The following is a 132,029-nucleotide window of genomic DNA, read 5'->3' as shown; positions in this document are numbered from 1 at the left end:
AATATTAATTTGTTAGACTTAAATTGCACCACAATTAGATTCACATCCTTATTAAAATCGTTTAACCTAATTAATTTATTTAATGAACCAACTAGAGTTTGCGAAACAACTGCCACTTGCATTGACAATATTTACACAAATGTTACTCCCTGTAAAAAAGAAATAATTAATGCTCTGAGTTCTGATCATCGTGGACAGTTAGCTTCTTTTAACATTAAATGTGATAGTAATACTGAAGAAAAGATTGAGTTTATTCCTGTAAATACAAAACGTATTGAGAAATTTAGAAGTAAACTTGTTTCAAGTCTTCAGCGCTTAGATATGTCCAATAAACCAGATGAAGATTTTAATACATTGTTTAAAGTAGTGAGAAATGAATTCAAGTCTGTGTTTACTTCTAAAACGGTCAGTTTAAATAATAAAAATAATAATTTCAGAAATTGGGCAACTCCAGGTATTATTGTAAGTAGGCAAAGACTGTATGAGTTATATGATGAAAAAACAATGAATACTAGTGAATCCTTTAAAATATACGTGAAGAAATATTCAAAAATTTTTAGAAAAGTCTGTCAAGCTGCGAAGGCCCTCCATATAAAAGAAAAAATAAAGAACTCTAAAAATAAAGTGAAAACCACCTGGAAAGTTATTGCAGATGAGACTGGAAGAGTCAACTGTCGTAACTCTAAACTTGAACTTTATATTGATGATAAAAAGGTCAACTCTGACCTTGAGGTTGCGACAGTTTTTGAGAAGTTTTTTGCTGACATTCCGATCTCAACTACAAAAGACTTAAATTCCTCACCTGAAGTTGCGGAAAGGTTACTTAAAGAAAATGTCAAGGAATGTGATGTCAATTTTATTTTTAAAGAAATCGACTCCAGGGATATTATTAAGACTTTCAAATCGCTAAATGTTAAAAGTACAACTGATCTCTGGGGTATGTCCACAAGAGTTATTAAATCTATAATTGACATCATTGCCCCGCACTTAGCTCTAGTCTTTAATAATTGTATTAAAAATGGTGTGTTCCCTGACCTAATGAAGCATAGCAAGGTGATGCCTCTCTTCAAAGCTGGGACTAAGTCTGACCCAGCTAACTACAGACCAATATCTATTTTGCCAACTTTTAGTAAAGTATTTGAAAAAATAATTCTAAATCAATTACTAGTTCACTTTAACTGTAATAATTTGTTACATAACAATCAATTTGGCTTTACTAAAGGTAGGTCCACTACAGATGCAGGCATCAGTCTTCTATGTAGTATATTTGAAGCTTGGGAGGGGTCGCAGGATGCACTTGGTATCTTCTGCGACCTATCCAAAGCATTTGATTGCGTTGAACATGCTACATTAATCAGAAAATTGTATCATTATGGTATAAGGGACACAGCCCTAAAACTGTTAAGTTCTTACCTTGCAAATAGAACGCAAAGAGTTGAAGTTAATTCTAAAAGGTCTAATGGTAGTAAAATAAAGCTAGGTGTTCCACAAGGATCTATTTTAGGTCCCTTTCTTTTTCTCATTTACATAAATGACCTACCTTATCTAGTTAAAGATAAGCACGAGATAGTACTTTTTGCTGATGACACTTCACTAATTTTTAATGTGAAGCGACAACAATATAATTACGACGAGGTAAATAGTGCTCTCTTAAAAATAGTACAATGGTTTAATGCTAATAATTTACTATTAAATTCTAACAAAACGAAATGTTTAAAGTTCAGTTTGCCAAATGTTAGACAAGTACAAACCAATGTATTATTAAATGATGAGAAAATGAAATTAGTGGACACCACTGTTTTCCTAGGTATAACTTTAGACAGTAAATTACAGTGGGGTCCGCATATTGCAAATCTGGCGGATAGGCTCAGTTCTGCAGCATATGCTGTTAAAAAAATCAGAGAAATAACTGATGTAGAAACAGCGCGACTTGTTTACTTTAGTTACTTCCACAGCATTATGTCATATGGAATCCTTCTATGGGGAAATGCAGCGGACATTAATTCAATATTCGTGCTGCAGAAGCGAGCCATACGTTCTATTTATAAGATGTCATCGTGTGAATCCTTAAGAGAAAAGTTTAAGGAAATAAATATTCTGACCGTCGCATCTCAATATGTCTTGGATAACGTACTGTATGTAAGAAAGAACTTAAATAATTTCAAAAAGAAAAGCGACAATCATTGTTTTAACACTAGAAATAAGAACAAATTAGAAATACCAGTGATCAGACTTGGCAAAGTCAGCAAATCTTTTAAAGGCCAGTGTATACGCCTGTACAATAGAATCCCAGAAAACGTTCAAAATCTCTCTATCAATAAATTTAAAAATGTAGTAAAAGAACGTTTGTGTACTAAAGCTTATTATAAAATCAATGATTTCATCGACGACAACACACCTTGGGAATAGGGTGGTTCTTATAGGCTACTAGAATATTTTTCATAATTCCTATTGTAAATAGCTCTTAGTGATAATATTGTTATATAACACAGTCAAATTAACTAGACGCATGGTGATGACGTCATTACGAAGCTTGCATATACATTCCAGTGGTGCGTCAGGTTAATGTGACCGTGTTGTACTGTATATGTTTTAAATTGTAATTTTCCATCTTTTTAGTAAAAGATGGCCCCGTGCGAGTTTCTTACGCCGGTTCTTCTCGCCGGGTTAGTTCCCGAACCGGTGGTAGGCACCATAGTATCGACGTTCGGTAAAGTTTTTGTAAAAAAATTACTCCGAATAAAAATATTTTTGATTTTGATTTTGATTTTGAAAAGCGTCATTACGTCCGCGCTGGCCGGCAAAAAATATAAACAAAAACATGCCCTTGCATGTCGCGTGCGAACTCCGCCCCCTCGCCTCTGTCACCCCCGCGTTTCCTCTGGGACGATGTCGTTTTGTGGGACGTAATTAAATCACACATTAGAATTGATAAAAACTTTATTATATACAGGAATCCACATTATCGGCGTGTTATACGTAAACAAAGTATCGAATATACGCCACCGATATACGGCGCACAGTAGCGACCTCCAAAATTCGCGCGCCAAATAGCGGAACTAAGAAATACGCCGAAAAGCACTCCGGTGACAAAACAACGTCCATGCCAATATTTCACCCAGCCATTGTACTAACCTTAACACTACTTCTGGCTGAATTTGAGAGATAGTCAATCTTGCGTCCGTATACAGGATGCAACAAGTCAGTCGGACGCAATATCATCGGTAAAAACCGCCATGTAGGACGTAATATCAACTCCGGGGTGGAAATATATATATATATATATATATATATATATATATATATATATATATATATATATATATATATATATATATACTCATACGTCATTTTATTTTGTCCAATAAAATTTTGGGAAAATACCCGGAAATAAGAGTTCTCTATTCCTATTGGTTCTTACGATCCGCTCTGATCAGCAGTGATGATTGATGAAACTTCATCACTGCCGAGACTGTAACTTTATCCAGTGCCTGCTGTACACGCCTTCTTATTGGTTAGTAACTATACTAATCTGTAAGAAAGTGTCCATCTGTATAGACTACCAAATTTTCGAATATGTTCACACAGTGCAGTAAAAAATAATAAATAATATTATAAGTACCTAAGCTATAACGTGTGAATCACATACACATAATATTATACGTACTTATCGTATATTTTGTGTAAAAAAGTTGGCACCCATTTATTTCGTTTTATTATTATATTGTATGTATAGGCAATATGTGTGTGTCTGTATTGAGTATTCGCTCTGAGAATTAGGAAAGGAAATTATTGAATTTTATGATAATTTCGATAAATGTACGTTGTATCCTTGGTACGATAGTCAATCCCATTGAGGTTGCTAACACTGGTCTGCATCGAGCGCAGTCACGAACGTGCTGCGTCTTGTCTTACCCTAAATAAATTGAAAATGACGTCGTGCGTGTATCGAAAATGTACCAATTATGACTCGAAAGTAAACAAAACACATGGAATCTCTTACCACAATATGTCTTGATTACAATAAATACCTTGATTATTTACATTTTTAATTAATTTTTCGAACAATCTGGAAAAATCGAATTTTCGTCATAGCTCCGGCGAAGAAAGAGACAGCGATACGATTCGACGTTTAAAAATAGAACTGTCTCTTTTATGTAAATAGTTTTTCGTATCTTTTGTTTCACTTATCTGTCAAATTTGTCAAAGTTTGCAATTTTGAATTTTCGGTTTCAAAATTGTTCGGAAGAGATATGAGCCGGAAAATAGTATGAACGTAACAGATCTGTATATAAGTAGAATATCATTGCCCTGAGCTACTTTTTTTTATGAAATCAGGGGGCAAACGAGCAAACGGGTCACCTGATGGAAAACAACTTTCGTCGCCCATGGACACTCGCAGCATCAGAAGAGCTGCAGGTGCGTTGCCGACCTTTTAAGAGGAAAATATAGGGTAATAGGGGAGGGTAGGGAAGGGAAAAGAGTAGCCCATTGGGCCTCCGGTAAACTCACTCACTCGGCGAAACACAGCGCAAGCGCTGTTTCACTGTGGTTTTCTGTGAGAACGTGGTATTTCTCCAGTCGAACCGGCCTATTCGTGCCAAAGCATGGTCCTCCCACGTCAGCTATATAAATAGTTAAAACATTGGAACCGACAAATTATATTTTTATCTGTTTTAATAATTCTTTTATTTTTCATATTATTTATTTATAATGCTGCCCTGGGGCCACAGTAACGGCCCGGCCGCACCTGCGTCTATCATCCGAAGCTTCGTGCTATGAGGCCACTATGAGACGATATTATCTATTGGACGATACACGCAGATCTTCCAAATATGCGGTCGCGGCATAACGGCTAACGCTAATGCCCAATAGCGCGATAATTATTGCGATAATTTTTAACGCGTAGCTACACTTGAACGGTCAACGTTAAATAAGGAAAAAAAGAAGATGGTGGATGATACAAATGCACATGAATGTAGATGATAAAAATGGATGATACAAAAACAAAATCGTGCGATTTAAAGGCAAACACGTCATATTATTTATAGCAAAACTTGTGTGATCCCGTCGCGCTCTCAACTTGCTCTCAACGCATACTGACGATACGTAGTGTGGCCGCTTCATTGCATTAATTCTCACGTTAATCGCTTTGATGTACCGCCACTTGAGCTATCGCCTAACGCCAAACGGGAATGTTAACGCCGTCAAATTATCGCGTTAAGTTGTGGCTACACCTACGGTTAACGTCCATTATCGCAATAATTAACGGCATTTCTCGTTACTGTGGCTCGAGCACTATAATGTAAGCAATTATTTAATATGAAAAACTCAAAGCAGATATGTTACTACCGCGCGCGTTGTGAAGATTCAAATACAGCCCAATTGGGCCGTCTGTTGTTTAGTTTGCATCGAGCGCAGTCACGAACAGGGTTGCCAGATTGGGCGACAAATAGCCAATTGGGCTATTTTGCGGTCCTCCGCGGCTACAAAAAATTTGGAATGGCGACTTATCGCCTGTTGGGCGACACGGTTTTTAACTTATCGCCTATTGGGCTACTGCCTACTATTGTATTTTCGTGAACGCGGCCATAATATCAACGAACGCAGCGATGCGTTGTCTATGCGCGGCCACTTTCACTCATAATCTGTGGTTCGCCGCGTGGGTGGCTGTTCAATATCATTCTGTTCAGGAGCAGAGAGAGCTCCGGTAGGAGTGTTAGTGTTCTGTGAGAGAGAGGCAGTAGATATCATAGATAATCTATACTAATATTATAAATGCGTAAGTCTGTCTGTCTGTCTGTCTCACTTTCACGCCAAAACTACCGAACCGATTGTAATGAAATTTTGTATACAGATAGTCTAAAGCCTGAGAAAGGACATAGGCTACTTTTTTACTGGAAAAAAGGGTTGTAAGAGGGTGAAAATAAGAAAATTTGTTCAAATTAAGTTAGTTCCAAAAATTCATACTAGATGGCGCCTTACGTCTCTTACATCGCGCTAACGCTTGCCCAACATATTTCTATAAGAGGTGGTATCATCGTGAATTTGAGTTTCGATTTTTTTCGATTGTTATTTCTTTTTTACATTATTTAATAAGTCAGTACTTTATATTATATATACAGTGACGTAACCTTAAACCTATCAATGATAAATAGTTTATGGGTAAAGTTGTGTAATTGGAAGGCTAAATAAGCTTTAAAATTTGGCATAATATTTTGTTGACATCGCGCGCTAATAACTGAAGTCCACGCGGACGAAGTCGCGGGCAACAGCTAGTACATATATATACTGAGTAGATATGTTGGATCGTAATTTGCTCGACACCATCCAACTTTTTGCAGCAGATGACGATTAATATGCATAAAACATTTTTTATTTGTAAATACATAATTTTAAAATAAATACTATGAATTATAGATTTTCATTGCTAAATGTCACTTTTATAGTTGGGAAAAAAACCCCAAAAAATAAAAACAACTCGTTACCACTAATGCAAATTTACAAGTATCCAATTAAACCAAGAATCTTATGTTATATTATATAAGCTTCTTGAATTAAACGAAGCAAGTCTCCTTAAAATATTGATAAAATTACATGTAAATACATAACTCTAATGTAATAGAACAGTAGCATATAATATTATTCATACGTTTTATTGACATTACGTTTAATTACCGTGTTTCTTTTTTATTGGGCTACTTTGGGCTATCTTTTTATCGCGAAGTGGCGATTTGATCGGTCTTTGATCTGGCAACCCTGGTCACGAACGTGCCGCGTCTTGTCTTACCTACAACTCGGGCGAATTAACATGACACCTGGTTCAATTGACGTTTCTCTTAAGTACTGAGTGCAAAAAAAGTTTTTTTATTTTAAGTTATTTCAAAAAAAAAATTACGTTACCGTAACTAGTTATTTTTATAGGGCTACACTAACCACAGTATTAACCAAGTACGAGTTGGACTCGCCCAAGGGTTCCCCAGCAGGAATACGAGGTTTATGGATGCGTCCGATAATTTGTATCTAGCTTCATATTAATATATTCCGTGAGTAGCTAATTCATACCACAGACGCACGGCAATGTTCAAACGTTAATACGAATAACAAAAACTTAACAAATTTAACGTTCAAACGTAACAACTAACAAATAACACAACAAAACTCAACAAAAATCCAAAAACAATAACCATTAACTACTAACAAATAACTCCGAAACGCAAACTCAATAACACACGTGTAACGGTAACAGATATAATATGCTAACGCTACTGGACGCGTACGACGAGAGCGGGGTGCTGCGCGGGGAAGCGAGGGAGGGGTAAAATTTAAGCCAGGTGTCAAGTTAACTCGCCCGAGTTGTAAATAAATTGAAAATGACATCGTGTGTGTTTCGAAAATGTACCAATTATGACTCGAAAGTAAACAAAACACATGGAATTTCTTACCACATGTATTGTATGCAATAAATACCTCGATTATTTACATTTTCAATTATTTTTTTGAACAATCTGGAAAAAATCTAATTTTCGTCATAGCAAGCATAGCAAGAACGATAAGGATGGTTGCGCTGCAGAATATATACTAGTAATCTGTGCGCTGCAGACATCTAAGAGTAGTTAGTGCAGACTCGCCACATGACTGTTAGACCGTGACTTAAATGCCTACAATTGCAGTTTATTTGTATTCTATTTAATACGGTATGCGATATCATATGCAACTGTAATGCACTGTTTTTTAGGTTAGAAATACTGTTTTTTTATGGTAGGTAAGAAAATATACACAAAATTTCAAAGAGGAAGAAAAGAAACAAATTAAATATTTTTGAAGGTATACATAAAATATGTATTTTATGCTGTATATTTCATTATTAATTATTTTAATGTCAAAATTTTCAATAACTAAAATTAACTCTGACATAAGTTATTTCACTTCTTACCTATTAAAATGTACTTATGTATCAAGTGTCCATTCTACGGCTATTTAGGTTACTCTCCACGCACAAGAAACTTTGCAGTTCGACGTTTAAAAATAGAGCTGTCTCTTTTATGTAAATGGCATTCGTATCTTTTGTTTCACTTATCTGTCAAATTTGTCAATGCGTGCAATTTTAAATTTGAAAATTGTTCGGAAGAGATTTAAGCCGGAAAATAGTATGAACGTAACAGATCTGTATAAGTAGAATATCATTGAATGTAAGTAAAAAAGATTATTATTTTTAACAAAAAATTAAAACCGAATTCCAAGGCAAAAACAATAATAACATCCTTATAATCACGGACGTAAAAAAATTTACGTCCGTGCATATAATATGAACTAAAAAGTATTAAATAATTTTTCCTATCTAGGTAATAGTGCCTTTTTCTGAATTCGGCTACAACTCAACTATTTCTGTACTCAATCTTCATCATTTTGAAGTTGGTACAAGATATCTGAATCTTCAGTCTGCCAGAATATTTGAAAATTTTGTAACTGGCACCGACTTCAAAATGATGAAGATTGAGTACAGAAATAGTTGAGTTTTAGCCGAATTCGGAAAAGGGCACTATTAGATAGGAAAAATTATATACTTTTTAGTTCATATTATAAGGATGTTATTATTGTTTTTACCTTGGAAGTCAGTTTTAATTTTTTGTTAAAAATAATAATTTAATTCTTTTTAGTTACCTAGTAAACTATCGCGTACTATACGTAGAATAATACACCTGTATATTATTCTACGTATCTTATTAGAAGCTCACCGGTGAGCGAGACACAATAGAATGACAATAGATTTCCAAGAATCAAATCCAGGATTAATAGGAGTATAATCATTAATCAGTAAAACCGTTTCGGAGGAGTAAGGTAACTAACATTGTGACACGAGAATTTTGAATAATTTATGAAGATAAGAAGATGTGCCAATGATATTCTATTTATACAAATATGTTACGTCCATACTATTTTCCGGCTTAAATCTCTTCCGAACAATTTTCAAATTCAAAATTGCAAACATTGACAAATTTGACAGATAAGTGAAACAAAAGATACGAAAAACCATTTGCATAAAAGAGACAGTTCTATTTTTAAACGTCGAATCGTATCGCTGTCTCTTTTTTCGCCTGAGCTATGACGAAAATTCGATTTTTTTCCGGATTGTTCGAAAAAATAATTGAAAATGTAAATAATCGAGGTATTTAATGCAATCAAGACAATATGTGGTAAGAGATTCCATGTGTTTTGTTTACTTTCGAGTCATAATTGGTACATTTTCGATACACGCACGACGTCATTTTCAATTTATTTAGGTAAGACAAGACGTAGCACGTTCGTGACTGCGCTCGATGCAGACTAAACAACAGACGGCCTAATTGGGCCGTATTTGTATCTTCACAACGCGCGCGGTAGTAACATATCTGCTTTAAGTTTTTCATCATTGAGATGTACTTATTTATTATATTAAATATTAATATTATAAGGCACTTATTTATAGGGGCAGTTGTGAATTGCAGTTTTGGTAAGTTAAAAATTATAAATGGCACGTTTAATAACTAGTTTAGCAGTTAAAACTAAGCAGTAAAGTAAACAAAAATCAGTTGTAAAAAATAATGAAATGGATCACTGAAAACATTATTGAACAGTAAAATAATTAAATGAGCGGTAAAAATTCATAAATGAGCGGTTACGTGTGGGCAGTAACGAATCGAAATTTGTCAGTAAGAAACCTCATTCTAAGCAGTTCTTTAAACAATGAGGCGGTAAAATAAAATAAAATCGGCCAAGTGCGAGTCGAACTCGCCCATGGAGGGCTCCGTACCATTATAAAGCGAAAGTAAGACGGTCGCCGGCTGCTGCCGCAGCACGCTCGCTTCGCTCGCTCGGCTCCCTCTGTGTTATGGTCTAAGTTCTAACCTAACCTAACCTACTCTTGGACTTTCTGGATTGTGTTTATTTTTGTTTTGGCGGGGGGCTGTGTCCCCCATCCCCCCGCTACGATATCCGTGGTTAAGTAGGCCATTTTTACCGCTCATTCATTTATCGAACTGCTCATTCCATCATTTTTGCCGCTCATTCAGTTATTGGACTGCTCAATTATTTTTTTATTACTGTCCATGTTTTACAGTCGTAATAATTAATCAACCGCCAAAAAAATAAATAACTGCTCAATATTTTTTTAAACTGATCATAATAACATCTCAAATATTTAAATAACCGCTCCAAAAATTAGTTCCCATATTATAATAAACGTAATTATCTTAAAACGTATATAAACTACATAATAGAACAAAAGTTTTGATAAAATTTAAATAGTCTAATTCAGCTACTCCACAGAATTCACATTTGTATAAGCTACTGTAATTTAACGAAATTATAAATAGTTTCTTTTAAACACATTAACTTATAAGTAGGGAATTATATCGTAAAAGAAACACGAGCACGAATATATTTTGTTCGTAATTTATTTATTTGACAACTACTTTGCTACATATCCACCAATAGGTGGATGAATTTGTGTACGAATTCGGACATCTACCGGTCCCTAGCATTTGTATGACTCGAGCGAACTTTACACGAAATATTTCGAGTGTGAAGTTTTGAGAATACACAAACTATTAGCAACAAATTATATCGTGCAGGAAACCGGTCTCGAACGCTTCAACTCCCAAGTGGCCACATGTGGTGTACGAATTCGGACATCTATAATGTTCGGGCCACACTAACGAGAAACGCCGTTAATTATCGCGTTGATTCTAAAACATGTTATAGCATTATCGCCTTTACATACCACTAATTAAAGGCGATAATGCTATAACATGTTTTAGAATTAACGCGATAATTAACGGCGATTCTCGTTAGTGTGGCCCGAACATAACCGGTCCCACTCGTTCGACTCGAGCGATCTTTGCACGAAATATTTTGAATGTGAAGTTTTGAATTCGGTATTTTAATCGAAGATGAAATTTTCTCACATCCTGAGAATTGGGCCCCAGGTGCGCGTGGTCTATGGTGGTTGCATACTAAGGTATCTATGACTATCTCGATGGCAGCCGCGGCCTGGCCGATGCGGCCGCCTGGCCGCTGCGGCTCGGCTGCTAGTGCGCGCCCGGCCCGCGCCGCCACGCCACTCGCTAGACAGATTGAAGCGAGACGGCAGACAGTTATTGTACTAATGAACGCTAAACGCAATGCATAAGGTTGAAATTAGGTTGTTTTCCAGAACAGTAGGCAAATAATATCTCGCTCGCTCGCGGCTCGGCCGCCTATTATCGAAGTAACTTACTTCTCCGAAGTAATGTCAAATGTGTGCCTTACGCTCTGGAGTTAAGGTTGAATTTATTATGTTCAATTTTGGTGACATTGGTGACCCTGTCGTGGTAATGATGATGATGATGATGATGAATGTAATTTGCATAGTAGCATATGCTTTCAGTTCTTAAAACAGCGCCGAAACCCCCAATCTTGTATCTATAAGAAATCCGGAGTTCTCTTAGTATCTTCGGAACCATAGTATACCTCGTTGCAAAATCTTGCGTTTTGGTAGCATACGCTTAAAATGCTTCTCATAAAACCAAAATCACCATATGTTTCCATATAAATTTCGAGGAGTTCCCTCGATTACTCATGGTTCCCATCATCAGGTCACCACTTTTGTGAAAATGGGACCAAATTGGAGTGAAAGCTAATACAACAACACAAAAATTTATAAAAAAAACGCAGCCGAACATATAACCTCCTCGTTTTTTGGAAGTCGGTTAAAAATTAAAAAGCTCACGGGTTCGAATTCCGCCGAGGGAACAAAAAGTTTTCAAAGTTCCTGGGTCATGGATGTGTATTAAGTATGTGTATCATATAATAAAAATCTTAAATACCGTATAATATATTGTATTTAAATATAAAAGTATTTTAAATATATTTCCGTTGTTTGGTACCCGTAATACAAGTCCTTCAGGTACTTAGCACGGGGCCAGACTGACGTGGTGTGAAGCGTCCATAGATATTATTATTATTATTATTACATATGTATGTATATATATATATATATATATATATATATATATATATATATATATATATATATATATATATATATATATATATATATATATATATTCAACTCGAGTGGGTTCGAGTTACGAATTCCGCCCAACTCGAGTTAACTCGAGTTAGCTAGTGACTCGCACAGAAAAATAAAACCGTGACTCATAGAGTATACATTATAGCAAGCTATAGAGTGCTTAAGCCGTGACTCGACTCTCGAGTTAGTTGTCAATGTTGTCATCACTAGCTTGCTACAATTAAATCTGTATTCTGTGGTCAATGCCTCAATGAAATATATACTAGTAATCTGTGCTCAATGGTCATCACTAGCATCAGCCGACATCTTGTTTTTAAAATGGCGGTATCACGTTTGCGATTTCTTCTGTAGTATATTTTGTAAAATGTGGTAAAATAAGTCAAATATGGGTAATTTTAATGTGCAAGTTATCCTTGATTAATAAGTGACGTAGATCGCTACTAAATTATAATATTCAATAGTGCGTAAGTGGAGACTGGAGTGAACGGTGAACCCCTTTTATAGGGGTTTCATTAGCGGGATTTTATTTCGTTGTATTGATTTTTATACGCTTCAACCATGATGATGTACACGGTAAGTTATCGGTTTAATTGATTGTTAATTGATTTTAAGTTAAATAGTTTTGCACATTTAGTTATTTCAATTTCGCAGTTTTGACGTCGTTTAATAACCTGCATAAAAGTTATTTAAGTTTAATGATGTATGTACTGCAAACGTTTACATGCAGTGGTAATGTTTGGAATTAGCCAAAACCGCTATATTCCAAACTGCAACATCTCTGCCAGAGTCCATCCTAAAATAATACCTACTTGCTCCATAAGTCCATGACAAACAAATTTCGGTGTGTTACTGAACTATGCCAAAGTCAGTGCGATAAAATGATTAGCCAACGTCACCCAAGAAGCCATATTCTGCTATATTTAACCAACAATAATATAATATTATTGTTGGATAAATATAGCAGCATCAGCCCAGTCCGTAACTTGTCTAACAACAGTATTTTCATGTAACATCAATAAGTTACTGAATTCACTGTCCAGGATTGCTTAGTGAGGGCAGGATTTACTAATATGTTATCACAGATCATATTAAATAGTCATTGTATAATTTCAAATTTAATAATATAACATTTTATAATATCTATGGACGCTTCACACCACGTTAGTCTGGCCCCGTGCTAAGTACCTGAAGAACTTGTGTTACGGGTACCAGACAACGGAAATATATTTAATACTTTTATACTATACATATATTTAAGATTTTTATTATATAATATACATCCATGACCCAGGAACTTTGAAAACTTTTTGTTCCGACGGCAGGATTCAAACCCGCGACCCCCGGCTTGAGCTACCGACAACCCACCCACTGCCTCAGAGGTCGTCAAATAGTATATAATAATAACAAAATGAAATTACACAACATGAATACCAGCCAGATCAGATGTTGTTTGATGTTGATAGAAGTTTATAAGCTTTCAATTTGCTTCAATCACCCAGGTCCAAACCACAGTCATAAAATTTTGAATCACCGCATGATTTGGAACATGCTTATACATTTTGACAAAGTAGCTACTTTGTCAAACATTCATATAACAAGTCATTTTTTATTAGGGAACCAGCACGGAGCAAGACACCCGGTTCAGCGACAAGGAGAAGAAGCTGATGAAGCAAATGAAGTTTGGTGATTGTCTCACTCAACAGGTATACAACATACTATTGTTTTCAAGTGGTGGGTGGTAGTCATAGTACAGTAGACCCTCGCTAATCCGGCCCCTGGATAGTCCGGCACTCCTTGTAATCCGACATACCTATCACTTGTTAATTTAGGTATCAGAGAATTTGCTTCTCTGATACCTAAATCAATTTCCTTGGTGGTACATTAACTTCATTTTGGTCAATCTTTATTTAGGTACGTAATGCAAAATTTAAAACTACACTTCCAGACATAAAAGCTTTGTACTCAAGGCTACTGGCATATCGAAAATTGCTTACATGCTTTTATTTTGATCATATTATGCTTTGCCAGATGATGAGAGCTAGAATAGGAATCTGTGTTTCATATAGGCATATAAGGCTTTCTGAAAATGAAAAGGGATCAAATGCTGTAAATGAATTAACAACTTATTGTGTGCCATTCAGGTGGACATGTCCAAGGTGAAGCTGAATGTGCTGAAGCCCTGGATCACGCAGAAAATCACCGAGATTCTGAAGATGGAAGACGACGTAGTCATCGACTACGTGAACAATCAGCTAGAAGAGAAGGTGACCATTTTAACTATTTTCCTGCATCTTTAAACTCTTGTAATCATTGCAGTTTCTTTCTCAGTTGAATCATTTACGATTCGTGACGTTTGTAGCTGTTATCGTACATGATAACTTTGGCATGTTAAAGAAACTGCAATTGAAGTATGTTTTAATGTATATTGATTGGCTATGGCTATTTTTATGGTCCCCACCGGTTAGCGCGCCGCCGCCGCCCCGCCGCCGCCGCCTGCGCCCGCCGCCGCGGACCCGCTCCACTCTTTCGGAGGCCATTAGCATTCTCAATCGGTATTTACGGGGATTAAATACTTAAATGCTATATAAATGATACGCTGAAGGATTACATAACAGTAGCTCGGAGGGCGTTCAGAGCGATTTGACTCGCGGTACGGAAGCGTCATTTAGGCTTTGCGGTCAGCATAATGTGGTCGTTCGCAACACCCTTACAGATTCAAGAGAGAAGAGCGTTGCGCGGTCCGACGCGGCATCGCGGCGGTAGCGGTATTCGAGCGACGTAGCCGGCTGCGAGCGACGCGCGCCCGCCCCCGCCCGCCGCCCCGCAGCGCACCGAAACCATCGCTACTGATCTCATGTACAATGTACACCGTAACGGCTTCCCTACCCGAGTCATCTCTATATTGCAGCACAATAGCATGGACGATACAACTCTTAACGCCTCTCAGAGTAATTTTTGTATCGCCATAAATGCGAGAACTAAAGAAGTTGAATAACATGTGGGATTGGATGTGAGTTAGAGGTACATTGGACTGTAGACGTGATACTGATTGATGTTTTTTTCTTCTTTCCCGCTCCGTATCCCCTCAGTTCCCTTGTCCAAAGAAGATGCAGATCAATCTGACGGGGTTCCTGAACGGGAAGAACGCGCGGCTGTTTATGGGTGAGCTGTGGGAGCTGTTGCTGAGTGCGCAGGCCAGCGAGAACGGCATCCCGGAGTCCTTCACGCAGCAAAAGAAGGAGGAAATAAAGAAACGCATGGTAAGTCCTTTGTCCATTGCCATCAGAGTGATCATCTGTACCATCAGAGTGATTGATTTACAGGCAAATAGTGAATCTAGATTATACAATTGGTTAGAGCGACCGCAGACTTACAATTTCAAGTTGGCCAGCTAAATTGCATAGTATACCAATAGCTCGCATATTGCATCCAACTAAATTGTATAACTAAATAATTCGACACCAATCGTATCAGAACCGCGATTCCCTTCCGACTACCCACAGTTAAAATTTTGTTCAATTAAATTGTGAAACTACCCAATACGTATGTTCAAGTTGAAATTGTATATCTGTGGTGACCCTTAGGTTATGTTAATCGACAGATCACAACTACATTTTAACACTTGACATAAACCGAATTACGTACGTCTTCTATTTCTTCGCTTATTACTTATTTATTCTCTTATTGCACTATGTTTTCAGTTTACAGTAAAATGCAAATTTTTATGTGAAATTTTATTAAATGTTAAACTCTGTCACAGTCAATATTGTAAACAGGAGGAGCAGCAGAAGGACAAGGATCGGCGTCGGTCGCGATCGCGGTCGCGGTCGCGCCGTCGCTCGCGGGACCGACGTCGGTCGCGCTCCAGGGATCGATCCAGGGACCGCTCAACTGATAGAAAGTAAGGATTTTGTTGCTTAAAATGTATCATCGACTGCAAATATTCGCTGGTTTAATGAATATACAGGGTGTAACAAAAATAAGTGATAATACTTTAGGGTGTGTACGTGTTCCCTGTAGAGAGTTCACTGTGAAAGTAGCAGCGCTGAAAGACCAAAAAATTTTTTCACTTTTGTATGGGGAAACTCGTGACGCTCGGACCCTTGCCCATACAAAAGTGAAAAATTTTTTTGGTCTTTCAGCGCTGCTACTTTCACAGTGAACTCTCTACAAGGAACACGTACACACCCTAAAGTATTATCACTTATTTTTGTTACACCCTGTATAATCATTAAATAGAGATAAATTAATATATTACGCTTTTTATACAATGTTTAGGCCAGGTTCACAACACGGCACAATCCTGCATGTTCTTTTTGCAGTAAGTATATTAATATGTCTTAAGGCGGGGATTAATCTCAATCCAAAACGATAACCTTGCACACAACCAAAGACCAAGTGTATACGCATCGCAATAAGATTCATTTTAGCGGGGCTGATCTTCTGTATTTTTCATGTTTTTTTTAAATATCTTTGGAAATAAATATTAAGAAACAAAATTGTTCGGTTCAGAAGATTTTAATATAGATTTACTAAGAATTTATACGCCAAAGTATTATGTTTTATTAAAATGTTTATGGTTTAAGGTATTTTAAATATTGTGCTTTATATCTCATATTTTTACATTTTTGTTATTATATTGGAACTAGGTAAACCGGGAGTCACGGAATAACATATTGGGGTTTATCCTCGCCTTAACAAATAAATTGTGGCGCATACTATGTAAACCATTCACACGTCGATTGTACTGCTCTATTTGTTGCAGTACAATCGGTGTATGAACTTTAAGATGTATACTGCAAAAACGTCCAAGATTGTGCCGTTTGAACCTACTCTAAGCCTGCAAAGCAAGGTCGGCTGCGTTCATAGTCATTAGTAAAATTACCTATAGACTCATATATTTCACTCACCCTAGAATAAATTGCCGTCTTGTTTTCACAGGTTTAATATTTTCCAAGTAAAACCAATATCAAGTGATAGATCAATATAATTTACTAATGTTTTGTTATTCATTATTTTATTTTATAATTTATTGTGCATAGGAAACATTTCAATATTACAGTTTACACAGAAAGGCGACACAAAGGATCTGCTTATTTCTAAAATTTTTGCAATTTCGTCTGTGGCATGTTTTAGTTTAGATTTCCAGAAAATTAACTTGTTCATTATAGACATCGCAACGGTGGCAGCCCTCGTCGGTCCAGAAGACGCAGCAGCAGGGACAAGAGAAGCCGCAGCCCGTCGAAGACGTCACATGTGGACGAGATTAAACTACCGGAAACTAAAGGTGAGATATAAAACACTTACAACTTCATTAAAGTTAAGTTAAAATATAAATAAGTATTCCTGAGTTATGACCATTAGTTTTTAAAGTGTCAGTTAAGTGATAAGTATAGTTAAGTGTCAAATATACACATAAGACCCAATTTCACCAACCTCTGTTTGTTAAATCCTAACAAGGCATTACTTAACGGACCTTGGAAAATTAAACAGACTGTTAAAATACTTATATCCCACAGTAAAAATTTACGAACGAAAAACGAGTGAATAACATTCAATTTGTTCGTTCTTGTTATAAGGCGACGAAATTGCAATGTACAAGTTTAATACGACATGTTGGCTGCAATGTGTCATTTTCACCTTATTCGTATAATACGTCATCTGGTAGATAATGCGACCAAATTAAAATATCTCTGATCGCATACATTTGTTACACTACAATAGTTATTTTTAATTTACCAGGTTAGTAATTATGATCTGTCAAAGCTGAAAACATGAATCATGATACAAACTTTTATTTACTTATTTCGGTTTGGTAATTTTGATACAAGTCAGTGTATTTGCAATGTCAAGGAAAATCCGAGGGCTGAATTTTTGACAAAATGAAAAGAAATAATTATGCATAACATGAAAAATAATAAATAATATGTAAGGATGTGGCGAAGCATGGTGGAAACACTCAAAAGTCAAAACAGATTCTTTTATTGATATTGGATATTGTCATTGACAGTTTTTGTTTTGACTATTTTATCGGTCTGTTATATATTTAACGGACCTCCCCAGCAGGAATTAAAATTTAACACCGTGTTAGGCGATTTGACATGACATTAGCGTATGGTGGAACGCTCGATAGCTCTAACAGGCCGTTAACTGATTTAACAAGCCATTATTTATTTAACATTGCTTGATGAAACTGGGTCTTAATATGTTAAAAGTATGTTAATCTTTCAACTTGTAATATGAATACATTGTAATAGATGTGTTTTCTACAGAAAATGGAAAATCTCCCGAAAAAGATGTGGAGGAAGTGAAAGAAAATAAGCCGGAGGTGGAGAATGAAGTGAAGCAGGAGGCACCAGACAACTCCGTTAAGGAAGAGGACAAAGTTAAAGAAGCAAAGTCACGATCTGCTTCGCCGGCAAAGTATGATTACTTCTTATAAAATTACTGGATGACGCCCACAACTCCGTTGCGCCAAAAATAAGTTTATCGCGCGGGAACCGTACATTTTTCCGGGTTAAAAACTATCCCGGGACTCAAAGAGACACTTCGAGTCATAACAAATTTCAGTTCTGCGGGTTGGGCATGAAGTACCTCTTCAGACAGACAGACACACTTTAGCATTTATTAAACTAGTAAGGAAGTCAGGATTTAAATAATTGAGATAATGTTTTTTTTAAATTCCTTGGTGTTAAAATAGCGATCAAATATTGTTTTTGAAGTCATTCAATTATGTAAAATTTCTTTTGGCAAATAAAAGAAGCCATTTTTCACTCTTTCTATAAAAAATTCGCCTTTTAATGTGTGTGTTGGAAAAAAGGCATATGACAAGCCTAGTTCAGTTTTATGTTAAACAAAATATATATTATTTTGTTAGATTCTGTACCTTATGTATGTTGTATCAAGGTCTACAACGGAGAAGGAGGCGGCAGACAGCAAGCCGGCTGAGAAGCGTCACTCGTCCAGCGAGCGGCGCTCGTCTTCTGCGTCGTCCCGTAAGTATTTTAAATTAAAAAAAAGCTTTCTATGTGTATTTCCATATTTTTAATATTATATTTTATGATCGTAAATTGGTGCTTATCTAGCTTTTCGGATACTAAGGGCCAACCCACACGTACCACAACCACACCACGTCGCAACGACAAAATGCCGTCAAGCAGTGGTTACGTGTGTATGGTGTCGCTGCAGCATTTTGTAGTTGCGTTGTGGTATCGACATAATGTCGACAGGGTTGCGTTATCGCCAGTAGTTGCGATGTGGTTACGTACGAAAGTGGTCGGCCACTAGTTCGCTTGTGGTTGCGATGTGGTCGGTATCACACAAGTCGACCACTACTACGACTACAAAATGTGGTACATGTGAATAGTCCAGTTCATTTACAATACGAAATATACGCCCGACCACGTGGTGTGGTTGTCGTGTGATTGTGGTTGTCGTGTGGTTGTGGTACGTGTGGGTTGGCCCTAAATGATGCTCAGTGTAAAGCTTAATGTTGTTTTAGAATTAACTACAACTTATTTACGTACCAGTTATGAGTTGACACAATTCTCAATTATAAAACTTTTTAATAACTAACATAAAGATAAAGCAATAATTGTTTTTTATATTACTTTCACAGGTGGTAGTGTGAAGAAGAGGTCGTCCCACAAGAAACGTCACTACCGCTCGAACCGCGACTCGTCTGGCAGCGCCAGTCCTAGAAGGAGCTCGCGCAGAGAGAGGTAACTTGAGTCGTCTATGGCCTTTCGCCCTATTTATGTTGTTTTTTATGTAATTAATTGTTAACTTACTTACCGAGTTTACAATACCTCTTAATGTACTTTAAATATTTATTGGGCTATGTTGTATTCGAATCCAAATAGAGGAACATATTTGTCTATGCGTCGTTTGACTATGAAAAAAGTATAACTTGTGCACTCTCAAACTTTGGCCTTTATTCTTGAAATAAGATAGCATACCAAATAATACTCAGTCTTAAATAACGCCTATCGATGTTTCTGTATCTGCGTGACATACCAATGTTTTCCTGACAACATCTGATATGAGTATAATAGATTATGTGGGTCAAGCGTATTTCCACATCATATATAGCAAAACAGGGTTTGTCGGATCATCTAATAAATATAAATAAATGAAAAATACAGGAGCAAGTCCCGTCGTCGCAGCAGCCGGCGGAGGTCGCTGGACCGCCGCGACCGCGAGAGAGAACGCGAGCGGGAAAGGGAAAGAGAGAGGGAGAGAGAACGAAGACGCAGGGAGAGGGAGAGACGGGAGAGGTACGTAGTTTTGTCTCTGTCATTTAATGTGGATTAGAAAGAGAGCAGCCGGCGTAGGTCACTCTACCCCTGGCAACCGGGAGAGGGAACGAGAGAGGACGACGATGCAGGGAGAGGGAAGAGAGGGAGAGGTATATATTTGTCTCTGTCACTTGATATAGAGTAGAAGAAGATAGCGATAAGCGCGATAATTTAATCAAAATCGGCCCTAAGAATAGTAAGTAATATTAGACTAATGTAAAAGCACTAATGGCAGACGCTTTAAGGAAACATGGAACATTTGAATGTTGTAAAATATATATTTATTAAAATAAAAGATTGATATCTTTTTCCATGTCTTCAGTAACTCTTACAAAATAAAACTATTATCTTATATCTTTAAACGAGCAATTCTTGTATATATATTATATATACATAAATTATTAAATATATGTATATAAATATATTTATATACTTACATATAAATCAATAGAAATTACAAAAAATCAAATAAATGTATTCAAAACTTACGTGCAAAATTTCGCATTCCTTAACCTATTTGCTAAGAAACTGCCGAGCGCGTGTTGACGCGGTCACATTTTTTACGAAAACTGATCCCATTTTAAAATTTTGTTCCCGAAGGCGTCCCTAATATATTTTTTCACGTCAACAGATAGCTTGAGAAGCTTATAAAATTTATAGTGTTGGGAAAAAATTAGAATAATTCTTATTTTTATGGTATTTTTGTCGTAAGTGTCATCTATTAGTTCCGAGTCTACCGTTAGTGCTTTTACCTTACTTTTTTGGGGAAACACGCGAGCTGAATCTGCGCTCGCAGAAGACGACGCGCCCTTAAATCCGAAAATGTTATGAAATATAAACGGAATCGTTTGAAAATGTGCATTATGTTGTTTGCAAGCTTATTATTGTTTTGTGCCTGTCTTTTATTATTTAACACTTTTTTCAGACTTTAATTTAAAGTATACGTTTTTTTATTTTATAGTTTATTATGTAGCCCGCAATTTCGTGCAGCCGAATTTTTCACCGTTAATTTTCTGAAAAATAAAACTAAGTTATATCCTTTCCTGGGATACTTAGTATTGAGACACAAAATTTATCTAAACCTGTTCAGCGGTTTAGTATACACTATACAGTTGGGTTAAAAGACAGACTAGACAAAGTTATCTATCTATATCTGATCATTATTTATTAATACTTGATTACCCGCAGAACTTCGTATTATTTCCCTCTTAATATAGACCTTCCCTGGACTTCCAGGAACATTTCAAAACTAAAATTATTGTCCAAATCGGTTCACCCGTTCTCGAGTTTTAGGGAGACTAACAAATTATAGAAGATAGATGACGCCCGCAACTCCGTTGCGCCAAAACTCGTTTATCGCATGGGGGCGTACATTTTTCCGGAACAAAAAGTATCCTATGTCCTTTCCCAGAACTCAAAGTATCTCCATGCCAAATTTCAGCAAAAGTGGTTCAGCGGTTTGGGCGTGAAGAGGTAACAGACAGACAGACACACTTTCGCATTTATAATATTAGTATGGATTTTTTTTAAACGGGCAAAAGGCCCACCACACATTCCCACCACTGCAACTCCTGTGTCGCCAGGATCAATAGTGGAAACCAACCACGGAAACCCTTTGATATGATCTCAGGGATGCCCGAAGGACAAGCTAAATCTGTCTTGGGACCCGCAACGAAATGAATCAGAAGAAAGGTCGGAGGAGTAGGAGATATATTAGTATGGATAGATGATGTCTGCAATTCCGTTGCGCCAAAATTCGTTTGTCGCGCGGGAACCGTGCATTTGTCTGGGATAAAAAATATCCTATGTCCTTTCCCGGGACTCGAAAGTATCTCCATACTAAATTTAAGCAAAATCGGCTTAGTGATTTGGGCGTGAAGAGGATTAATAGACAGACAGACAGATACTTGCGCATTTATAATATTATTATGGATAGATTAGTGGAATGCGTTTAAAGATTATTATTGATATTCAATGTGTCCGATAGACAGAAAGACTTTCGCATTTATAATAATAGTATGGATTACGTTTGAAGATAATTGATACGAGTAAATTTAAACCAGGTCGCGCGAACGTCGCCGATCGCTCGAGAGGCGCACTACTAGACGCTCGCGGTCGCGCTCTCGACGGCGTTCAAGAGACAGGTAATTTGTTGTTAATCTCAGTTGCTGTTGTGTTTCATCCGCATTTGTATAGTATTTATGTTTATTTATTCATAATATTAATGAGATGACTATGAAAAAGTCTCTCCATAAAATGATCACCACTGTTATGGTAATACAATACTAAGCGACTTTTCTATTATAGTATGACCAACATTGTATAACTATAAAGTATAAATGCTTACCAAACTAACCGCCGTACTCAGAGACATTTAATTATGATTAAGCTTAAATTTAATGAAGAGTTTGACAGATAATGTATGGGGCTTATGCACTGACCTCTATAATACACTGGACAGGCTATGCCGTACAAAATGACAGCTATTTCTTATGCCGATTTGAAGCGCCGCGGTGAGCGTACTGTGAACTAATTTATATAGAAAACAAGCTGTTGCCCGCGACTTCGTCCGCGTGGACTTCAGTTTATAGCGCGCAGTGTGAATAAAATTGGTGTCAAAAGCTTTTTAAAACCCTGGTACCCCTTAAATCAAAATACCCAAAACAGCCGTGTAGTGTGCACATAATATGTTTTTTTTTTAATTAAACTTTTTTATACCTTTTAAAGCTTATTTAGCGTTACACAACTTAGCTGCATAATGCATTACACAACTTTAGCTTTGCCCAATAGCCAATACCCATAGGCCATAAACTATTTAGTATTTATTATAGGTACGTGAGTTATTTAATAACATGTATAACAATCGAAAGAATCGAAATATTAACTCGATATGGTACCACCTCTTATAGAAATACATATGAGCAAGCGATAGCGCGGTCTAGGCGACTCTTGGCGCCATCTGTTCCAGTTTTTGGAACTAACTTAATTTGAACAAATTTACGCATAAACACCCCCTTACAACCCCTTTTTCCAGTAAGAAATAGCCTATGTCCTTTCTCAGGCTTTAGACTATCTGTGTACAAAATTTCATTACAATCGGTTCAGTAGTTTTGGCGCTGTTGTTTTTGAATTTGATATCTAATCTAAGTTGGTAGGTGAGTTCTTAGTTAATACTTAATAACGTGTATAACAATCGAAAGAATCGAAAACCCCCAGCTTAACATGGTACCACCTCTTATAGAAATACGCATGAGCAAGCAATAGCGCGATCTAGGGGACTCTTGGTGCCATCTATTTTGAGTTTTTGGAACTAACTTAATTTGACCAAATTTACGCATTTTCACCCCCTTACAACCCCCTTTTCCAGTTAAAAAGTAGCCTATGTCCTTTCTCAGGCTTTAGACTATCTGTGTACAAAATTTCATTACAATCGGTTCAGTAGTTTTGGCGTGAAAGCGAGACAGACAGACAGAGATACTTTCGCATTTATAATATTAAGTATAGAACGTGTATAACAATCGAAAAAATCGAAAATCAAGCTTGACATGGTACCACCTCTTATAGAAATTCGTCTGAGCAAGCAATAGCGCGATCTAGGGGACTCTTGGCGCCATCTATTTTGAGTTTTTGGAACTAACTTAATTTGACCAAATTTACGCATTTTCACCCCCTTACAACCCCCTTTTCCAGTTAAAAAGTAGCCTATGTCCTTTCTCAGGCTTTAGACTATCTGAGTACAAAATTTCATTACAATCGGTTCAGTAGTTTTGGCGTGAAAGCGAGACAGATAGACAGACAGACAGACAGAGATACTTTCGCATTTATAATATTAGTATAGATGACAACCGCCATTTGCAAAATAGTAGTTCCAAGTACACTCACTACTGCTTTCACATAGCAGTCAGCGCCAATATGGCGACTTTCAAATAGGCATATTTTATTGATAGCGATCGCCTGTCCACTGTGGACAGGCGATCGCTATTGATTTAAGACCACTGACCTCTATAATACACTGGAGTGTATTATAGAGGTCAGTGGGCTTATGTCAAAATTTTGAATTAATTACATATAAGTAATTAATGTTCCACTGAGTGCGGCAGTTAGTCGCACATATTATTGGGTGGAATTCATTAAATGTGTTTTAACACACATATTGTTTGATGGAATTCATTAAATAGAATTATCTAATGAATTCCATTTTATACATTTCATGTTGTTGTAAGGGAAATCGGGATAATTTAGACATTCAGTATAAATCAAGTTAATGCTTTATAAGCCTGCTATCACTACTAACAAAAATACTCGCAGCTTCGGCGTTAACTTCAAACTTACAACCGTACTCAGAGACTAAAATGAATTAGTTAATTGTAATTAAATGAAGATTTTGACCATAAGCTCCATGCATTATCTGTCAAACTCGTCATTAAATTGAAGTTTAATCACCATTAAATGTATCTGAGTGCGGCCGTTACCTGCTATATAAACTTACCCTTAACAAACAACCCTTATCTGCATCTTACAGGTCACGCGACCGCCGCCGCTCCCGCTCCCGCCGCCGCTCTCGCTCGCGCCGTCGCTCCGGCCGCCGCTCGCGCGATCGTCGCTCGCGGGACAGGCGATCCCGGGACAGACGGTCACGGGACAGATCCGGGTATGACAGAACTACTGATTATTTTTTTATCTCGCCAATTTTGATACTGGCTAATCCTCTAAGGAGGCTACTTTTACAGAGGAACTACTGATTGCTAACTACAATATAATATATCATAACTACAATATAATATATTATACGTGGGAGAGCCATGCTTCAGCACGAATGGGCCGGCTTGACCGGATAAATACCACGTTCTCACAGAAAACCGGCGTGAAACAGCGCTTGCGCTGTGTTTCGCCGAGTGAGTGAGTTTACCGGAGGCCCAATCCCCTGACCCCTTGCCTACCCTCAACTATTCCCTTCCCTTCTCTACCCTCCCCTATTACCCTATTCCCTCTTAAAAGGCCGGCAACGCACTTGCAGCTCTTCTGATGCTGCGAGTGTCCATGGGCGACGGAAGTTGCTTTCCATCAGGTGACCCGTTTGCTCGTTTGCCCCCTTATTTCATAAAAAAAAAAACAGAAGGAGCAACACATTGTTCCGTTACCGAGTAGTGCCGTTTAGCTCTTAGAATGTCACACATAGGTCAAATTTTACTCCGTTTTACCGTTAACGAGCGACAGTCTGGGCTATTATAACTTTTCTATGAAATTCAGATCTACATTCAACTTCAAGTCTGTGATAAGTGGAATTTTGTTAAATAAACTGTCTATCGAATTTGCAGTAGGGTCTTGTCTAGAGTTGCATATTGAAATTCCTGATTTTATAGGGATAAGAAGTCAAGAGAGCGCACAAAGGATAGGAGATCCAGGGACAGGAAGTCTCGTGATAGAAGATCCATCGATCTGAAGGAGCGTCTAGAAAAATCCGTGTCCATCCCACGGAAAGGTAAATCGTCTTACTACACTGTAATTTATGTTAAAATAAATTTTTTGGATGACTGATTTAGTGCCTCATGTCTTTAAAAAAATAATTTAATAAATAAAATATGTATCTTGTTTTACAGAAAATCTGGACAAGCTAAGAAAGAAGTCTCCAGATAGTGTATCAATTGTGCATGAACAGTCTAAAGATCATGCATCGAGTTCTAGTCGAGAGTCGTCGGTCGCTAATGAGAAACCCGCCGTCGAAAACAACAGCCAAGAGAAAAATGCAAACTCATCTGACGACGAGGAGCGCGAAGATTTCGTCCCCATACCCACTCTCCGTGAGTATTCTAAGAGTCTGTCCCGAACGCCGTCACCTTTCCTGAGAAAACACGAGATGGAAAATAACAAAAAGTCAGACAGATCCGCCGATGAAGCCTCGGGAAAAGAAATTCACGACGAGGAGGCGGCTAAAACTCAGGAAACTAAGAAAAGTAAACGCAAGGGACGCCAATCGGTGTCCGAAAGTGATAGCAGCGAGGAGGTCGCCAAGTCCAAGAGCAAAACCAAAGTCAAACGCAAGGAAAAGGTCTCCTCTAAGAAGACAAAGAAACCGAAAAAGGAAAGCTCGTCTAGCGACAGCGATTCCGAGGACTCGTCCACTAGCGACTCCGAGGAAGATCGGAAAAAGAAAAGCAAGAAGAATGCCAAAAAGAAGTTATCGAAAAAGTCTAGGAAGAAGAGGTCCCGTTCCTCGAGCTCGGAATCCAGCTCCGAGGAGGAAGTTAAGCACAAGAGTTCTAAATCTAAACAAAAGAACATTCCAGATGAATCCGATACTGACAAAAAATCTAAAAAGCGTACTAAAGATGTTAGTCAGGAACGCGCGAGGGTCGAAAAAGGCGACGCTAAACCTGGCAAATCTAAGAAACCTCAGTCTAACTCCGAAGATTCGCACGACAGCTCGGAGAGCGAGGAAAAGCCAGCTAAGAAAAAGGCGAAGCACGATTCTACGTCGTCCGAGAAGGAAATCAAACGTAAAAAAGTAGAATCAGTTAAAGACAAAATCGCTTCACCCGAAGGTGTAAAAGGTAGGAAAACTGACGAGAAAGTAACTAAAACGAAGCATGTTGAGGAATCTAAAACAAAAGTGCGAGAGGACGGCGACAAGAAAGCGAAGAAACGCGAGAAGGACGATTCTTCCTCGGATTCGGATCAGGTATCGAAGAAGAAAGCTAGAAAGAAGGTTTCCGAAAGCGAGTCGGACTCCGATAGCGATGAGCCCAAGAAGTCGAAAAAGGCTAAGAAGCATAAGAAACATTCTAAAAAGCATAAGAAGCACAAGAAGCATAAGAAGTCATCCAAGAAGAAGGATGATTCCTCCGATAGCGAGGAAAATGAAGACGAAGAAGAGGAAACTAAAGTCAATAACGAGGACTTGGAGAAGAAACTTCGAGAAAGAGCGTTAAAGTCGATGAAGAAGCAAACTAGTGCGTCTGGGTCAGACTAACGCCGCCGTAGATAAGTCTAGATGTATGACATTTTACGCTGTGTAACAAAATTTTAATGAGATAGCAAACATGATTTTAAGGTGTATGCCCTTGTTAGAAATAAATTTTAATGACAAATGCATTTTTTTAATATCCTTTTATTGACCTTGATTTGTTTTTATTGTTAACTGGAATTTTAAAAAGGATTTATTGTTCTCGGTAGTTAAAATTTTCTGTTTCTTTAATACAACAAGAGTATTATAGAAACAGAATTATTCCAGTAAAAATCATCTAGAAAGTGAGCCAAACCTACGCGACCAAACCGACTGCGAAGCGGGAGCGTCTGCAACGCGGGACGTTCGCGTCGACAGAGCGGGAATAATCTACGGTTTCGCACCGTAGTCGCGCAGGGTGTGCACACAATTCGCGTTGCAGACGCTCCCGTCCCGCGTTACTGCGTAGGTTTGGCCTAAACCTAAGGTTTGTTAACCCCCCGACAAAAAAGAGGGGTGTTATAAGTTTGATGTGTCTGTCTGTCGGTCTGTCTGTCTGTCTGTCTGTCTGTCTGTCTGTTTGTGGCATAGTAGCATCCAAACGGGTGGACCGATTTTGATCTAGTTTTTTTTTGTTTGAAGCTGACTTCATTGTGAGTGTTCGTAGCTATAGTTCATCATCATCAGCCTGCTCCGTGCTGAAAAATCGCGGTTCATCTGGTTCGTGAAGGGCCGATTAGCAACTTGCAGTCGTTTGGTGGGCTTTATTGCATTCTAGTTCGTGACATTTATGAATATTTACACATTACTGGAAAGTTGACCTGGTGCTGCATCACTCTGCATTCTCTGCATCACCAGGTAATCAATAGGATACCCAACTCCTCACCAACTTAGAGCAACGGTTTCGTGTTTGGGCTCATTTGAATTGCGACAACTAGTAAGACGTAGATAACCAATAAATTTTTGCATCCAGCGTCACCTGAATTCTATAGGAGCCGAGCTCCATATGAACTCAAAGTGGAGGTTTCATGTTTGGACTCATATTGACGGCCTCATCCAAAAGGACATTCGTAGATGGTATTCATTGGGATATAATATGATCCTGTTGATAGGAATTATTCTGCACTATAACCAACACAAGTTTAAAAAACATGAAATAAAATTAAATTAAGAAATTTAAAAGAAAACCCCGCCGAATAACTTTAAAAAGTAATGAAATAATATATTTTACTGACTTGAAGTTTCAATAATTCCTAAGTGTAAAGTGATATTTTAGTCCATAATTATTGTTATCAAGGTGTGTCGGGGGACCGCTAATGTAGATGTTTGATTTCACATAACATTATAGTTTAAGGGTCAGTTCACAGCGAACCGAATCGAGACAATCAGTGACATGGCGATACAAAATGCAAACGACACTGTTGGCGGTCCCCCGACCCACCGTGACAACAATTATGGACTAAAATATACTTTACACTTAGGAATTATTTAAACTTAAAGTCAGTAAAATATATTATTTCATTACTTTTTAAAGTTATTTGGCGGGTTTTTTTTAAATTTCTTAATTTAATTTTATTCGAGGTTAAAAGAATAATTTAAATTAAGATACAATCAAGATACAATTAAAATAATTCTAAAGGGACAGTAGGTTTGTTCGCATACATAAGAACAACAGTGTAAGCAATTTTTTATTTCATAAGTCAACACTTTTTTGGATTAAATATTTTAAATTAAAGGACAGAACTTACAAAATAATATTGCATAAGATATTATTTAAAACTTACTTAACAATATTTACTTAGCATTTATATTTGGTTTACAGAAAATACTTAGATATAAATACTTATACTATAAAATAGTAGCTTTACAAACTTCCAAGTTAAGTACATTCATAGTCCTTCAATTTTAAGAGTTACAGTACTATAATACAGATTACCACATAAGTAGTTACAACGTAAGTTACAGCTCTAAACAACACACAATAACACTTACATACCTACCTACTTTATTTGTCACGGCGCCTTACTCTACCTATCTATTAGAAAAAGATACATAAATAAACACCTTTGAATTTTGATTATAGTGAGGTTTAAGCAGGTAAATAAAATGTATTTAATCATCTACCTGCTTTACATAATAATATTATACTTAATTATAATTTTATTTTATAATATTTCTGGTTTTGGATAATGGTGGAGGCCGACTTACGGCGCCCCTCTTGGCCGGAGCACACTTTGGAAACCCCTGCTTTAGGGTGTTATGAGGCTTCTATTATATAGATTATAGAGTCCGCTGTGAAAGTAGCAGCGCTGAAAGAGTAACTTTTTACTTTTGTATCGGAAAATTCATGACGCTCGGCCGCTCGTCCTTACAAATAGAAATTACCTCCTCCTTTTTGGAAGTCGGTCAAAAAAAATTGTTCTTCCAGTGCTAAAACTTTCACAGTGAACTCTATATAAAAACATACACACCGTAAAGTAGATAATATTATCACTTATGTTTGTCCAACCTGTACTGTACTACTTACTGCATACTCGGAGAAACTAGACGCAGCTATTTTTCATTACACCTATTTTTTTCGTAGGCTGTGTTTCTTATGTGACTGAACGATCGGTGGTCCTAAAGTATTTCTATCTACGCGAATATCCTCTGTAACCAGTGACTAGGCTGGGCGTGATGCCGTTATTGTAAATGTTACCCCTATCGTGGTATCCGTAACCGAGATGACCAGCGCCCTGGTAGCTTGGGTTGTTGTAACCGTAGTACGAGTTCAAACCACCGTTGCCTCCGTAACCGCCGTAACCTCCATATCCGGCCGATCCGTAACCGGCTGCACCGGATCCGTAACCGGATGCAACGGATCCGTAACCAGCTGCACCGGATCCGTAACCGACTGAACCGGATCCGTAACCGGCTGCACCGGATCCGTAGCCGGCTGCACCGGATCCGTAACCCCCGTACCCAGCTGCACTGTCATAACCTCCATATCCAGCACCGGATCCGTAACCTCCGTTTCCGGCAGAGCCGTATCCGGATGAACCGTAACCGGAGTAACCGCTGTAGCCGGTGTCTATGCTATTGATATTAGATCCGTAACCGGAATATCCTTTGTGTCCGGAATATCCGTTATAGTCAGCGCCGTAACCGCCACTTGAATATCCGTTTCCTGGATACAGATTCGATCCGTAACCCGTCACTGAGTACTGGTATCCACCCGGATTGCTCCCACCCCAGTTTGAATATTGACTTGAATCTGGAATGGAAAGTGTTTTTTTTTTTTGTAAAACAACGACTAATCTGCGCAATGGTAAGTGATACAAAATAAGTATTTTTTCCAGAATAGTTGTTTGAATAGGAGCAATAGGTAACCGTAAGTAGATAATATGTTTCATAGGTTTACGCCAAAATACGACATTTTATAATGCACTTGTATGCCAATAAGGTTCGTTGTTCTTTCAGATGTCTAGCTATAGCGGTTCTTGGGTTACAGCCTGGAGACAGACAGACGGACGGACGTACGGACGGACAAACGGACACGGGACAGACATCGAAGTCTTAGTAAGTAATAGAGTCCCGTTTTTACCCTTTGGGTACGGAACCCTAAAAAAATGAATAAGTACTTACAAGTACTGGCTGCTTCTTGTAAACTCTCTTTGGTTTTAGTTTCGGCGACATTTTTGGTTCTGTCCGGAGCGCCGCTCGCTACTCCCAGCATGAAGATGAGACAATTTAACGTTGATATTGACTTCATTCTGTAAATCGAAAATCAATGATTGAGTCGAGGCACCTTCGCCAATAAAATACGATACGATCTGTATCAGCAGGCAAATGTAATGGAGGAAACGAGAGAAACAAAATAGATAGAGTTTGGTAACCGTTTGTCTTATATCATTTACCTACTAAGTGAAATTTTTTACTAGATTTCTAATATCTCAAAATTAATTTTAAACGTAGGTACTTAATTGAATAATATTTAGCAGGTTCGAAGATAATGTTTTAAGTGGTGGTGAAAGTTTGAACACTTAGATAATAGATAGGTTTGCGTGTGCTCAAGTTTCTTTAGACTTTAAGATCTTATGTACATAATATTTTATACATCTTATGTACAAAATATTATGATTTATGTACAACGTCAAGTTTTCAAGAAACCAGCATCCACAAACAAAAAAACATTTTTTCTTTTAATGACAGACATTAGCTGAGTAGTTACCTATATGACAAACAAAAGATCTTTAGGTAGATAAGACGTTATAATTGCTAGTAATTAGTACTACTACTCGTATGCCCGTGCTACTTCCGAAGGTAACATACAACAACGGGACGCTTACACAAGGTACATATTACATACTGTGAACATAGTTTATGTTACCAATTCTAGGTATATCTAATATCTATACAGGGTGTAAGAAAAATAAGTGATAATAATTTAGGGTGTGTACGTGTTCCTTGTAGAGAGGTTACTGTGAAAGTAGCAGCGCTGAAAGACCAAATTTTTTTTTCACTTTTGTATGGGCAAGCGCCCCAGCGTCAAGAGTTTCTCCATACAAAAGTGAAAAAAATTTTGGTTTTTCAGCGCTGCTACTTTCACAGTGAACTCTCTACAAGGAATACGTACACACCCTAAATTATTGTCACTTATTTTTGTTACACCTTGTATAAGTAAGTATATAAAATTCTCGTGTCACAGTGTTTGTGCGCGAACTCCTCCAAAACGTAAACAGATTTTAATGAAATTGAGAACAGCTGTTTTTATTTTTTATCTACTTTTTATAGGTCGGCAACGCACCTACAGCTCTTCTGATGTTGCGAGTGTCCATGGGCGACGGTAGTTGCATTCCATCAGGTGACCCGTTTGCTCGTTTGCTCGACCCCTTATTTCATAAAAAAAGTGATAAGTACTAGAAATAATTATGTATACCTATACTTATTACTTACCTACCTATGGCAAAACAACGTTTGCCGCGTCAGCTAGTTAGTCCACATAAAATTATAAATGAGATTGAGTAGGTATGTCCGTCTGTCCAGAATATGGAACACTTGACAAATAACAAAACTGACTGATGACTGACTTCCAGGTTAACCGTGGAAACTGGAAATCTCACCTGCCTCTGTAGCTTCTAGACAAACTATAAAATTAGGCCTAGAATAACTCAAAACATTTCAATTTTCATGTTTAAACTGAACTGGCTGAACTTTACGCAAAGACACGATTTTCGGTAAGTAAATGTTTTTGGGGTGATCCGTGATTCTATTAGGCTTGCTAAAATCCTTAAAAATATTTTAATAGAGTACCAAGAGGTAAGCTGCTGGAATCAAAATAGAAAGTTCAAAGTTAACTACTTGCTGAAGAAATTCGAGCACTTGCTCTGCGTGGTAAGTAGTGGTAAGATCAGGTCCCCCGCTACCATAATATGTGCAATGTGTGCAATGCACACGGGCGCCATCCTGTAGAGGCGCCAAATTGCCATCTTTAGGGGCGTCAAAACCAAGGTCCCAAAAAATTTGGCTAAAGGGGCGCCAAAACCCTTTTTTTGCACACAGGCGCCAGTAGCCCTTACGGGGGCCCTGGGTGAAGAGAACCTAATTATGTATCGTTTTTAGGGCTGCTTTATAATTAAATAAATGAAGATATTAGAAAAAAGTAATAAAATGTACTTAATAAGGTATAAATTAAAAACAAAAAGAGGCGATCGCTATTCGCGATAGTAATAAAACGAACATTTTAGTTTTCTACTCGCGAATAAACCGTAAAAATGCATACGCTGCGGTTACGTGAAATTTTCTACAAAAGCTTTTATAAAAGGTTTTCATATTACTTAATTCATTTCACTTTTATGTAGAAAATAATATTATATTGTCACATATTTAAAAAAATATTTAATGTAAGTACTTATATTATTTTATTTAATTAAATTTAAAGTTAAAATGTACCTAGTTTAAATTTATTATTGGGTGCTCAATATTTTTTAAACATTAATTTGCACTTTATTAATAATAATATATTTTATTACTGTTTATTTAATTATTTAAATACTTAATATTAAAATGTCGCTCAATATTTTTATCATTGTGTGCTTAATGAAAAATTTGAATTAAAAAAGAACGTGTTCCAAAAATGAATAAACTCACTTGTCACCGATGAGACGTTGGTCAGTATCGTGCGCGGATCTCAAGATGCGCTGTCCATGCGTGCGCGCCGCGGTACCTTTATAAGCCGTGGGACTTTTTGTCTTATTGACAATGCTCACGGAGGTAATGAGTCCGTTTGTAAGCAGCCTGTCCTTCCATGAAGATGACGCAGACCAATTTTAGCATTACAATGTATCGTTCTATAATAAAACCTCAATGCTGCAAGTTCATAATGACACTCTTAGAGCGGACTTGTGAATTCGGAAGTTAAAATGAGTTCATCATAACAGTGGTGAGGCATAGAGATATATCAAGGCAAGGTGTGAAGCAGTTTTGTGTATAACTATTACGATTGGTGTGACTTACGCGCTTACGGAATACGCTAGAAATGAGCAACGGATAGCCTGATAGGCTAAGTACCAGGCTATTTGTCTGGTGCATAAGCGACCACCAGCTTAGTGCTTACAGTAATTATAGTAGTTGGTCGCTTATTCTGCCGAACCGAAATTCAGCGATCCACAACTCACAAATTACGCTCGTTTGGCTTCACCCTTATAGTTTCGGTCTGTCCGTCCGTCTGTCTGTTCGCGGTTTTGCTCAGAGACTATAGGACCTACAAACATGTGATTTAGCATGAATGCACATGTAAATGATGCCGACAAAATGGTACATGAAATCTTAAAAAAAAATATTTTTTTAAATGGTACCTTCTCTACACATCAAGCGGGGATGAATTATAGGTTTATAAAAATATTATGGTTTTTTTTAAATATTATGAGATATATATTCAATATATTCATAGATCATTTTCCGATTTAGAGATCCGTTTGTGAAATATTAAGTTTTAAAGTTAAAAAAATCGTTAGAGTCCAGTGTCCCCCCCTTCTACCAGCTAAACGGCTGCTTCTGGAAATGTAAAAAAATTCACGGGAGTAGGAATTATGCTGAACTTAAAAGGAAACTATCACGGCTAAGAAGACTTCATAAGTTTTTTGAGTTACTTATAGTCGATCAACTAAAAAAAATGTATTCGGCGAAGTATATAGGAACTTTTCGTTCAAATTCCTTTGAACGTAACTGAGATGATGTTGTTACTTGTTACTTGTTAGGTAGTAGTATTAAACACGTTATAAATGTACATTCATTGATCATACAAAAATTATCAAAAGCTAGTGATACTACGGAATCGATAATACGGATATGATATTCTTTTATATAAAAAGGCCTAGATATCTAATTTTAGTCCACTGAAGCCAGACTTTAGAATACCAGTGATACCACCATCTTGCCATTCAGATAACCCAATGTTTCAAAAGGCCCAATGATATGAGTAAAGTTTTGGAGACCATATAAAAAACCGGCCAAGTGCGTGTCGGGCCACGCGCAATGACGTGACATTTTTGAAGGACCCCTCAAAAAAGGAATGAATTGTCTCCATGCTGGAGACTGGAGGCTGATGACATTTCGAAACCAATTTATGTATCGCTCGCGGAGGGTTCCGCGGAGCAAACTTTGGGTATGCTGTATGGCTAAGATAGGCGATCAAAGCAATTGTTACTTGTTACAATTTCAGGACTTTACGTCAGTAAAATACCCTACTTACAAAAAAGTTAATAAGCGTAATACACGGAACTGTGATCTTCAATTTGAAATCGGTGAAATGATTGTAATGAGTAATGACGTTCCTACGGTTGGCTGACTAGAGGACGTGTCCACAAGGTCACTCATGTATTGTTTCATTTTGAGAACTGATGATAAGCTACCTATAAACGTTAACAATAGTAACTTTATTCTAGGATTGCGTTTCACGTTCCGGGTATGCATATTTAAAACGTAAAACGTTAATATTCATATCTTATTAACATATTTCGTTGCGGAAATCCGGTGAAAAATGAAATATTGCTTAAGACTGACAGTTATTATTTTCTCATGATCGTGTTCAGTATGAATTTAAGGCCGGCCGCATACATACGTTTTCCGTATGCGATTCCCGAATTAGTTTTCCGTATATGGAAATCCGAATGCACGGAAACAGTAGAAAATACATTAACAGCTGCACACGTTCGTCTTTCTCAGTACGGAACGAATTCCGCACGTATTTTTCAAGTTCAATACTGGCGCGTTCGCGCGTGGTAATACAAATCGGCCAAGTGCGAGTCGGACTCGGGCACGAAGGGTTTCGTACTGTTATAGAGCAAACAATAAACATATACAGTTCTTGTATGGGAGCCCTCTTAATTTTTTATTTTATTTTAATATTATTCTTAAATATTGAAGTACACATATAATTAAGGCCTTTGTGAAAATATCAAGTGGCTACCTATTGCCATTATTGATATCGAGCGAAAAAGGCCAAAAAATCACGTTTGTTGTATGGAAGTGCCCTTTAAATATTTATTTTATTTTGTTTTTAGTATTTGTTGTTATAGCGGCAACAGATATACCTACACAATCTGTGAAAATTTCAGAACTCTAGCTATAGCGGTTCTTGAGATCAGCCTGGAGACAGACAGACGGACAGACAGACATCGAAGTCTCATGAATAGGGTCCCGTTTTCAGCCTTTGGGTACGGAACCCTAAAAACAAACGTGTGCACTGTGCGCTAGTGTTTACCTTCCGATTCAACATTCCGCATTAGGAAAACGAATACAGAAAACGTGCGTATGCGGCCAGCCTAAATATAGGCTTTTTCCGTTGAATATAATCTAAGTAGGTTTATTGTTAATTGTATTTATTCACTTTACTAAATACTATGCTAACTTATTTAATGAAATATAACTATGTAGACATTAAAATTATTATTATTGTGTATACTTAGGTACATAGTTAACTTACGGTCGCACTTAGACACATTAATAATAATAATAATAAGGGGGTGAAGCCGATACTTCCTAGTTAGTGTCCCCGGGCAACACATGGGTGCGCCACCTCGTCCTCTACGGGTGAGGCACTCATGTGGCGAATCGTCGGTTCTTTCTTTCTCTCCGCTATCTTTTCATCACCTTTTTATTGTTCAATTCTTGTTTTGGTATCGTTTTAGGTTTTTATTTGGTTAACTATTTTTTCACCTCCTTTTATTCCTCTCATACTATCTTTCATTTTTGGTTACCTCTTGTGCAAGTAGTAGAAAGTATATATAATAACTATTTATGAAATGCGACTACGTAACAGATATATACCCCAGGCGGGTACCGAAGCGAAAAGCGACGGAGAATCCCGCCCCGGGCCTTCAGGTCCGGGCTGCCCCTCGTATTCTGGGGGGGGCAACGAGTCGCGCCAGTCTGCCCAGCCCAGAGCTGTTGCAGACCAAAGTTATCATCGCTCACCAAGTTCATCACCTACAGTATCATTATTCTCATCAGCTCCATCGTCTCCCCAGTCTTTCGCTGAAATATATAAATCATTCTCTTCATCTAACTCATCAAATTCGTCATCTCCGATACGGGTCGAAGATGTTGTGCAGGAGGCTCCAACAGCTGAAATTGCTGCACCCATCCAAGGCAAAACATGCAAACGAAAAACATGGACAAAAGACATGAATATTTTCATTATGCATCATTATTTTATCTTGACTAAACTAGAAACCAATATGAGGTCTTATTTAACACCGCTACACTCATTATTCATTTCAAAATATCCCGAAATGGAAGCAACTAAACAACGAATAGGTGATCAAAGACGTGCAATTACATACCGCAACCTGCTGACAAAAAAAGAAATCGTAGACATTAAAGAAGAAGCAAAACAGTTCATACAGAGACAAGAACAATTGCCAGACATGAACACCAACTTGCATCAAACACCACCACGCAGAATGCAATGGTCAAGCGAACTTAACGAACTCATCATAAAAACTTACTATAGAATCACAAAACTAGAAACGGACCTCACTTCATATAGACCACTTTTACACCAAGAAATAATTTCTAAGTGCCCCGAGCTTGCGCACCTGTCTGTCCAAAGAATAGCAGATCAGCGTAGGATCATCATCAACAATAAACTTTTGTCTCTAGATCATATTAACCGCATAAAAGAAGAAGTAAAAATGGAACTAAACTATAACACAGATACGCTCTTTTTAGAAGAAACACAAAGCGAGGCAAATGTTGATTTTTCACAGACACAATTGCTAACCCCTGAATTAAATAACTATCAAGAAACACTAATAGATACTAATAATGCAGAACCGAGTAGCATATATGTTAGTAATTTACCCGCTGAAATAGTTACACAACTGGAGGAAATGTTAATACAGACTATTGATGAATTTAAAGAAGTTGACCCCACAAAAAGACCTTATATCCCGAAATTAAAAACATCTAAAAAATTATCAACTATTGTAAATCACCTAAACTGTAACACAATACCAAAGATGCTTAACTCAGATACAGATTTTAATACATTACAAACTATCATCTATAGCGCAGCTTATACAACAGTGAAATTTAATGGTGCTAAAATAATTAGGGACATTGATAAAATTAATAAAAAGGTTGAAACTCCATCGTGGCAAAAACGATTAGAAAAAAGAATAGGAAATTTAAGAGCAAATATAGGTAGACTCAGCCAATATTTGAGAGGGACTCGATCAAATAAATTAGAAAAACACATACAAATTATTAAACAACAATTTAAAATTCACTCCCAACACGAAACCCAAAACACAGAAATCTCACACTTCCTTGATACTCTAAAACAAAAACTTAATACATTGACCAACCGGCTAAGAAGATACAAAGAAACCACAAACAGGAAGAGACAAAATAAAGAATTCTACTCTAATGAAAAATCTTTTTACAGAAAATTAGCTGGACAGGAAAATAATGATCGGACAGCAAACAAAACTTTACCGACTCCACAAACTTTACAAGAATTTTGGACAAAAATATGGTCAAAGCCTATAGAACACAAACGAAATTACTCAATAGAAGGAGAAAAAGAAAAACTTAAAAATGTAACGGAAATGAAATTTGAAAAAATAGGGATAGATCTACTAAGAAATGTAATAGCTAAGACTCATAATTGGAAAGCTCCGGGCTCCGACAATATACACAACTTTTGGTATAAAAAACTCACCTGCACTCATTACCTTTTAGAGCAACATATTAACAAATTCATACATTCACCCGATGAAATGCCACACTACATAACACAAGGAATAACCTATATGCTACCTAAAGATCAAGTAGATACCGAAAACCCAGCCAAATATCGTCCTATTACATGCCTCCAGAACATATACAAAATAATCACGTCATGCTTAAGCCAATATATATACAAACACACAGAAGACCATAACATTTTAGCCGAAGAACAGAAAGGATGCCGCAAACATAGTCAAGGATGCAAAGAACAGATCACAATAGACGCCGTAGTCTCGAACCTAGCGCATAAAGAGAAGCGAAACATACACACCATGTTTGTCGATTATAAAAAAGCGTTTGACTCTGTACCACACTCATGGCTCATATACATTTTGGAACACTACAAGATACATCCACTCATCATCAACTTTTTAAAAAACATAATGTCACGATGGAATACCAAATTAAAAATTAGTGCCGATGGTAAGACTGCCGAAACAGATTTAATTCCCATAAGGAGAGGAATCTTTCAAGGCAATGCCTTAAGCCCTCTATGGTTCTGCCTAGCACTCAACCCGCTTTCATCTTTGCTCAATACCACCGAAATAGGATTCACAATTAAGCAGAACTCACTACAGGCCCGTATCACTCACCTTATGTACATGGACGACATTAAGTTATTTGCTAACTCAATTGATGAATTGCCTAGCCGATATAACTCAAACATTCTCAAACGATATCGGTATGGAATTTGGAGTAGACAAATGTAAGATACAATCAATAAATAAAGGAAAAATAGAACAGACCTCATATGAACTAGAAAATCAGCAAATTATAGGACCGGTAGATCAAGCAGAAGGCTATAAATATCTAGGTTATCATCAAACACAGACTATACATCACAAAAACACAAAAAAGATACTTCGTGAAAAATTTAAATGTAGAATACATAAAATATTACATACACACCTCAACACACATAATACAATCAAAGCCATTAACACCTTTGTCATACCAATACTTACGTACTCTTTCGGAATCATTAAATGGAGCAAAACCGACCTTAAATCATTGCAAACGACAATAAACACGGCATTAACAAAACACAGAAAACATCACCCAAGAGCCTGCGTCCAAAGGTTGACTCTGCCCAAAATAGAAGGAGGTAGAGGACTAATCGATATCACAAACCTACACAACAAACAAATAACTCTGCTTAGAACATACTTTTACAACCGCTCACAACACTCACCAATTCACAACACCATATGCCAGTCAGACTCATTCACACCACTCATGCTTGCAGATCATACTAAACATATCACACTTATCTCGAAGCAACAGAAAATCGACGCATGGGCCCAGAAGTCTCTACACGGCCGCCATCGTATGGATTTAACCAGCAGTAATGTTGACAAAGAAGCGTCAAACATGTGGTTAAAGAGAGGCGAGCTGTTCCCAGAGACCGAAGGATTTATGGTGGCAATCCAGGACCAGATCATAGACACCAAAAATTATAGAAAATATATCATCCGGGATCGCGGGGCAGGCAGCGATCACTGCAGACATTGTCACCGACAACCTGAAACTATCCAACACATCACCGGCTCTTGCCCATCCATCACCCAAACAGACTACAAACACAGACACGACCAGATAGCAGCTATCATACACCAAAAACTCGCACTCAAACACAACCTCATTACAGAAAAAACGCCTTACTACAAATACAATCCACAAATCATACTCGACTCACCTGACTACAAACTTTACTGGGACAGAACAAGACCGTGCATCACAACAGACCAGATATAACACTCCATGACAAACAAAACCGAACAGTCTACCTGATAGACATCGCTATACCCAACACACACAACCTCACAAGCACCCATACAAATAAAGTAACTGAATACACCGATCTCACAATAGAAATAAAATCACAGTGGAAAGTAAACTCAGTCAAAACCGTACCCATAATTATTTCAACCACTGGCATCATACCGAAAACATTACATACGTCCCTCAAAACACTCGACATTCATCCACTCACGTACATCACCTTACAAAAAGCGGTCATTCTCAATACATGCCGCATCGTTCGTAAATTCCTATCAATTAATGATTAAACTGTTCCATCACCTGAAGTTGCTTGGCCACAAGCCCGCAACTTTAGTACACCCCGCAAGGGAGAAAAGAAATATTTAAAAAACATAATAATAATAATAATACTCCCCACACCGGTTACGGTGACGGTGGCCGGTTTCATTGAAACCAGACCAGGTACGCAGGAGTAATTTTATAGTGCCCAAGTGTGTGCGCAGTACACAAGAGCACTCTCTATTCCTTTACTCTCATAACCCAGTGGGACGGAAGACCGACCGACGACTGGCGAGAGATCAGGCGCAGGACCGACTTTTTACATGCCCATCCGACGCATGGATCATCTTACTTGTCAGACAATCAGGTGATCAGCCTGCATTGTCCTAACCAAACTTGGAAATAACATGTTTCCAACGCGGGATTCGAACCCACGACCTCCGGAGTCGAGAGCGACGCTCTAACCACTAGACCACGGAGGCGTTAAAAGTAAAAGTTTTTTTTTTTAGACACATTAAAGTGATTATGTAACTAGAACCTAATGAAGAGTGTAACAAAATTGTGTGGGGTTTATGTAAATTTTCCTATACCCATAATAACCTATTTAATTAACTTAGATTTAAGAACTAAGTAGTTAATTGAAGTAATATTTCCAACGTGAACGACAGTCGACAGCATATTTAGTACCTATAAGGAAAGTTATTTCAGCGCTAAAATTTAGTAGAGCAAAGAATTTGTAGCGTAGCATCATGAAGCTCTACAGGGTTATAACAAAAATAAGTGATAATACTTTAGGGTGTGTACGTGTTCCTTGTAGAGATTTCACTGTGAAAGTAGCAGCGCTAAAAGACCAAAAATTTTTTTCACTTTTGTATGGGGAAACTCGTGACGCTCGGGCCCTTGCCCATACAAAAGTGAAAAAAATTTTTCGTCTTTCAGCGCTGCTACTTTCACAGTGAACTCTCTACAAGGAACACGTACACACCGTAAAGTATTATCACTTATTTTTGTTACACACTGTATATTAGCTTCATGCGTAGCAAACATAGCGTCCGGTGTCCCCTATATCTTAGAGGTCTTTTGATACTGAAAAGTGATGATGATATGGCAATAGCTACTTTAGTTTTAATACTGTTGTTAGTATGTAGACGTACGTTAAATTTCGGACTAACTAAAAACAAACCTTTATATTCTTAAACTCAGAATCACACACAGACGTAAAGTTATTTTTACCTGATGGCTGAGACCTATACACTAATATAATATATTCTGTGCCTATACATTAATACATAACTCCCACACCGGTTTTAGTGGCGGTAGCTGGTTTCATTGAAACCAAGCCAGTTATGCAGGAGTAATTTTATAGTGCCCAAGTGTGTGTGCAGTACACAAGAGCATTCTCTATTCCTACTCTCATACGTTATAACACAGTGGGACGGAAGACGTCGATACGACTGGCGAGACATCATGTTTAATGTTGTTACCATGTTTCCAACAAGGGAATCGAACCCACGACCTCCGAGTCAAGAGCCACGCTCTGAACCGTGCTCTGAACCACTAGAACACGGAGGCATGATACCTATATATTTTACTCTTATTGTTGAGATATCATACAGCCAGCTGCACTCTTAGTTTTGTTTTATTATTACTATCGTTGAAGTTAGGACACATAGATGTAGGACAAACATGTTATTGTAATGTACGTCGCACGGCGTTAAGGCGGGAAACAACGCCGGTGACCCGTGAAAACACATGTGAGTCATGGTCATACGTTACTTTTAAACAAACACTTCGCCGACCTTAATAGCAGACTGCTACAATACTGCTATTAGCAGTATTGTAGTATGACATAACTGTTTTTCCTTAGAATATAGCTCTGCTTTTGACAGAATAGGAAAAGCTTTAATTACTAAAAGGAAACATCTTTAAAGTAGTAGTAATTTATTTAGTAGTAGCCGGAATCTTATATGAGTAGAAGACCGAATTCCTTCCCAATTGTATCATAATTATTGAATATTTGCAAATTCAAATCTTTGAAGATACAAATTCATAATATTATTGTTTTTATTATTATATTCGTATTGTAAATACCTAGCATATTATGTTTATATGCTAGGTATTTAGAATACGGAATTAAGGACCTAGAATTACGGAACCGCTATTAATAGATCCCAAATAAAATCACTAATGTATGCATGGCGCAGTCGTTGCGAAGGTTTTGCTACCACAAAAGGATCTCTAATCTTAAGAATTATGACTTCGATTTCATTTATTACTCATTGTTATGAAGTTGTTTTTATTTAATAGTAAGTCGTAATTAATGAGTCAACGATATATTTTATAACTGTCAACAATCTGCATTGCTTATTGAAAAAGCCTGGTGTAACTCATTTAAAGTTGTAATCATGGGCGTACCCAGGTTCTGGGCCAGGGGGGGGGGGGGGGGGGGGGGCAAAATACCCAGGTTCTGGACCAGGGGTGGCAAATTACCCAGGTTCTGGGCCAGGGGGGGGCAAATCAGATTTTTTATAAGCTAGGTGTTTATAAAGAATCATCATCATCATCATCATCATATCAACCTATAGTCGTCCACTGTCGTCCTTTATAAAGAATATAAATTTATAATTTTTAGTTGTAAAAATATTGTACTTATTGCAAACAAATGGCAAAAATTAGTTATTTTTGAATTTTATAGATAAAAGTACTAGATAATATACTTAGTAGGGACGTCAACATGATCCAGGGAAGCTGCCCCCCCCCCTGCCCCCGCCCCCCCGGTACCCCCCCATGGTTGTAATGACTTCGGAGTATCTATCTATAGGTTCTCGAGCCGTTCAATATTGTTTGTATGAAACTCCCACTTTGGTAATACGTGCATACGTTAGGTTGACGCCTGGTTGACGGCGAGGCGAAAGGCGATACGGTGACGATCCCTTTCCGAGTTGATATTGTGTGCTGTGACCTTATAACTCCTATAAGAGCTATTACTTTACTTTATGTCGTCGGTATAAAATAGCCTGCCTGCCAAAGGATTAAGAGGTAAAATAACTGTCTGGTCTGCTGGTACGCAAATCCGGTGGCCTGGTGGAAACAGGTAGTTATATTCCTACGTAAATGATAGAGACAGAAAAGTGACAAATATATTTGTCACTATAGTGTTGGCTGTTTGCAAAGTTCTGTCGTTAACTGCCACATATACAGAGACGAACATTAATTACTTAACTGTAATTAAATGAAGATTTTGACATGTCCCCACACATTATCTGTCAAACTCTTCATTAAATTAAATCATTAATCGTCAGACGTCTCTGATTGCGGCCGTAAGGCCCGTAAGGTTTTGCCTACAATATGTTTTTCATACTGCGTGGTTGTTTTCCCGCATTAAAATGATTCTATCTTAGTAGTACAATAATAGATTTATGAAGTTTTTATTTGTTCAAATCATAAATAAAATTCGGCCGGTTCATAGCCGCTCGCGCCTATCGGCATAAAGTTGCCATAGTACGTCATACAAAATATTTTTTATTTTCAAAAAATAACATGCATGATTCTATAGTACTTACTACTAATTACTATAGGTACTTAAATCGTTCTGCTGCGGGAAAACAACCACTAAAATGTCACTTTGTATTTTTTACGTAGTTTTAATTGACTCTATTGTGATCAAAAACGCATTGTGATGGTGATCGTCATGGTTAAAAATATAACATACTAGAAGACGTCCGCAACTCCGTTGCGCCAAAATTTGTTTATCGCGCCGGAACCGTACATTTTTCCGGATAAAAACTATCCCATGTCCTTTCCCGGGACTCAAGGTATCTCCATGCCAAATTTCAGCAAAATCGGTTCAGTGGTTTAAGCGTGAAGAGGTAACAGACAGACAGACAGACAGACAGACAGACGGACAGACAGACAGACACACTTTCGCATTTATAATATTAGTATGGATTTTTGCTACTTTCTGCTAATAAGGCCGTAAAAATGGGGATTAAAAGTCTTAAAAATTATATATTCGTTTATTTACATGTAAAATGTATTAAAAATACAAAAATGTTTCGATTTCGCTGTAACAACACGTTGTTTTTCAACTCAATTTTAGTACTATTTTATACAATATCAAAATAAATATTAAATTATCAAGTCTCAAGCGCACAATTTCGAACTCGTCCAAGATTTCGTGTCAGACGTTCTCAAAATTGTTTTCCACACCTTTAATTCGCTAATGAACACTATCTTTTCTCGTTTTCGTTCTTCTTTTCGCTCTTTTTGGTGTCTGCTCTCGCGGCAGTCACTATCTCGTCCGCCACGCGGGGATGTACCCGTATCCTCCTCAGAGTCTTTCGGGGCGGTTTGATCTCGTTCTTGAGGACGTTCTCGAGTTGGGGCAGCGTCGTTATCTCCTGGAAGTCTTTGAAGCTGATGCTTCTGCCGCCATTTATTCTGTTGAAGTACTGGTAGATGTCGTTGTTGCGGGCCTGGCACTGGGCGCAGTTGTATGGCACGGAGACGGCCTCGGGGAAGCTCTGCTGCACCGTGTTCGCCTCCGTCCTGTTGCCGGGGCAGAAGGGCACGAATAGCACGGGAATGTAGCCGAGTATTCCGAATGGGGTGTAGCCCGGGTTGTACGAGGCCACGGCGGTCGGCTGGTTCTGGGGGCCTGGTTGCTGGCTGTCGGTCCCGTTCTGTCCGGGATTCACCAGGTAACAGGGACATGAGGTGGGGCTCGGTACTATCGGGAGGGGGAACGGCATCACGTATATCGGGAACGGTGGCATTTGACCTGGGGGTACGTACACGGGAGGTTGCACACCCGTGCCAGCCGGTTGCGAATCAGGACCTGTAATAAAATAACCAGTTATTGTTGTAATTACTATTTCAAGAATAATGATGGTTTAAGTTTCCGATGGTGGAACGTGGTGAATATCCGACCTATTGGGTTCCGAGAATAAAAGAAGAGAGAGTGCTTTAATTTACATAAATATGTAAATTAAAGCACTTGTTTTTGTAAATAAAAAAGTTGTATTTGTAAATATGTAAATTCAATCCCAAAATGTAAGCAAATCCTAAATGAAATCACCGTGGCAAAAACAAACATGCTGCAAAAAAAAAAGGTTACAAGTTAAAAAAAACCTATGAATACAAAAATTAAAAACAGACAGTCAACGTACCGTTTGGCCCAGGGTATCCTGGTTGTCCTGCGGGGCCTTGTGGTCCTGGTTGTCCTGCTGGTCCCTGTGGTCCTGGTTTTCCTGCTGGTCCCTGTGGTCCTGGCTGTCCTGTTTGTCCGGGTTGATTAGGGTTTCCTGAAGGTCCAGGGTATCCTGGCTGGCCAGGTTCGCCTACAGGGCCTTGTGGTCCAGGTTGACCTGCTGGTCCCTGTGGTCCCGGTTGTCCTGGTTGTCCGGGTTGATTAGGGTATCCTGGCTGTCCTGGTTGACCTCCTAGGCCAGGTTTTCCTGGCTGTCCTGGCTGTCCTGCAGGGCCTTGTGGTCCAGGTTGTCCTGATGGTCCCTGTGGTCCTGTTTGTCCTGGTTGTCCGGGTTGGTTAGGGTATCCTGGCTGTCCAGCTTGTCCTGCGGGGCCTTGAGGTCCCGGTTGTCCTGCTGGTCTCTGTGGTCCAGGCTGTCCTTGTTGTCCCGGTTGAATAGGGTATCCTGTAGGTCCAGGGTATCCAGGCTGTCCAGTCTGTGCTGGTTTTCCTGGCTGTCCTGGTGTACCCGGCTGTCCTGGTAAACCTGGTTGTCCAGGTTGTCCCTGTGGTCCTGGTTGTCCTGGCTGTCCTGTTTGTCCAGGTTGATTAGGGTATCCTGTAGGTCCAGGGTATCCGGGCTGTCCAGTCTGTCCTGGTTTTCCTGGCTGTCCTGGTATACCCGGCTGTCCTGGTAAACCTGGTTGTCCAGGTTGTCCCTGTGGTCCTGGTTGTCCTGGCTGTCCTGTTTGTCCAGGTTGATTAGGGTATCCTGTAGGTCCAGGGTATCCGGGCTGTCCAGTCTGTCCTGGTTTTCCTGGCTGTCCTGGTGTACCCGGCTGTCCTGGTAAACCTGGTTGTCCAGGTTGTCCCTGTGGTCCTGGTTGTCCTGGCTGTCCTGTTTGTCCAGGTTGATTAGGGTATCCTGTAGGTCCAGGGTATCCGGGCTGTCCAGTCTGTCCTGGTTTTCCTGGCTGTCCTGGTGTACCCGGCTGTCCTGGTAAACCTGGTTGTCCAGGTTGTCCCTGTGGTCCTGGTTGTCCTGGCTGTCCTGTTTGTCCAGGTTGATTAGGGTATCCTGTAGGTCCAGGGTATCCGGGCTGTCCAGTCTGTCCTGGTTTTCCTGGCTGTCCTGGTGTACCCGGCTGTTCTGGTAAACCTGGTTGTCCAGGTTGTCCCTGTGGTCCTGGTTGTCCTGGCTGTCCTGTTTGTCCAGGTTGATTAGGGTATCCTGTAGGTCCAGGGTATCCGGGCTGTCCAGTCTGTCCTGGTTTTCCTGGCTGTCCTGGTGTACCCGGCTGTCCTGGTAAACCTGGTTGTCCAGGTTGTCCCTGTGGTCCTGGTTGTCCTGGCTGTCCTGTTTGTCCAGGTTGATTAGGGTATCCTGTAGGTCCAGGGTATCCGGGCTGTCCAGTCTGTCCTGGTTTTCCTGGCTGTCCTGATGTACCCGGCTGTCCTGGTAAACCTGGTTGTCCAGGTTGTCCCTGTGGTCCTGGTTGTCCTGGCTGTCCTGTTTGTCCAGGTTGATTAGGGTATCCTGTAGGTCCAGGGTATCCGGGCTGTCCAGTCTGTCCTGGTTTTCCTGGCTGTCCTGTCGTACCCGGCTGTCCTGGTAAACCTGGTTGTCCAGGTTGTCCCTGTGGTCCTGGTTGTCCTGGCTGTCCTGTTTGTCCAGGTTGATTAGGGTATCCTGTAGGTCCAGGGTATCCGGGCTGTCCAGTCTGTCCTGGTTTTCCTGGCTGTCCTGGTGTACCCGGCTGTCCTGGTAAACCTGGTTGTCCAGGTTGTCCCTGTGGTCCTGGTTGTCCTGTCTGTCCTGTTTGTCCAGGTTGATTAGGGTATCCTGTAGGTCCAGGGTATCCGGGCTGTCCAGTCTGTCCTGGTTTTCCTGGCTGTCCTGGTGTACCCGGCTGTCCTGGTAAACCTGGTTGTCCAGGTTGTCCCTGTGGTCCTGGTTGTCCTGGCTGTCCTGTTTGTCCAGGTTGGTTAGGGTATCCTGTAGGTCCAGGGTATCCGGGCTGTCCAGTCTGTCCTGGTTTTCCTGGCTGTCCTGGTGTACCCGGCTGTCCTGGTAAACCTGGTTGTCCAGGTTGTCCCTGTGGTCCTGGCTGTCCTGGCTGTCCTGTTTGTCCAGGTTGGTTAGGGTATCCTGTAGGTCCAGGGTATCCGGGATGTCCAGTCTGTCCTGGTTTTCCTGGCTGTCCTGGTGTACCCGGCTGTCCTGGTAAACCTGGTTGTCCAGGTTGTCCCTGTGGTCCTGGTTGTCCTGGCTGTCCTGTTTGTCCAGGTTGGTTAGGGTATCCTGTAGGTCCAGGGTATCCGGGCTGTCCAGTCTGTCCTGGTTTTCCTGGCTGTCCTGGTGTACCCGGCTGTCCTGGTAAACCTGGTTGTCCAGGTTGTCCCTGTGGTCCTGGTTGTCCTGGCTGTCCTGTTTGTCCAGGTTGGTTAGGGTATCCTGTAGGTCCAGGGTATCCGGGCTGTCCAGTCTGTCCTGGTTTTCCTGGCTGTCCTGGTGTACCCGGCTGTCCTGGTAAACCTGGTTGTCCAGGTTGTCCTGGTGTTCCGGTATTACATGGTTGCTCTGGTTTCGTAGGATTTGTTCCTGTGATAAAAAAACATTAGGTTGAGATTTTTTATGGCATCTCTTGTGGCACTGCTCAAGTACGAGATTGAGCTCTAGCAATTTTTTAAATTAGTTTGATGTATCTTAACTTACTAGTACTATTTAGTTTATCGTATAAGTAGGCAATATATTTACCTGGGTAGTATCCGTTGCTACCTGGACCATTAGGACCAGTTGGTCCTCCGGGACCACCTGGGCCTCCTTGGCCACCTGAACCACCAGGTCCACCTGAACATTAGACATCATTTAAATAATTTGAATAAGCATTTAAAGTAAAATTATTATTAATCACTAAGGTATTGTAACTAAAGTCGGATTCTACATTTTTAATTCATACCTGGAGCTCCTGGTAATCCTGGATTTACTTGATTATTAGGACCGGTACCTGGACCAGATGGACCATTGGGAACGCTAGGGCCTCCATGGGAATCTAAAAAAAAACAACATGTGTTAAAATATAAGTGAATGGAATTGCAATTGTGTTAGTAACGCAAAAACTCGATAACGGTTGAACCGATTCTGCTAATTTTAGTCTTAAAATAATCCTTGGAGTCCAGGGAAGGTTTTTAACCCGTCGCACAAACAATGGTCGCCGTCAGTCTCGACTTGTAATAATTTACTATTATTTCTTCAAAAATGCACTTATCAATATAAAAAGTACTCAGTAGCCGATTCTCAGACCTACTGCATATGCATAATATAAAATTTGGTAAAAATCAGTAAAGCCGTTTCGGAGGAGTATGGTAACTAACATTGTGACACGAGAATTTTATATATAAGACTAGCCGTCCCGGTGAACTTCGTGTCACTTTAAAACCTTCCCTGGACTTCTACGAATATATTTTTAAGACTAAAATTAGCCCAATCCGTTCAGCCGTTTTCGAGTTTTAGCGTTACTAACACAATTGAAAATCCATTTTTCTATTAATATAGATAGATATAGACTGGCTGTCTAGGTGAACTTCGAGTCACTTAACTAATGTTTTCTTTTGTGCTTCTTTTTGGATTTTTTTTGGTTTTTATGTGGCTGTGTAATATTTTAACATTTGAATAAAGATGTTAGATTGGAACATTTTATGAATAGAATAATAAAAGTTTACCTGTTTGACCTGGTTTGTTTCCAGGACCACTAGGGTAAGTAGGACCACCAGTGCCACCAGGTCCACCGGGTGAGCCAGGGGAACCGGGGGAACCAGGAGTTCCGGCGGAGCCGGGAGCTCCGGGTGATCCAGGAGTTCCGGGTGATCCAGGACTTCCAGGGGTACCTTGCCCTGAAGAAAATATACTTTATGTTTATTTTATAAAAATATTGTAAATTAAAAACGTCTTTTTTATATATTCGCCGTAATTTCCATTTCATTAGCTATAAGTAAAAATTGGTCGGCTGTAAGTTTCGTACTACATTATCAGAGAGTTTTGTATGTGAAACGTGAAAATGAAAAATACTTTGATGTGCGCGTAGTAGTATTTAGTGGTATAATATGGAAAAAAAGCATACAATATTTAGGTTCCACCAGGGGATCATGTTAAAGATGCGGCCGCGTCCGTACCATACCTTTCTCGAAGCGGTTTCTTGTTCATGTTTTTAGATTGATCTTTATGAGTAAAATACTTATTATGTCAAGCACGGCCAATGCCCATCCCGCTAATAGGGCGCAAAAATCTTCATGTAATATGTAAATTATTAATGATGTAAAACCAAGATTGACGAACACTCTTAACGACATGGCTGCGATGTGCTAACTATGGTCTATGATGTAATTGATAACAATGATCCCTAAGTTAACTGAATGTGAATTAAGTTTCTTACATTGTGGCGGATAGTATCCGGGGCCTCCAGGGCCTCCGGGTCCACCAGGGGATCCGGGTGTTCCTGGAGAACCGGGTGAGCCAGGAGAGCCGGGTGAGCCGGGGTAACCGGGATAGTAGCCGCCCGGATAATAACCACCTTCCCCTATGAAGTTGCCTTCGTGTTAGTCACAAATGGATTGTGAGAGCGAATAGCAAATGTTGCCACGTGTAATGTATGATTGTTATTATTTTGATTTATTGTTCAAACTCCTTTGATGAACAAGCATATGTTATAAAATACTAAGAAGAAATACAGCGATACATACCAGGTTCACTTGGGTTATATCCAGGGATTCCAGGACCGCTGGGGCCCGCGGGTCCTGCAGGACCTCCGGGGCCACCAGGACCACCTGGACCACCGGGGCCACCTAAAATACAGAGACGTTATTTTTATGTTTGTAAGTTGTAACTTGTAATATTATAGGTTGTAGGCGCTTAGTAAATAGTTTCCGCGTGCTAAAATGACAACCACGCCGAAACACGTTTCATTTTTCCTTAAGATAATAAAATTGAATACCTGGTGTTCCTGGAGATCCTGGTTTGTTAGGTTGTTGTGTACCGCTGTCAGATGGTCCAGACGGTTTAGAAGGTCCAGATGGGCTAGATGGGCCAGATGGGCCAGATGGAACATTCGGACCGGTTTGTGGCTCTGAAATTGCATAAGTGTATACAGTCGGTATCTAGACTTGTTTTTAATTTTATTTTTTGTGGATACAAGGACAGTTAAACATTAATTACTCATCGTTTAATTGAAACGCCTAAACAGAATACGACGCAAAGATGCACTAGACGTACAGTAGTATGTGACTTTTAAAGTAAGTATCATATTCATATCCGCGCGCGCGTTTTTTTTTTTTTTTATGAAATAAGGGGGCAAACGAGCAAACGGGTCACCTGATGGAAAGCAACTTCCGTCGCCCATGGACACTCGCAGCATCAGAAGAGCTGCAAGTGCGTTGCCGGCCTTTTAAGAGGGAATAGGTTAATATAGTAAGGAAGAGAAGGGAATAGGGGAGGGAAGAGAGGGGAATAGGGTAGGGGATTGGGCCTCCGGTAAACTCACTCACTCGACGAAACACAGCGCAAGTGCTGTTTCACGCCGGTTTTCTGTGAGAACGTGGTATTTCTTCGGTCGAGCCGGCCCATTCGTGCCGAAGCATGGCTCTCCCACGTTTGTATTTAACTCATTTATTTGGGTACTAAATGAGGCCTAAATAAATATTATGTAGACGATCAATGAATGAAGACACAATATCATATTATTAAAGTCAAAAATATTTTTTTCGCATACCTGTTTGCCCTGGTTGGTAGTTTCCGGGACCACTGGGGCCGCTAGGTCCACCAGGTGAGCCGGGTGTACCAGGAGATCCGGGAGATCCGGGAGATCCGGGAGACCCGGGTGATCCAGAAGATCCAGGGGTTCCTTGCCCTGGAAGAAATATTAATGGCGTGTATTGCAGTACGCTACTATTAGCGACATCGTCATCAGTTGGTTGGTTGGTTGCAAAAGCTCGAAAATATTCGTTTAGACAATGTGAAAATGATAAATTATATGTTAAAAAACCAACATTGCTGAACACTTTTAATGTAATGCTGCTATGTAGTTTTTGTTCATGAAGGGATCGTTATGACTATAATATGTGCAGCACAACCAATGCCCATCCAGTTAATAGGGCGCAAAAATGTTCATGTAATTTGGAAATAATTAATGATGTCCGTATGTAAAACCAACATTAAGAACACTTTTAACGACATGGCTGCGATGTGTTAAATTTTAACAATGATCCCCAAGTAAACTAAATGTGAATGAAGTTTCTTACATTGAGGCGGATAGTATCCGGGGCCTCCAGGGCCTCCAGGGCCTGCGGGTCCACCAGGGGATCCGGGTGTTCCTGAAGAACCGGGTGAGCCAGGAGCACCGGGTGAGCCGGGGTAACCGGGATAGTAGCCGCCCGGGTAATAACCACCTTGTCCTATGATATTGCCTTCGTGTTAGTCACAAATGGATTGTAAATTCGAACAGTGAATGTTGCCACAAGTAATGTATGATTTGTTACTTTGATTGATTGTTTAAGCCCCTTTGTTGAACTAGCTATGAAATGTGTAATAAAACTTTTAAAAGAAATACAGCAATACATACCAGGTCCACTTGGGTTATATCCAGGGCTCCCAGGACCGCTGGGGCCCGCGGGACCTGCAGGACCTCCGGGGCCACCAGGACCACCTGGACCACCGGGGCCACCTTAAACACAAGACGTTATTTTTATGTTTGTTAGTTGTAATATTAGGCCCTGTCTAGTACGAGTATCTAGTGTCTGCATGCTAAAATGACAACCACGCAGAAACCTGTTTAATATTTCCTTTAGATAATATAGTTCAATACCTGGTGTTCCTGGAGATCCTGGTTTGTTAGGTTGTTGTGTACCGCTGCCAGATGGTCCAGACGGTTTAGATGGTCCAGATGGTCCAAATGGACCAGATGGACCATTCGGACCGCTAGGGCCGGTTTGTGGTCCTGAAATTGTATAAGTGTATACAGTCAGTGTATATACTTGTTTTAAAATTTTATTTATATTGGATAAAAGGACAGTTAAACATTATTATTTATGGCCTAGGATTAATTCATAGAAGGACCTTCAACGAGCTGGTTAATGGATGAAAAGTATTTTATATTCAATTACGTATTTCAATAAATTAATTGCAAGTGGGTTGCCTAAAAAATTTCAGTCCAGAATAAAAAATAAAAAAAAACAAAAAAAAATACATTTTTCTGGTTTGGTTAATAGACAAATTCCATACCAATTGAAAGTATGAAGCCCGTAGAATACCGGACCGGTACTAGTATCGATTTACCTGTCTACCCAAGTGTTGTGACAGGAACAAAATAGACAACCTAACGTTTTCATATTCTATATCCTAGGCCATTATTACTCATCGCTTAATTGAAACGCCTTAACAGAATACAACGTAAAGATGTACTAGGTGTGTGACTTTTAAAGTAAGTAGCATATTCATACCCGCGTTTGTATTTAACTCATTTATTTGGGTACTAAATGAGGCCAAAATAAATATTATGTAGACGATCAATAAAGACAAATCACATATTATTAAAGTCAAAAATATTTTTTTCGCATACCTGTTTGCCCTGGTTGGTAGTTTCCGGGGCCACTGGGGCTGCTAGGTCCACCAGGTGAGCTGGGGGTACCGGGAGATCCAGGAGATCCAGGGGTTCCTTGCCCTAGAATAAATATTGAATGCGTGTATTTATTTCAAATTCGTAAGTATAACAAAACTTTTTCTTTCTCTTATCATATACATAATCTCTTATCATATTATACATAATGCACTTTGTATCAAAATGCATTACTGTAACAACTCTAAATGCAATACGCTACTATTAGCGACATGGTCATTAGTTTGTTGGTAGGTCGCTATAGGTTGAAAATATTTGTTTAGACGATATGGAAATAACAAATTATATATTAAAAAAAAACAATATTGCTGAACACTTTTAATGTTATGCTTTTATGTAGTTTTGTGTTCATGGTTTTGGAGTGATCGTTATGACTATACTACGTGTAGCAAGACCAATGCCCATCCCGCTAATAGGGTGCAAAAATGTTCATGTAATGTGGACATTATTAATGATGTCCGTATGTAAAACCAAGATTAAGAACTGCACGACTTTTAACGACATGGCTGCGATGTGCTAACTTTTGACAATGATCCCCAAGTTAACTGAATGTGAATGAAGTTTCTTACATTGTGGCGGATAGTATCCGGGGCCTCCAGGACCTCCGGGTCCACCAGGTGTTCCTGGAGAACCGGGTGAGCCAGGAGCGCCGGGTGAGCCGGGGTAACCGGGATAGTAGCCGCCCGGGTAATAACCACCTTGCCCTATGAAGTTGCCTTCGTGTTAGTCACAAATGGATTGTGAGTGCGGATAGCAAATGTTGCTAAGTGTAAAGTATGATTTGTTAGTTTGATTTATTGTTTAAATTCCTTTGTTGAACTAGCTATGAAATATGTAATAAAACTTTTAAAAGAAATACAGCGATACATACCAGGTCCACTTGGGTTATATCCAGGGCTTTCAGGACCACTGGGTCCCGCGGGTCCTGCAGGACCTCCGGGGCCACCAGGACCACCTGGACCTCCGGGGCCACCTAAAACATAAGACATTATGTAGCCTCTAGAACCCTTGTCCAGTATCAAACGAAAACCACATAAAACTTCATTAATTTTCAAACTTGTTTTATAAACTTTCTTTAGATAAAATTAGTACCTGGCGTTCCTGGTAATCCAGGTCTGTTAGGTTGTTGTGAACCGCTGCCAGATGATGGACCAGATGGTTTGATTGGTCCAGATGGGCTAGATGGGCCAGACGGGCCAGAAGGTCCAGACGGGCCAGAAGGACCGTTCGGGCCGTTCGGACCATTAGGGCCAGTTTGTGATTCTGAAATCGCATAAGTGTAAACACATATAATCTAGATCAATAGACTTTAACAGTTTATATTTTACAGGGGATTGATAGACAGCAAAATATTTTTATTCACAAAAATGTGTATAAGTGAAACGCCTTAACATAATACAACTCAGATCAGCACGAAGAGTTTTCAACTACGTAACATTCACATTCACACTCGTATTTGTGTTTTGTTTCATTTGTTTAAGTGTTCTAAATGAGACCAAAATAATTGTGTAAAGGATCAATGAAGACACACAAGTCAAAAAATAATTATATTTTTTTACTAACCTGTTTGCCCTGGTTGGTAGTTTCCGGGGCCACTGGGGCCGCTAGGTCCACCGGGTGAGCCGGGGGCACCGGGAGATCCGGGAGATCCAGGAGATCCGGGAGATCCGGGAGATCCAGGGGTTCCTTGCCCTAGAAGAAATATTGATTGCGTGTATTTATCTAGATTTTGTAAGTAGTTACTACAAAAAAATATGATATATTCTCGTTTCCGAGATGATAATTTGTATCAAAATGTAATAAAGTCTACTACTCTACTATAAAGATTTTATTTGCAGCGCAATTAATTGCAATGCCGCTACTATTAGCGGTAAATAATAATATTCAATCCTGCATTATGGAAATGACAAAATATGATGCGTTTGAAAACCAAAATTATCGAATACTTTGGAAGACATGGCCGCTATGTACTTAAATGACTATGATATTTCTTACATTGTGGTGGATAGGATCCGGGGTCCCCAGGACCTCCGGGTCCACCAGGGGATCCGGGTGTTCCTGGAGAACCGGGTGAGCCAGGAGCGCCGGGTGAGGCGGGGTAACCGGGATAGTAGCCGCCCGGGTAATAAACACCTTGCCCTATGAAGTTGCCTTCGTGTTAGTCACAAATAGAATGTGAGTGCCAGCCAATAGTGAATGTTTTACAAGTGATGCATGATTGTTAATTTGGAAATGGAACTCTTTTCGTCGAAATCTTTACTTATATTAAAAATCATTAGTGGATAAAAAAAAAAATGAAACATGTAAGAACACTTGGGAAAGAAGAACAGTGATACATACCAGGTCCACTTGGATTATATCCAGGGCTTCCAGGACCGCTGGGGCCCGCTGGTCCTGCGGGGCCTCCGGGGCCACCAGGACCACCTGGACCTCCAGGGCCACCTAAAACATAAGATAAGATAAGATAAATACTCTTTATTGTGCACACATAATATTATAACAATTTAAAGACATTTTTTTTTAAAACACAAGTATAACACAATGGCGGCCTTATTACTAATTAGTAATTTCTTCCAGGCAACCACGGGTAGAGGAAACATATATATTAAATAAGGTGAATGTGCCATAAACAAATACTATATAATATTAAATATACAAAATGTAATAAAGTACATAATATAAATAAATACACACATACACATGTACATAATAAATATTAATCTAAAATACATACATACGAACATAAATAATTTATAACAAAGTATGGAACATTTTTATGTAATTGTGATATTTTATCAATATATAAATAATAATTATAAATAATTGTATCGATAGCCAGGAAATTTAAGTGGAGCAATTATCATTATTAGCAATAGTAAGAAAGTGTTGCTTGACCAAGGTCTTAAACCGACTTAAAGTTTTAGTCATTTTTATATCTCTAGGTAAGGCATTCCAAAGTTTTATTCCAGTAATAGTGAAGGAGGAACCATAGAATTTGGCGTTATGTACAGGCATTTCTAAGAGCAAATTAGACACCGACCTTAAATCCTTAAGATCCGCCCGTCGAAATAAGAAAATATTTTTTAAATATGAAGGTAAATACGGGTCGTGTATAATGGAAAATACAAGAGATAGTACGCGAGCATCCCGTCGAAGACGAATAGGCAACCACCTAAGCTTGGCGCGGTATTCGGAGATGTGGTCGAATTTTCGAAGGCCGAATATGAACCTTATAGCAAGATTCTGCAAACGCTCGAGCTTGTTAAGCTGGCCCTCTGTTAGATTCACAAAACAAGCGTCTGCATAATCAAGTGTAGGCAGAAACAGCGATTCAGCAATCTTATTTTTTGTGGGAATGGGAAGTAGGTAACGTAGGCGAGATAGAGAGTGCCAGGTTGCGTATATTTTCCTACTGATCTCTTTAATGTGTTGTGTCCATGATAAAGTTTGGTCGAGGTATACTCCTAAATTTTTAACTACTTTAGTAAAGGGAACTACAACGCCATTCACGACCACCTGAGGTAAGCAATTGAAGTCAACCCTAGATATTAGCCCAGGACTACCAATGAGTATTAACTGAGTCTTAGCTGGGTTAATAAAGAGACCATGGCGTTTACTCCAATTACAAATTATGTTAAGGTCACTGTTTAATTTGTGGATAGTGGTATGTATGTCATGTGGGGACGACTGACAATAAATTTGGAAGTCGTCAGCGTAAAGGTGAAAAGATGAGGATAGCGATTGGGTGATGCTGTTTATAAAAAGCGCAAAAATCAGGGGAGACAGCACACCACCCTGAGGGACGCCACCAATAATCATGGACAAATCGGAAGCAGTATTAGCTACCTTAACTCTTTGTCGACGCCCCACAAGGTAGCTGCGAAATAGCTCAATTACTTGAGGTGACGTTATTTACGTACATAAGACGTTATTTGAATGTTAAAGGCCTTGACCTATGAATTGTCCGCGTGTTTAAAACCACAACCACACAGAAACCAATTTTATCGTTATATTTCATAATAGATAAAGCAAATACCTGGAGTTCCTGGTGATCCGGGTTTGTTGGGTTGATATGAGCCGCTGCCAGATGGTCCAGATGGGACAGAAGGACCATTTGGACCGTTAGGACCAGTTTGTGACCCTGAAATTGCACATACACATAATATTTAATGTCAATTGAAGACATCTGTGGATAAAACGGGTAACTAACAATTACGTATTTTTGTATTAATGGAGGCTTTAGGAACGGGACAGTGATTTGAAATAAAAAAAGTGAATTCTATGTATAGCTAGATGATAAAGTAGGTAAGTAATGAGGTTTGTGCAAATTATAAGGGAAAAAATTAGTAATTGCTCTTATTTTTAAGGTTAGTTAACTCACTTCATCCACTCATGTCTTCAATTAACATTACACGAACGAACATAATAATTAAAAATGTATATCCAAAACTATCGTTGTTTTTAAAAACAACGATAGTTTTGTTACTAAAACCACTAAACAGAAAACAATACAAAGCCGTACTAGTAGCGTAAATTTTAAGCTACATCACACATCAATGAAGATACAATATAATTTAAAGACAAAAATAATAAATTAGTTACTGAGTAGACCTAACCTGTTTGCCCTGGTTGGTAGTTTCCTGGACCACTGGGGCCGCCAGGTCCACCGGGTGAGCCAGGGGTACCGGGTGATCCGGGAGATCCAGGAGAGCCAGGAGACCCAGGGGGTCCTTGCCCTGAAAAAAAATTTGTTACGTGTATTGTTAGTGGTTTTTATTTGCAATTGCAGTTTAACGAAAGAAAACAACTTTTGTTGTATTCCTTCGTTCAACTTAGTATCAAAGTGGTACAGTTTCATTATGATAATATTAAGACTTTATGTGCAACATGAGCTATATTCGTGTATATTATTATATGGAAATGTCAAATGGTGTTCAATGATATTTCTTACATTGTGGCGGATAGTATCCGGGGCCTCCAGGACCTCCGGGTCCACCAGGGGATCCGGGTGTTCCTGGAGAACCAGGTGAGCCAGGAGCGCCGGATGAGCCGGGGTAACCGGGATAGTAGCCGCCCGGGTAATAACCTCCTTGACCTATGATGTTACCTTCGTGTTAGTTACAAATGGATTGTGACTGCGAAAAGTGAATGTTGCATGATTGTTAATTTGGTGATTAATCGTCCGTTTTTGACGAAATCCTTACTTAAATCGAAATTCATTCTTGCATAAAAATTCTTATGAAATGTCATAATAAGACTTGAGAAAGAAGAATAAATATACATACCAGGTCCACTTGGGTTATATCCAGGGCTTCCAGGACCACTGGGGCCCGCTGGTCCTGCAGGACCTCCGGGGCCACCTAAAATATAAGACATTATTTCTAGTACCAAGTGTCCCCGTGCTACAATGACAACCACGCAGAAACCCGTGTCAATTTTACTAAATATACTAGCTGACCTGCAAACGTTGTTTTACCATATAAATTATTTCTAGTATCAATGTCACAGACCAATTGTATAATCCGCCGTATTACATTACGGCTAGCTGATTTAAAAAAACACTGTGACTGTGAGAATTTTATATTCTGTTATTATAATAATTATCATTAATACCTGGTGTTCCTGGAGATCCTGGTTTGTTAGGTTGTTGTGTACCGCTGCCAGATGGTCCAGACGGCTTAGACGGTCCAGATGGGCCAAATGGTCCAGATGGACCAGATGGACCTTGCGGACCGTTAGGGCCAGTTTGTGGTCCTAAAATTTCATAAATGTATACAGTTGTTATCCAGTCTTGTTTTAAAACTTTATTGTAGATAGAAGAACAGTTAAAAAAAATTATCCACAAATAAAGCGTTTTAGTGAAACGCCAGAAACGCCAGAATACAACACAAAGCTGCACTAGAAGTGTAACTTTTAAACATTATTCATACTAGTAGCGGTTATATTTAACGCTTGGGTACTAAATGAGGCTAAAATAATTAATATGTTGACGATCAATCACATTAAAGTCAAAAATATATTTATTTCACATACCTGTTTGCCCTGGTTGGTAGTTTCCGGGACCACTGGGGCCACTAGGTCCACCAGGTGAGCCGGGTGTACCGGGAGAACCAGGAGATCCGGGAGACCCGGGAGATCCAGGAGATCCTGGGGTTCCTTGCCCTGGAATAAATATTGATTGCGTGTATTTATTTCAAATCCGTAAGTATAACAAAACTTTTTTCTCTTATCCTATACATAATATACCCTTATCCACTTTGTATCAAAATGCATAATCACTGTAATAACTTTGAGTGCAGCACGCTACGACACCGTTATTAGGTATTAGCGACATGGTTATTAGTGAGAGCGTCCGTGGTCTAATGGGTAGACCTTCGGTTCGCAATCCTAGAGGGTGCAGGTTCGAACCTGGGTGGAGGCGTGTATCTATGAAACATTTTCTGATCTCAAGTATATAATACGGACGCTCGTACGGTGAAGGAAAACATCGTGAGGAAACCAGCACATAGTTGGTCCCAGACGTATTGACTAGTTCTTTCCTCTGGACTAGGCCGACTATGATGCGAGAATGCCGTATGCGCTTGGGCAACCATACGGACATTTAAAAATCTTAGGCACTACAGTATTTGAGGAGTGGTTACTTCGCTCTGAAAAATACTGTATAAATTATCCACAAAAGGCCTAATTTTTATTAGTTGGTTGGTGGCAACAGCTCGATAGTTTTCGTTAAGGTGCTCCCTCAGGCCTCACCAGGAGCATTCTCGTCGTGTAATGTAACATTATAGATTCGTCTTTGAGCATTGCATTACAATAATACCTCCCTGACTGACGAGCATTCGTGTGTAATGTAACATTTAATAGAATTGGCTTGGAGCATTCCATAGCAAGTTGACTTCACTGTCACATAGTATTACAAGTAATTGTATCAAGATATAACACATTGTATCATAACAAAATACAAGGTGCGCATTGTAATGCTCGGTTCTCCTCCCTCACTGATTAATGCTCGACTCTGTAACTTTACATTAAAACAAGCAAAATATGTTCCCGGCGAGGAAGCACTTTTAAGGCAATAATATTATGAAAATGACAAATTAATAATTAAAGTATATTATGTTAAATAATAGTTTTATGAAAAATAAAAAAATACATTTTTTTTTCAAAACAATTTTAGCAAATTATTGCATTTTCATTGGCTCTTAATACGTATGAAAAGTTTCGAATTAATTAGACTACTGGACATAGGTAAAAATCGTGCTCAAAGATTCCGTTACATACGAGTACAGCCAAACTTATATAAAAGCGAAGATTTCCAAAAACTTTTAATGATATGCTGCTTTACATAATTTTCATGTAACTAATAATAATTATAAGACTCAACAAACTGTGTAATGATATCTGGACACCGATTAAACGATAAATTGTGATATTTCTTACATTGTGGTGGATAGGATCCAGGGCCTCCAGGGCCTCCGGGTCCACCAGGGGATCCGGGTGTTCCTGGAGAACCGGGTGAGCCAGGAGCGCCGGGTGAGCCGGGGTAACCGGGATAGTAGCCGCCCGGATAATAACCACCTTGCCCTATGAGTATACCAAGTTGCCTTCGTGTTAGTCACAAATGGAATGTGAGTGCAAATAGTGAATGTTTTCACGAGTAATGCATGACTGTTAATTTGGAAATGGAACTCTTTTGGAAAAAATCTTTACTGACATTAAAAATCGTTAGTGGATAAAAATTCTTATGAAACATGTAATAACACTTGAGAAAGATAAACAATTATACATACCAGGTCCACTTGGATTATATCCAGGGCTTCCAGGACCGCTGGGGCCCGCTGGTCCTCCAGGACCTCCGGGGCCACCTGGACCTCCGGGTCCACCTAAAACATAAGACGTTATTTGAATGTTAGAGGCCCTGTCTAGTATCAAGAATCCCGAGTAAAATTTACTTTAGATATATATATATATATATATATATATATATATATATATATATATATATATATATATATATATATATATATATATATATATATATATATATATATATATATATATATATATATATATATATATATATATATAATTAATACCTGGTGTTCCTGGAGATCCTGGTTTGTTAGGTTGTTGTGTACCGCTGCCAGATGGTCCAGACGGTTTAGATGGACCATTCGGACCGTTAGGGCCAGTTTGTGGTCCTGAAATTGCATAAATGTAGATATACAGTCGTTATCCAGACTTGTCTTAAAACTTTATTTATTGTGGATAGAGGGATAGTCAAACATTTTTATCCACAAACAAAGCTTTTAAGTGAAACATATTAACAGAATACGCAAAGCTACACTAGGAGTGTAACTTTAAACATTATTCATACCAACGTTCATATTTATCGCTTGGGTATCAAAATATGAGGCCAAAATAATAATTATGTAGACGATCAATGATGACACATAATATTAAAGTAAAAAATATTGTTTTTTTCACATACCTGTTTGCCCTGGTTGGTAGTTTCCGGGACCACTGGGGCCGCTAGGTCCACTAGGTGAGACGGGTGTACCGGGAGATCCGGGAGATCCAGGACTGCCAGGAGATCCAGGAGAGCCAGGAGATCCAGGTGGTCCTTGCCCTGAAAAAATATTGTTGGATGTATTTTTTTGTTCCAATTTCATAATGTCTTTTATTATATTCTATATTATTATATTTTCATTGTGTTCTCCTATACTTAAAATCAACGTGCATTTTTATGAATTTATGTGCAGCATGAGTTATGACCAATGACGATCCCGGTAAAAGGTGGTAATGACCAATGGGGTTTGAAAATATAATTAAATAATATGAAAATGACAAATGGCGTGTGTAAAAACCAAAATTTCGAAACTTTTTTAACGGCATGGATTAAAGTTTAATCATTAAACGATGTGATATTTCTTACATTGTGGCGGATAGTATCCGGGGCTTCCAGGGCCTCCGGGTCCACCAGGGGATCCGGGTGTTCCTGGAGAACCGGGTGAGCCAGGAGTGCCGGGTGAGCCGGGGTAACCGGGATAGTAGCCGCCCGGGTAATGCCCTATGAAGTTGGCATCGTGTTAGTCACAAATGGATGAGTGATTGAACAATGCATGATTGTTGTTTGATAAAAAGATTAATATTTTTTTGTCGAAATGCAATTACTTGATTTGGAAACTATGTATGCATGAAACATTATGAATCATACAATAATGACATTTGAAAGAAATACAGCGATACATACCAGGTCCACTTGGGTTATATCCAGGGCTTCCTGGACCGCTGGGGCCCGTGGGTCCTGCAGGACCTCCGGGGCCACCAGGACCACCTGGACCTCCAGGGCCACCTAAAACATGAGACAGTATTTGAATGTTAGAGGCTCTGTCTAGACTCTAGTACCAAGTGTCCGCGTGCTAAATTGACAACCACTATTATATAATTAATACCTTGTGTTCCCGGAGATCCTGGTTTGTTAGGTTGTTGTGTACCGCTGCCAGATGGCCCGAAAGGATTATTAGTTGAAGTTCCTGGTTTTCCGGGATAGGGACCACCTGGATTGTAGCCACCTGGACCTGTAAAATAACAATCATTTTAGAATAGAATATAATATTATGTATGTATTTAATATATTATGGACTTGCATAGGTTTCACAGTACGCTCATCGTGCCTATAAAAATAAATTATAAAATCGTTAAGTGCGAACAGTAATGTAAAAGCTGACATGCTGTGAACAATGCGCTTACCTGTTTGCCCTTGATTCGGTATTCCATTAGGACCCTGGGGTTCACCTGGACCGCTGGGACCACCGGGACCGTTAGGACCAACGGAGCCACCGGGACCACCTGGTCCACCTGGGCCTCCTGGAGAGCCTTGATTACCTGGATAGTAACCACCTTGTCCTGAAAAACAATATTTATATGAGGAATTTAAAATCTTTAATAGACATTAAATTACTTTACATGTGTTAATTATTTAAGTATATTATTTATTGTAATCTAAAAGCTAAAAATTTATATATTTATACCTATAAGTAGGTAAATATCTTTATACAACGGCCGGGGATAAGGGCTGCAACCCCACAAAATTCGGGTAAAGTTACTGAAAGCTCACGTAAGCCTATCGGTTCTAGCAACTTATTTTTATTTTCGTGTATTTTGTATATTAGTTAAGTAAAATATTTACCAGGTCCTGGTTTGTTGCTACCACCACTAGGGCCGTTAGGTCCACCTGGGCCACCGGGACCACCAGGACCTCCAGGGCGGTGGCCCTGTGAGCCTGGAGCACCTGGGTATTGTGGTCCTGAAAAATATTTTACACTTATTTCGTTTTAATCACCTCGAACAAGTTAGCTTATTATCTTTCTGTGGAGCCTGTTTAACTATCATTATAAAAAAGGATATAGTCTTAAAATAGAATAAAAGTGAGTTTCTATGTAACCCTATTTTAAAATGTCTGGTATAGCGATATGGTAAACCCATTTATAGTATACTAGAGATCGCCCAATGGTCGAAATTCGACCTTAAATTTAATTATAAGTTTCAATGCTAATAATATTCTATTACCAATAAAATATTATCTTTCTTCTTCTTTTGGCTCCCCGTTTAAAGTATTGACTATTTCAGATTTAATAAGAAAAAAACCGGCCAAGTGCGAGTTGGACTCGCCCATGAAGGGTTCCGCAGCAGCAATAAGGTTTATTTCTATGAAATCAAAAGGTTTTTGATTTATTTTTTAGTTGATTTAATGAAAGTTAAATTAAGGTTTACCATTTATGACGTATAAAAAACTGCTTGCTAGATCTCGTGCAAACTAATTTTTGTTGGTAGTTTTTATAGTAATGTACATCATTTATTTTTTTTAGAATTATCATGCCCTTTACTTTAAAAGTTAGAGGGGGACACACATTTTACAACTTTGGAAGAATATCTTTTGCAAACTATTCAGGTTACAAAAAATAAATTAGAAGCCTCAATATGATTTTTGAAGACCTATCCATAGATACCTCACACGCATAGGTGAGATGAAATTTTTTTTTTTTGTTTCAATTGTACCTATGGGGACCCCTAAAAATTTTAATATTTTTTCCATTTTTGCATCAAAATCTTAATGCGGTTTACAGACTACATCTTCTTACCAAGTTTCAATAGTGTAGCTCTTATAGTTTCGGAGAAAAGTGCCTGTGACATACGGACGGACAGACAGATAGACATGACGAATCTATAAGGGTTCCGTTTTTTGACATTTGGCTACGGAACCCTAAATAAATAATAATCCATTTATAATTTGACAACAGACTTCAACCATAAATAAAAGAGTATAATTCGAGTGTATAGGCTTGTCATTCAAAATATAGTAGTGTGCACATTGTAGTGTGTGTAATGTTTTATTTATTAAAATAAGATGTGATAAAAGCATAATTTTAAAACAATTGGCTCGATGCACTCCTTCTCCATATAAACTATAACTGTATGAAATTTCATGCACCTACGTTTCCTCATTTTTCGTCAAAAGGGTCCAACTTCCAAGGTTTTTGTCTCAAAAAAAAAAACAAAACAAAACAACGTAAAATAGGAACTGATTTGCCTATATTTATTTATTTATAAATTATTTATTTGCATTATAAACAATATAAAATAGTATTTTAAAAGCATAAAACCGACTTCAAAATTGTACGTAATTAAGAATTAAAATCCCCTATCTCAAAAACTACTGAACCGATTTTGATGATAATTGCGGTACTCCCTAAGTTGAACAATATTACAACAAAAAAGGAATCACGTGCGACGCTGATATAAACTAACATATTATACGAAAACTGCGGCAGTTCTGGAAATATAACACATATACGGGTCGAATTGATAACCTCCTTTTTTTTGAAGTCGGTTAAAAATGACCTAACGTTGTTATAATTTACATACCTCCTCCAGGGCTATTAGGTCCGTAAGGTCCGTTAGGACCGCTGGGCCCGCCAGGACCGTTTGGACCGTTAGTCCCGGATGGCCCATCGGGTCCATTGGGTTCGTTTGGTCCGGAAGGTCCATTAGGTCCATTGGGTCCGTTTGGTTCGGAAGGTCCATTAGGTCCATTAGGTCCGTTTGGTCCGAAAGGTTCATTAGGTCCAAGACCGCTAGGGCCAGTTGGACCGGAGGGTCCATTGGGTCCATTAGGTCCAAGACCGCTAGGGCCATTTGGACCGGAGGGTCCATTGGGTCCATTAGGTCCAAGACCGCTAGAGCCATTTGGACCGGAGGGTCCATTGGGTCCATTAGGTCCAAGACCGCTAGGGCCATTTGGACCGGAGGGTCCCTTGGGTCCATCAGGTCCGTTAGGACCGCTAGGCCCGCTAGGTCTGTTGGGACCGGTTGGTGCGTTAGGTCCATAGTTTCCATTGCTAGGCCCGTTTGGTCCAGTAGGTCCATAGTTTTCATTTGGGTGCCCAGAACTTCCTGGGTAATAACCTCCTTGCCCTAGTGAACGATGAGTTTGGTTAGTATAGGTTAATACCACACAAAGGTTTTGGCTGCGCACACCGTGTATGGTAATCGATGCATGTTATCAACTACTAATACTGTAACATCTGCTAATGCTAATATTATATCACTGTCTGATCGCTTATCTAGAAATTAGAACGGAGGAGTGTTCCCGGGCAATAATTTCCTAGACTTAGCGAACGACGGGGTTGGGTTAATATAGTAGGTTAGTAATAATAATTAACAGACGCTGTGTAATTAACAGCGCATGCTTTGGCCACTTATTTCTAACTGTTGAACATTTACCTGGTCCAGTCTGTCCCGGATTGTAGCCTGATCCTGGGCCGCCTGGACCGCCTGGACCTCCTGGGCCACCTGGGGCTCCTGGTGAACCTGGGGCTCCTGGTGAACCTGGGGCTCCTGGTGAGCCTGGAGATGGTTTGTAGCTTCCTTGTCCTAAAATTAATATTATTAAGCTAAGCATAATTAGGTACATATTTATTTTTAGGTTTCCGTACCCAAAGGGTAAAAACGGGACCCTTTTACTGAGACTTCGATGCCTGTCTATCTGTCTGTCTCCAGGCTGTATCTCAAGAACCGCTATAGCTAGACTTCTGAAAATTTCACAGATTGTGTATTTCTGTTGCCGCTTTATCAACAAATACTGAAAACAAAATAAAATTAATATTTAAGGGGGACTCCCATACAACAAACGTTATTTTTTACCTTTTTTCTCGTGTCCAATATTGGCAACAGCTAGGCACTTGAAATTTTCACAACATCCTTAATTATAATAATTTTGTAATTTTTTATTACTTCTTATATATAAAATTCTTGTGTCACAATGTTAGTTACCGTACTCCTCCGAAACGGCTTTACTGCATATTCAATAGGTCTGAGAATCAGCTACTGGATACTTTTTATATTGACAAGTGCATTTTTTGAATAAATAATAGTAAATTATTACAACTCGAGACTGACGGCGACCATTGTTTGTGCGACAGGATAGCGATGGACGTTGCCATGTTGCCATACTTATTTAGACACTTCAATATATATATTTTTTTTATGAAATAAGGGGGCAAACGAGCAAACGGGTCACCTGATGGAAAGCAACTTCCGTCGCCCATGGACACTCGCAGCATCAGAAGAGCTGCAAGCTGCCGACCTTTTAAGAGGGAATAGGGTAATAGGGGAGGGTAGGTAAGGGAAGGGAAGGGAATAGTTGAGGGTAGGGAAGGGAATAGGGTAGTGGTTAGGGGATTGGGCCTCCGGTAAACTCACTCACTCGGCGAAACACAGCGCAAGCGCTGTTTCACGCCGGTTTTCAGTATATAATAAAATCCAGGGTGAAATACTTTATATGGCAAAACAACATTTGCCAGGACAGCTAGAAATGAATTTTTTTTAATGAAAAACTGGGACGGAATAGGGAAGGGGATTGGGCCTCCGGTAAACTCGCTCACTCGGCGAAACACAGCGCAAGCGCTGTTTAACGCCGGCTTTCTGTGAGAACGTGGTATTTCTCCGGTCGAGCCGGCCCATTCGTGCCGAAGCATGGCTCTCCCACGTATAATAAAATAAAAATAAAATAAATATTTAAGGGGGGCTCCTATACAAAAATCACATTTTTTCCTACTTTCGCTCTATAACGGTACGGAACCGAACCATTCGTGGGTGAGTTCGACTTGCACTTGGCCGATATTTTTCATACTTAGGAAGTATTTTTTATCAATATGGTATAATTATGGTAATTAAGAAAAAAAAATGACGTTATTAATTTCTCATAATGGAGTTAAGAGTATAAACATAATATTATTAAAATTGATTCTGAAAGGTCTAAGATTTTTTTAATTACCTGGTCCTGGCTTGTTGCCACCATTTTGACCACCTTTGGCCAATTATTATAATTGTTGAACATTTACCTGGTCCCGTCTGTCCCGGATTGTAGCCTGATCCTGGGCCGCCTGGACCGCCTGGACCTCCTGGAGCTCCTGGTGAGCCTGGAGCTCCTGGTGAGCCTGGAGCTCCTGGTGAGCCTGGAGCTCCTGGTGAGCCTGGAGCTCCTGGTGAGCCTGGAGCTCCTGCGCCAGGTGATGGTTTGTAGCCCCCTTGTCCTAAGAGATAATATTATTGAGCTAAGCATATCTTACGAAAATCTAGTCGTTATATGAGCATTTATTATGTGTAATATTATTATTATTTTGTGCGCTTAAAACTAAAATCAAATCATTATGTCAGATTTCTTAAAGGTCTTAAATTTTTTTTATTACCTGGTCCTGGTTTGTTGCCACCACTTTGACCACCTGTACTGCCAGGACCACCGGGTCCACCTGGACCACCTGGACCACCAGGAGATCCTGGAGAACCGGGTGCGTTTGGTTGATAAGTGCCTTGTCCTGTGGTTAAAAAAAGCGTTACAAAAAGTAGTTTGTCAGCTTCCAGCATAGCTTGTTTGACTACAGATATCTTAAAGTGGGATAAAAGTGGATTTTCCATGTAGTGGTTTTTAACCTATTTCACGAGTGAATGTTAAGATCTAGCGACCAGATTATTCTATTTGACCAAATAACCTTATTAATAGTTAATTATCGCATCCGTGTTCTTGTATTTGTTATGATTTTATTCTTTCAAATATACAGGTGTTTACTGTCTGTGTAATTGTGTACCATATTATGTCGGAAGTCCAGACTCGTAATGCAGTTTAGAATGTACACCATTTTTGATTTTGATATTTTTTACCTGGTCCAGGATGATAGCCACCACCTGAAGGACCACCAGGACCGCCGGTGCCGCCGGGACCTCCCGGGGAACCTGGTGTACCAGGAGTTCCAGGTGTACCAGGAGAACCTGGCTTGCCAGGAGTTCCTGGGGTACCCGGATAGCCTTGTCCTGCAAAAAGCAAGTGATAATAATTATTGTTAATATTAAAAAATGTTTAGTCATAATAAATGGAAGGAGAAGGCAGAAAAGTGGATTTTTTTTCAATACACGTTTAACAAAAATATAAAATGTTATATTTTGTAAAATGTATGTTAAACGTAATTGTAACGACAATCACTCAAACTAGGCGAAGCCTATACTGCAATAGGGGAATTGCTAAGAATATAAACAAAATTAAAAAACAAAACAACCTTATATGAACTTATTTGCCTTTACTATATTAAAATGGGCTAACATCATAATAATTTACATACCTCCTCCAGGTACATTAGGTCCGTAAGGTCCATTAGGTCCATTGAGCTCATTTGGACCGTAAGGTCCATTAGGTCCACTAGATCCATTTGGGCCGTTAGGTCCGTTTGGTCCGGAAGGCCTATTTGGTCCACTGGGTCCATTTGGGCCGTTAGGTCCGTTTGGTCCGGAAGGTCCATTAGGTCCACTTGGTCCATTTGGACCGTTCGGTCCGTTTGGCCCGGAAGGTCCATTAGGTCCAAGACCGTTAGGGCCATTAGGGCCATAAGGACCATTTGGACCGGAAGGTCCATTGGATCCATTAGGTCCGTTAGGACCACTGGGTGCACTAGGTCCATTGGGACCGGTTGGTCCATTGGGTCCATAGTTTCCATTTTCAGGACCGTTGGGTCCATTAGGTCCATAGTTTTCATTTGGGTTACCAGAACTTCCTGGGTAATAACTTCCTTGCCCTAGCGAACGATGAGTTTGGTTAGTACAGGTTAATAACGAAAACACATAAAGTTTTGGCGACATCGTTATCAACGACTACCAATAACATACAACAGCTGCTATTGTTAATATTATATCACTGTCTGATCGCTGATCTACAAAAGGTGTTCCCAAGTAATAATACCCTAGACTTAGCGAACGACAGAGTTGGGTTAATATAGAAGGTTAATAATAATTAATACACACTCCGTAATTAATTAACAGCGTACGCTTTGGCCAATTATTTCTAATTGTTGAACATTTACCTGGTCCCGTCTGTCCCGGATTGTAGCCTGATCCTGGGCCGCCTGGACCGCCTGGACCTCCTGGAGTTCCTGGTGAGCCTGCAGTTCCTGGTGAGCCTGGAGCTCCTGCGCCAGGTGATGGTTTGTAGCCTCCTTGTCCTAAGAGATAATATTATTGAGCTAAGCATATCTTACTAAAATCAAGTCGTTATAATATGAGCATTTATACTGTGTAATATTATTATTATTAGTAGTTGGGGAGGGGAAGAGGGGATTTCGGGAGTAGCTCGAGCGTGTCAGATTAAGCTTGCATAGGCTTCCGACATGTGTCTAGTTATCATGGTAAGTATAGAAATCAGATTTCTCACGTGGTAAATTTTTTTTTAAATATTGAAATGTCGTCGGATCTGTCAGTTTAAGATAGGGGATGTTTAGTTTACCCCAAACAGAGTAGACAGAATGATAGAGTATGTCGACTTAGAACTGATGTTGAAATTTTTAAATTTGACGTATTTTGACGAAAATCGTCGCTAGGGATGTTAACTTGTTACCTACGAATTTAAAAATATGACATATTCGATGGACGTGTTCCTCTTTGGTCGTATTGTTGTTTGTGTTTTGGCACATGCGATTAAAATTGTCAGAATCCAATTTTGAAATCTTTATTTTAAATATTTAAAAATAAATTATATCAGCCAGCGCGAGGCACATTCCGTTCATAATCCTAGTGAAACCCGACGAATTTGACAGATATTGAAACCTGTCCGCTTCTTTGCAGTCGAACTACTGGTAGTTATGTCTATTGTGCCCCAAAGAAGCTTCCATGTAAAGCAATGACGATTCAAAAGTTATTTAAGCCTGTAGAGACATTTTAAAATATAAAAAAATAAAGCTTCATATTTTCTTAACTAAGCTTCGCAGATATTTTATTTTGCACTAAACTAAATGATTTCGTCCTTGTTGTCTAAAATATATTTATAAGCAATTTTCTGAATATATTTTCTTATTCAATATTTAAAATGGCTGCAGTTTCTGAGCCCACCGCTAAAATAAACAAACGCTCTTAATATTTTTTTATCAGCTTTACCTAATGTACAAAACCTACTAGGTCTCCATGACGCTCGAGTGACTACAAAATTAGCACCTTCCCCTCCTCTACTATAGTGCGCTTAAAATTAAGATAATATCAAATCATTATGTCAAATTTCTTAAAGGTCTTAGATTTTTTAATTACCTGGTCCTGGATGATAGCCACCACCTGAAGGACCGCCAGTACCACCAAGACCGCCGGGACCTCCCGGAGAACCAGGTGTACCAGGAGTTCCGGGTGTACCGGGAGAACCGGGCTTGCCAGGAATTCCTGAGGTACCCGGATAGCCTTGTCCTGCGAAAAACAAGTGGTAATATTGTTAAAATTAATGTTTAGTCATAATGAAAGGAGGAAGAAGGCAGTATAGCGGACAATTATTTTCCAATATAGGTTTAGAAAAATATAGCACATAATAACTTAAACTAGGCGAAGCCTACTGTAATAGCGGAATTGCTATTAATATACAAATAAAATTGCAAAAACAAAACAACGTTAAATAGGAACGTATTTGCCTACAATGGGCTAACATCATAATAATTATCATACCTCCTCCAGGGCTATTAGGTCCGTAAGGTCCATTAGGTACAATGGGTCCATTAGGACCGTTTGGGCTGTTAGGTCCGTTTGGCCCGAGAGGTCCATTGGGTCCATTACCGCTAGGGCCATTAGGGCCATAAGGACCATTTGGACCGGAAGGTCCATTAGGTCCGTTAGGACCGCTGGGTCCGCTAGGTCCGTTGGGACCGGTTGGTCCATTGGGTCCATAGTTTCCATTGTTAGGCCCGTTGGGTCCATTAGGTCCATAGTTTTCATTTGGGTTACCAGAACTTCCTGGGTTATAACTTCCTTGCCCTAGCAAACGATGAGTTTGGTTAGTACGGGTATTAACCGGGTATTAATTGGCGGCGCACACATTTAGGGTCACTCGGTAAAATCGGAGGGGGTTATCAGTGCATGCTATCAACAACTACCAATAATACAATAGCTGATAATGTTAACATTATTTTACCATTTGATCGCTGATCTATAAAATTAAATTCTATTTATCTCACCCAAGACCCAAGACCCTTAAAATCAATTTCTCAGCGTACCCCTTCCATTTTATTTAACCGAGTGATCTGAAAGTTGTAAACGGCCTTTAGGCAGTTATTAAAGTCCTGCTCACGCCTATATAGGTTTATAGCATATTGTCATGTGAAGTACTGGTCAGATTAGTGTGAAAGCCCGAGAAAAACTAAAATGGCTGCCATTTTACAACCTTGAGAGAGAAAAAGTTTGAGAGCCAATTTGTCGATAAAATATGACATAGATCATGACACTAAAGGATCAGACACCGGTGTCGGGACACATTGTATAATTTCATTTTTTTCTCGTATATTTATTAAAAAAAAGCATGCCATTTTATCACTAGGTTATCCTTTTTCAGATTGACACAAGTGAGCCTGCATATCCAGCTTATGTTATAACACTTTAGTTGAATAATAAGAAGATCGTTAAGTATATTTTGGTATTAAGATGTTATTCACCTGGTCCCGGATAATATCCTGATCCTGGGCTTCCTGGGCCCCCTGGACCCCCTGGACTACCGGGGGTTCCAGGAGCACCTGGAGTACCAGGGCTTCCAGGAGCACCGGTCGTTCCTGGGTAGTAACTTCCTTGCCCTAGCGACCGACGGGTTGGGTTAATGTAGGTTAGCACACATTACACAATGTAATTAATTAACAACGCAAGCCTTGGCCGGTTTTTTATTATTGTTGAACATTTACCTGGTCCTGTTTGTCCCGGATAGTAGCCTGATCCTGGGCCGCCTGGACCGCCTGGACCTCCTGGGCCACCTGGAGCTCCTGGTGAACCTGGGGCTCCTGGTGAACCTGGAGCTCCTGTGCCTGGAGATGGTTTGTTGCCCCCTTGTCCTAAAATGAATATTATTAAGCTTAGCATAATATAACATATTCGTTTTATACACATAAAAGTATATTGTGAAGTAACCGTACATTTTTCCGGAACAAAATATATCCTATGTTCTTTTTCGGGACTCAAAGTATCTTTATACCAAATTTCAGCAAATTAGGTCCAGCCGTTTACGCGTGATGTCGTGACCACGCGAAATATAACGTTCCGCGCAGCTTCGCCCGCGTAAATTAGATAATTCACAGACAAATTAGTCCATAAAATATAGCCTATGATCCTTTACGTGGTTCTTATCTGTGCCAAATAACAGAAAAATTTAGTTCGTGAGATAAGCCATTTAAAAATTATTTCCCCCGTTTTTTTCACATTTTCCTCTATTTTATCGCTCCTATTAGTCTTAGCGTGATAAAATATAGCCTATAGCCTTCCTCAATAAATGGGCTATCTAACACTGAAAGAATTTTTCAAATCGGACCAGTAGTTCCTGAGATTAGCGCGTTCAAACAAACAAACTCTTCCCAATTATAATATACTAGCTGTTGCCCGCGACTTCGTCCGCGTGGACTTTAGTTTATAGCTATAATTGTTCCCGTACATCGATTGAGTCGTTTACGCGCAAATCAGAAAAGTATATTGTGTGGGAACCGCACATTTTTCCGGGACAAAAAACATTCCGTGTCCCAGATTCAAATTAGTATCTCCAATCTCCTTGCCAAATTTAATCAAAATAGATTAAATAGCTTAGGCAAGAATCATAAAAGTTTATTGTGCGGGAACCGTATATTTTCCGGGATAAAAGTATCCCTTGTCCTTCCCCAAGACTGAAAGTATTGCCATACCAAATTTCATCAAAATAGATTGAATGATTTAGGCGATAATTATATAAGTTTATTGTGCGGGAGCCGTACATTTTCCGGGACAAAATTAGTATTCCTTGTCCTTTCCCGAGACTCCGGGACAAAATGTATCCTATGTTCTTTTTTGGGACTCAAATTATCTTTATACCAAATTTCAGCAAAATGGGTCCAGCCGTTTACGCGTGATGTCGTGACCACGCGAAATATAACGTTCCACGCAGCTTCGCCCGCGTAAATTAGATATTTCACAGACAAATTAGTCCACAAAAACGGCGGAGTAATCGTTGAACATACAAAAAAAAAATCCACAGCCGAACATATAACCTCCTCGTTTTCTGGAAGTCGGTTAAAAATAGCCTATGTTCCTTCACGTGGCCTACTGCTTATCTGTGCCAAATAATAGAAAAATTGCTCCAGTAGTTCGTAAGATAAGCCCTTTCAAGTAATTTCCCCCGTTTTTTCCACATTTTCCTCTATTTCTTTGCTCCTATTATATTTGTTATTATATTTGTTTCCAAATAATATTGTGTGCCATATCTTGGAAGTCTAGATTCATAATGCAGTTTAAATTCTACACTAGTTTTCGATTTTGCAAATTTACCTGGTCCTGGATGATAGCCACCACTCGAAGGACCGCCAGGACCGCCGAGACCTCCCGGGGAACCGGGTGTACCAGGGGTTCCGGGTTTACCGGGAGAACCGGGCTTTGGACCATTTGGTTTGGAAGGCCTATTTGGTCCACTGGGTCCATTTGGGCCGTTAGGTTCGTTTGGTCCGGAAGGTCCATTAGGTCCAAGACCGCTAGGACCATAAGGACCATTTGGACTGGATGGTCCGACAGGACCGCTGGGTCCGCTAGGTCCGTTGGGACCGGTTGGTCCATTGGGTCCATAATTTCCATTGTTAGGCCCGTTGGGTCCATTAGGTCCATTGTTTTCATTTGGGTTACCAGAACTTCCCGGGTTATAACTTCCTTGTCCTAGCGAACGATGAGTTTGGTTAGTAACGTGTTAATAACAAACATATAAGGTGTTGGAGGCGCCCATATTTAAGATCACTTGGAAAAACCGGAGGGGGTAGTCAGCACATGTTTTTAACAATTACCAATGACATTATTTTACCGTCTGATTGCTGATCTACAAAATTAAGCTCCATTTTATCTCAGCCATGACACTAAAACGCGGAGTGCGCGTTTTAGTGTCTTGGGTGAGATATTCCATTCTATTTAACCGAGTGATCTGAGAGTTGTAATATTCCATTGCATTTATTAAAGAACTGCTCACGCCTATCTAGGTTAACATTGACCTTGGATTAAATAGTATATCATTTCACTTGTTTCTCGTATATTAAATGAAAGAAAAATCAGTACATTTTATTACTGGGTTTTATTTTTCAGATTGACACAAGTAAGCCTAAATGTCCAGTTTACTTATTAACTTTTTAGCGTTAGTTGAATTATAAGAAGATCATTAAGCACGTTTTGTTAGTAAGGTGTTATTCACCTGGTCCCGGATAATAGCCCGAACCTGGGCTTCCTGGGCCCCCTGGACTTCCTGGACTACCAGGAGAGCCTGGAGTACCAGGGCTTCCAGGAGCACCGGTCGTTCCTGGGTAGTAACTTCCTTGCCCTGGCGAACGACGGGTTAACGGGTTAATATAGGTTAAAACACATACACACACACACAACGTAATTAATTAACAGTGCAAGCTTTGGCCAGTTATTCCTAATTGTTGAAAATTTACCTGGTCCCGTCTGTCCCGGATTGTAGCCTGATCCTGGGCCGCCTGGACCGCCTGGACCTCCTGAGCCACCTGGAGCTCCTGGTGATCCTGGCACTCCTGCGCCAGGTGATGGTTTGTAGCCTCCTTGTCCTAAAAGATAATATTATTGACCTAAGCAGATGTAACTAAGATTTCGATTCTAGATAGACATATATTACGTGCACTTGAAACTAAAATTATATTAGAGGTATTAAATAATTATGTTAGAAAAAATGGAACATGTTAACCCTATTCTTGGTACTGTGGTGTACAATTTGATACACACAACTTTAAAAAAATCCCGAGAATTTATCTAATGTTTTTTTTTAAGTTTTATTATTTAATATGGTAGAAAATATATTTTGCTCAAAATATAAAACCTTTTAAATGCTTGCAACAATAAAATGGGCAATAGAGCCCAAGATAGCGGACCGATCGAATGAGTCTTCGCATCGCAAAGTAAGATTATTGATTATTTATTCTATTTTGTTTAAATTGTTTTCAAAAGTAATAAAATTTTAAAAGCTTATTGTATATACCACTAACGTTATTTTCCAATAGCTAAATATATTATTAGTGCATGTAATCTTTATTGTTTTTCGAGTGTAGCAAATGTGATACACTGCTAGATAGCGAACATTCTAGATATTTTTAACCATGTATCAAATATGTGACATTGCCAGATTTGTATAGATATACAATAATTCCATTGTTTCTTTCTAAACTGATTATATCTAAGGAGCCAAAATGTGTCATTATGTACTTAAATTATATATATATTTTTGTCATTCACAGATAATTTCTCACTTAAGCATGTAACAACATAGAAGAGCTCGGCAACTCGTAGCTCTTGTTCCAAAACCGGGAGCAAAATCAGATTTGGACGAAAGTGATACTTCTGAGGACGAAGTTCAACATTTCTCCCTCCCGCCTCCCGCACTCTGATTGTAGTTCACCACCTCCATCATTGTCATCTTCAATAGAAAACCTAAATCTTCTCTCAGATGACGATATTGAGGTCAATCAAATGGTCGCTTCAAAGTCTTTGGCACAAGCATACAGTCAACATTCAATTCAGTCACCATTGATTAACCTTTGTTCGCCATCAATTTTATCGCCTAATCCATCAGCAGTTCTGAGACCAGGACTTGGTGTCCGGTACCATCACCCTCGTCACCATCTGTCACCCTTGCTGCGTTGCGTTTTAAAAAGGCGGGAGAAAAAGACGTACGTAATGTAGATACATCGTGATGTGCATTGTTACGTTATGTTAACGTAAATTTGCGCGTCACGTCAACGTACTGTGCCTCGTTGACGACGTCGTAACGTGGAGATATGGACAGGCTCTTACATGGGCGGCGTTGGTCTCTATGACACGCTGATTCGCTCTATATCGTACGTCATTCAGGGACCATCGTTGGCATTTTCCAATATTTTCATAAATGCTCGATATTTATATAAATAATTCCTGGTTTCTATATCAGCGTGATGAAAAAGCCCTAATGTTGGAACGCCTGCGGAGGTTTGAAAGAACTGATAATATTATTATGATCACTATCAGACCTGTCACGAAATCTATGAGTATTCAGAAGCCAGTAGCTGAAATACCACCAGATGCTGTACGGCTCAGGCTGTCAAGTTGCTCATTATCCAACTTTAATAACCAGCAGAGCAAGTGCACAAAAGGGTTGAGTAAATTTATTTGTCAAAAATGCAGATAGGGATTATGCTTATTGCCGGAACGTAATTGCTTTATAGAATTTTATACTAAAAAGTAACAGTTTATTTTATACATTAATATTTATAAATATTTATATATCTTGCTTCACTGAAAAGTTGGCATTGTAGCAAATTAGATACATAGATTTTATAGTGTTAATTGTTAAGGACTTGGCAGTGTATCTAATATGTTACGCTCAATAAATGATAAAATAATTACCAATATTACATTTTTCTATTATTGTTTCTCCCTTCTATAGCCACGTACAAACATATTGAATATGTTTTTTTAATTTTTTTAAAAATATTTTTTCTTGCCAAGTATAGGGTTTTAAATAATAATTCTTCTAGCAACATATTTTATTATTATAGAGTGTTTACAAGACACATGTTATGTATCAGCGTAGTGCCGATACATAATAATATGTGTCCGATCATAATATATCACCATTTGCTGTATTTCCGGTTGCTCACGTAACACTTAGGGTCAATTCAGACCGCAACGCGTTACGCGACGCGTAGATGAATTTATTATTTTTTACTGAATTCACAGACTTCAATTGACAACACGTATTGCAAATCTGTCAAATCCATACAAATTTAGAAATACATCTACGCGTCGCGTTGCGGTCTGAATTGAGCCTTAGGTGTATGTATATCGCGATAGACACGATCACGATACAACGGTCTCTACTCAAAGTTATTTTTAAAAAACCGTATAGATATCCCACCAGCAAACTTTACGAATGCTCACAAGTTTTATCGATCAGACGTTTGTATATTCTAAATGTCACATTATACAAACACTCTGAGCTCACATATGATCCTGATATACATACCAAACGAAGATCAGATAAGGTATGCAGTATACCTGAACACAAAACTGTGTTTTATACGCGTCATATATCCTTCCTTGCATCATATATCTATAATAGAATAAATAAATTAATAAATATCTACGACAAAACACGCAACAAATGTAAAACTCTCGTTAAAAAATGGCTCCTTACACTAAATTACAATGAATCAGAAGACCTAATAAAAATTATAAATTAGTATAATATTCCATATAATATGTGTATATGTGTATTTATCATAATATCATGTATTAAGACTTAAGTATATGTATGTATATTGTTAATAATATAATATTATTCTTATAAAAATATAAAACTATAACAAAATATATTACTTACTTACATAAAAATATTAATACACATAATATACAAACATCACACACACACCCACCCACACACACACACACACACACACTCACAAACAAACACACACACACACACACACACAAACACACACACACACACACACACACACGAACACACACTCGCGCGAACACCTTTTACTGTATCTGCGGGTGGAACCTGGAGTCCTGAAATACAGGGTCACCTAGTTTAGGCTCCAGTTCACACAAAGATTTAGCTATTGAGTATAATATTTCATGTACCTAATTATCTTGTAAGTTCCTGTTGTGTGAAGAATAAAACATTTTTATTAAAAAAAAAAAAAAAAAAAAAAAAAAAAAAAAATAGAGATTGGGCTATATTTACTAGTAATTTTGTATACATTTATGTCTGACATCTAAAATTTGTATGTCTACCGAAATTTCGACTGTCGAGTTGCATTGAAGATAATCCTGCCTGTCGGCGTGTGGCACCTTTTCTTTCCCTATATTATATTGTATAAAAATATTATTTACCAGGTCCTGGTTTGTTACTGCCACCGCCTGGGCCGTTGGGACCAATTGGGCCAACGGGGCTGCCAGGACCACCAGGGCCTCCAGGGCCACCGGGTGCGCCCGGTGAGCTCGGAGTACCTGGGTTATATTGTCCTGAAAAGAATTAATGCACTCATTTAATGCGTTAATCTCGGTTAAGTTGGTTTATTAAAATATAAACCATCTGCTGATATCCAATCAAAGCTGAAGTTTACCATAATGTGACGTATTATTTAATTGCAATTTTTAATTAAATTTAATTCTGTATTATTAATTTTATAAGATTTATGTAGCAATATAGACAGGATTTGATTAATGATTTGTATTATACTTTTATTTGCCAATTAGTCATTTAGTTTAAAAACCACTGCTTTGCAGCAAATATTGCAATTGTTATACACTACCTTTAACTTTTTTTATTTAGACATCAATTTTTATTGAAAATAAATTGAGTAATATGTTATACTCGTATTATGCTGAAGTTATTCTATTTCTTACCTGATCCGGGATAATAACCACCACCTGAGGGACCGTCAGGACCACCAGCACCACTTGGACCTCCCGGGGTTCCGGGTGTACCAGGAGTTCCGGGCTTACCAGGAGTTCCGGGCTTGCCAGGAGTTCCTGGGGTACCCGGGTAGCCTTGTCCTGTAAAAAATTGAAAATAAGTTCATATTTTAAAAAATGTATGACGAAAATCTCAAATGCTAACTGTTACATAGTAAAAATTAACAAACCTCCTCCAGGGCCATTAGGTCCGTAAGGTCCATTTGGTCCGTTGGGTCCATTAGGGCCGTTCGGACCGTAAGGTCCGTTAGGTCCATAGGGACCATTGGGTCCAGGTCCATTTGGTCCATTTGGTCCGTTTGGTCCATTTGGCCCATTTGGGCCATTGGGTCCGTTAGGTCCGTAAGGTCCATTAGGACCATTTGGTCCACTAGGTCCGTTAGGACCATTAGGCCCGTTAGGTCCATTGGGTCCAAAGTTTCCGTTGTTGGGTCCATTGGGTCCGTTAGGGCCATAATTTCCATTATTTGGACCGTTAGGTCCATAGTTGCCATTGTTGGGTCCATTAGGTCCGTTAGGTCCATAGTTTCCGTTGTTCGGCCCGTTAGGTCCATTATTAGATCCATTCGCTCCAGTAGGATAAGGACCGTTTGGTCCGTATGGACCATTTGGACCACTTGGGTAAGATCCACCCGGGTATTGGCCAGGTTTGTTTCCTAAAAGCAAGTATTTTCATTAATATCATTTGAATATCTTTTCAGTGTAGCAAAGTAAATATATTGTTGTATTTTAGTGACAGATGAATAATTTTAATTTAACCAGGGTAATAACAAAATTAAGTGATAATAATACTGTGGGATGTTAATGTTTATGTGAGTTATTGAAATGCATTGAAACGCTTTAAGAAATTGAAATGTGAATTGTCTTTTACGACTCCTCAGGGCATGAGGAGTTCGACGACGACGACGACGCGGTAGCCGTGGTTGTCGGCGACGTAGTGGGTGACGCGCAAGTAGTCGTCTGGGTCGATCTCGATTATACCTCTACCGAGTAGATTGACGAGACAGTACATTCGGCCAAGCACTCAATAGTTATTATGGATGTGCTCGGCCGAGGACAATGTCTCGGCAATTTAATCGGTAGGTATATTTAATGAAAGAATCAAGGAGAATTTGAATTTCTCACGCGGCAGTACCTGGGTAAATCACACCCGGTTTCGGCTGGCTGTTCTGTCCGGTGCTGTCCGGGGGTGGGGTCGGCCGTGGGGGCGGGGGGGTCGGCTTCGGCGGCGGCTTCGGCGGCTTTCCTCCCGGAGTTCGGCCGCAACCCTTCGGCAGGTACAACTGGTTCCATGGCACTAACACTCCGGGCCTCGGGTCGGGTGTTACGGCGCTGAAATGTGTGTTTAGTTTAGTTTTTTTTACAAAACGTATCGAAAGATTTTGATTATCGAGCATTTACTTGTCACTATGAAACTAAGTGATAAATTGATAATAAATTGGGTGTGTATGTGTCCCGTGTATAGAGTTCACTGTAAAAGTAGCAGCACTGAAATAGCATTTTTTTAGATTTCTATGGGTAAGCGCCCTAGCATCATGAATCATGATTCATGAATTTGCCCGTACATAAGTTAAATTTGCTCAATTTGTATAACTGAAATAGTTTACTTACAATTAATTATTGTGAAGTGGCCTTGAAAAATATAATTAAAATTCCATGAAATATCGTGTCGCGTCGACGTGCGGTCTCACCTTTATGGCGGCTGTACACTCGTCAAGACACCCCGAGGCAGGCCGAGCGCGAGTGTATACAGGGCGCTCTCGTCCTCGTCTCGTTGGCTGTCGCGAGGAAAACCAGAGCAAGCATGTACGGCCGAGGATCTCGGCGAGAGGCTCTCGTCGAGTGTGTACAGTCGCCATTAGATAGCGCCTTTACAAACTTATATTCACAAACAACTCACTCGTTTTCGGTCTCGGGGAACACTTCGACGGGGTCCTCGGGCTCGACGACGCGGTAGCCGTGGCTGTCGGCGACGTAGTGGGTGACGCGGAGGTAGTCGTCTTTGAAACGCAATTTGAAATTCACAAACAACTCACTTCTCGTCGTACTCGTGTTCGGTCTCGGGGAACACTTCGACGTGGTCCTCGGGCTCGACGACGCGGTAGCCGTGGCTGTCGGCGACGTAGTGGGTGACGCGCAGGTTATCGTCTGGGTCGATGTAGCCGTAGCAACCGTACGTCACGCCGTCCGGCCCGCGGTTCTCGTGGTGGAACTGGCCGTTCGGTCCGACGTCGTAACCGAATCCGTACGCACCTGAGGGAATGTTACGTTATATAGGGTGTAACAAAACTAAATCATAATAATTTAGGGTGTGTACGTGCTACACGCACTGAAAAGTGTCCTAACTCCCGAGCCTAAAATAATGTTTAAAGGACACAAATACTCACTAGTATCGTAGTTAGTTTCATAATATTGTGTCTTCTCGTCGTCCTCTATGTCGACCACAATTTCCTTGCCATTGATATCATCGTCTCTCGCCTGCTGCGCCTCGGCCTGTATAAGAGCCCATGTGTCGTTCGCTGATTCTTCACCACTAGCTTGTATTGCAGCTAGTGCGATCTGTAACAAAAGAAAAAAGTACGATAAGTTTAGGCTTCTCATCTCCTTTTCTTCTTAGCAAGTTTCTTTTTATTAGCAAGTTACTGAGCTCATGTTGGGAAATACCAAATATAATAAGAGGTACAAAATGCAAATTGTCCGCTACCTCTTTTCGCTTTAGCAATTGCACCCATTGTCATGATAAATAAATTTGGCCAAAAAATTGGAGTACCGGGAATTTTCAAGAGACAGTTTATTAAGTAAGTACCATAATATAATAGGTACCCATAAGAGCAACAAATTTATGAGCAAATTTGGGCAAATTAGTTGCGGCTAATAATATTATGTGGTAATAAAATTAAATTAAGAAATTTAAAAAAACCCCCGCCAAACAACTTTAAAAAGTAATGAAATAATATATTTTACTGACTTTAAGTTTAAATAATTCCTAAGTGTAAAGTGATATTTTAGTCCATAATTGTTGTCACGGTGTGTCGGGGGACCGCCAACAGTGTATTTTGCATTTTGTATCGCCATGTCACTGTTTGTCTCGATTCGGTTCGCTGTGAACTGACCCTTAAACTATAACGTTATGTGAAATCAAACATCTACATTAGCGGTCCCCCGACACACCTTGATAGCAATAATTATGGACTAAAATATCACTTTACACTTAGGAATTATTGAAACTTCAAGTCAATAAAATATATTATTTCATTACTTTTTAAAGTTGTTTGGCGGGGGTTTTTTAAATTTCTTAATTTAATTTTATTTCATGCTTTTTAAACTTGTGTTGGTTATAGTGCAGAATAATTCCTATCAACAGGATCATATTATATCCCAATGAATACCATCTACGAATGTCCTTTTAGATGAGGCCGTCAATGTGAGTCCAAACATGAAACCTCCACTTTAGGTTCATATGGAGCTCGGCTTCTATAGAATCTAGGTGATGCTGCAGCAGCAGCATGCAAAAATTTATTGGTTATCTACGTCTTACTAGTTGTCGCAATTCAAATGAGCCCAAACACGAAACCGTTGCTCTTAGTTGGTGAGGAGTTGGGTATCCTATTGATTACCAGGTGATGCTGCAGCACCAGGTCAACTTTCCATTAATGTGTGAATATTCATAAATATCACGAACTAGAATACAATAAAGCCCACCAAACGACTGCAAGTTACTAATCGGTCCTTCACGAACCAGATGAACCGCGATTTTTCAGCACGGAGCAGGCTGATGATGATGAACTATAGCTAAGAACACTCTCAATGAAGTCAGCTTTCAAACAAAAAAAAACTAGATCAAAATCGGTCCACCCGTTTGGATGCTACTATGCCACAAACAGACAGACAGACAGACAGACAGACAGATAGACAGACAGACCGACAGACAGATACGTCAAACTTATAACACCCCTCTTTTTTGTCGGGGGTTAAAAATAGAAGAGCGAAATTACAAAATGAAGCAACACTAAACACTTAGATCTTTCTAAGTTGTCAGTTATTGATGACTATAATTATTAATTACTATATTCTCTAACTACCTATATTAAGAAAATGTCATTCGAATTTTAAATATAATATTCTTCAAAGCACTTACATAACCAAGTGTATGTAAAATATTTAAATAAGTACATTAATTTGTATAAGGAGTCAAGGAATACTAAGTGCTTATTGCAAAATAGCCTCGTGCATGAATTGCCAAATATCACTTATCTCGTTTGTGTATATCTATAGGATTAGCACTTGAAAATAATAACAATTAATATCATTTGAAGACTAGCATTTGAAGGCATTGGAGCAAATTTTTCTATAGGCCTTATGACGTCCAACTTTTTGATAAGTGCTACTATAGAGTTGAGCCTATAAAATTAAATAATATTAGGGAATTCGAATTTAAATTATTACAATACTGTAATTAAATTAAGAATCATTTAGGCAAGTTTAATACCAATAAAATTTGATATTATCAGAATATCATTTGTTGTATTGGGTAATAAAAATGTGACCTTTGACACACAGTTGTAACTGTTATAATCATTGATAGTTTCATAATAATTAAATCAATTTTGATTGGTTCCGGACTGTTAAATTATTCCTTTGCTTAATTTTTTGGAGTAGTGCAGTGGGTGGGTCGCATTTTTTATACAAGTCATAAAACTTCTATGAAAAATTCGACCCGCCGCGCGATGAATGAATTTATGCACAACGCGTACCTATTATATATTTGGTGGATGCAGTACAAGTCTCAATATTTAATCAGTCTACTTAACTAGGCTAGAATCTTTGCACAGATATACTTGCATTAAAAGTGGGGAATCCCCTGGCATCGTTTAGAAATATCTATTGTGAAACATCATAAAATCCTTACTTTATGATATCGCTGCCTTCAACTCTCATTATACTAAAGAGTAACCATTAACATTATGGCATAATGAACCTGTTCGTATGAATCTAATATGTGCGTTAAATACTAAGAAGGTGAGATTATCACCTTAAGGCATTAAGCTATTAAAAACTAAAATTACTGAGATGACGAAATTAATTTAAATACACTTCTTAGTTAACTGTTAACTGCGTTTATAAAATTTTGCATTACTCGCATACATAAACAAGTACAAGTCATTTGTGAGAACAGAAGTTTCCACAAAGTTGTAATGTGTATGTGGGTAGTTAGTGACTTTCATCTGGGGCGTAATAATTAAAACTTCTGAGTTGGTACTTGTGCATTATTAAAACTCGAAATTACTTTACGTAGTCATTGGCTTTGTTAATTATGTCAATATTTAGTTTAAATCTAAGAACCCTGATCATCTATTTTAACTCAACATCTATACTCTATAGTCTATAGCTTCCATCCAGTCTGTATCTTACTAAACAGTAATGTAGTATTTTCATATAGGTTAGAAAAAAAGCCCACGACTCATTTCTAAATTGTTTTTTAGGTTTCTGTAGCCAAATGGCAAAAAACGGAACCTTTTAATTTCATACAAATAAACCTTATTGCTGCTGCAGGGTTTCCCTGGTGTGAGGGTTCCCCTTCATGGGCGAGTCCAACTCGCACTTGGCCGGTTTTTTATTTAAGATTTAACATTTCACGTTTTTTTTTTTTTTTTTTCGAAAGGGTCTAAGCTACTGGTCTGGTTAAGACCATGGTAGTTTAATCGTGGCTATAACTAGTCTGTTGCTAGTTGGTTTGGAAATAAACAATGAGGAGGGCCTGGCCCCCTCCCCTAAAGTCACACGTGTGACATTCTAGACGGGCAATATTGGGGAGAGCTACGAAAATAAGCTATTTTTATCTGACGTGGGGACACGGGTCCCCCCTGCTCTTAAGGGGTCCGACCCCTTACTCACTCTCAGACGAGTGAGGCTGCTCGCGCGCGGTAGCACAAACTAGCTGCGTACGAGTTATCGCGGTAGATGAGCTCAAGTTATTAATGTTATTGCTTAAAAGAGGGCCGTCCCTCTCCCCTTCCGAGTCCGGTTGGGGTGACATACGCGTGTATGTTCTAATGTCAAAGTAATTGGTAGAGCTCTCTACGACAATGTCGCGGTCGCGGTCATGATTTAGGTGTGTTCCTATGCTATCCGCATGCGAACTCGAACCCGGGATCGAGCTCGGCACCGGATTTCGGTCGGTCTGTCTGTTTGTCGTTCGGGTCGTGTTAAGTCCTCGGGGAAGGCGCCGGCGTCGTCCCCGGTGCAGTACTAACCACGCGGGTGAGTGTGATTTGTGTTTACGTAACTGTACACAGTACGTTACGTATTCTGTGATGGGGTCTACAGGGTCGGCTAAGATATGCTTAGGCCGCCTGAAGGGGTATCGGAATGATGCGTCATGTTCGTAGTCCACAGCCTTACGAATGAGCGGATTGGGATGTACTTTGCCTTTCTCAAAGAATCTCTCTGAGAGTTCTTTGATATAGGCTTTGATAGTGATAAGCTCGCAGTCTCTATGCAAGTCGATGTTTCGCATGTAACGGGGGGCACCTGTTGCCATGCGCAAAAAACGGTTTTGTACTCGTTGCAATTGGTTCATCTGATTGTCACTTATGTGTGCGAAAGAGACGCACGCATAAGTGAGTATCGTTCTTATACATGTTTTGTATAAGGTGAGCTTATGTCTTAAGGACATTTTGCTACTTGCGTTGAGTAAAGGATATAATTTGTATAATACAAATTTCGCTTTACGTACAGTATTCGATATATGGTTCGTGAATGACATCGACTTGTTTAGTACTACTCCTAAGTATTTGACAGCCGTGACTTCGGGAATTAATTTTCCGTGCAGACTAATAGGTTGCATTTTCTTACGTTTTAGTCCGTTAAATAATATAGCGTGACTTTTGTCGGGGTTTAGTTCAATTCTCCATTTAGCGAACCATTTACCGAGTTCGGTAACTGCTTCTTGGAGTTTTTTGGACGCGAAAGCTATTTGGCGATGAGCAAAGAAAAGGGCCGTGTCGTCCGCGAATAGCGCTTTTTGTACTCGAGGGTGGGTGGGCAAATCGGACGTGTAGAGATTGTAGAGGGTCGGGGAGAGAACCGAGCCCTGCGGTACTCCAGCCTCTAGATCTCTAAGTGAAGACAGAATGCCTTCGACTCTAAAACGAAATTTACGGTTTTTGAGGTAGTTACTTATTATTATAACAAGACTATCGGGAATGCCGAGTTTAAAAAGTTTATAGATTAGCCCATTGTAACATTTCACGGGAATACTAGTTTGTAGTAATACTCTCTACCCTCTACATTGTGCGGTGTGCCATAAGCCATTTGTGCCTCTACCGAGATGCATCATGCAACTGAACCATATTCAAACCATTAATTTGGAATTAATTTTATAATATTAATATACTCGTAATATATTAATTTTGAATATGTAAGTATTAATTTTCAATTATAAAAGCATTTTTTTACATTTTTCTTAACGACCTTACTTTTGTTACAAACGAAACCCACATTTTACGTGCCAATAAAATCAATTTACGAAGACGCACAAACATAAAAATAGCAAAATCTCGTGCTAAAATTCCACAGACTCTCCTACAGTTTATGGTGCTTTAATTTTATTGCCTCCACACAATTTTGGCTTCATCGGTACTCTTAGCACGTGCGTCTTAAATTTTAGCAACGGCTCTGGTGTCCGTGGCCTTAAACTCGAATTCTACACGTTCATGAGACTCAAGAAGAATTGTGGGTGATCCGAAGTACGTGTAAGTAATAAATGAATTCTCTCGTACGAAACAAACAGATGACACAGAAACCTACTATGTGTTTGGCAATCGCTTCGCCCGATTATTGGCGTATTGAGAAAAAGATGATATAATAAGTCGATACAGTCACGTATAACGAGTTTCGGATGCTCGTCTAAGCATCGAGTAAAAATAAATTTAAAATATTTTAAATCATGTTTGTGTGTGTTCGACATGTAAGTTGTTCTACCCACCGAAATTTTTAAATGCTATCAGCATACAACTCTGAAAGTGTACCTATTCACGCGAAAAGCGCTTCACTAATTGAGATGAACTTTAGTATGAAGGTACTTTTCACTTAACATCTACAAGCCTGAAAAATTTACCATTTTAGATTCGAAAATGTAGAGTTTGTATGGAAAGATATGAAACGGATATAATATAAAATAGGCGATGATGGTGCGATGACATAAAATAAACATAGTGAATCATTGTTACAGGTTGTTTAGAAATCAGGTTTCCATGCTGTTTCTATGTAGAAATCGCATAATATGATGCACATGCCTTCACAAATACCTAGCACATTAGACACGGGTTTTATTTGCAGCTGTTTGTCATTCATATACACAATACTGGTTTTTTGAACTGGTTAATTAAATCTTTACCTGATTATTTCTACCTTGTTGAATTCAGGCCTGAATAATTTTACGAAGAGTACAACAGCTTATTTTGATCACAAAACTTAACAGAAACGTTTACGCATACAGAAGTTAACGAGGTAACAAACTAAGAAAACTCTATAGAGAAAGGTGCTAAGCTAAAATTTTTGTCTTATTGGAGGCATTTGAAGGAAATAAAATTAATAGTAATGGGTATTTCATACTCATCTATGAAATTGATATAAAACTTCTTTAATAAGAGGTTTATTTAAAAAGATTTGCGTACGTTTTAAGAGTGCATACACGGAGAAACTTATATTGCTTCAAAGTTCAATATTTGAACTCATTAGATTGCGCCCGCTAAAGACCAGCATTCCGAAATCGATTGAAAACGTCCACGGTCCAACTTTATATTATGCCTCATTAAGATGCTCCCCCTACGGAGATGTCGTAATTTACCGTTTTTAGAGTTTTATTAACTCATAATTTGAAAGCTGCAAAATTCTAGTAAAAATAAAGCAATAATATTCAGCATAATATGAACATTTCTTTCCCCGTTAATAATTTCTTACTTTTGTTTATTATGTAACTCATGATATCAGCTTCCAAAGTAATACCAATTTATTTAAATTAAAGCATACATATTCAGTATCTCCCCAGTATTTACAAATTACATTTTTCGACGACGACTTGACTTGTTTTACGACAATTTCATTAACTACGTACCTATTATTTGCCGTTTGAATTTTTTTAGGTCAATTCTGAACTAAGTGAAAAAAAATAAGATTTTGGTGCGATCTCGACAACGCGGCAAATGTATGGTCAAGGTCGTTTGCTCAAGGGATGGCCTAAAAGATATTCCTATTTTTGTTTAACCAATAATAAAATTATGTTATGTTAAAAATGACTAAGAGCCTACCGACTTGTGGCGAGACAGTGCCCTCAGCCGAACACGTTTTTTTTTATATAATTAGGGGACAAACGGGCAAAAGGGTCGCCTCATAGAAAGCAACTACCGTCGCCCATGGACACTCGCAACATAAGAAGGCACCTGCGTTGCCGGCCTTTAAGAGGGAACTTCTTGAAGGTTTGTAGGTCGTATTGATCCGGAAATACTACCAGGTACTGGTGAAATAAGAAATACTACGTCTATATAAAATATACCGAGTGATGGGCCGAGGGTACTCTCTCGCCAATCTACTCGGTAGGTGTAATCAGATTCTGAGCGAAACATATTAGAGCAACGTCTACTCTTAGAATTGATGTTATTTCCTCTGATATCGTTATCGTTGGTCAAATAAAAACAAAATAAGTAATTGAAAGAACGTGTAACAGGATAAATAAAATACACGTGTAGTAAAATCTGTTCGCTCGAGAAAATCGAGAAGAAAAATATCGTGTGCGGTACTCGGGGCCGCAGTAATGCTATTGCATAGCATTTTTTATCAACTTATGCAATTATAATTCGCAAACGTCTAGTCGCACGCACAAATCACCGTGCCGAAGTCTGGCAACGCCGCACCGGTGTACCGTTCGAAGTGGGGGGTGTTAGGTTTTTTTCGTTACGAAATTTGTTGATGCGGTCACCGTGCTCAAAGCTATGTAAAAAGGATCTCAATAAAATTAATCGGTTGTTATCCGGAAGTCAAAGAATTTAATTACAAATTATTATATCCTGTTCGAGCGCAGGTTGAATTCTGTACCGTTCGATAACATCTCCACAAGGATGTCGTTTAAAATTGTCCCGTTTGTGAATTTGCATACTTTATGGTTATAAGGTGAGTCACGAAGACGTGCAAAATACTTTTTTGGGACAAACACTGTAATTTCTCACTGGAGTTGAGTTACAACGGAAGAATAAGAGGTATTTTTAGTGATGAGCAAAATTGCTATTGGTCTTGCTTTTTTCTGCAAGACCAAGGCTAATTTTTCTCATTGTTTTGCGGTCTTGGTCTTGCAAAAAAAGCAAGATTACGACCAAGAACAATTTTGCTCTTCACTGGGAATTTTGAAGTGATTTTAGGAGATTTGGACGATTTGAAGTCTATTCAAAAACTATGCTACGCATTGTTACTCATGGTACGCTGTACGGTTAACCCGTACCGCAAGAGCAAACTAATGTTTTTGCTTCAAATATTTTCCAATAATAATTAATCTTTAAAAAGTTTAAAACATCAGATGTTTTCAGATTAAAAAAAATACGAATTCTATAAATAAAAATACAAAGATGTGGGATCCATAATCTTTCAAAGGAACTCTTGCAGGATTATGGAAAATTATATAATCCTTAATACTTATTTATGTAGGCGTTGTATTCACCTTACACTTTACAGATAAGAATAAAATATTTTGTTTTATGTTCCATTTATAGCAGCATTTTTTCCTTTTCGAGCTTTGAAATGGAGTTTAGTCTTGTAATAACAAATAAATGGGAATTACGATACCGGATTTTTGTTTTATTTGTCACATTTATGTAACCTGAATAACATAATATTATTATTATTATTATTACAGATAAAAGTGAGCCATACTCAGTCTATAGATGTCGACTTTTCGTCGTCGAATATTTTATAGACTCTTTCTGATCATTTGATCAACATACATAAAAAGATGACCAAATTAATTATCTACCAGTAATAGATTTGCTTTAAATAGTATATAGTAGCATTAAAGTCGCTTATAGCTTTGTTTGATAGATTTTAGATTTTTTACCTATAGTCTGTATTTTGCTATTGAAATATCTATCACATTGTTATTAGTTGTACCATTGTTATTAGGAATATTAGGTGAGTTTATGATACAGTTAAATTAATAATACTATTATTAGCTAAGCATAATTGGTAATGCGAGCACAGATTACTTTAGGTAATAATGTAGTGGACATAATATTAGATCAATAGCACTAATGATCATTGTAGTTAAATCATTAAAACGTAGTGCCTATTTAGGTAATAAAGTAATAAATAATAATAATATGACTGTACAGTAGCAAGTGTGTTTTAGTAAAACATTTAAACAGTAAAATAACAGATTTTAGTTAAGTTCTTACTGCTATGTACACTTTGTGGTCAAAGTTTTTTTAATTGTTTTTGAAAAATGCCATCACGTCGATACAATTTATATTTTGTCAATTGTAGCTATTTAGCACTTTAGCGTTGACGAATATATAATTGTGATATCCTTCTCTAAAAGCTGATTCTATATTAAAATCATTTTTAAATCAAAATCATTAGGTCTCCGGCCTTGCGAGGGGTCACGGTTAGTTTTTTATACATACAGGTTTCTGATATAAACGAGATTTACGTAAAATGAAATCATAATATCGACGATCTCTCCGTTTTTGCTGAATTAATAACGTGTGACTTCTGAGTGTGACGCATTTATTTGAGACATGTTAGCAGACAAAACATTTTTCATTATTTTAACAGATACTCGTATTTATACAGGGTGCAATTAAACCTTCCTGACAAATTTTTTCCAGGGCTTAGGTATCATTAGGCGAGTCCATTTAACCAAAAAAAATTTGGTGTTAATTATTTTTCAATGACATATTTTATCCTATTTAAAGTCGTTGCAGAACGGTCACTCTCGGCGCGGGGGAATGAGCAGGGGTGACGCGGGATGAGGCGTGTGCGCGGGGGCACGTCACGCGCGGCCGACGCATCGTGTCCATTAATTGTAGTGTTTTTAGGATAACTTTCGGAAGCTATTTCTCAACATTTAAGTACTGAGTGACTATAAAAGAAAAAATACGATTATTTTTATTTTTAACAAGGATCAAAAAATTTGGCAGGAAGGTTTAATTGCACCCTGTATGTAGCAATTTAATATTTATTTGAGTGTACGCCACTCAAATAAATATTAAATTGCTAACCATCAGATACGAATTTGGTTGATATTCAAATATTATTATACCTAAAATATAATTTTACTTTTATAAAGGTGTTATTATTACTTGATTAATAATGTTTTGAGTTGCCAAAAATGAGGATTTTATAACCCCAAAACAAAACCAATCAGTAATCAATTAAGGCAAATATTTCACAGAATCCATAACAGTGATTAACGAGTTATAACAATTAGAATAAAATTATTGAAGACCATAATCATAATATTAATAATTTTATTTGTATAATTCCATAGCGTTTATTTAGTTACTTTTTAAGTTTGTTACATGTAATATGGTTCATAATTTCTTTTTTACCACATTTTTTTGCTGCGCCTTAACGTTTTCGCAACATGGTCACCTATCTAATGTCAATACTACTATTGCTTAATGTAATCAAAGGTAAGCGACCTTTGTTTTTGATAATTGACCTCTTGTACGTGAGCTCTCAATATAATAATGTGATCAGTAAACGACAAGTCGTGTTTGCTCTACGAATGTGGTGTCAAGGTGCATGACGCCAGCTCATAAGTGTTTAGCCAAATCATTGAAGGCCGGGTGCATCCGCTAGTGAAAGTGCCTACCTCAGTATACTTATCATACAGTAGAGTAAGTAGCTGTGACCTTGAATCAAACTTGATGAAATATAGAAAAGATATTTTACGCAAACGACGTGATAATTTACTGTTTTGCTAAGTAAAGCAAGAGCTCTACATAGAGATCAGATATTTTGCGCACGGGCAACTTAATATTGCTACGTTTTGCTAAACACAGAAAATAACTATCTCAAGATAGAGTGCAGAGTTAATATTGCGAGCACCGTTTTAAGTTATCTGAAATTACATCTGTGTGTTCTCTCAGTTTGGACGGACTAGTACAAAGATAGGCTACTGTATATATTTAATTTGTGTGCTAACAATATCCTTTCTAAATGTGCACTCATATAAAGGACGCCCTATTGCCTAATGTACTTGTCAATTGAATCATTTGTTTTGGTTGCAATTTGTCGGGTAAGTGTGAAGGTCGCGGGTTCGGAGTTCGATTACTTATCTTTTAACATTTAGGTAATTTATTGAAAAATGCAATGAAGATATAATCTTATATGTAAAATTCTCGTGTCACAATGTTAGTTACCGTACTCCTCCGAAACGGCTTTACTGATTTTTACCAAATTTTATATGCATATTCAGTAGGTCTGAGAATCGGCTACTGGCTACTTTTTATATTGATAAGTGCATTTGTTGAATAAATAATAGTAAATTAATACAACTCGAGACTGACGGCAACCTTTTTGTGCGACGGGATAGCGATGGACGTTGCGATGGTGCCATACTTATTTAATCACTTCAATAAAATAATATGAGTGAAATACTTTATATAGCAAAACAATGTTTGCCGGGACAGCCAGTAATATTATATTAGCGACATAATAAACTGTATGAAAGACGGCTTTTAAACTGTTAAAAGTAGCTGGGCGACCTTGGCTGACCTGACCTGGCTTATTGCTTCAATTTTTAAATAGTAAATGAATATTCTATTTAAAGTTATTTAGTTTTTTAGTTATAAAAACACATTTTGCGAGGAAAGATCTAGCTTACTTGCTGCCGTTGCTGAGAAACTTTAAATGTACAATTATTATTATATTATACAAGATTTTTACGCATATAAGTTTTTCAAAGTGAATATTATTTATAATATTTGAATAATATTATGAAGTAGGTATTTATGATAATTATGTAAATCGATAATGCATATCGATTACACACGGAATCGTAAAAATCATGTCTGTATATAAAATCAGTCGTATATTATAGGGTGTAATATTTACAACGTATTTTACTTTACATACCATTTATTTTATTATAAGATTAAATTCAATATATAGTATAAAGTCGGAAAATAATACAGTGAACATAATAATGTTGTAGAAATATTATTTGTCTTTATCTATTATAAATGATATTGTTAAAGAAGAATAGTTTATTTACTTGTTCTTTTCCTATGAATGGGCTCTAGCCTCTGCAACTAGGGCGACTTTGATGAAATTTTGCATAGAGATAACAGATCACGGGAAAGACAAATGATTCTTACATTTATCGCTGCAAAATATACGATTACCGCAGGATACTGTTTTTACGAAGACAGAGACGCAAGTAACTCCTTGTACGTTATATTGTTGTAGACATAATACTTACTGATATAATGGCTATAACTAATGGCCTTTGTCGCTACTGTACTGAGAACATTATTAACAATTAACTGTATGAACTAATGTCCACATTGTACACAAATCCACTATTGGTAGTCTACACACGTTTACAGTCCGTACAACTAGGTATGCTCTGTGCGTTTTGTAAAATTGCTTATTTTGCCAGTAAAGTAAGAAAGTGTCTCACACATTTAACCCGTCGATCGTGGGAAAACGAGACACAATCGATATTCTATTGTGTCTCGTTCACAGGTGAGCTTATGGGGCTTGATGAAAGGGTTGCACCAGAGGCGTAGTTATAATTAAGGTTAAGGTTATCGTCAAATATAGCGTCCATTGTGGACTTTAACTAGGGATTTAACAGTTCATTTGACATTTTTTTATGGTTAAATTTAAAGTTAAAGTAAGTTGGTGCAAACAATCCTTAGTTAGTAACTTATTCCTTACAGCCTTGTCGAAACTACCAAATGCAATTTGACTAAAAGCTCAATTTAGATTATACTGCAAATTATGTTAAATATTTATCATAATTAACACTTAGTAAACAAACTACTTAATCGTTCTGTCAAAACACAAAATTAAATTATTTTTATTAATATTCAAATGCTTGTAAAGTAATTAAATGATAAAAATTTAAATATCAAAGATTGTTAAAATGTTAATCTGGATTCATTTAATTGCTAACTAAATTAATTTATTTTAATTTCCAGAAATAAATTTAAAAATGACAGAATTCAGTTCGTGCACAAATCTTTTGGAAATGCCACTAAATACAATCACGATCTAAGATTGTAAGATTGAAGAGATAAGGTCAATTCGACCTTACACTTTTCATTTGACAGACCGCTGACCGACAAAGTTACAACCTCTGCAGCTGTCTAAGGGTCAATTTAGACCGCAACGAGGCGAGGCGAGGCGCAGCGCGGCATAAATTTGTATGGATTTGACAGATTTCAATTGCGCGAGACGTCTTGGGAATCTGTCAAATCCATAATATAAATTTAAAAATGCATTTACGCGTCGCGTTGCGGTCTGAACCAACCCTAGCATACAGGGTGTCACAAAACAAAGTGATAATACTTTAGGGTATGCATGAATCCCTGTAAAGAGTTCACTGTGAAAATAGCGACACTGAAAGAGTATTTTTTCCCTTAACTTTAGTATGGGCAAATTTATACTTTCACCATGGGACACATACACGCCCTGAAGGATAATCACTATTCACTTTGTTTTGTTACACCCTGTATATTGCGGATTGCGGAAGGCGATTTTATCAATAACATCCTCATGAGAAGAATTATGCAACAAAAATATATAAAAACAATATTAGAATTCTATTCATGTATTCGGACGCCATGTGGTCTATTCAAAGTTTGGTCATAGTACAAAACTATGAGAGCTAACAAAACACAACATACAAAACTTATGAGTTCTAGTGTAACTATAACATTTGATTAAGTTTTGGAAGTGTGTCCATCCGTTTACAATACTAAATTCCTACAAAGTTTGCAATTTGAATTTTGTATCGCTACTCGCTAGTATACGTGGGAGAGCCATGCTTCGGCACGAATGGGCCGGCTCGACCGGATAAATACCACGTTCTCACAGAAAACCGGCGTGAAACAGCGCTTGTTGTTGCTTTCCATCAGGTGACCCGTTTGCTCGTTTGCCCCCTTATTTCATAAAAAAAAAAAATACACTATGCATCACTGCATTAGCCTTAAGAGGATTCCACACCGCCATTTTTTCCATACAAACGTTGGCCCCTGTTTCCTCCCTGGATAATGCTAGTAGAGTTATAATTTTTTTCCTGAATATCTACGGCCACTAATACAATGTCCCTATGTTTTCTTTTTTTTTCATAATTTAATTATTAAATAAGATATGAACGTTCAAAAACCTAAAAAAATGGCCAGATTTTCCGCTGTGTTCAAACGTCCAGAAAACAGATTTGGCTAGATTATACAAAAAAAAGCAAAACATAGGAACACAGCTCAAGCCTTTTTTTAATCTTTAATGAAAAAAGTACTTAAATCAGTTAAGTTTTGGAGAAGGAATCAGGGGACAACGAATCTTTGATTTTCTGGATTTTCTGCAGTTGTCTCTATCGCGTTCTGCGGTATAGGCTTGAGGTAAGGGAGACAGCTATAGATATTACACGTACTTTTTTTTCATTTCTCTAGCCCCTGGTGTATCCTCTTAATATTTCGTTTCGTGTATACTGACCCTTAACCCATCAATCCCCAAGCGGCACCCGGCTGTCGCATAACAATTGAAATTTTAATCTATCGTGTCTGCGATTCCCACGATCGAGGTATTAATATTATAAGTTGTCATCCACTAAAATGACTTTTTGCAATATTTATGTAGCCAAGTAGTTATGATAAGTCATAACAAAGTTGAGTTGGCAATGCCGCGGCATTTTGTAAGTAGCTGTGTTGACACTTCTCCTTGTTTCCGAGGTTAAGCCTAGCTGCAGTGGATCTTTTTGTTCATGTATTTACATATAGTTAATTACATCTAATATATTCAAATTGATATTTTTTTTTTTTTTTTTTAATGAAATAAGGGGGCAAACGAGCAAACGGGTCACCTGATGGAAAGCAACTTCCGTCGCCCATGGACACTCGCAGCATCAGAAGAGCTGCAGGTGCGTTGCCGGCCTTTGAAGAGGGAATAGGGTAATAGGGGAGGGTAGGGATGGGAAGGGAAGGGAATAGGGGAGGGTAGGAAAGGGAATAGGGTAGGGGATTGGGCCTCCGGTAAACTCACTCACTCGGCGAAACGCAGCGCAAGCGCTGTTTCACGCCGGTTTTCTGTGAGAACGTGGTATAATCTCCGGTCGAGCCGGCCCATTCGTGCCGAAGCATGGCTCTCCCACGTATAAATATCTAAATAATGCAATATCAGCAATTTATCTATAATAATCTATACGTCGAAGCAACCGCTTAAGAAATTATGATCCTTATTTTTAGGGTTCCGTAGCCAAAGGGTAAAAACGGGACCCTATTACCTAAGACTTCGTTGTCTGTCCGTCCGTCTGTCTGTCTCCAGGCTGTAACTCAAGAACAGTAATAGCTAGAGAGTTGATTTTTTTACAGATTCTGTATATCTGTTGCTGCTATAACAAAAAATAGTAAAAACAAAATAAAATAATATTTAAAGGGGGCTCCCATACAACAAACTTGATTTTTTGGTGTTTTTTGGTCTATATCAATAATGGCAACAGATAGGTAAGTACTTGACTTTTTCACAAAATCCTTAGTTATATGTGTGCTTTTTTTTAGTTTTAATATTTGATAATAATATTAAATTAAAATTAAAAATTAAGGGGGGCTCCCATACATAAAACACAATTTTTGGCCTAATTTTGCTCTATAATTATAATAGCCGCACTTGGCCGATTTTTATAGAAAATCGTTTTCAATTTCTTTGTATCGGAGTATTTATACATACTACTATAATTATAAATGCGTTTGTATGTTTGTATTTCTGTCTGTTACCTCTTCTCGTCAAAACTGCTCACCGAATCTCCTGGGTATGGAGATACTTAGAGTTTCCAGAAAAGGACATAGGATACTTTTTATCACGGAAAGATTTACGGTTCCCACGCGATAAACGAGTTTTGGCGCAACGGAGTTGCGGGCGTCATCTAGTCTGATATAAATTCAAGTAAGTACGCGCTAATATATTCAACAGCTTTTGATAAATGTTTCCGATTGCACTACGATTTTGTAACGGCTGTACATTAAAATTACATAATATTGTTTATATTATGCATGCAGTAAATTGTAATATTGACAGAGGATAGAAGGCAATGAACAGTTTTGCCTTTGTCTGTTTAAATGGATTTAATCCATTGTTACGTACGATTTAAACTTAATGATCGATAGAGTGTAACGACTTCATCAATGATTTTGTGGCGTCTTATAATATTATGTGAAGCTCATGACACACATAATAACAAACAGCAGGTTATTATATTCATCTATTGTAAATTATTGATCTACTGCTTGTCTCTCGCATTCGCCCGCGAATAGTTCATAAGAAAATGAGCAAGACTTACGACTGCGAATGGAAAAGGTAAGTCAATTTTTTTTCTTTATTTAGAAGCTTTGTCAAACATGACGATGTCGCTTCATTGGACTAATCTCTAAATGTAACAAAAAAGATCACTATAAAGAATGATTACTTACATAAAAAGCTTAGCTATAAATAACGACATTGTAAAATATAATATATTATAACAACATTACTGAGAATATCCCCGTCGTCGTATGCCAACTTCAACTAATCGGTATAGAGCCATGGATGATTCCGACATAGGGTAAGACAAGATCGTATTAATGGTACCAGTGCATTTCAAATCAGATAATACACTCATCAGCTCAAAGCGAAAGTCCTCGTTTCGGTCACACTCCAACAAAATATGAATTACATCCTCAACTACATCACACTGCGTACAGAGAGGTGATGGAGCTTTTCTCATCATATGTGCAAACTTATTTAGTGGAATGTGACCAGAACGAAGTCTAAGAGCTATGACGAGTGTATTCCGACTGGAAATGAAATTGTCAAACCACGGAACTCTCCATGGCTCGACCTGCATCGTCCTGTACCAGATACCTTTTTCTACTGATCTCACATCAAAATGTTCTCGCCACAACTTAAAACAATTTTCTTTTATTAAGGGAATTAAATCAGTAAAAAAAGGTTTCACATCGGTAAGCGTCACAAGAAGCTTCTTTTGCCAATCTGTCGACAATATCGTTCCCTACTAACCCAGTATGTGAAGGGATCCATTGGAGAAACACCTCTTTAGAACGAGCCTTCAACTCAAATAAAATTCTTAGAATACTGTAGGCAATCGGTGTTCCTCTCACACAAGAGGTACACCGAGCCAAGTGTTGTAGGGCACTTTTAGAGTCCGACAGAATAACAAATTTATTAAAATTAATTAATTGAATGTAAGACAACGCCTTAAAGATAGCAATAAGTTCAATATACATAATTGACATGTTAGCAGTAACTGACCATTTAAAAGATTTATCAGACTGAGGGTCATATATAGCAGCTCCCATACGGTACGTATTATTATGAATTCGTTCTTTTGAACCATCTGTATAAATTTTATAATGGAATGAAAATGTATCATCAATATATATAGAACATATATTTTTTAGATTAGAAGTATAAAAGGTAAGTCAATGAACGAATTTTTCTGTCATTGACGTCCCATTTATTATTATTATCAGTTACTTTTTCAAAAAAAAAAATTTCGCCACTACAAATACGCTTAAGTTACATACTTAATTTTAATGTTGCTTTATATAAATTCCATTTGCCTAAAAATCTAATAATGGTAGTTTTTCTAGTAATAATAAATTAAGTAACATAAATATATCACTATGACAAGAGATAAGAAGTAAACGAGTTTTTAAAAACTTTAGAATCTTATTATTATTAACAATTTGTCACGATATTCAACGGCCCCTATTCTCAAGGATGGGTTGGGATGGGTGATTTCATAAATAAATATTGGTCATTTTCTGAGTGCCAAAATTTTGTACAAACTAATGCAACGCGCGAAGGCCGTATCGCGCAAATACTGTCATGATATCACCAGCAAGATGCTCAGCAGAGGAATGTGTTGGAAAATATGACGGCATTTAATGATTTAAACAAATTAATATTTCCTAACGCTAAAGGTCAAGCGAAACTAGTTAACTGCGTCTGCGACTACCTTTGTTGTATGCTCTGACATTTGAGGATCATCATTTGCGAAAATATTTTTAAGCCGGATAAATAAAAAAGGTGGGCCTTTTAAAGTATTATGCCATATATATCTAATGTTAAGGGCAAAGCTGATTGATAGATTAACGTACAGACCACGCCCTCAGGATAGAAACTACAAATTTCGCACACCCGGTGGTTCATCTCTTATGGTCAAGGAATCAATTAAAAATGTTTTTCCAAACTTTCACTCGCGAAGGGTAATAATCAAACACTACCTAGTTACATAATTTGTGCGGACAAAGCCTCGGGAAAAGGCTGGCAAGTATTTGATTAATTGAAACCTTTCATTATCATTAAAGTAAAAGCTTTTTAACACAAAACTAAAAATCATGTACCTACTTAATGAAATATTTCCTATAAGGTACCAAAAATATCTAATTGTTTTCGATAAACTGCAGCAAGAAACGTACAGCAGATACATACAAGAATGTAAGTTGTAACTTGTAACCTAAATAATGCATTAATGCGTCCGTCATTCTTATTCAATTTGTCCGTTAAGACGAACGACCTGCATTGAATAGTATTACCGTCTGCCAAGACCTCATGGCGACGATGTAACCTTGATTAATCTTATAGAAACTCCGAGGTAAAATAAATCATACGTGGGAGAGGCATGCTTCGGCACGAATGGTCCGGCTCGACCGGAGAACAGGCGTGAAACAGCGCTTGCGCTGTGTTTCGCCGAGTGAGTGAGTTTACCGGAGGCCCAATCCCCTACCCTATTCCCTTCCCTACCCTCCCCTATTACCCTATTCCCTCTTAAAAGGCCGGCAACGCACTTGCAGCTCTTCTGATGCTGCGAGTGTCCATGGGCGACGGAAGTTGCTTTCCATCAGGTGACCCGTTTGCTCGTTTGCCCCCTTATTTCATTAAAAAAAAATCTGAATGGACCGTGATCATAATTTATAGTATAGAAAGAAAAAACCTGAAATAATCAGAATCGTATCGAGAATCGAATCTGCTCGATCTCAAAACGTTTGCTACTTCCGACATATTATGTACTAGCGCAAAATCATGCGGCGGCTCAATTTGGAACTAGTTCGATTTCAACAGCTTTTCCCACTCCTGACATCAAAATCGTATCAGTACCTAGGCCTACTACGAAACCGTTTTGAGACTCAAACAATCGGACGAGAATGCTGCGTCCTGCTCTAACAACGTCATTTTACGTTTGTTAGAGTAGGACGCGACATTCTCGTACGATTGTTTGAGTCTCAAAACCGTTTCGTGGTACGGGCCCAGTTTCGGGGGTAAGACTAAGACTGCTGGTTTGGGCAGTGATGGTTATCAACTTATCACTCTACTGTATGTTTATATAGTGCTCTAACTGAGAAACAACTGTGAGAACCTGTCAGTTTGTAGAAACGATTATTGCCCGTCTATTGTGTGAAGGACCAGATTTTTGACCTCAGCAGAACAAGATTCGCGCTTCACAGCATGAAATCAACCCACGTTTTTTACCCGGCGGCGTTTACCTGTGGAGATGTCAAATCGATTTTAAAATAATTATTAATTTACTTTTTATACTTATGTTATCTTGAGTCTGGCTCAAGGTTAATCTTGGTTATTGTAATTACACCTCTCGTTAAGTTAAGTAAGGCCTAAGATATCGACAAACGATTAATCATTTTCTTAATTATTGTAATTAGAAATTAAGGATATTTACTAAAATAAAACTTTTATAATACTTCAAATTCAATACAACTTCTCATGCTATCTCATATTAAAGGCATGATAAACTAAACAGAACATGAATACCTTATAACACCGAAGTTAGCAGAGAACTACCGTAACGTATACCTATGTGTTTATCTCTAATAACTCATAACATAATGGCCAATTATCCACAGAGCTAACGCGTAACTTAATACCAATTAAACATTAATTAGCATTAAGTGATTAAGCTAATGAGTGCAACATGTTCGGCAAATTTCATAACGGCCCAACAATGCCGGCGTGAGACGGGGTCTTGCACTAGGGACGCAATCACGATAATATTGTTCTACTATAACATAGTTAAGCATAGATTTCTAGATAATATTATATTATCTACCATAGTAGTTATGAATATAAAAATTAATTTGATTACGGGGCATCCACGAAATCTTGAGATTTGACGAATAAGACTGAGAGACTGGGAGACTACTGGCAGTAAGGAGGTCAAAAATGTCCGGCAGAGGATAACCAGATTCCAGATAAAAAAATTGAACTTTACTCTACATCGAAGGTCAGAGACCTTCAGAACTGGATACCTCCTAAAGTAACCCCTGCCGGAACTCCATAGTTACTGCAGTTCGTTCTCACCCCTATAGGGTTTATATACAGTGTGTAACAAAACTAAGTGATAATACTTTAGGGTGTCCCCTCTATAGAGTTCACTGTGGAAGTGGCAGCGCTGAGAGAGAAACTTTTTTTTACTTTTGTATGGGAAAATTCACGACGCTGGGACGCTTGCCCATACAAATCTCAAAGAAAAATTTGCTCTTTCAGCGCTGCTACTTTCACAGTGTTCGCTATATAGGGAACACATACATACCCTTAAGTATTATAACTTAGTTTTGTTACATGACACACGTTGTATAGTTTTTTTTTTCGCGTCCACCCCATCGTGTTGGATAGGTTTATTTAAAAATATTATGAGTATTCATAGATCATTTTCCGATTTAGGATCCGTTTGTGAAAATATGTTAAGTTTTAAAATGAAAAATATCGAACTTTAAGCTTTTATAACATATCGAAAGTCTGTCTGTCGCTGACTCTTGGGCCATAACGTCATAGCTCATAGCGTAAACCAATCAATAATTATTCTGTTGAACTGATAAACTTCTATAAAAACTCAGAATAAGGGCATAATATGTATAACAGCGTCTTGGTTAACGACCTTGAAATCCATGGTTTTTTTTAATGTGATAAGGGGGCAAACGAGCAAACGGGTCACCTGATGGAAAGAAACTTCCGTCGCCTATGGACACTCGCAGCATCAGAAGAGCTACAGGTGCGTTGCCGGCCTTTTAAGAGGGAATAGGGTAATAGGGGAGGGTAGGGATGGGAAGGGAATAGGGGAGGGTAGGGAAGGGAATAGGGTAGGGTATTGGGCCTCCGGTAAACTCACTCACTCGGCGAAACACTTTCTTTTTTTTCTGTGAGCACGTGGTATTTCTCCGGTCGAGCCGGCCCATTCGTGCCGAAGCATCGCTCTCCCACGTATAAAAAAAACGTGGTAGGAATCGAACTCGCGACTAGTTGCATAACAACCTCTGCGGTGCGACAACTCAATAATATGGGTGTGTGCATGGGAAAGTTTCTTCATGGCCTTCCTCATTGGACATAAACCTATCAAATAATAGCAAGAATAGGCCTACATTGCGATACGAATAAACAATGTACAGTACACTTCGCAAATAACAATTTGTAGAACTAATTTTGCTTAAGCACGTGGGACAATGAATGTATAAATACAATATATTGAATACACTACAGTCTAGACCATCCTCATACTACATCACCCCAGTTGGAAAATCGTTGAATAGAACTAAATTGAATTATTAGTTTCAATTGAATAGACTATTTTGCTTCACAAGCGCGAAATAATCTATATTCATATCTATACTAATATAATAAATGCGAAAGTGTGTCTGTCTGTCTGTCTGTTACCTCTTCACACCCAACCCGCTGAACCGAATTTGCTGGGTATGTATTTACTTTGAGTCCCGACATTCTATCCCGGAAATATGTACGGTATCAATACAAGTTACAACGCTACAAAAACAAATGAATTTTGGCGCATTTTGGGGTCATCTAGAATATAATAATAATTAATATTATTCTGAGCTAGTTTGACTTGATGAGGTATAGATAAGGTACTCTTCTATATGATAATTATAATGTGGCATAAAGGTCATAGCCCATACCGCCACATTACGTCAGTCTCGGGCCTATCAACTTGAACTGTCAGAGGTGATCTAGCGCCATCCTCAACCTTTAAAACAAGCGCTAGACACGATCAATAGAATCCATAATGTGTTTTTAAAAGATATTTAAAAATAATCATGACTCATCCATGTGTGACTTAAATCTGAGGAATTTTCATACATGGCGTAGTATAATATTTTTCGCTACTTTTTGACATATCCTGCTTCGTGATGAGCAAAGTTTGTCTTTTTTGCAAGACCAAGAACAATTTTGCCCATCACTTATTATTCCTACATAGTGTTGGTTCATTTCGCGTTTAAAGCTTTGTGAAAAGTAAATAAACTGAATAAGTAAGTAGTAAACGAACAGTTAAAGAGCGATCGGGAGTAAAAGCTTCCTAGTGCCAACTGCCACCTCCAACATGGTTTGACGTTAAGGGTCAAAACACACGCAAACGCGTCGCAGCGCTGCATTTCTTCGAAAAATCTTTGAGCTTTATTTACTAACTTATCTGACAGATAGTCCATACTCTATCTGTCAGATAATCGCATATCCGGCACTTATCAGTAAGTGGTGAAACAGGCCCTAAATAAAATATACACGTTTAATTGTAAAACTGTTGCAATGCGTAGTTTAATAGACAGAGTTTGAATGTGCAACTGCATCTTGTGTGGTAATAAAGCTCATTTTTTAATAGCTTTTTTTATAATTAGGCACTGCGTCGCATGTCGTCTCGTCTTTATGTGACCTGACTTTAAGTTTTATAAATAGGGCAAAATGTTATGTAGAAGCATTTTACATCTACCGATGATGTAAGTGCATAAAGTCGTGAAATATCAACAATTTGTTAGGTCTCATCTCTAGAGTCGTAAACTACGTCCTATATTGAAGGCCTTGTCAACACAATGGGTTATGTAATTCGAGTTTTTTAATCTACAAATGGTATAATACTTATGTAACAGCCAATTTTGAGGTCAACTTACAAAACCGTCAAAGAAATCGATATAAAGATGACTTATCGAGACATCGTATAATGAGCAAGAAGATTTCGGACTGATGTATTAAATGTAGGCTTTTTAAGAGCAGGAATGAAAACTGGCGCCGCAAAATTTTTAGGAAGTTTGGGTATTGGAGTTAGTTTCTCAGTCTTCTGACAAGTCAACACTCAACTATGTAATACTAAAGTCGCTAATATTTATTATTCAAAACTACAAGCCGTGTCGTGTGTAAACTAATAAAAATCAAGCTAAATTGTCATCTAAATCGCTACAGTAGTTTGAGCGTCAAGAGGTAGCGGACAGATAGACACAAGTTCGTACTTATAATTTTAGTAAAATATTACTAATTAAGAATTAATAAATTAAGCCGAGACATAGGCTTGACTCAGACAATCATACATATATTACAAAAGCAAAAGTTTGAGACTTTGCGAGTGACTTAAACTGCAATTCTGGAGCAATTTCGATTAAATTTGGCATGGAGTATGGCTGACATCCTGGATTAACATATATAATGATAATACGCAATTTACTTTCACAAAAAAAAAAAACAGATAACAACGCGGGGCACAGCTTGCCTTTATTCAGAACAATATCATACCCAAACCCAACGAAAACTCAAAAAGGTAAGGACCTAAGAGTTGTTCAGACTACTGAGTCACCCTTATTTAATGGACACTATTTAGCCTCTATCAGCTCAGTTTAATACGTAACATAATATATTCCCCGCCCGGCCACAGCTGGATAAAACTTTTACTACCTACTGCCAACCCTGTGGCAATTATTAATTATTTCAATTATATTTAGTTATACTGTTGACGGAGATGGACCGAGCGCGGTCAGCGTCGTATTTTCACCTATCGTACTTTAAAAAACTTCGATAGTGCGATGCAGGATTATGTCAATAGTCTGCCACATCACAACGAATAATTTTATGTTATAGCCTTATTGCACATTAGGCCACATCACAATTGGTAACTTTTTGCTATAGTGCATTATTTTTATTAAATGATGTTGTTAGTATAATTAGGTACCCATTGTCAAGATCAGCTTAGTAATATTGGACACTGATAAATGTGATTGACAAGACAATAGATGTTAATGTACTTAAGCGAGTACCGCCCAGTCGGGGCTACCGACCGCCACCTGTGTTATTAAAAATTAAGATGACCAAAAAGAAAATTAAAGTTAGCAATTTGGAAATAGCAACAGTAAAAGTTGTGAAGAACACTCTGTCCCTTTCTCACAAGACAGACACAAACCAGTATATAGGTAGACTATAGAGATCAATTCATACATAATACTTTTGCGTAATACATAATATTTGTATTTGAAAATTGACAGCCCTAACAAAATTAAGATACCTACCCTATAGCACTAGGTCAATGTCCTGTTATGATATTTCGGTTAAGGAACAGGTTGGCAGTTTTTAAGTTGACTGTTACATACTATTATCACAATAATAAATGTCAATGAGGTTGAACCTACGCGATGAGCCATCAAAATGTGACCATCCTAGCTAACCCAACCTAAACTTTTTAATAGATACTCGTACTAGAACGTAAATAAAATGAAAATTAAAATGAACATTTAATACTTAATTGAAAGAAAATATGTAGAGTTTGAATTGTTATTCAATTATTTTAGAAGGTACAATTTTTTTTTGTGTGATTGAATTTTTTTCTCCTGATATAAGACTACTTTTGATACTGTACACAGAATGTGCTATCATGATTCTCCATTGTGAACCAACGTGTATACTGTACAGGGCCCTTTATGCATTAACAATCGAATACTCTATTCAGATTAAGGGGGCGACTAACTCAAACATTTGAATTTTATAATTCATTTTTATACTTGAAAATAAGCCCCGAATTGTTTCATTTTCTAAAATTAGATACTACATTATATTTCCAAGAATTCAATCTGAGCAAAAGCACGACATCTTAAAAATTTCTCGATAGAAAAAAATCACACAGATGCATCTAATTTTCACGAATTTTTCATTTATTGCCATATATTATAGTATATTAGTTCAATGCAGGGTGCATTGAACTAATATACTAAAATATTTTAACACATTGTATAAAATTCTATCATTGAGAAACCGACCTAGTGGATTTTTAAAATGTTGTATATTTATCGAGTTATTGAGAAAAAACTAATTAGGCGATGGATCCGTGTCGTCCTTTTTCACCTGGCATATGAAAGACGGGCGTGAGTGTGAAGAGAGAAGGACGATGTTTGATTTTTTGGGTTAGTCGCCCTCTTAAGAGGCACTCATGTCTACTTTGTCTCGAAGACACAGTTAACGTCACTTTACGTTTTTTCGGAACTCATCTTGAGTCACTCCGAACAACAATGAGACAAAATCTCCAACAATATTTAACGGACTCATTTTGTTTGAAGAGTTTACGTAATTTTCAGGTATTGTAATAAACCGTAAGTTCAATCAACTTAAACAATCGATTAACTGTGTTTTGTCGTTTCATACAACTCACAAGAGTTAACAACCTACTCGTATGTAAAACAGTACTAGTCTACAAGCCAAAAATGCTTATTCTTTCTATTCTTTGATCTTTCTTAGCAATCAGATACAAAAGATTAAAGAATCTTAAGTAGATTATCTATCTTATTTAACTATAAAAAGGCTTTCAGAATAAAAATAGGTACTGCCCACCTAAAAAGTAAAAAAACGCCTAAAAAGGCCTAAAACAGAGCGTTTCGAGGTCCTATAGTTCTAAACTAAGGACCTATTTTCATAAAAAAAATCCATGCACACTATGAGGGCACTTTCGAGATTGACAGCTCCCGAAACATTATATTACTGGCTACAGCGCGAACGTAATTTTCATAATTTTTAGGGTTCCGTACCCAAAGGGTAAAAATGGGACCCTATTACTGAGACTTCGATATCTGTCCCTCTGTCTGTCCGTCTGTCCGACTGTCTGTCTCCAAGCTGTAACTCGAGAACCGTTATAGCTAGACTTCTGAAATTTTCACAGATTATGTATTTCTGGTGCCGCTATAACAACAAATACTAAAAACTAAATAAAATTAATGGGCTCCCATACAATAAACGTTATTTTTTTGGTCTTTTTGGCTCGTAATCCATAATGGCAACATATAGACACTTAAAATTTTTACATAATCCTCAATTATATCTGTACTTTAATATTAAATAATAAAATTAAAATAAAATAAATAATTAAGGGGCCCCCATACAAAAAAAACACAAATTTTCCCCTATTTGCGCTCTGTAACTGTACGGAACCCTTCGTGCGCGAGTTTGACTCGCACTTGACCGATTTTTGATAACAAATTTTTAAATTATAATTTAGCTACTAAAACTTAATTTTATAGTGCTTTAATTGTGTCAGTTGAAACATTTTGTTTCAAATTATTTTCTAGAAAGATCGAAAATGTGTGTTATCGTAAAACAAGTTTTATGCGTCCACGTCACCACAAAATATGTGCCAATAAAAATTAATGGCTTTTGAATTATATTCGCTGTTAGCCACAATTTTATAATTTCTATTGAAGCTTTATAAAATTGAATGGAAGTTAAACGAAGAAAGAAGCAAAACAAAAAGTATTTAAAAAGAGATCAATGAATATAATATTTTTATGAATACGATACTTCTCTAGCATTTTTTTCCCTAATATACCTAAACTTGATCCCAATTTACAGTCTGTAAATGCAGTGGGAACTAATATAATTCTTCCGTCTTTAATCCTTGGTGACGTAGAAAAGGCTATTGACAAGCTAAAAGCACACAGCTCGTTAGGCACTGATAGTGTACCCCCATATGTCCTAAAAGCGTGCAAAGACATCTTTACCGTTCCGTTATGTCACCTGTTCAACACATCACTCAAAGCCGGAATATATCCTAAACAATGGAAATTATCGAGGGTCATACCTATTCCCAAAACGAGCGATCGACTGTCTGTAGAAAACCACAGACCTATAGCTGTATTGCCTTCTGTTGCCAAAGTTTTTGAGCTGGCACTTCATAATATATTAATGAAACAGATCCGTGGAATTCTTTCTGACAACCAGCATGGTTTCCGCCCTGGTCGCTCTGTCAGTACGAATCTTCTAGCTCACGTCGACATAATTTCTAAGACTCTTGACGTAGGCTATCAAGTGGACGTTCTATACTTTGATTTCTGCAAAGCCTTTGATAGAGTCGATAATGATGTCCTCCTCAAAAAGTTGAGCGCTCTTCGGTTCTCTCCTGGTCTTGTTCGTTTTTTCGCAGATTATCTTCGTGATCGGAAGAAATTTGTGAGGTATGGATGTTTTGAGAGTGCCCCTTATCATACACGCTCTGGTGTTAGCCAAGGGTCAGTGTTGGGCCCTCTCTTATTTCTTATATTTATTAACGATCTTACAACCATTCTTAAGTTTGCTAAGTGTTTACTGTATGCCGACGACCTCAAGATTATTATGATCATAAAATCTCTTTATGACTGTCTTCTTCTACAAAAAGACTTGGATGCTGTACAACACTGGAGTATTTCCAACAACCTTTTGTTTAATATGAATAAGTGTAGCGTAATGACTTATGGGCGGAAGCTACACCCGATCATCTTTAATTATTCTATGGATGGTCATATTATTTCCCGTGTCCATAGTATCAAGGACTTAGGGGTGTACTTTGACAAAACTCTTACGTTTAGGGACCACATATATGCGACGGCTTAAGACAGTTTCAAACGTCTAGGTTTTGTACTCCGCAACGTTAAGGACTTTAAAAATCCCGCCGTTATAAAATTGCTATACAACGCACTAGTACGCAGCAAGCTAGAAATAGATGCGTGTGTCTGGGCTCCCTACACAGCTACATCAATTCTGATGCTGGAAAAAATCCAAAAGGCGTTTCTCAGATTTTTATTTAAGAAAGTGTACGGATACTACTCTTACATGTACCCAACTGGCTATCTCTTGGGTACCTTAGGTTACCAATCTCTAGAGGTCCGACGAGGCGTTGACCTAATATTGGTTGCCTTAAAATCCTTCGCAATATAATCGATTGCCCTGAACTCTATGCCTTAATGTGCCGCTTGTTTGTGCCTGACAACTATCTAAAGCTCCGTCCTAGCCGTCGGCCAAAATTATTCGCACTGCCGACTTGTCCGACTGTCGCGAGAGCTGAGTCCCCGCTGTACCGAGCACTAAACTTGCTCAACGCCGTTCTGTCGGCCAATCCTGAATGTGATGTGTTTGTTGATAAGTGGTTGGATGTGAAGAGAGCATGTGTAAGATTTTGTGAATGTAAGTACGAAAGGGTTTCTTCTGTTACTATTTAATTTAATTTGTGTATGTATTGTAACAATGTCATAATTAATTTTAAGTTTTAATTTTATTCAAGATTGTAGTTAATTATTGTAATTGGGGTGACCCGTTGTAATTAACTTTAATAAATAAATGAATGTTTAAAAAAAATGTATAATAATATTCATTATACTATTTTTTTTTGTATGAGAAAAGCGCTACGATCTTTAACTGTAACCAAAATCTTATTTATAACTGCGAATCTGACATAAATGGTTAAGTGATGCCCACTAGTTCAAAGTTTAACCTGTTTGATCTTAATATTGCCAAAAGTGGATCAGACGCCACTTAAATTGCAATAGATGACGGTCATTCAACTCTTGAAATTCAAATTAATCTTTTGAAATCCCAAAAAAGGCAATGTTTTGAATTTATATCTATACATTTTCTGTCTATCAGATGCCTAACGAATTAATAGTGATTTTGAATATTTGGTATGGCTTAATGTATCCTATGTTCTTTTTCGGGACTCAAAATATGCGCGCGATGTCGTGACCACGCGAAATTACGAACTTTACTCATTAGCACATTGTCGCTTTCGCTAATTTTTATGATCAGACAGAAGTGACAGACTAGCAAAAAATTTGTGCATGCCAAGGCATAATACTCCCAAATACTCCCGTTGATCGTGGAAAGACGAGACACAATAGAATTTCTATTGTGTCTCGGACACCGGTGATTCATCAAGCCCCGGGCTTGATGAATTAAGTTAGAAATATATAGATCTATATAGTGAATAGTTTAATTAAAATACTCTTAAAAGTTCATGGGTCTTAAAAATTTATCTATTTTAGGTGTTTCTAGAAAAATCGTTGCCGGAAGTAGGCTACGAAAAATAAACGTTTACATTGACGATATAAAATAAAATGACAGTGTTATTTTAATTTATATCAATTAATATTTATATTATGTTTTATAAATATATTTAACATATTATAGCAATTTGATATACATATTATCTGATACTATGTCGGTGTAAATCAAATCTAACAAACGCTTAAACACAACTTACTTTACTTTAACCTTGACCGTGGTGACATTTTTAAACTATTCATATAATAGCTGTGCCTCTTAAAACAAATATGAGTGAAGGTGAATAATAATATTATGAAAAGGGAAAACCACTTAAAAGCTATAATTTTTATTTTACTACGAGTTTTTTTGGCTAGATGTTGTCTGAAAGCGAAAAATATTATGCTGCTCATGCGAGGATTACATAATTTTTCATGATAAAAACTTTACTATAGCATGCCGAAATAGAGTGTATCGATAAGGTAGGAAATATTAAGTTTAACTTGTTGTTATCAGATCTATTCAATCTCTGAAATGGCTGGAGCGATTTTGACGGGACTTTTTTAGGCACATAGCTGATGTAGTAAGAAATAACTTAGGCTACTTTTTAACCGAAAAGGAGGAGGATTATTTCACTTTTTTTATAAATGAACCAAGGGTTTTTTAATCTTTTTTATTATCTTTGTTATCACATTTTGCTGACGCGGACGAAGTCGCGGGAAACAGCTAGTTTATTCTAAATTAAAATAAAATATAACTTAAGTGTTTTCATTTTTGATACTAGTCATCAATATCCTAATAACAACCGGATTGTGTGAAACAATTCTAGTATTTAAAACGAATAAAAAGCTTGTTTTGCTATTAACGTTACGTTTTTAGCGAATTATTTTCTAATCTTTGCCTTTAATCAAAAGACATTCCTAACAATAGAAGCTTATAATATAGGTAACGCTCTACATATATGGTACAGATCATTATGTAGCAGTTGACACCAATTTATTTTATAGGATAGATTTGTTAAAATCCGCCAGGCCGATAGAACAATTTAAATTGGTATTTAACTAGATTATGAACACGGATTAGTGTACACTTTTGTATTCTTTCCAGGGGATCCTATTTTCTTCTGTCTCTCTTGTTTCTAATATTCACAGACGTTCCGTGGCTTGGACTATAGGTTCAAAGAAATCTTGGAAATTCCCAGCGAACCTTAAAATATATTAAGTATAGATTGCGAATCACTTAGGTCTAAAATACTAGAGACAAAGAATTATTAAAAGTGACACACCTGATCATGATAAGACTGAAATCATCACCCAAAATAGTTCGACCAATACTGGTTTCGGTCAGTGTCCGAGATTTATTTATTTGTTAATATTATGTAGTCTTTATGTAAATTATAACATTGAATACTATGTGCATAGATTTTATAATGTGAATAACATATTTATCTATATAGTAGCACTAGAATCTAAAACGTGATTTCAGATTGCACTAATTTAAGTGTCAGTAGGTAGGAATTAGAAAAAGACGTTAAACCGGATTTGAATTTCGCATTCCTATCCAATTTTCGGCAGCGGTAGAATTAAATTTCTTAGGCATAGGTATTTAAAATTCTTTAGTCATTACTTATAAGTATTTAATCCCAATTAATATTATAAATGTATATTGATTAGATGATTTTAAGCTAAACACACTAAACCAATCATAATGTCACTCAACCAATGTACAGATATTTGTGGGGTATAAGAAGTAACATAGGTTTTTGTATAAACAAAATAATATTTAAAAAAAAATTATATTGTGTACTATGTAGGGCTACACTAGGATGTTTTCAAAATAAAACTTTTTAGGGGTTTTAATGGAATAGAAGTTTCCTTTTGCTTTCCAGGAGTCTTAATTTACACGGACGTAGTTATAAAGCTATTAGATATATCATATAAGCCCTCACATAGCTTATAGAAATAACTTCACAGGATAACGGCCCTTGGGTCAGCTAAAACACTTAATGTACGTGCTAGTTAGGCACACAAACTTTACGACATAAGGCGACATTCCACTGTTTTGTAACACCTCCAAAGGACACACTAATAAAGATTTTTGCACTTACATCAACGTTTAGAATGCTACTTAGAGTAATAAAACTGATAATTTAGTAAATACATAAAAACTCTTAAAATAATCTTCGGTAATAAAAATATGTATATAATAACTGTAGTACGTAGACCACAAGGTAGGACAAAGGATATATTTTTAAATAGTGGGAAAATACACGGTTCCTGCAGATCTCTCTCTCTCTCTCTTGATCTAAGATTTTGCTTGTACAAAGTGTTAAGGACAATATAGTTTATTATTGGACAAATCTTAGTCCAAAAAACGGCTCTATCTCTCAATTTAGATACATAATCTAAAATTGTGTCAGGTAGTTTTATAGAGAACCGGCTTAACACCTTTGACTTAGGATTTTTTCGCAAAACATAAAATGATTTAACACATACTGTCTAATAGTCCCATTTCAAATAACTGTTTGGAACTTTAAAGAAAAGTTTTCAAGAATTTGGGAAAACCCAACTTTAAACATAATAATATTTCGTACTTTTGTGCAATAATGAAAAAATATTTTGTTGGGATAGTTTTGATGCATTGGTCGAATAATGTTGCATATTGATGATTTAATTTCCATTGTTGATTTGATATTAAGAAACTTGCATGATATTTGTACGCGGATACGGAAGAGTTCGTGACGGAACGCTAATTCAATTTGAACCGAATCGAAAACTGACGATCCTTGACAAATATTTAAATGCTATAACTTTTGTTTGTTAGGTTGGCTGCATACACATTTTCACATTTGATTTCCGAATTCGTTTTCCGTTTTCAGGTATCTGAATGCATGGAATCAGTAGAATGGCATGAGACTCGTAAGCGAGAGTCGTATCAATTAAAACATGGATTAGACGCCTCCGGCGGAATTAGGTCTTGTTTCGGTCTTTTTAGTTAAAATTGTTTTGCAGTCGGGTTTTTTATTTTTAATTAATTTATTTTATTTCTGAACGAAACGAATTCCGCAAGTACGTTTCAAGTGCAAGCCGGCGCGTAAGCGCGTAAAAAATTCGCGTACTATCAGAGATATGATTCCTAGGCAGATGGCGGACTTACGTGGTCAAACCCAGCCGACAGATTACAATTAACATTGAATTGACACATAAGTCTATGAATTGACATGATGCGACCAAATGACGTTGGTTTGTCAACTGCCTAAGGGCCAGGCCACAACAATGCGTTGCATCGCATCGTAAAAATCTACGACGTCGCAGAACGCATCGTGGAAATTTGCGATGCGTCAGCGACATTTCCGATGAAATTTTTGCGTTGTAACAACGCATCGCATTTTGTGCGATGTTGTTTTTGCGATACGACGCCGCAATGCAGTGTTGTGGCCTGGCCCTTAGAATCAACTTCCTCGATACTCTGATAAAGCTGCGCAACATTGGTTATCCATCAAGTCGTAACGTAAAATAGGGCCATTAGGGACAAAGATAGGATAATAAAGTAACGAATAGAAGTTACGGAAATAAAAAGCGCTTAGTTGTTTATTTGAAATACAGGCAAATGTTTGTAGAACAATATTTAAATAAGGAGAACATAGTTTTACTCGTTGAATATGTAAAGGGGAAAATATTTCTATTCAATCTATATAAGTTTAAAAACAACCAGTTATAGAGAAAATTTTATACTTGTTTTAAAAATTAGCATAGATATAAAATTCTCTAAGATCCGGCCCCTCTTGGAATCCTTTATAGGAACAAACGACCTTCACATATTATTAGGCCTATAATTTAAAGTTAGGAAAAACGTTTTCCTGTTTATTTTTACCTACGTAAAATAACTGTGATTATCATATTAGTAGCAAGTTTGCAAAATATTTTTCAGTAATAAAGTTTTAGGAGTCTAATATGTGGTGGTTAACTCAAGGTTCGAGAATTATTTAAGGTTTCTGAATCCATACATTTTTGACATTTTACATGCCAATCGCATTTTTTCTATCCGTATGTCTGCTTAAAAGTTATTACGGACGGACGGAATTTCGAATCGCGCTAATCGCTATCAAAGTTTGGCGGAAATACGCAGGTGCTACAAGCCTACAACTTGTATTACTGTTGTTGAGGAAAACATCACCGTTTGTAGATGGTTCACACTGTGAGCGTAGAGTTAGATAATAGATTAGTCTAAAGGATTTGTAATCGTAAGATAACCGGATAAGTACAACTTTTAAGTTAGGAGTTAATTACGCGCTCAGACTGATTTTGTGTTAAAATATTTTTTTTCTCATGTCAAAGTTGTGTCAAGATTGATATACAGAACTACTTTTTAATTTTTATTATTTTACGTAGCTGTAGTCTACAGCGTAGACACGCCGTAGAAGCTGTAAAATCTCAACACGTGGAAGAGATATACGTTATTTTTAAATGTGCCTTTCATGAGTCTCTTACTATTTTTAGGGCCCGTTTCACCACTTTCTGATAAGTGCTGGATAGGCTATCCACAACTTATCTGACAGATAGAGTATGGAGTATAAGGGCTTGTTTCACCACTTCCTGATAAAGTGCCTGATAGGCTATCTACAACTTTTTTGACAGATTCTCCATACTCTGTCTGTCAAGTAAAGTGGTGGATAGCCTATCAGACACTTATCAGGCAGTGGTGAAACAGGCCCTTAGATAAGTTGTGGATAGCCTATCCGGCACTTATAAGGAAGTGGTGAAACATCCCCTTAATATTTTATCTGAAGATAAAAGAACACAATCAAGTATTCAATTTGCTATCGACATTTAGTAACTGTATGTATTCGACTCTGTTACAGCAGGGATTTTGGTTTTTTCAGATGCCTTGTTATGAAGTTAGGATTATAAGGAATATTATAAGGAAGTTAGCATTTTAAGTTGTTTATTTTTAGGATTTCGTTATGAGTAGACATATTTTTTTATTATCATTGCATAAATGGTCGCTGTTAAGCATTTGTGACCTAACCCACATTTTTTTTTGTTGAATTTTGAATGCAGTCTTGTTCTATCTAAAGAACATAACTGCATTCAAAACTCAATACTTAATTTTTTTTGTGGGCTAGTGCGCGAATGCTTAACAGCGTCCAAATATACTTCACAAGAATTATATGGCTATTACCTACGATACAAATAGCGATGAATAAATATAAAGGTATTCAAAGTTCTCTATCGTCATCGGCAAGTTCAAGGCTTTTGTAGAAAATATCATGTTTGGTTGACATTGTATTGGAGAACATAAGGACATAGTTTTGTTTTTATACATAGACACCAAACGTCTGACTACCTATTATACGAGTGTTATTTTATTGTTATAATAAGTCTTATTAATTTAGGTTTAGTGGAATATTTTCATCATAAAAGTTTTGTTTCATAAATTTTATCTTATAGTACTTATAGGCCATGCATATGTAAGACACAGCTTTTGTAGCATTAGACTTTTATTAGATAAAAATATAAAAAACGTACTTCTGTCGTGCGCCTATGTAAGAGAGTAGATACAACTTTTTTGCAGGACAATAATTATTTTTAAAACGTACTTCGTTCCGAAATTTTAAATTTTTTTTTTCACTGCTAGCTAGTTTAAATATCACTATTATATACTTTTAACTATTGTCTTTATCAACCGCTGAAAAAGTCTGAAAACTGAACTGAAAAGTTGACTGAGAACCTGAAAACACTCACCAATAAATATAATGTTATTCCCGGCGCCATGGCACGGGAGTTGGCCGGTCAGCCTCACCACTGTCAGGCAGTCCCCACCTGCTAAACACTAACAAGAGCCGGATAAGCTCAGATCGAGTGACATGTCCCGCGCGACTCGGCTTTTCATACTAACTTGTGCAAACGAAGATGCGCCTCTTATACCGGTTACGTTAACGTCCAATACCGCAACGTTTTTGGCAAATTATTCGTATGTGTGCGTGAGATCTGTCCGTGTGTGCCGTGTAACTCAATGTGTAGCGTACATGTGTGCTATGCGTGCGCGCAGGGGTTGAAAATTAGGCGGGAAAATTATTTGGTGGATTTTTCCTGAGGCTTTTTTTTATTTCTTTGATAATCTATTGTGCACAAAATAAGGATTTACACAGTAAGATGATACAAAGTATCTGCCTATTTCTAATAAGAAATCTCTTCTAGCAGTCCTACGGAGAGAGATAGGATTAAGATAGCTGATAGGATAGTATTTTAATTGAATTTGCCTACCGTAGAAACACTTGGGCAGAAATAAAACAAAGATGATATGTGTTTGAGCTTAATTATTTAATAAGCATCAATAAGCGTTAAAATTTGGTTTACAAATACTCTCATTTAAACATTCCACTAGCTATTTGACCGAGCTTTGCTCGGTATTCGATAAAACACGAATAAAATGACATTTTCTAAAAATGATTCCTAGCTAGATCGATTTATCTGAAACCCCCTATATACTAAATTTCATGAAAATCGTTGGAGCCGATTCCGAGATTCCAATTATATATTTACATACAAGAATTGATAAGTAATTGACAGAAGGGTTTGTTTCACTAATAATATTAATAAGAAAGTAAGCGTCAGACAAAATTGTTTCTGTTTACATTATATTAAGAGACAGATATGAAACTTTCGAAAGAGATATCCACCCTTGTTAGCGGACTTTGAAACATGATCTTAGTGTAACTTAATCTAAATAACTAGGCCTTTTCATCCGTTGTGGATGATTTATACAGTATTTTCAGAGCGAAGTAACCACTCCTCAAATACTGGCCTGGGACAAGATTTTTAAATGTCCGTATGGTTGCCCAAGCACATACGACATTCTCGCAACATAGTCGGCCTAGTCCAGAGGAAAGAACTAGTCAATACGTCTGGGACCAACTATGTGCGGGTTTCCTCACGATGTTTTCCTTCACCGTACGAGCGTCCGTATTATGTGCTTGAGATCAGAAAATGTCTCATTGGTACACGCCTCCACCCGGGATGGAACCTGCACCTGCGAACCAGAGGTCTACCCAGGCCACGGACGCTCAACTCAATTTAATCTAAGAAGGTATATGTAGGTACTCCCGAAATACTTATATCCTGAATGGTAATTGAATTTCCGAGCACATATTCACGTTGGAGGCATGTACAGTACGAGTATCATCTGTCAGTTATGTGACATGGTGACCAATTCATAAATTATGCATATTTTAGGGACATTACAAATGTTCGCTCCTAAACAATGAATGAACGTATGTTATTTTTGAGTAAGGAACATTGAAATTTACTTAAGGTCTAAAGGGAAAAACCTTTTTTTAATTTCCTTCTCGTTGTTCAAAGTTTATTTTGTGTTATCTGTGATCATATGAAACGCAGAAGTAATTTCTCATTGCTGATAAAAAGCTGAGCCAAAAATAAATTATATTATGACAAAATGAATAGTACGGGAGCCCTAGAACATTAATAGAGTAAATTCCCTGATAGTCCAATGGTATAAAATGTTTTGTTTTTGGTATAAAATGTTTAAAAGCTTTCTAGTACGGGAGCCCGAAAACAATTTTTTTTATTACTATCAAGTAAATTTTTTGTGAGTAGCTTCATTTTGATAAGACGAACAACATTTTTATTTGCGAAAAATATCGAAAGGGATAGCCACCGACCACACAACCATGGAATAGTTTATTTGTAGGACAGTGTTACTCTTAAATTATATGACTATTAATCTATCAATATACAAAAAATCTGCTCGTTAGGGTTCCGTTATAGGGTTCTGTAATCAACAAAGCTTGGTTGATTACTGAACCCTAAAACGAAACCTTAACAAGCTGATTTTTTGTATATTGATAGGTTAATAGAACTTATATAATTTAAGAGTAACATTGTCCTACAAATAGTACAATCCATTTTTTAGGACCATCAAGTCAAAGTATGAAATCCTTTCTATTTCTTTTAGCTACCACTTTCAAGATTTTTTGCAGATAAAAATGTTATTAAAATGAAGCTACTCACAAAAAAATTGCTTGATAGTAATAAAAAAAATTGTTCTCGGGCTCCCGTACTAGAAAGCTTTACTCTTAAAATAGTTATGTATGCATACAAAACATTTTATACCATTGGACTATCAGAGAATTTACTCTATTAATATTATTATAACTTACTATACTAAATTTAATAGGCCATCCACAACTTATCTGAAAGATAGAGTTCGAGTATGTCAGATAGGTTGCGGATAGCCTATCCGGCACTTATCAGTAAGTGATGAAACATGCCCTAAAACTTAAAATTAAGTAAGATTTTAAAGTGTTAAAATATCCTGCATGTAAAATGCCACTAGAATGACTTACAAGTGTTGCTACTTTGTGAAAATTGAAATTTTCAACATGATTCGTCTTGAACGTGAATTCCTTTTAAATGTTATAATATATATTGGTAGATACGCGATACGTGGGAGAGCTATGCTTCGGCATGAATGGGCTGGCTCGACCGGAGAAATACCACGTTCTCACAAAAAACCGGCGTGAAACAGCGCTTGCGCGACGACAGCTCCATGGGCGACGGAAGTTGCTTTCCATCAGGTGACCCGTTTGCTCGTTTGCCCCCTTATTTCATAAAAAAAAATCCTGGCAAATATCTCAACTGAAAATAATTTATTATTATCGTCTCTCATATCAGAACCTAAACATTATTAGTATTGAAGAGCCTGCTAATTGGTTATAAGCGCCTTAAATTGTGCCAAATTACCCCTTAATTTGTTCTTGATATCCCAAAATTACACCAACTTTTTAATACATAAATCGTAAAGTGTAGTAAGTAATAACAAATAATATTGTAGGAGGAATAAATAATCATTCACCGAAACATTATTAACTTTAATTATCACCGCTTCTTTGGATTGCTTATTTGCTCAAGAAAGCTTTTAAAAATAATAATGTAGGCTCCAAAGAGTTTATGAACCTAAAATGTTGGAAATGACTTGGATAATAACGATAATCTTAGGCGATTTGTCCGCTTGTGTCTTGTTGATTTTTCACTTCTTTTTTATATTTTCAACCCATTTTTTTAGGTTTGCAAAATTCTAATAAGATATTTCCGAAATTTAATTATTAATTAGAAGACCAAATAGAAATGATAGAGGCACTTCTCGTCATCGGATCATAACGAATTTCATTAATTTCTAAATCGAAAATACTTTCCTCTAGTTATATTATGGAATAAGGAATTATACCCACCTACACGAAAAATTTGTAACTGTAAACCCAATATAATTATTTTATCAATTTTCAAAGCATTTATGTGTAAGCAGGAAAAAATTATACTTATAAAGAAAAATACTGAAAATTTGCTACAAGAAATCTTGTTTTCATTAAATAAATGAATTTAAAAATAGGTACTAATTTCCTATGTCTGCAACAAGCACATTATTAATTAAGTAGAAATATTTTTAACTTAATATTTTTAATAAACTAGAGCATCCTATCAAATATGGTTTATTTTAATCAATGAGCTTTTAATATTGTTATAATTAAAAAAAGAGATAAATTATGTTATTTCCATAATTTCGTGGTAAATCTTTCCCACTAATGTCAGGACACGACGCAGTTTGAAATTTCATCCCCATAGAGATAAATAATAATAACAATAATATCTATGGACGCTTCACACCTCGTCAGTCTGGCCCCGTGCTAAGTACCTGAAGGACTTGTGTTACGGGTACCAGACAACGGAAATATATTTAATACTTTTATACTTTACATATATTTAATATTTTTATTATATCATACACATATTTAATACACATCCATGACCCAGGAACATTGAAAAACTTTTTGTTCCGTCGGCGGGATTCGAACCCGCGACCCCCGGCTTGAGTTGCCACACCACGGAGGTCGTCAAATGATAATGATAATGATATAAAGATGATGATGATGATTAAATAGCACTTGTACAGTGTACACGTAGTTCTATTACCCCGCGTTCTTTAAATGCGAGACAAACAAGCAAACAATGTGACAAATATGAGCGGGCCGTTTATACTCGTACAATATTAACTCGATAACTGTTTTTAATGTTACGAACTGCTAAGGGTCAGTTTCGAACGCGACGCGTATATGTATTTCTAAATTTGTATGGATTTGACAGATATCAATTGCGTGACGTCTTGCAAATCTGTCCAAATTTAGAAAATATTATGCATTTACACGTCGCGTTGCGGTCTGAATTGACCCTAAAAGGACACATTTGACCTCTTGGCAGTGCCGGATTTATACAGGATGTAACAAAACTAAGTGATAATACTTTAGGGTGTGTATGTGTTCCTGACATAGAGGAAGTGAAAGTAGTAGTGCTGAAAGAGCAAAATTTTTTTCTGATTTGTATGGACAAGCGCCCCAGCGCCATGCACATTCCCATACAAGAAAGTACGCTTACAGCGCTGCCACTTTCACAGAGAACTCTATGTTAGGAATACACACACGAATTAGTATTATCACTTAGTTTCGTTACAACGTGTAGGTATTCTTTATAAATGCTGGTTACTTTATTTCCGTTGAAATAAATAAATATGTCCCATGTACGAAATCTGCAGCCCCTCTAGGACGCTGCCGCCTCTAGGTCGCGGCCTATTCGGCCTATTTATGAATCCAGGCCATATAGCCGAGACTTTTTTGTTTTCGCTCCGTCATAGAATCGCCGATCAAAATGTATGGAATTGATATAAGACGAGTCGAACGTCAACGTCATATTAACGAACGCTTATGTCAATTATTCCATACATTTTCATCGGCGATACTATAACGAAGCAAAAACGAAAAGATTTTGGCTCACCCCCCAGAACTGTCTCTTTGTCATAACACTTTTGTGCTGGCTGTAAAATCCTTAAAAGATCTGAGGGCTTCCTATAATGTGCGCCTTGGGTCTTTTGTTTTTCATTATGAGGTCCGTGTCAGGAAGTCGTTACTCATTTAAATTTAGGAATAGTCAGTAGGACATTGACAAATAGTCATTTCTCGAATAACTGAAAATTCCTCGATTTCGGTATTTAACTTAAACATAATATAAAATTATAACTAGCTGTCCCGCCACTAGTACTCTTACATAAGTTATTTCATTTCTAATACTTTTGTATCAAGTGTCCACACTACGGCTATTTATGTTACTCTCTACGTGCTCTCTACGCTCAAAAAACTTTGCATTTCGACGTTTAAAAATATAACTGTCTCTTTTTTGTAAATGGCATTTCGTATCTTTTGTTTCACTTATCTGTCAAATTTGTCAATGTTTGCAATTTTGAATTTGAAAATTGTTCGGACGAGATTTTAGCCGGAAAATAGTATGAACGTAACAGATATGTATATTCTAGAATATCATTGCTGAATATGCATATAAAATGTGGTTAAAATCAGTAGAGCTGTTTCGGAGGAGTACGCGGCTTAGCATTGTGACACGAGAATTTTATATAATATAACTTTTTGTTCCGTCGGCGGGATTCGAACCCGCGACCCCCGGATTGAGCTACCAACAGCCCACCAACTGAGCCACAGAGGTCGTCGAAACATACTCTACATCTATACAACAGACCTCATACAGAAGTGAGATAGTCCCAACCTGCCTATGCTCTTTTGATTATAAAGCTTTTGCTGAAAACTTCGCCAAAAGCAAGCAAATTCCCAGGGACAGTTTAGGTCTTGGAAGCTTTAAGAAAATTTAAAGGAATGGATAAAATCGCGACTTCCGCTTTCCATGCTATGGAGGCTTACCCAATTTTGTAAATTCTTAGAATTTAAAATTAAAAACAGCAGACTTCGTTTATTACTGCCTTATTTGTGTAATTATCGGCCTGCTGTTATTTCGGTAGCTGGTGATAATTGTATGATGCGACATAACATTACATCATAGTAATTCTTTAGTTTTAATTGTAGCAGCTCCGGTTTGAAGATCGTGTGGAAATGTTATAAACACTAAACTATATACTATATTATTGTAAAGATACCTAAAACGATACAGTAGCTAAGGTTACTGTATCGTTTTAGGTATTTTTTATTCTTATATTTAACAAATTAGTTAAGACTAATTTGTTAAATATAAGTATTCGACAATCTATTTTTTTTAAAAGAAACAGACTATCAGCCGCACTTTGAGACAAATCTTCAATGAACTAGTAGTGTCTAAACACACTAGGCCGAAAAAACGCGGCCGAACGCTTGAACGCGTCACCTCTCTTTGTCTGATAGGTCCTTAAGAAGCGCTTACACGGGCGACAATTGCGGCAATAATTGCCTGGCGACACGAATGGACCGATCTGGAGCAATTAGTGGAGCAATGAGTGGAGCAATGAGTGGAGCAATATGGAGCAATTTCAATAAATTGCGGCAATTACTTCGGCGATATTGCTCCGGATATTTCATATTGCTCAATGTCGCCGATACGAATTGACGAATATCCGATGGGCTCGTGTTTAAGAAGCGCTTACACGGGCAACAATTGCGGCAATAATTGCCTGGCGACACGAATGGACCGATCTGGAGCAATTAGTGGAGCAATGAGTGGAGCAATATGGAGCAATTTCAATAAATTGCGGCAATTACTTCGGCGATATTGCTCCGGATATTTCATATCGCTCAATGTCGCCGATACGAATTGACGAATATCCGATGGGCTCGTGTATTGCCTAGTAACTAGTTGATGAAGTTGCGCCATATCGCTCAATTATATTGTGATATAGCACAATATTGCTGCTTGTTGCCGAAAATTGCTTGATGTAGTCGTGACGTCAAAGTTGACTTAGTTGCCCGTATATGCGTACCTTTAGGCACATGACGGACTTATGTTATTTGGACGCGTTATGTCAAACTCAGCCGACAGATCACGACTAATATTGATTTGACATAATGCGACCAAATGCCGTAGGCCCGTCAACTGCCTATTTATATTATGTAATCAATTTCTTCGCATAATACATGATTTTTCCATCTAGGAGAAGCTGAAACTTTGTTTGTTAAATAAGCAATTATAGCTAGAATCCTACTATCCTACTAATATTATAAAGCCGAAAGTATGTGAGTTTGTGAGTTTGTGAGTTTGTATGTTTGTTACTTCTTCACGCTTATACGGCTGGACCGATTTCGACAAAATTTTACAAGGAGGTAGCTGACATCCTGGATTAACACATGGGCTACATTTTTAACCGACTTTCAAAGTGGAGGAGATGTTATGTTCGTTTTCATTTGATTTTTTTTGTTCAACGATTTCTCCGATGTTTTTGAGCCGATTTCGACGAAAATGTACAAGCTGTTAGCTGATATCTTGGACTAAAAAATAGTTTTCATTTTTAACCGACTTCCGGAATAGAGGAGGTGTTATTTTAACTTTTTTAAATTGATTAATAGGCATTCGCCCAGTCTCCTGCTTGGGGGGGCTGCGCCCCCCCAAACCTCCCCCGAACCTAACCTAACCCCCCCACCCCTCCTGGAACTGTTGCTTTTAACGAAATGGTATCACGTCGTTAGTGCTGACTTTTAATTATCCTTTTTACAAACAAATGAAGTAATTAATTATAAAAGTGAATTTATTCCCTCCCCCCCCCCTCCACTCCTGGAACTATTGCTTTTAACGAAATGGTATCGCGTCGTTAGTGCTGAGTTATAATTATAGTTTTTAGGCTTTCGCCCTGTCGCATGCTAGGGGGGGCTGCGCCCCCCCAAACCCCTCCCCCTCTTCGAACTGTTGCTTTTAACGAAATGGTATCGCGTCATTAGTACTTATCATTTTTAGAAACAAACTGAGTAATTGATTATAAAAGTATATGTACAATTATAATAATTATAGGTACATCTGAACATAAAATATATATTTTTATCTCCTTCGTTTTGGAAGTCGATTAAAAACAATAGCATATGACATGTTAATCAACTTCCATCCCTCAGTCATCAAAAATTTATTTTTCCGATGATCAAACTCAATTCATTTTGTCTCTAATTACCAATAACTATTTACCTATACACTATTTAGATAACTTATAAATCGCGGGTAACTCCGCGGGGCACAGCTAGTATGTTATATGTCATGATTATATTATTTACAAATAAGATTTCATAACAAATCCATAACTTGTATCATAATACAAGCATGTAATTTTTTTAAATATTTGTTTATCATTTGTGCTATTTCCTGTACCTTTGTTCTTTTTTTTTTTAATGAAATAAGGTGCAAACGAGCAAACGGGTCACCTGATGGAAAGCAACTTCCGTCGCCCATGGACACTCGCAGCATCAGAGAGCTGCAGGTGCGTTGCCGGCCTTTTAAGAAGGAATAGGGTAATAGGGGAGGGTAGGGGATTGGGCCTTCGGTAAACTCACTCACTCGGCGAAACACAGCTTTCTGTGAGCCCGTGGTATTTCTCCCGTCGAGCTGGCCCATTCGTGCCGAAATATGGCTGTCCCACGTCAATTATTTTCATTTTTAAGATAATTACTACTTAATTGGTTAAATTTCATCAGTAAAATTGTTATAAACATTTAAAAAATATAAATTGTTATTAACTTTATTGTTGGTTGCTAATATAAGTACTAGTTTATGACTCTCTTCACGTAAAGCTATGATGGAAAAATATGAAGAAAGCTAAGCTTTAGAGATATTTATATACATTCCAGTACCAAAATTTAATCCATAGCCGAAAATGCAAATTTTATACCAGAATTAATTTAACAAAGAAATACAAATTATACACTAATCTAAAAAGGATTTGAAACAGATCATAAAACGCCTGGACTAGCCCGCTGCCCGCCCATACGATGTTATCCGAGATTCCGTTATAGCTCGCCACACTTTGACTCATCTGTATCTATTCATCTCATGTATGCAGATAACGAGCTTTTTATGTCACGAACGAGCTATAATATCATTTTTGCGGTATCTGCTATCTAGGTCTAAAAATAGTGATTTTCCAGCTCGAAATAGGATCTCAATTAGATTAAAAATATAGTGAGTGATGCGTTGCGGTACATGATAACAAATAGTCTTTACAGCGAGGCCATGAAGTCAGGCTACACTACGTTGTCGCGTCCAATCGTTAAAATCTTGCATTGTTATTTATGTTGTGGGCTGTGGGCTATCGTGTGCTGGAATGGAATTATGCACTATAGTGTATAGTTCTGCATATATCTGCGCATATGCGGCACTACAAGACAGTGACAGCGCTCGTTGAATGAACTAGAGCCCCTAGCCAACATGTTTTCTTTGTCGCTTCTTTACATAATCTCCGATCAAAAATGTATGTGTTGAGTCGACAAACGTATCATGTCACGTCAATTCCATACCTTTTAATCGGCGATTCTATAAAGAAGCGAAAAAGAAAACGTACAGGCTAGGGGCTCAGGTATTATCTCCTGTCTGACATTTGGGTTTGCATCCAATGATACAACTAGGATACAACGCATTAATGTAGCTTATTAAACAGTGAAAAACGTTGGAGGGGCGCCGCTGAAGCGACGATACCGCATCGCAAAGGAATAAAATGACCTCGCTCCTACTACAAAGAATTGTTGTTATAAAAATAGGCTAACCGAGTTTTATACGATTTTTTACCTACATAGAATCCTAACGCAAGAAATACAAGATAAATACTTAATTACGGGCTTCTAAACAATCTATTTAAGCCCAAGCATTGTTAGAAATTGTTAGAAAAATTATGAATTTAAATCTAAGCGGAAATAATCTTAGGACCGCTCGGATAAAAATAGAATATTAAATGAACATCTAACATTTTCTTTCTACAAATTCTCAACAAATAGAAGTTAGTAGAGCACCTGCATATTTCATTAGATCATTCGCAAATGCACTGCGATTTATTTTTCAATAGAGCTTTGAATTCTGAACGATAGGAGGATTAATGTTTCGAAATTCAAACACGAAGACTCCATGTTAATAAATATTCAAGTTTGATAACAACTTAGCGCCACACTCGGCTAAGTCATATAGTGTTCTTGAATTTTGTATTTTAGTAATGGACGCAGGACGTACCAGTTATTATAAGCATGTTCACTGTTCAGTTTGGAGCATATTATGATGGAGGAATTATGTACATATTGATTTAAGAAAAACAAAGATGGACGCTTTTAAAACTTATAAATTGTAGGCTCCAAGGCAGCGTCAGGATCCTATAGCTCTTTTACTGTCAGCTTCATTCAAATCCGTATTGTAGGATGATACAGTAATAGGTTAGACTAGGGGTTTCCAATCCTTTTCAGTCTGCGGCGCACTTACAAGTCAACATTTTGTCTATTATAAATCTATTACAAAAATAATATACATAAATAAACACCTTTAATGATTATAGTTAGATTAAGCAAGTAAATAATAATAAACAAATATTTAAGTATCTGCATGGTTTGTATTATTCATAATATTATAATTTCATTTTATAATATTTGTAGTTATGGATAATAATGGAGGATCGGACTCACGGCGCGGGCGCCTTTCACGGCGCACCAGGGCGCCGCGACGCACAGTTCGGGAACCCCTGTTAGACTATAGCTAGTGCAATGGGGATTGTCCATTTTTTTTAATTTTGCTCATTACAAAAACATTTCGAGGAATAAGGTCAGTGATCGTTTTTCTGTATATAATCGAAAAAATACCCATTAGTTACTTATATTTTTGAACAAATATGTTTAACCTTTGTTTGACCTTCAATGGCGTTAAATTAGCAATAAATTCGACCAACATTACGTTTCGAACTTTTGGTAAGCTTCTCGTATCAGCTTTCACATAATGAGAACTTGCATTTGACGAACCAGCCATTATATAAATCAGATTGAAAGGAAAAAAAACATACTGCAGAGGTCAATTATTGGCCGCCGATGATGACGTCAGAGCGAAACTTTAAAAATTTATTGAGAAAAAACTAGCCAATGAATTTCAAAATTATTTAATTTATATTCTTAAAATACCCTATTTTAACGAAAAAATATATAAAAAGTACATGTGATTTTTTTTGGACAATGCCCATTATTGTAGGTAGGTACACAACGTTTTTTATACGAGTCACAAACACGTTTTGATCTTTATGTCGCGGGCCGCAACCAAAATTTTAGGTTTAAAAAATAACGTTCCTCTAATTAAATATTGTAAAATTATCTTCATCGTGGGTGTGAATTTCAAAATGGTTTAACTTTACGCGGGCCACTGATAGAGTCCCGGCGGGCTGCAGGTTGAGTGTAGCTGAGCTAGAGCACCTCTCTGAAAAATAACAACACTACGCTAATTGCTAAGTTGTTGGACAGTCCGACTAAAAGGAATCGCGCTTAAATCCATTATTGCGGTAAGCTTCAATCCTGTTTTATGTTTATCGATAAGGATATAGTTCCTATAACCGTAAAAATGGCAATATAATGTAATATGTATAATATATTGTGGCTATTATAACGGTCGAATCGATTGCGGATGCTATCGAATAGCAAGAGGTGAAAAACCAAAAGGATATCAAATTAACATTTCTTAAAATAACTAAGTTATGGACTTGAAACGTGAAGATATGCTTCAAAGCTTTACGCGTATCAAAGGTTTGATTGAAATATTAAAATTATTTTTATACTTGGCGAATATAACTTGATTCTAAATTAAATTTATTGTTATTTTCATGTCCAGCTTACAGTTCTAATAATATTATATTAATTAATTCAGTTTCTTTAGAAAAATTGTATATTTTAATAAATACGTAGGTACTAGATAAGGTATATTTTAACCTACCTATCTAAAATTATATTTTATATTGCCTAAGAGAAGACCGGTAAGTGGTACCTATTATAATATTTGTAACGTCTACTATAAAAAAAACGTATACTATAATAAAAACCAGTTACTTTATTGAAATAGGTATTTATTTCGATGTATACAATGCACAAAAAATATTTAAATATTTGTAGAATTGTAGCATAACATGTAACAACATTTCTCACGAAGTTATCCCTTGATTGTTGTAGCGTTAATCACATATTATATGTAGATTGTAGAAATAATATGTTATTTATTGTATATTTATTATGAATACTAGGTATTGCCCGCAACTTCGGTGCGCTGCTATTTGCTCATCGCGTGGGAACCCTAGTTAAGCGATTAAAAACTATCATATTTTGTCCTTTCCGAAGATTAAACGTAGCCAGCTAAATCGACATCGACCTCGACAATCGACAATCGATGAAGGACGACCTCTGTGGCTCAGTTGGTGGGCTGTTGGTAGCTCAAGCCGGGGGTCGCGGGTTCGAATCCCGCCGACGGAACAAAAAGTTTTTCTTCCTGAATTCTGTCCTGATTTCAGTCCTGGGTCTTGGATGTGTATTAATATGTGTATCATAGTATAATAAAAATCTTAAATATATGTATGGTATAAAAGTGTTAAATATATTTCCGTTGTCTGGTACCTGTAACACAAGTCCTTCAGGACGGGGCCAGACTGACGTGGTGTGAAGCGTCCATAGATATTATTATTAAATCGGTTTAGCGGCTTAAGAGTGAAAAGGTAATAGACGAAATAACACACTGGCGAATTACTAATGTTAGTATGGACGACATGACAATAAAATTTTCAACATGCGTAGTATTATACAAAAATAAAAATCTTTGAATTTTGATAAAAATAGATTTATGTCGAGTTCAAACGATATAAGAAAAATAAATCCAAATTTAAAGTCTCACGCAGATTTTACTATCTCATATACCGCATTACAATATTTAGTTATTATGATTATTGTCCTAAGAAATAGTTTTATCACGTAAAAAACGTAAACTATGCAGCTTATCCATACTAATATAATAAATGTGAAAGTGTGTCTGTTGTCTGTTACCTCTTTACGCTTTAACTACTACAGCACTGAACCGATTTCGATATAACTAGGAATAGGGATTTCCCTCACTTTGAGTCCCGGTAAGGGACATAGGATAATTTTTACCCCGGAAAATATGCGGTTCGATTTTAGTGCAAAAAAGTTACAGGTGACATCTAGTTGATGTAGAATTATTATATATAGCATGATGATGGCTTTTGGGCTATAAAAAACTCACAGCGTTAACGAGTAACGTTAACCTTCAAAGTTAAAACACATAGCTCATTAAAAAAATATTTCGTAGCGGACGTCTACGTCTACGCGACGTAGCGACGTAGCAAAGACCGCAACGCGCTCGATGCATAGTGTACTACAATAATATAATTTATATAATAAATTAATGATAATTAATTATGTAAAATAACCCTTTCCTTTAACCCTCAGAACAGGAAAATTCTAAAATCTGTGCTTTAACCAAACAAAAAAATATATTTATAAAATTTCTATTTTTTTTTTTGACAAATGAAAAATAGTTACTGTTGTGATTTAGGTCTGGATTTGAGTAAGAATTCTTTAAATACTTGAATAACTTTTTATTGAGAAAACTTCGTCTTACAATTTAATTTAATTTCTTTCTGTTATTTATTGTCTTCGTAAGTTCATATACAACTGTATTGTACTCCTAGGTCATATTACAACCACACATTGTAACAGATGCTAAAAGTTTTAAATAAAGATTATTATTATTATTAAATTAATTTTTGACAGACGGAAGTGAAGCTAGCGCCACAGCCTACAGATGACAACAAAACGAAACTTATTTTTTTTAAATAAGACACAGCCAAAGACTAAAATTTACATCTCAATAGTTACAATAATTACAATATTATACACAAATAAAAATATTGTCTTTTAAACTGAGTTGAGTACTTCGACTTGGACACGGTTCAATATTTTGGGCCTAATTCATTTTAAATTGAGGAAGATCAAAAACAATAGCAAGTCAATAGCAACTACGCCCTTAGTCCTTACGTCATTGATGCTTTGACTAAGACATTCATACTAATACCACAGTATAGCAATATGACATATTAATATTGCTATACTGTGCTAATACTAATATTATAAATCCGAAAACGTTTCTGTCTGTCCGTCTGTTACGTCTTGACGCCCAAATCGCTGAACCGATTTTGCTGAAATTTGGTATGGAGATAAGTACTTGGGGACCCGGAAAAGCACATATTACCATATTGGATACTTTTTATTTTGGAAAAATGTACGGTTCCCGCGCGATAAACGAATTTTGACGCAACAGAGTTGCGGGCGTATAAACTTTTTAGGAACCTTCTTTTAAATAAATCTGTGTAAATTATACTATTAGTGTACCTAACACTTACTGATTTCTTTGACAGGAATTTATCGAAGCAATAGGAAATATTACTCAAAGGTCGAAAGCAGAGGCGTTTCTAGCACATCAACAACAACTAACACACAACAACAACAACAATAAATATACTTTATTGTGCACATATTGATAACATTACAAATACAAATAGGTACAATATAATTAATTGAACTGCACACAAAGGCGGTACACATACATAACTTACATACAGTTATTAATTCGAACAAAATCCGACATTTTGCACACGTCATATTATCAAAATGTTGATAAATATCGAACAAATTTTTTTGTTTAGTGTCCGTGCTGGCATCTAGAGTGAACATTTTTGAGCAGTTGACTCTGTAATATTTTGACATTAGCCAGCTTTAGTGAATAGATAATAATATTCTGAAATAAAACCCAGAAACTGTCCATATAAGTGTAAATTTTTGTAAAACTCTGTTATGTTACAAATTATTCATAGACATTTCAGACGGATTTTTGCAACCAGCAGATAGCAACTGAAAGGAATAAAGAGCCTTTGATATTTGTTCATAAAATTTGTCAAAGTAGCTGAAACAATTTACGAGTTTATGACTATTGAAAGATCCCCCTGATTTGTTGATGAGCGTCATAAAATTCATTAAAAACTAACTGATACGTAAATATTTTATGTTCTTGTATTTTTTATACACTGGAGTACAATGGATTAAAGTGTAATAAAGTGTTATTTATTATTCAGTATTTGGCATGTACAAAAATTTTATGGTATCCAGCAATCAATCTTCTCAGATAAAAGTAAAAGTTATTACCCAAACACAATGTCAATGCGATTTAAAAAAGCGTCTTTACTTGTATGTGTGTCTGCACCTTGAAAAAATATATTTTTGAACATTTTTGAGCGGTTTTTGAGATTTTAAAAAACTTTTCAAAATTTGACGTCAGTCCATTGGCTAGCTTTTTGACGTAATAAAGTAATTAGTTTAGCCAATTATAAA

At 37.7% G+C, this 132,029-nt stretch overlaps 3 protein-coding genes and 2 long non-coding RNA genes across 10 annotated transcripts; 3 read left to right on the top strand and 2 right to left on the bottom strand.

The window, feature by feature from the left end:
- The first annotated feature begins 12,340 nt into the window (after nt 1–12,340).
- On the top strand, nt 12,341–27,438 carry LOC121731343 (peptidyl-prolyl cis-trans isomerase G-like). 3 transcript variants are annotated; one of them, XM_042120739.1, is made up of 14 exons: nt 12,341–12,625; nt 13,666–13,755; nt 14,194–14,316; nt 15,142–15,312; nt 15,829–15,953; nt 17,224–17,339; nt 18,325–18,475; nt 18,959–19,047; nt 19,671–19,773; nt 20,197–20,328; nt 22,413–22,493; nt 24,872–25,000; nt 25,713–25,831; nt 25,950–27,438. In XM_042120739.1, exons 1-14 carry the CDS (start codon nt 12,611–12,613, stop codon nt 27,317–27,319), a joined length of 2,814 nt encoding a protein of 937 aa, XP_041976673.1. In that variant the 5' UTR covers nt 12,341–12,610; the 3' UTR covers nt 27,320–27,438. The 3 variants fall into 3 exon arrangements, with proteins under 3 accessions (XP_041976673.1, XP_041976674.1, XP_041976675.1); XM_042120740.1 differs by lacking the exon at nt 22,413–22,493; XM_042120741.1 differs by lacking the exons at nt 12,341–12,625; nt 13,666–13,755; nt 14,194–14,316 and adding an exon at nt 14,327–14,604.
- Nucleotides 27,439–29,743: 2,305 nt separating this feature from the next.
- On the bottom strand, nt 29,744–33,584 carry LOC121730952 (keratin-associated protein 6-2-like). Its single transcript, XM_042120195.1, has 3 exons — nt 33,422–33,584; nt 30,917–31,044; nt 29,744–30,545 (listed from the first exon to the last, which is right to left on the bottom strand). Exons 2-3 carry the CDS (start codon nt 31,041–31,043, stop codon nt 29,923–29,925), a joined length of 750 nt encoding a protein of 249 aa, XP_041976129.1. The 5' UTR covers nt 31,044; nt 33,422–33,584; the 3' UTR covers nt 29,744–29,922.
- An 11,024-nt stretch (nt 33,585–44,608) lies between these two features.
- On the bottom strand, nt 44,609–116,687 carry LOC121731389 (collagen alpha-5(IV) chain-like). Of its 4 annotated transcripts, XM_042120790.1 has the most exons (44): nt 116,554–116,687; nt 81,874–82,045; nt 81,523–81,739; nt 80,622–80,818; nt 79,657–80,142; nt 79,418–79,567; nt 78,902–79,033; nt 72,706–72,852; nt 71,486–71,791; nt 68,681–68,830; nt 68,272–68,337; nt 67,864–67,932; nt 66,245–66,394; nt 63,651–63,767; nt 63,212–63,367; nt 62,914–63,039; nt 62,712–62,813; nt 60,899–61,042; nt 59,495–59,623; nt 59,075–59,215; nt 58,747–58,821; nt 58,413–58,556; nt 58,078–58,197; nt 57,498–57,602; nt 55,802–55,903; nt 55,457–55,600; nt 55,025–55,153; nt 54,554–54,724; nt 54,333–54,434; nt 54,031–54,165; nt 53,405–53,506; nt 52,652–52,783; nt 52,409–52,510; nt 52,089–52,241; nt 51,560–51,697; nt 50,786–50,917; nt 50,535–50,636; nt 49,518–49,688; nt 48,755–48,847; nt 48,553–48,645; nt 46,954–48,396; nt 46,342–46,899; nt 45,775–46,287; nt 44,609–45,443 (listed from the first exon to the last, which is right to left on the bottom strand). In XM_042120790.1, the coding sequence occupies exons 1-44, from the start codon at nt 116,581–116,583 to the stop codon at nt 44,836–44,838; spliced, it is 8,754 nt and encodes a 2,917-aa protein (XP_041976724.1). In that variant the 5' UTR covers nt 116,584–116,687; the 3' UTR covers nt 44,609–44,835. The 4 variants fall into 4 exon arrangements, with proteins under 4 accessions (XP_041976724.1, XP_041976725.1, XP_041976726.1 ...); XM_042120791.1 differs by lacking the exons at nt 66,245–66,394; nt 67,864–67,932; nt 68,272–68,337; ... (1 more) ...; nt 71,486–71,791; nt 72,706–72,852 and having other exon boundaries at nt 63,651–63,719; nt 78,980–79,033; XM_042120792.1 differs by lacking the exons at nt 59,075–59,215; nt 59,495–59,623; nt 60,899–61,042; ... (6 more) ...; nt 68,681–68,830; nt 71,486–71,791 and adding an exon at nt 72,544–72,600 and having other exon boundaries at nt 58,747–58,780; nt 62,764–62,813.
- Nucleotides 50,253–54,079, top strand: LOC121731390. The gene is made up of 3 exons (XR_006036226.1): nt 50,253–50,284; nt 52,128–52,154; nt 54,061–54,079. It is a non-coding gene; the product is annotated as an uncharacterized LOC121731390 (long non-coding RNA).
- LOC121731391 lies at nt 60,916–62,781 on the top strand. Its single transcript, XR_006036227.1, has 3 exons — nt 60,916–60,955; nt 62,424–62,450; nt 62,772–62,781. It is a non-coding gene; the product is annotated as an uncharacterized LOC121731391 (long non-coding RNA).
- Nucleotides 116,688–132,029: the final 15,342 nt, after the last annotated feature.

Source organism: Aricia agestis, chromosome 10 (assembly GCF_905147365.1).
Source record: "Aricia agestis chromosome 10, ilAriAges1.1, whole genome shotgun sequence".
NCBI lineage: Eukaryota > Metazoa > Arthropoda > Insecta > Lepidoptera > Lycaenidae > Aricia > Aricia agestis.
The sequence above is the reverse complement of the archived record's forward strand: the minus strand, read 5'-3'. Positions and strand labels throughout refer to the sequence as shown.

Bases quoted from the DNA above. Each gene is read 5' to 3' on its own strand.
- LOC121731343 (XM_042120739.1), top strand. The intron at 15,954-17,223 runs GTAAGGATTTTG...TGTTCATTATAG, and splicing joins GACCGCTCAACTGATAGAAA to ACATCGCAACGGTGGCAGCC. The intron at 19,048-19,670 runs GTAAGTATTTTA...TTACTTTCACAG, and splicing joins CTCGTCTTCTGCGTCGTCCC to GTGGTAGTGTGAAGAAGAGG.
- LOC121730952 (XM_042120195.1), bottom strand. From the start codon at position 31,043: ATGAAGTCAATATCAACGTTAAATTGTCTCATCTTCATGCTGGGAGTA. The intron at 30,546-30,916 runs GTAAGTACTTAT...TTTCCATTCCAG, and splicing joins ACAAGAAGCAGCCAGTACTT to ATTCAAGTCAATATTCAAAC.
- LOC121731389 (XM_042120790.1), bottom strand. From the start codon at position 116,583: ATGGCGCCGGGAATAACATTATATTTATTG. The intron at 68,831-71,485 runs GTATGATAATTA...TGCTTTTTGCAG, and splicing joins ACCTAATAGCCCTGGAGGAG to GACAAGGCTATCCGGGTACC. The intron at 50,637-50,785 runs GTATTCAATTTT...TCTGTATTTTAG, and splicing joins AGGATCTCCAGGAACACCAG to GTGGCCCCGGTGGTCCAGGT.